Here is a 135,000-nt window from a genome sequence, read left to right as displayed (position 1 = left end):
ACGGTGCTGCGCAGTGATCTGTCCTGCCTTCAGACGGTTAAGCTCTGTGCTTTGTCTTTTCAGGTTGTAATGGATGCCCCCCCCCCCCGGGCTGCTAACCCTCACACAGGACAATCTCTCTCTCTGAATAACAAAGACTTCTTCCACAGACCCCAAATTTGTTCAATCTGTCGTTGCTAACAACATTTGTAATTAAAAATAAAAAGAAGAAATATAACAAATAAAAAATGTTTTTTCTCGCCGCGGACCCCTCTGCTGACACCCAGGGGCACCCAGGGAATCGTGGCAGGAAGTCGGCTGACTACGACTATGTCGTGGGGGGGTTCAAGTTGTGTGTCTGTGGGTGTCTCACCCTCATTAGCGTACAGAAGCGAAAGCAACTGAGGATAGTCTTCCTCTCCCTCCATGGGGCCTGACGATCAAACGGCAGGACTGGCCTGCGATGGTTCCAGATGTCGGGGGGAAACTAAACAGGAGGCAACTAAGGATAAAGTCTTCCTCTCCTCTCCCTCCATGGGGCCTGACGATCAAACGGCAGACTGCAGGACTGGCACAGAGGCATCTTCATGTCCCTTCAATTATTACGATACGAAGGACTGAGAAGAGGAAGTGTTGCTGTTGGAGCATCTGTCGCCCTGACGACCGCCTGCCTGCCAGGCATCTCCTGAAACAGAGACTAAACAGGAGGGAGAGCATTAGTTTCCTCAGCCTGCGATGGTTCCAGATGTGGGGGGGAAGACAAAACAAAAGTTGAACTATTTTTGACAGCCCATGGAGATATGCTAATTAGACCTCCACATGCCGTCACTTTGAGACAGTTATTTCCTGGGCTGGTTGGTAATTAGTGAGAGATGAATCAACACTGTGGGGATGCTCACACACACGCAAAAAGAGAGAGAGAGAGAGAGAGAGAGACAGAAAGACAGAGAGAGAGAGAGAGAGAGACAGAAAGACAGAGAGAGAGAGAGAGAGAGAGAGAGAGAGAGAGAGAGAGAGAGAGAGAGAGAGAGAGAGAAAGAAAGGTGGGCCTAGTTGAACGGTATTGTACGGCAGGAACAGCTGAGCAGGCACAGGAGGAAAGAGGCGAACCAGCGGACAGGGTAAGACTGTCCCAACAGGTGGAGAGGGAAGAGAGCAGCGTGGGGGCATGAGGAAAGAATCAGAATCGGGCCGAGACACTACTCCTCTCTCAGCTGACTGATGGGGTATTATTGACTGACGGGGTATTATTGACTGACGGGGTATTATTGACTGACGGGGTATTATTGACTGACGGGGTATTATTGACTGACGGGGTATTATTGACTGACGGGGTATTATTGACTGACGGGGTATTATTGACTGACGGGGTATTATTGACTGACGGGGTATTATTGACTGACGGGGTATTATTGACTGACGGGGTATTATTGACTGACGGGGTATTATTGACTGACGGGGTATTATTGACTGACGGGGTATTATTGACTGACGGGGTATTATTGACTGACGGGGTATTATTGACTGACGGGGTATTATTGACTGACGGGGTATTATTGACTGACGGGGTATTATTGACTGACGGGGTATTGACTGACGGGGTATTATTGACTGATGGGGTATTATTGACTGATGGGGTATTATTGACTGATGGGGTATTATTGACTGACGGGGTATTATTGACTGATGGGGTATTGACTGATGGGGTATTGACTGATGGGGTATTATTGACTGATGGGGTATTATTGACTGATGGGGTATTATTGACTGACGGGGTATTATTGACTGACGGGGTATTATTGACTGACGGGGTATTATTGACTGACGGGGTATTGACTGACGGGGTATTATTGACTGACGGGGTATTATTGACTGAAGGGGTATTATTGACAGACGGGGTATTATTGACTGATGGGGTATTATTGACTGACGGGGTATTATTGACAGACGGGGTATTATTGACTGATGGGGTATTATTGACTGACGGGGTATTATTGACTGACGGGGTATTATTGACTGACGGGGTATTATTGACTGACGGGGTATTATTGACTGACGGGGTATTATTGACTGACGGGGTATTATTGACTGACGGGGTATTATTGACTGACGGGGTATTATTGACTGACGGGGTATTATTGACTGACGGGGTATTATTGACTGACGGGGTATTATTGACTGATGGGGTATTATTGACTGATGGGGTATTATTGACTGACGGGGTATTATTGACTGACGGGGTATTATTGACGGGGTATTGACTGACGGGGTATTGACTGACGGGGTATTATTGACTGATGGGGTATTATTGACTGATGGGGTATTATTGACTGACGGGGTATTATTGACTGACGGGGTATTATTGACTGACGGGGTATTATTGACTGACGGGGTATTATTGACTGATGGGGTATTGACTGACGGGGTATTATTGACTGACGGGGTATTATTGACTGAAGGGGTATTATTGACAGACGGGGTATTATTGACTGATGGGGTATTATTGACTGATGGGGTATTATTGACTGATGGGGTATTATTGACAGACGGGGTATTATTGACTGATGGGGTATTATTGACTGATGGGGTATTGACTGACTGATGGGGTATTGACTGACTGATGGGGTATTGACTGACGGGGTATTATTGACTGACGGGGTATTGACTGACGGGGTATTGACTGACGGGGTATTATTGACTGACGGGGTATTATTGACTGACGGGGTATTATTGACTGACGGGGTATTATTGACTGACGGGGTATTATTGACTGACGGGGTATTGACTGACGGGGTATTATTGACTGACGGGGTATTATTGACTGACGGGGTATTATTGACTGACGGGGTATTATTGACTGACGGGGTATTATTGACTGACGGGGTATTATTGACTGACGGGGTATTATTGACTGATGGGGTATTGTTGACTGATGGGGTATTGACTGACGGGGTATTATTGACTGACGGGGTATTATTGACTGACGGGGTATTATTGACTGACGGGGTATTATTGACTGACGGGGTATTATTGACTGACGGGGTATTATTGACTGACGGGGTATTATTGACTGACGGGGTATTATTGACTGACGGGGTATTATTGACTGACGGGGTATTATTGACTGACGGGGTATTATTGACTGATGGGGTATTATTGACTGATGAGGTATTATTGACTGAAGGGGTATTATTGACTGAAGGGGTATTATTGACAGACGGGGTATTATTGACTGACGGGGTATTATTGACTGATGGGGTATTATTGACTGATGGGGTATTATTGACTGATGGGGTATTATTGACTGATGGGGTATTATTGACTGACGGGGTATTATTGACTGACGGGGTATTATTGACTGACGGGGTATTATTGACTGACGGGGTATTGACTGACGGGGTATTGACTGATGGGGTATTATTGACTGATGGGGTATTATTGACTGACGGGGTATTATTGACTGACGGGGTATTATTGACTGATTGACTGACGGGGTATTGACTGACGGGGTATTATTGACTGATGGGGTATTATTGACTGATGGGGGTATTATTGACTGAGGGGGTATTATTGACTGACGGGGTATTATTGACTGACGGGGTATTATTGACTGATGGGGTATTATTGACTGACGGGGTATTATTGACTGACGGGGTATTATTGACTGACGGGGTATTATTGGACGAGGTATTATTGACTGACGGGGTATTATTGACTGACGGGGTATTATTGACTGACGGGGTATTATTGACTGACGGGGTATTATTGACTGACGGGGTATTATTGACTGACGGGGGTATTATTGACTGACGGGGGTATTATTGACTGACGGGGGTATTATTGACTGACGGGGTATTATTGACGGGGTATTATTGACTGACGGGGTATTGACTGACGGGGTATTGACTGACGGGCTATTATTGACTGACGGGGTATTATTGACTGACGGGGTATTATTGACTGACGGGGTATTATTGACTGACGGGGTATTATTGACTGACGGGGTATTATTGACTGACGGGGGTATTATTGACTGACGGGGTATTATTGACTGACGGGGTATTATTGACTGATGGGGTATTGACTGACGGGGTATTGACTGACGGGGTATTATTGACTGACGGGGTATTATTGACTGACGGGGTATTGACTGATGGGGTATTATTGACTGACGGGGTATTATTGACTGACGGGGTATTATTGACTGACGGGGTATTATTGACTGACGGGGTATTATTGACTGACGGGGTATTATTGACTGATGGGGTATTATTGACTGATGGGGTATTATTGACTGATGGGGTATTGACTGACGGGGTATTATTGACTGACGGGGTATTATTGACTGATGGGGTATTATTGACTGATGGGGTATTATTGACTGATGGGGTATGGGGTATTATTGACTGATGGGGTATTATTGACTGACGGGGTATTATTGACTGACGGGGTATTATTGACTGATGAGGTATTATTGACTGACGGGGTATTATTGACTGATGTATTATTGACTGATGGGGTATTATTGACTGATGGGGTATTATTGACTGATGGGGTATTGACTGACAGGGTATTATTGACTGATGTATTATTGACTGATGGGGTATTATTGACTGACGGGGTATTATTGACTGACGGGGTATTATTGACTGACGGGGTATTATTGACTGACGGGGTATTATTGACTGATGAGGTATTATTGACTGATGGGGTATTGACTGATGGGGTATTGACTGATGGGGTATTGACTGATGGGGTATTGACTGACGGGGTATTATTGACTGACGGGGTACTGACTGATGGGGTATTATTGACTGACGAGGTATTGACTGACGGGGTATTATTGACTGATGGGGTATTGACTGATGGGGTATTGACTGATGGGGTATTGACTGAAGGGGTATTGACTGAAGGGGTATTGACTGAAGGGGTATTGACTGAAGGGGTACTATTGACTGAAGGGGTATTGACTGACGGGGTATTGACTGACGGGGTATTGACTGACGGGGTATTGACTGACGGGGTATTGACTGACGGGGTATTGACTGATGGGGTATTGACTGATGGGGTATTATTGACTGATGGGGTATTATTGACTAACGGGGTATTATTGACTAACGGGGTATTGACTGAGGTCGATGAGATTTTGGGGGATGTCACCTATCTACTCTGGATAACTGAGGGGTGATGGGAGATGGATGGGAGGGGGGTTAGCAAGAGGATTGACAGGAGACAGGTACTGGAGAGGGGGGCTGGAGACGTGGGGGGGGGGGGGGGGTTGGAGAGAGCCTGTGGACTACTCGCCCTTCTCTATCACAAGAAAAATAACCTGTCAAATAATATGGCTTGAGAGACAACTGTGCCCGGCAGAGATGAGAACCGATGACGGATTTCATTCAGAGAGGAGAAATTTAGAATGGAAGCCAGAGGAGCACAATACTGTCACCAGGTGTCCTCAATGACGCCCTACACCCTTGACGTGTGTCCTATATACAGCCCTACACCCTTGACGTGTGTCCTATATACAGCCCTACACCCTTGAAGTGTGTCCTATATACAGCCCTACACCCTTGAAGTGTGTCCTATATACAGCCCTACACCCTTGAAGTGTGTCCTATATACAGCCCTACACCCTTGAAGTGTGTCCTATATACAGCCCTACACCCTTGAAGTGTGTCCTATATACAGCCCTACACCCTTGAAGTGTGTCCTATATACAGCCCTACACCCTTGAAGTGTGTCCTATATACAGCCCTACACCCTTGAAGGGTGTGTCCTATATACAGCCCTACACCCTTGAAGTGTGTCCTATATATAGCCCTACACCCTTGATGTGTGTCCTATATACAGCCCTACACCCTTGAAGTGTGTCCTATATACAGCCCTACACCGTTGAAGTGTGTCCTATATACAGCCCTACACCCTTGAAGTGTGTGTCAAGTAACAAACAAGAAGAAACACCAAAGATAACCCAGCTAGCACATTTGGTTCCTTGGAAGTTGTTTAAAGCTTCACGTTGGTTGTGTGAACAAAGCCACATGTTTCCTGACTGGTGAAACTGAACATTTCGTCTGTTCTACATTTTTTGGAGGTTGCAGGGAGGTTCTGAGAAGGTTTTAATCTGGTTGAATGTTTTCCAGGGAGGTTCTGAGAAGGTTTTAATCTCGTTGAATGTTTTCCAGGGAGGTTCTGAGAAGGTTTTAATCTCGTTTAATGTTTTCCAGGGAAGTTCTGAGGAGGTTTTAATCTGGTTGAATGTTTTCCAGGGAGGTTCTGAGGTTTTAATCTGGTTGAATGTTTTCCAGGGAGGATCTGAGAAGTTAATCTGGTTGAATGTTTTCCAGGGAGGTTCTGAGAAGGTTTTAATCTGGTTGAATGTTTTCCAGGGAGGTTCTGATAAGGTTTTAATCTGGTTGAATGTTTTCCAGGGAGGTTCTGAGAAGGTTTAATCTGGTTGAATGTTTTCCAGGGAGGTTCTGAGAAGGTTTAATCTGGTTGAATGTTTTCCAGGGAGGTTCTGAGAAGGTTTTAATCTGGTTGAATGTTTTCCAGGGAGGTTCTGAGAAGTTAATCTGGTTGAATGTTTTCCAGGTAGGTTCTGAGAAGGTTTTACTCTGGTTGAATGTTTTCCAGGGAGGTTTTTATTCATGTTTCAATAAGACATTTAACAACACTGCTAGCTTATTTTGAGTCAACTGTTTTTAACTCTAATCACAGATAGGAAACATGGAACTTAATTTCCTTCGGCATTAATCATTCAAACACATTTTTTTTAAATTTAACCTTTTATTTAACTAGGCAAGTCAGTTAAGAACAAATTCGTATTTACAATGACGGCCTACCGGGGAACAGTGGGTTAACTGCCTTGTTGAGTGGCAGAACTATAGATTTTTACCTTGTCAGCTCGGGGATTCGATCCAGCAACCTTTCGATTACTGACCCAACGCTGGAACCACTCAAATTCTCACCTACGATATTCTGTGATCTATCTATTGAATGAGCCCACTGCGCCTCGAGGCTGGAGGAAGCATGCCATGTTCTCACATACAACGCTGTTCATGTGAGTCTGTTCAATCAGAAGCCCATTTCAAAGGGAACAACCCACTCATTAAGATCAGGTGAGGCCAATTAGTGGGCGTGGCCAACACACCTGAACACACTCAACCAGGAAGAGGATAGAGAGAGTTTTGTTGACACTGAGAATGGAATGTGTGTGTTTTTAAATAACTTTTTGAGAACGTTGTCTGAACATTACTCAAGATTTCTTGTGTTTTTATTTTATGGAAAGTTTTCTTAACATTCTCTAAACTATTATACTAACTACATTCCCCCAAAAATGTACTGAGCAAGTTCCAAACCCAAGTAGCTATCCTGCACCATTCCCAGAAAGATGTGGGAAGGTTGTATACAACAACAAAACATAGGACAACCACGCTCTCACCAACATATAGGTCTCAGAACGTTACGTGTTAGCTGGGAACACAGTGAGACAGCTCTGGTTGGTGGCGTGGGGGACACACACACAGTGAGACAGCCCTGGTTGGTGGTGGTGGGGGGGGGGGGACACAGTGAGACAGCCCTGGTTGGTGGTGGTGGGGGGGGGGGACACAGTGAGACAGCCCTGGTTGGTGGCGGGGGGGACACACACAGTGAGACAGCCCTGGTTGGTGGCGGGGGGGCCGGGGGGGACACAGCGAGGGAGAGTGCATTCTGTGGACAACAGGCAACTGGTAACTAAAGGAAAATGCCATGACAGAGTCTTCAAACCTCCACAACTGTCAAACGCCAAGCGTCTGTGACACCACTTTCAATTACCCATGATCCACCAGCAGAACAGAGGCATCGGTCTGCGCCTCTAACACAAAGAACCCCTCTTTGACAGTCCCTCCCTCACACCCCCGGAGACTGACAGAGAGAAACGAACAGAGGAATAGAGAATAGGATGAGTGAAACTCTGGCTCTGTCCCAAATGGCCCCCCCCCTTCTACGTAGTGCACTGCCTTCGACCAGAGCCCCTATGGTCTTCGTTCTAAAGTAGTGCACTATATAGGGTGCCATTTGGAATGCATGCTTTGAGTATTCACGCTGTAGGGCATAGAAGGGCCCAATTCAGACTGAGGAGAAGTATACCTTTCATACACATTTTGATTTAAGCCCTTCTCAGTGTTTGGTATTCAGACATACCTTAAGCAGGTGCTCAACGAGCTCTTTGGGAGTGATTCATTACATCAGCTCTTTCCTTGACATAGACTGACCAGGTGATTCATTACATCAGCTCTTTCCTTAACATAGACTGACCAGGTGATTCCTTACATCAGCTCTTTCCTTGACATAGACTGACCAGGTGATTCATTACATCAGCTCTTTCCTTAACATAGACTGACCAGGTGATTCCTTACATCAGCTCTTTCCTTAACATAGACTGACCAGGTGATTCATTACATCAGCTCTTTCCTTAACATAGACTGACCAGGTGATTCCTTACATCAGCTCTTTCCTTAACATAGACTGACCAGGTGATTCATTACATCAGCTCTTTCCTTGACATAGACTGACCAGGTGATTCATTACATCAGCTCTTTCCTTAACATAGACTGACCAGGTGATTCATTACATCAGCTCTTTCCTTGACATAGACTGACCAGGTGATTCATTACATCAGCCCTTTCCTTAACATAGACTGACCAGGTGATTCATTACATCAGCTCTTTCATTGACATAGACTGACCAGGTGATTCATTACATCAGCCCTTTCCTTAACATAGACTGCCCAGGTGACATAGACCAGTCCTGAAACTGAGTACAATATCAGATTTTTTAAAATACTCAAAAATCAAATGTCTCCCTTTGACTGAGACATTGAGATGACGCTGCCTGGTGTCCTTCAGGGCCGAGAGACACGCTGAGAGCAAACTGCCGGATATGAACATAGACGTCCCAAATGGCACCCTATTCCCTGTTTATGGCACTACGTTTGACCAGAGTACTAGGGAATAGAGGACCATATTATTATTTTTTTCTCTCTCAAGCTGATCCAACCCTACTGCTGATCCAACCCTACTGCCGATCCAATCCTTTATTAAATTAGTTTTGACAGGTGAGTTTAAGGATAGACTCTCTCTTCCTGCTTAAACATTGTACCCATCCTGTCACCTCTCTGCCTGCCTCCCTCGTGTTTCTCCATTAATCCATCTTCAGTAGCACCTTCAAGATGCCATGTGCAGCTGCTGTTAACGTTCCCTCACCGTTGTGACGGACATTGCAACAGGGCGGGGTTTGGAAGGCAAGCGATTCGCTTCATGATGATAACACTGGGATACAGAACATGGAATTTTAGAAAAACGTGGAAAATGATGTGACTAAAATATCATGTTGAAGAGTGAAACATGGCTTCTACTCCCCTCTGAAACGTAAAGTAATGATGTAAATATCTAAACATATATCCTGAGTAAAGTAATGATGTAAATATCTAAACATATATCCTGAGGCCGAGGAGAGTACATGATGTCAGGAATTATGTTGATAATAGTGGTGTCAGTCATTATGATGTCAGTAATTATGATGGCGGTACTATTGATGTCAGTAATTATGATGTAAGTAATTATGATGTCAGTAATTATGTCGATAATTATGATGTCAGTAATTATGATGGCGGTAATTATGAATCACCTGTCAGTAATCATTATGTCAGTAGTTATGATGTCAGTAATTATGACGTCAGTAATTACATCAGTAGCTGTGTGATTACTATGCCAAGGTGATGCAGCTAGATGATTCTGTCAGGAAGTGTCCACGTGTCAGCAGTGTGAGATCTCTCTGGGTCTAGTGAACGTCGGCTCTGAAAGGTCATTAGCGAAACAGCCCTGGACGTTCCCCGGAGTTGTGTTCAGGAGAGAAACTCATTTTCCTCTCCACTAAAGGTTAGGTTACAGACCAGATACCGTTATAAAAATCACTTTAAGGAAGCTGCTCATTAATCAGGTAGGATACGTGGCAAATGGCATCCTATTCCCTATATAGTGCACTACTTTAGACCAGGGCCCTATAGAACCCTATTCCCTATATAGTGCACTACTTTAGACCAGGGCCCTATAGAACCCTATTCCCTATCTAGTGCACTACTTTAGACCAGAGCCCTATAGAACCCTATTCCCTATATAGTGCACTACTTTAGACCAGGGCCCTATAGAACCCTATTCCCTACATAGTGCACTACTTTAGACCAGGGCCCTATAGAACCCTATTCCCTATATAGTGCACTACTTTAGACCAGGACCCTATAGAACCCTATTCCCTATGTAGTGCACTACTTTAGACCAGGACCCTATAGAACCCTATTCCCTACATAGTGCACTACTTTAGACCAGGGCCCTATAGAACCCTATTCCCTATATAGTGCACTACTTTAGACCAGGACCCTATAGAACCCTATTCCCTATGTAGTGCACTACTTTAGACCAGGACCCTATAGAACCCTATTCCCTACATAGTGCACTACTTTAGACCAGGGCCCTCTAGGGAACAGGGTGCTATTTCAGACGCAGCCATAGAATGACGTGACCTTCTGAGGATCATGGGAAGAGTGAGGTCACGTCCTGTCACTTCTAAACCTCTAACTGTTAATAAGGCCAGCCAGTCCTGGTTTAAATTAATACAGGAAGTACCCCCCGCTGACATTCACTCAATTAGTGGATGATCTCTGGTCTCCAAAGAGCAGATCCCCACCCGTTATCAAAGTTAACCAACCTCACAAATACCTTGACCCAGTTACCTCTATACTCCATTTTGTATCTGTCAAAAAACAGATCGAGACAATTTATTTTCAGTTGGGGGGGGGGGGGGGTGTCATACATTGACAGATGACAGGGAAAACCAATGTCTTTTCAGTGGGGGGGGGGGGGTCATACATTGACAAATGACATGGAAAACCAATGTCTTTTCAGTGGGGGGGGGGGGGGGGGGGGGGGTCATACATTGACAAATGACAGGAAAACCAATGTCTTTTCAGTGGGGGGGGGGTCATACATTGACAACTGACAGGGAAACCCCAGTCTGACAGTCTGGTGACACCCAGAAGCCTCTCAGGGTTGAGCCCCATCAGTTACCCTCCAACCTCAGGGTTGAGCCCCATCAGTTACCCTCCAACCTCAGGGTTGAGCCCCATCAGTTACCCTCCAACCTCAGGGTTGAGCCCCATCAGTTACCCTCCAACCTCAGGGTTGAGCCCCATCAGTTACCCTCCAACCTCAGGGTTGAGCCCCATCAGTTACCCTCCAACCTCAGGGTTGAGCTCCATCAGTTACCCTCCAACCTCAGGGTTGAGCCCCATCAGTTACCCTCCAACCTCAGGGTTGAGCCCCATCAGTTACCCTCCAACCTCAGGGTTGAGCCCCATCAGTTACCCTCCAACCTCAGGGTTGAGCCCCATCAGTTACCCTCCAACCTCAGGGTTGAGCCCCATCAGTTACCCTCCAACCTCAGGGTTGAGCCCCATCAGTTACCCTCCAACCTCAGGGTTGAGCTCCATCAGTTACCCTCCAACCTCAGGGTTGATCCCCATCAGTTACCCTCCAACCTCAGGGTTGAGCTCCATCAGTTACCCTCCAACCTCAGGGTTGAGCCCCATCAGTTACCCTCCAACCTCAGGGTTGAGCCCCATCAGTTACCCTCCAACCTCAGGGTTGAGCCCCATCAGTTACCCTCCAACCTCAGGGTTGAGCCCCATCAGTTACCCTCCAACCTCAGGGTTGAGCCCCATCAGTTACCCTCCAACCTCAGGGTTGAGCCCCATCAGTTACCCTCCAACCTCAGGGTTGAGCCCCATCAGTTACCCTCCAACCTCAGGGTTGAGCCCCATCAGTTACCCTCCAACCTCAGGGTTGAGCCCCATCAGTTACCCTCCAACCTCAGGGTTGAGCTCCATCAGTTACCCTCCAACCTCAGGGTTGAGCCCCATCAGTTACCCTCCAACCTCAGGGTTGAGCCCCATCAGTTACCCTCCAACCTCAGGGTTGAGCCCCATCAGTTACCCTCCAACCTCAGGGTTGAGCCCCATCAGTTACCCTCCAACCTCAGGGTTGAGCCCCATCAGTTACCCTCCAACCTCAGGGTTGAGCCCCATCAGTTACCCTCCAACCTCAGGGTTGAGCCCCATCAGTTACCCTCCAACCTCAGGGTTGAGCTCCATCAGTTACCCTCCAACCTCAGGGTTGATCCCCATCAGTTACCCTCCAACCTCAGGGTTGAGCTCCATCAGTTACCCTCCAACCTCAGGGTTGAGCCCCATCAGTTACCCTCCAACCTCAGGGTTGAGCCCCATCAGTTACCCTCCAACCTCAGGGTTGAGCCCCATCAGTTACCCTCCAACCTCAGGGTTGAGCCCCATCAGTTACCCTCCAACCTCAGGGTTGAGCCCCATCAGTTACCCTCCAACCTCAGGGTTGATCCCCATCAGTTACCCTCCAACCTCAGGGTTGAGCCCCATCAGTTACACTCCAACCTCAGGGTTGAGCCCCATCAGTTACCCTCCAACCTCAGGGTTGAGCTCCATCAGTTACCCTCCAACCTCAGGGTTGAGCCTCATCAGTTACCCTCCAACCTCAGGGTTGAGCCCCATCAGTTACCCTCCAACCTCAGGGTTGAGCCCCATCAGTTACCCTCCAACCTCAGGGTTGAGCCCCATCAGTTACCCTCCAACCTCAGGGTTGAGCCCCATCAGTTACCCTCCAACCTCAGGGTTGATCCCCATCAGTTACCCTCCAACCTCAGGGTTGAGCCCCATCAGTTACCCTCCAACCTCAGGGTTGAGCTCCATCAGTTACCCTCCAACCTCAGGGTTGAGCCTCATCAGTTACCCTCCAACCTCAGGGTTGAGCTCCATCAGTTACCCTCCAACCTCAGGGTTGAGCCTCATCAGTTACCCTCCAACCTCAGGGTTGAGCCCCATCAGTTACCCTCCAACCTCAGGGTTGAGCCCCATCAGTTACCCTCCAACCTCAGGGTTGATCCCCATCAGTTACCCTCCAACCTCAGGGTTGAGCCCCATCAGTTACCCTCCAACCTCAGGGTTGAGCCCCATCAGTTACCCTCCAACCTCAGGGTTGAGCCCCATCAGTTACCCTCCAACCTCAGGGTTGAGCCCCATCAGTTACCCTCCAACCTCAGGGTTGATCCCCATCAGTTACCCTCCAACCTCAGGGTTGAGCCCCATCAGTTACCCTCCAACCTCAGGGTTGAGCTCCATCAGTTACCCTCCAACCTCAGGGTTGAGCCTCATCAGTTACCCTCCAACCTCAGGGTTGAGCTCCATCAGTTACCCTCCAACCTCAGGGTTGAGCCTCATCAGTTACCCTCCAACCTCAGGGTTGAGCCCCATCAGTTACCCTCCAACCTCAGGGTTGAGCCCCATCAGTTACCCTCCAACCTCAGGGTTGATCCCCATCAGTTACCCTCCAACCTCAGGGTTGAGCCCCATCAGTTACCCTCCAACCTCAGGGTTGAGCCCCATCAGTTACCCTCCAACCTCAGGGTTGAGCTCCATCAGTTACCCTCCAACCTCAGGGTTGAGCCCCATCAGTTACCCTCCAACCTCAGGGTTGAGCCTCATCAGTTACCCTCCAACCTCAGGGTTGAGCCCCATCAGTTACCCTCCAACCTCAGGGTTGAGCCCCATCAGTTACCCTCCAACCTCAGGGTTGATCCCCATCAGTTACCCTCCAACCTCAGGGTTGAGCCCCATCAGTTACCCTCCAACCTCAGGGTTGAGCCCCATCAGTTACCCTCCGACCTCAGGGTTGAGCTCCATCAGTTACCCTCCGACCTCAGGGTTGAGCCCCATCAGTTACCCTCCAACCTCAGGGTTGAGCCCCATCAGTTACCCTCCAACCTCAGGGTTGAGCCCCATCAGTTACCCTCCAACCTCAGGGTTGAGCCCCATCAGTTACCCTCCAACCTCACGTTATCCTGAGGGTTTTTTAAAGGGCTGTTCATTAAAGGGCTGTTCCTGTCTAATTCCCCCTTTTAGCCTTTTAAACTACCGTAGCTCCATTCTTGTGTATTTTAATTCTCATTACTATTTTACTATTATTTTTAACTCTGCACCGTTGGTTAAGGGCTCGTAAAGCATTTCAAAGTCCAGTCTACACCGGTTGTATTCGGCACGTTTGACAAATAACATTTTATTTTTTGGGGGGGTCCATTCCTGTCAAATCAGGAAGTACACGGAAACATATGATCTCTGTAATTGCAAACAAAGGTTTCTGTACCAAATATTAAGTTCTGCTTTTCTGATGTATCAAATACTTATGTCATGCAATAAAATGCAAATTAATTACTTAAAAATCATACAATGTGATTTTCTGGATTTTTTAGATTCCATCTCTCACAGTTGAAGTGTACCTATGATAAAAATTACAGACCTCTACATGCTTTGTAAGTAGGAAAACCTGCAAAATCGGCAGTGTATCAAATACTTGTTCTCCCCACTGTATGTAATGACATACGGTGATAAGTTGGACAGATCGAGTGAAAAAAAGTAATTTTCCACACACGACATCTGTCCTTCTCACTATCACGCATTAGTTTCGCTTCCCCACCCGCCATTTTTAAAAAGACCCGACGGGGCTCATTGCCTGCTTGAATTATGCGGAAACAGGCAGCGTTTAGGTCATGTAATTGATAATGTTGGAAAGGGGAGAAATGGTGCTTTACAATGGTATTGACATTACAGTTGATCTGGAAGTATTACGGTTTTGGGGCGCTAGAATAAAAGGGCAATTGTACGGACCAAGGCGATGTACGAGTTTTACTTGAGTTTACGTTACTCGTTCATCAGGAGCTGCTCCTCCTAAGTAGTATCATCTAATCTGTTCAAGACAGCGGCAGCATGTGCAGATGTGGTCGTTCGGTTGTTGACGTGCAAAAAGTGAAATAGTATCGTGCAAAGATCGCTTTATATATATATATTCTCAAAGAAACTACAGGTCGTTTGAAAGCATCATATTTCTGTCACGCTGCTTTGTTGACAAGTCAAACCACCGCCTTGGGTATTCAGCCAATCAGCAGCCGCCACTGCTTCTTTGTATCAAAACTGTATTCAGAGGTCATTGGGATTTATGTTTTTCTCTTTATTTTACCTTTATTTAAGAGTTCAGTGGGTCTTCTTGATGCCGGAACATGGGCAAAGAGCATGTGAAACAAAGGGTGCCTCCTAAATAGCTCCCTATTCCCTCTGTAGTGCACTACTTTAGACCAGGGCCCTATAGAACCCTATATATAGTGCACTACTTTTGACCAGGGCCTTATAGAACCCTATTCCCTATATAGTGCACTATTTTAGACCAGGGCCCTATAGAACCCTATTCCCTATATAGAGCACTACTTTAGACCAGGGCCCTATAGAACCCTATTCCCTATATATAGTGCACTACTTTTGACCAGGGCCCTATAGAACCCTATTCCCTATATATAGTGCACTACTTTTGACCAGGGCCCTATAGAACCCTATTCCCTATATAGTGCACTACTGTGTGTGGTATATAGAGTGCCATTTGGAACACAGCCCGAGAGAGTTAGCTTGTTAGCAGTAGCCGTCACATGAAAACATGTTGTATTATGGAATCCTTGAAGACCAGCCTCAGTGTCTGACAGGAAGTTAGCGAGTCCATCAACCAACCAGTCAGTCAGTTCGTCCTCTTGATGCGTGACAGGAAGTCAGCGAGTCCATCAACCAGTCAGTTCGTCCTCTTGATGCGTGACAGGAAGTCAACCAGTCAGTGAATCCTCTTGATGCGTGACAGGAAGTCAGCGAGTCCATCAACCAACCAGTCAGTCAGTTCGTCCTCTTGATGCGTGACAGGAAGTCAGCGAGTCCATCAACCAGTCAGTGAATCCTCTTGATGCGCGACAGGAACATGGGTCCCCAGGTCTGACCCTGCTGTGGAACCACAAGGAGGCCTAACGAGGGGGTGTGGCCTAATGGGGTGAAGGTGAAGTGTTCCTGGAGTGGGAGGGCTAGCTCCTCCTCCAAGTCTTGAAGCTCCACCCCTGGACAGGTGTTTAGGACCGCCTCCACCACTTCCTGGTTCTCAGAGCGGGACAGGGTGCAGGTGGAGTAGACGACCACGCCCCCCGGACGCACTGCAGCCAGCGCAGACCTGGGGAACAGACAGGAAGTGATGAGACAGGATGTGATGACGCACTGCAGCCAGCGCAGACCTGGGGAACAGACAGGAAGTGATGAGACAGGATGTGATGACGCACTGCAGCCAGCGCAGACCTGGGGAACAGACAGGATGTGATGAGACAGGATGTGATGACGCACTGCAGCCAGCGCAGACCTGGGGAACAGACAGGATGTGATGAAACAGGATGTGATGACGCACTGCAGCCAGCGCAGACCTGGGGAACAGACAGGATGTGATGAGACAGGATGTGATGAGACAGGATGTGATGACGCACTGCAGCCAGCGCAGACCTGGGGAACAGACAGGATGTGATGAGACAGGATGTGATGAGACAGGATGTGATGACGCACTGCAGCCAGCGCAGACCTGGGGAACAGACAGGATGTGATGAGACAGGATGTGATGACGCACTGCAGCCAGCGCAGACCTGGGGAACAGACAGGATGTGATGAGACAGGATGTGATGAGACAGATCAGTAGCAGCTAGAGGAGAGGGCTGTGGTTTGATTTTTCAGGTTAAAGGTCAACATAGGCCTGGCCCAGGACTTTTTTTACACCCCGGGCCTCAGAAGTAGGAACACAAAACTCTGGTGTAAAACCCCACAGTGGAAAAGGGACAATGTAGGCCAGGTATGTCTGTACGTGGGCCAGGTATGTCTGTACGTGGGCCAGGTATGTCTGTACGTGGGCCAGGTATGTCTGTACGTGGGCCAGGTATGTCTGTACGTGGGCCAGGTATGTCTGTACGTGGGCCAGGTATGTCTGTACGTGGGCCAGGTATGTCTGTACGTAGGCCAGGTAGGTCTGTACGTAGGCCAGGTATGTCTGTACGTAGGCCAGGTATGTCTGTACGTGGGCCAGGTATGTCTGTACGTGGGCCAGGTATGTCTGTACGTGGGCCAGGTATGTCTGTACGTGGGCCAGGTATGTCTGTACGTGGGCCAGGTATGTCTATACGTGGGCCAGGTATGTCTGTACGTGGGCCAGGTATGCCTGTACGTGGGCCAGGTATGCCTGTACGTGGGCCAGGTATGTCTGTACGTGGGCCAGGTATGTCTGTACGTAGGCCAGGTATGTCTGTACGTAGGCCAGGTATGTCTGTACGTAGGCCAGGTATGTCTGTACGTGGGCCAGGTATGTCTGTACGTAGGCCAGGTATGTCTGTACGTGGGCCAGGTATGTCTGTACGTGGGCCAGGTATGTCTGTACGTAGGCCAGGTTTGTCTGTACGTGGGCCAGGTATGTCTGTACGTGGGCCAGGTATGTCTGTACGTGGGCCAGGTATGTCTATACGTGGGCCAGGTATGTCTGTACGTGGGCCAGGTATGTCTGTACGTGGGCCAGGTATGTCTGTACGTAGGCCAGGTATGTCTGTACGTAGGCCAGGTATATCTGTACGTAGGCCAGGTATGTCTGTACGTAGGCCAGGTATGTCTGTACGTAGGCCAGGTATGTCTATACGTGGGCCAGGTATATCTGTACGTAGGCCAGGTATGTCTATACGTGGGCCAGGTATGTCTGTATGTAGGCCAGGTATGTCTGTTCGTAGGCCAGGTATGTCTGTACGTAGGCCAGGTATGTCTGTACGTAGGCCAGGTATGTCTGTATGTAGGCCAGGTATGTCTGTATGTAGGCCAGGTATGCCTGTATGTAGGCCAGGTATGTCTGTATGTAGGCCAGGTATGTCTGTATGTAGGCCAGGTATGTCTGTACGTGGGCCAGGTATGTCTGTATGTAGGCCAGGTATGCCTGTATGTAGGCCAGGTATGTCTGTATGTAGGCCAGGTATGTCTGTATGTAGGCCAGGTATGTCTATACGTGGGCCAGGTATGTCTATACGTAGGCCAGGTATGTCTGTATGTAGGCCAGGTATGTCTGTACGTGGGCCAGGTATGTCTGTATGTGGGCCAGGTATGTCTGTACGTAGGCCAGGTATGTCTGTACGTGGGCCAGGTATGTCTGTACGTGGGCCAGGTATGTCTGTACGTGGGCCAGGTATGTCTGTACGTGGGCCAGGTATGTCTGTACGTAGGCCAGGTATGTCTGTACGTGGGCCAGGTATGTCTGTACGTAGGCCAGGTATGTCTGTACGTGGGCCAGGTATGTCTGTACGTGGGCCAGGTATGTCTGTATATTGCCAAGCTGATTTGTAATGGAATATTAAAGCATGAATTGATACCTGAGCAGTTGTGTCTGTAGTGTGGGCAGCCCGGCCCTCTCCCTCAACCTCACAGCTCCTCGCTGCTCCCCTCCTGGGCCAGAGGAGAACAGCCAGCTACGATCATTAGAACATGGAGCATCCAGCAGCACCTAGGAGGGAGGGAGGGAGGGGGAGAGGGAGGGGAGAGGGGGAGAGGGAGGGAGGAGAGGGAGGGAGGGAGGGGGAGAGAGAAGAGGGAGGGAGAGGGAGAGAGAAGAGGGGGGGGGGAGAGAAGGGGGAAGGAGAGAAGAGGGGGGAGAGAGAAGAGGGAGGGGGAGGGAGAGAGAGAAGAGGGAGGGAGGAGGGAGAGGGAATAGGAAGGAGGGGGGAGAAGAGAGAGGGAGGGAGGGGGGAGGGAGAAGAGGGAGGGAGGGGGAGGGAGAAGAGGGAGGGAGGGGGAGAGAGAAGAGGGAGGGAGGCATAAGGCGGGGTGCAGAGAGACAGAGATAAATGGTGAGAGCACTATTCAAATGACTAGTGTCTAATTCAATGAGGAACACTAATGACACAACACAGGAAAGATCCCCAGTCTCATGGTCTCTAGTCCCTAACTCCTTTTCTGTTTCAAAGAGAGGAGAGAACAGAGAACAGAGAGGAGAGAGAGGAGAGAACAGAGAGGAGAACAGAGAGGAGAGAAGAGAACAGAGAGGAGAGAACAGAGAGGAGAGAACAGAGAGGAGAGAACAGAGAGAGGAGAGAACAGAGAGGAGAGAACAGAGAGGAGAGAACAGAGAGGAGAGAACAGAGAGAGGAGAGAACAGAGAGAGGAGAGAACAGAGAGGAGAGAACAGAGAGGAGAGAACAGAGAGGAGAGAACAGAGAGGAGAGCAGAGAGGAGAGGAGAGCAGACAGAGGATAATGTCGAGTCTCTGTGTGATGCTAAGTGACGTGTGATGCTAGCTGCTGAGGGGGATGAGATAGGATGGGTTTTTCTCCGGCGGGTAGAGGGCTCCTCTCCAGTCAGTGAGACGCCGCTAATGAGTGTCACAGAGGAGAACAACAGCTAATCCTATAGCCCTCTGTGGGAGAGGAGATTAGAGAGAGAGGCAGGGGGGGGGGGCGAGAGGAAGAGAGGCAGGGGGGAGAGAGGAAGAGAGGCAGGGGGGAGAGAGGAAGAGAGGCAGGGCGTGGCGAGAGGAAGAGAGGCAGGGGGGAGAGAGGAAGAGAGGCAGGGGGGAGAGAGGAAGAGAGGCAGGGCGTGGCGAGAGGAAGAGAGGCAGGGGGGAGAGAGGAAGAGAGGCAGGGGGGAGAGAGGAAGAGAGGCAGGGGGGAGAGAGGAAGAGAGGCAGGGGGGAGAGAGGAAGAGAGGCAGGGGGGAGAAAGGCAGGGGAGGGAGAGGCAGGGGGGAGAGAGGAAGAGAAGCAGGGGGGAGAGAGGAAGAGAGGCAGGGGGGAGAGAGGAAGAGAGGCAGGGGGAGAGAGGAAGAGAGGCAGGGGGGAGAGAGGAAGAGAGGCAGGGGGGAGAGAGGAAGAGAGGCAGGGGGGAGAGAGGAAGTGGTTAGAGTCTAGTGGTTAGAGTGTAGAGGCGGCAGGTAGCCTAGTGGTTAGAGTGTAGAGGCGGCAGGTAGCCTAGTGGTTAGAGTGGAGAGGCGGCAGGTAGCCTAGTGGTTAGAGTGTAGAGGTGGCAGGTAGTCTAGTGGTTAGAGTGTAGAGGTGGCAGGTAGCCTAGTGGTTAGAGTGTAGAGGTGGCAGGTAGCCTAGTGGTTAGAGTGTAGAGGTGGCAGGTAGCCTAGTGGTTAGAGTGTAGAGGTGGCAGGTAGCCTAGTGGTTAGAGTGTAGAGGTGGCAGGTAGCCTAGTGGTTAGAGTGTAGAGGTGGCAGGTAGCCTAGTGGTTAGAGTGTAGAGGTGGCAGGTAGCCTAGTGGTTAGAGTGTAGAGGTGGCAGGTAGCCTAGTGGTTAGAGTGTAGAGGTGGCAGGTAGCCTAGTGGTTAGAGTGTAGAGGCGGCAGGTAGCCTAGTGGTTAGAGTGTAGAGGCGGCAGGTAGCCTAGTGGTTAGAGTGTAGAGGCGGCAGGTAGCCTAGTGGTTAGAGTGTAGAGGTGGCAGGTAGCCTAGTGGTTAGAGTGTAGAGGTGGCAGGTAGCCTAGTGGTTAGAGTGTAGAGGTGGCAGGTAGCCTAGTGGTTAGAGTGTAGAGGCGGCAGGTCGCCTAGTGGTTAGAGTGTAGAGGCGGCAGGTAGCCTAGTGGTTAGAGTGTAGAGGCGGCAGGTAGCCTAGTGGTTAGAGTGTAGAGGCGGCAGGTAGCCTAGTGGTTAGAGTGTAGAGGAGGCAGGTAGCCTAGTGGTTAGAGTGTAGAGGAGGCAGGTAGCCTAGTGGTTAGAGTGTAGAGGAGGCAGGTAGTCTAGTGGTTAGAGTGTAGAGGAGGCAGGTAGTCTAGTGGTTAGAGTGTAAAACCACCATGGAGTTTTTACTGGTCTAAAAAAATATATATATATTTTGCAAACAAAGAAAATGGTACCCTTACATGTGAGTACATTACTGTATTCATACTGGGATATTACTGTATTCATACTGAGATATTACTGTATTCATACTGGGATATTACTGTATTCATACTGAGGATATTACTGTATTCATACTGAGGATATTACTGTATTCATACTGAGGATATTACTGTATTCATACTGAGTACAATACTGTATTCATACTGAGGATATTACTGTATTCATACTGAGTACAATACTGTATTCATACTGAGGATATTACTGTATTCTGGGATATTGATTTTCAACAGGAAACGTTCAAAATAGCAGCAGTGCGTCTTTCAACTGACCTGGGCTGTTATGTTATTTACAAGCATTTCGCTACACCCTCAATAACATCTGCTAAACACGCGTATGTGACCAAATAAAATGGGATTTTGATTTCATCGCCATTCTGAGGAACAAGAGCTCCCCCTGCTGGAACTGCAAGTTGGAGACGCTCACGTCAGAGAAATTAAAATCTGTTAACGTGGCTCTTCCTCAATCCACGACTCGTTGCAGCCTGTCTCCTAGCCTGTCTCCTAGCCCCTTGGAGAAACCAGTCTGAAGGGAGGGAGCTCCTCCTCCAATACAGCTGAGAAGGAAGCGGGTAAGGAGATAGGATGCACGACAAACTGAGATGGAGCCCTTATGTCTTGAAGGATGACAACAAAAAAAGTAGTCCATTTTCTTCCCTCACCTTGTCATACATTCCGGCTTCACTCTGCCCAAAGATCCGTCCATCCTGATTGGACACGGTGACAGTGCTGCTCAGCGATTGGGGGATGAAGGATTCCAGTGTTTTGGCCAGCCAATCACGTCGGTGTGGGTCCATTTCATTACAACACAACAGAGCTGGAACACAACGGCAGATAAGACTGACTATCAATAGTCCATATAACGGTGTTAACCAGCCAAGAGGGGGGGGCATGGAACAGCCGATTAATGAGTTGTACAGGACCTGGGTTAGCAGTCCTACCCTACACCCTTACACCCTAACCCCTACACCCTTAGACCCTACACCCTAACCCCTTAGACCCTACACCCTAACCCCTTAGACCCTACACCCTAACCCCTTAGACCCTACACCCTAACCCCTTAGACCCCTTAGCCAACGGTGTTAACCAGCCAAGAGGGGGGGACATGGAACAGCCGATTAATGAGTTTTACAGGACCTGGGTTAGCAGTCCTACCCTACACCCTAACCCCTACACCCTAACCCCTTAGACCCTAACCCCTTAGCCCCTAACCCCTTACACCCTAACCCCTTACACCCACACCCTAACCCCTACACCCTACACCCTTACACCCTTAACCCTTACACCCTTAACCCTTACACCCTTAACCCCTACACCCTTAACCCCTACACCCTTAACCCCTACACCCTTAGCCCCTACACCCTTAGCCCCTACACCCTTAGCCCCTACACCCTTAACCCCTACACCCTTAACCCCTACACCCTTAACCCCTACACCCTAACCTCTACACCCTAACCGTGTACTGCTCACGTCCTGACCTGGGTCAGCAGTCTGTAGTATAGCCAAGGCCTTCCCTCCAGGAGCAGAGCAGAGATCCAGGACCCTGTCCCCCTCCTCCACCCCCAGGGCTAAGACAGGCAGCAGGGAGGCAGCGTTCAGCAGGTAGTAGGGTTTCAACTGGCCCCGGCGGTGAGGAGGACCGGGGTAACGCACTGGGGAGGGGTGGATGAAACACTGCAGGGAGGGAGGGAGAGGAGGACCGGGGTAACGCACTGGGGAGGGGTGGATGAAACACTGCAGGGAGGGAGGGAGAGGAGGGGGAGGCTGGGGGAGAGAGGAGATGAGAGGCGGGTCTGTGTGGGGTAGTAGTCTGATGAAGCCTTGCCTTTGGAGGCGTGGTTTGACGTCTGACACATCAGTAAAGCGGTTGAGCATCACTCCATACTGCCAGCCCCCAGGGTTCAACAACACAGCCCTGTAGGAGACAGGAGGAGAGGAGGTTGAGCATCCCTCCATACTGCCAGCCCCCAGGGTTCAACAACACAGCCCTGTAGGAGACAGGAGGAGAGGAGGTTGAGCATCACTCCATACTGCCAGCCCCCAGGGTTCAACAACACAGCCCTGTAGGAGACAGGAGGAGAGGAGGTTGAGCATCACTCCATACTGCCAGCCCCCAGGGTTCAACAACACAGCCCTGTAGGAGACAGGAGGAGAGGAGGTTGAGCATCACTCCATACTGCCAGCCCCCAGGGTTCAACAACACAGCCCTGTAGGAGACAGGAGGAGAGGAGGTTGAGCATCACTCCATACTGCCAGCCCCCAGGGTTCAACAACACAGCCCTGTAGGAGACAGGAGGAGAGGAGGTTGAGCATCCCTCCATACTGCCAGCCCCCAGGGTTCAACAACACAGCCCTGTAGGAGACAGGAGGAGAGGAGGTTGAGCATCCCTCCTTACTGCCAGCCCCCAGGGTTCAACAACACAGCCCTGTAGGAGACAGGAGGAGAGGAGGTTGAGCATCCCTCCATACTGCCAGCCCCCAGAGTTCAACAACACCTTTCCCTTTGTCAGGGAGGTGACCAAGAACCCGATGGTCACTCTAACAGAGCTCTAGAGATCCTCTGTGGAGATGGGAGAACCTTCCAGAAGGACAATCATCTCTGCAGCAATCCACCAATCAGGCCTTTCTGGTAGAGTGGCCAGACGGAAGCCACTCCTCAGTAAAAGGCACATGACAGCCCACTTGGAGTTTGCCAAAAGCCACCTAAAGACTCTCAGACCATGAGAAACAAGATTCTCTGGTCTGATGAAACCAAGATTGAACTCTTTGGCCTGAATGCCAAGCGTCACGTCTGGAGAAAACCTGGCACCATCCCTACGGTGAAGCATAGTGGTGGGGATGTTTATCAGCGCCAGGGACTTGGAGACTAGTCAGGATCGAGGGAAAGATGAACGGAACAAAGTACAGAGAGATCCTTGATGAAAACCTGCTATAGGGCGCTCAGGACCTGAGACTGGGGCGAAGGTTCACCTTCCAACAGGACAACAACCCTGAGCACACAGCCAAGACAACGCAGGAGTGACTTCGGGACAAGTCTCTGAATGTCCTTGAGTGGCCCAGCCGGAGCCCGGACTTGAACCCGATCGAACATCTCTGGAGAGACCTGAAAATAGCTGTGCAGCGACGCTCCCCATCCAACCTGACAGAGCTTGAGAGGATCTGCAGAGAAGAATGGGAGAAACTCCCCAAATACAGGTGTGCCAAACTTGTAGCGTCAAACCCAAGAAGACTCGAGGCTGTAATCGCTGCCAAAGGTGCTTCAACAAAGTACTGAGTAAAGGGTCTGAATACTGATGTAAAAATTTGATTTCAGTTTTTTTTTTTTTTTTTTTTTTTAATACATTTGCAAAACTCTTAACCTATTTTGTCATTATGGGGTATTGTGTGTAGATTGATGAGACGTTTTAGAATAAGGCTGTAACATAACAAAATGTGGGGAGGGGGGGGGGGGTCAATAAGGTCTTAATACTTCCAGAATACACTGCACAACTTTAGACCAGGACCTTTAGGGAATACGGTGCCATTTGGGAAACAGACTACCACAGAGTTCCCATCAGATTTAAGTTCACAGTAGTAAAACGATTTATAATACTGTTATTGGCACGTAATGCTGTGTGACAGTACTCTTCTTGCGTTGTGTACAATCAATCATCGACACTAACTCCAATATATAGCACCAGTCATGGAGCTTTATTATGATAGAAACAGCACGTCATGCAATGCACGGCTCCCCATCCAACTCTGCACTCACAAAATATACGACAGTGGCAAGGGGAAATCACCAATATAACCCTATTACAGCTGCATAGACTGTATAACAGGATAAGATGAGGTGAAAGCGTACATACCTTGCAGACGGCCATAGGGGACCAAGTTCTTGGCCGTACTGTTGGTCAAAATGGTCCAATATGACTTTACACACTCGTTTCTGTTTCTCAGGTCGGGAAGGAACCTGTGAGTTTGAGGAACACGTCTAGATTCAAACAGGAGGACGGCTGTGCGTGTGTAACTAAAATATAACTAATCTAATCACTTATTTGACCAAATAACCAACAGTGAATTTTGTCATCGTTAATACCAGAAACAAATAACCCACAAACGTATCGTCTGCTTGTCCTATACGTGTATTCGTATGATCCAACCTTACCCGTTCGGTCGGAACAGTTCGCTCCTCTCTCGACAGGTCCTGTCCCCGGTCGGGACCGATAACGGAGTTGCACGACAGTAATCTCTGACATTTCGACGACGGATAAAGTCTCCACTTTAGAATAAATGACTCTCCCGAGACTAAAAGTCTAAACATTTCATAAATAAATCAGAATTAATCAATTTAAGCAAACAGTTGACTGACTGATATTTCATTCGTGTGTTTCTTTAGACATGTCCGTCTCTTAAAATGTACCCCCTTCTCCTTGGCTATTTTAAACAGAGTTCCCCTCCCAAACATCAAGCAAAATTGAGACCCAAAGATTTTGGAATAGATACGGGTACATATCATATACATCTAGTCATTCAAGGGTTTTTCTATATTTTTTACTATTTTCTACATTGTAGAATAACAGTGAAGACATCAAAACTATGAAATAACACATATGGAATCATGTAGTAACCAAAAAAAGTGTTAAATGGAAATATATTTTATATTTGAGATTCTTCAAAGTAGCCACCCTTTGCCTAGATGACAGCTTTGCACACTCTTGGCATTCTCTCAACCAGCTTCACCTGGAATACTTTTCCAACAGTCTTGAAGGAGTTCCCACATATGCTGAGCACTTGTTGGCTGCTTTTCCTTCACTCTGCGGTACAACTCATCCCCAAACCATATCAAATTGGGTTGAGGCCGGGTGATTGTGGAGGCCAAAAGAGTTTGGAATAGAGACAAGGGGTACAAATCATATACGCATTTATTAGCATTTCATAACAAAAATTTACAAGGTAGAAAATGTGACAATGAAATCCCAAGAATGTAGCTGTGTGACTAAAGTATCATGTTATGGAAATGTCCAAGATACATTCACATGGTAAGATGTGGCCTACAGTCATACAATAACAGGACATTACACATATAGTGTAGAAACGGGGTCAGTCTCGATGCATTGTAGAAACGGGGTCAGTCTCGATGCAGTGTAGAAACGGGGTCAGTCTCGATGCAGTGTAGAAACGGGGTCAGTCTCGATGGAGTGTAGAAACGGGGTCAGTCTCGATGGAGTGTAGAAACGGGGTCAGTCTCGATGGAGTGTAGAAACGGGGTCAGTCTAGATGCAGTGTAGAAACGGGGTCAGTCTCGATGCAGCGTAGAAACGGGGTCAGTCTCGATGGAGTGTAGAAACGGGGTCAGTCTCGATGGGGTGTAGAAACGGGGTCAGTCTCGATGGGGTGTAGAAACGGGGTCAGTCTCGATGGGGTGTAGAAACGGGGTCAGTCTCGATGGGGTGTAGAAACGGGGTCAGTCTCGATGGAGTGTAGAAACGGGGTCAGTCTCGATGGAGTGTAGAAACGGGGTCAGTCTCGATGGAGTGTAGAAACGGGGTCAGTCTCGATGCAGTGTAGAAACGGGGTCAGTCTCGATGCGGTGTAGAAACGGGGTCAGTCTCGATGGAGTGTAGAAACGGGGTCAGTCTCGATGGAGTGTAGAAACGGGGTCAGTCTCGATGGAGTGTAGAAACGGGGTCAGTCTCGATGCAGTGTAGAAACGGGGTCAGTCTCGATGGAGTGTAGAAACGGGGTCAGTCTCGATGGAGTGTAGAAACGGGGTCAGTCTCGATGGAGTGTAGAAACGGGGTCAGTCTAGATGGAGTGTAGAAACGGGGTCAGTCTCGATGGAGTGTAGAAACGGGGTCAGTCTCGATGCAGTGTAGAAACAGGGTCAGTCTCGATGCGGTGTAGAAACGGGGTCAGTCTCGATGCGGTATAGAAACGGGTCAGTCTCTGGACCAGAGCTAGACAAAGGACAGACAGAAGAGTAGCTCTGGACCAGAGCTAGACCTGTTCCTGTTCCTCTACTAGGGGACTGAGTAACAACACTCTGGACCAGAGCTAGACAAAGGACAGACAGAAGAGTAGCTCTGGACCAGGGCTAGACAACGGACAGACAGAAGAGTAGCTCTGGTCCAGGGCTCAGGGGTAATATATATACATCTATGAAGCCAGGTGCATTAACTATGATGTACCAGTTCATGTACATCAACAATACAGTACCAACAAAAGTCAAAATATCATTCAAGTGTCATCATTGAAAGCTATACGTTGAGAGAAGACATTTTCAAATGACTGCAGAGTACAGTATGTAGTGAATATAACATTACAGACTGCAGAGTACAGTATGTAGTGAATATAACATGACAGACTGTAGAGTACAGTATGTAGTGAATATAACATGACAGACTGTAGAGTACAGTATGTAGTGAATATAACATTACAGACTGTAGAGTAGTGAATATAACATTACAGACTGTAGAGTAGTGAATATAACATTACAGACTGCAGAGTACAGTATGTAGTGAATATAACATGACAGACTGCAGAGTACAGTATGTAGTGAATATAACATGACAGACTGTAGAGTACAGTATGTAGTGAATATAACATTACAGACTGTAGAGTAGTGAATATAACATGACAGACTGTAGAGTACAGTATGTAGTGAATATAACATTACAGACTGCAGAGTACAGTATGTAGTGAATATAACATTACAGACTGTAGAGTACAGTATGTAGTGAATATAACATTACAGACTGTAGAGTAGTGAATATAACATTACAGACTGTAGAGTAGTGAATATAACATTACAGACTGTAGAGTAGTGAATATAACATGACAGACTGCAGAGTACAGTATGTAGTGAATATAACATGACAGACTGTAGAGTACAGTATGTAGTGAATATAACATGACAGACTGTAGAGTACAGTATGTAGTGAATATAACATGACAGACTGTAGAGTACAGTATGTAGTGAATATAACATTACAGACTGTAGAGTACAGTATGTAGTGAATATAACATGACAGACTGTAGAGTACAGTATGTAGTGAATATAACATGACAGACTGTAGAGTACAGTATGTAGTGAATATAACATGACAGACTGTAGAGTACAGTATGTAGTGAATATAACATGACAGACTGTAGAGTACAGTATGTAGTGAATATAACATGACAGACTGTAGAGTACAGTATGTAGTGAATATAACATTACAGACTGTAGAGTACAGTATGTAGTGAATATAACATGACAGACTGTAGAGTACAGTATGTAGTGAATATAACATGACAGACTGTAGAGTACAGTATGTAGTGAATATAACATTACAGACTGTAGAGTACAGTATGTAGTGAATATAACATGACAGACTGTAGAGTACAGTATGTAGTGAATATAACATTACAGACTGTAGAGTACAGTATGTAGTGAATATAACATTACAGACTGTAGAGTAGTGAATATAACATTACAGACTGTAGAGTAGTGAATATAACATTACAGACTGTAGAGTACAGTATGTAGTGAATATAACATGACAGACTGTAGAGTACAGTATGTAGTGAATATAACATGACAGACTGTAGAGTACAGTATGTAGTGAATATAACATGACAGACTGTAGAGTACAGTATGTAGTGAATATAACATGACAGACTGTAGAGTACAGTATGTAGTGAATATAACATGACAGACTGTAGAGTACAGTATGTAGTGAATATAACATTACAGACTGTAGAGTACAGTATGTAGTGAATATAACATGACAGACTGTAGAGTACAGTATGTAGTGAATATAACATTACAGACTGTAGAGTACAGTATGTAGTGAATATAACATGACAGACTGTAGAGTACAGTATGTAGTGAATATAACATGACAGACTGTAGAGTAGTGAATATAACATTACAGACTGTAGAGTACAGTATGTAGTGAATATAACATTACAGACTGTAGAGTACAGTATGTAGTGAATATAACATGACAGACTGTAGAGTACAGTATGTAGTGAATATAACATGACAGACTGTAGAGTAGTGAATATAACATTACAGACTGTAGAGTACAGTATGTAGTGAATATAACATTACAGACTGCAGAGTACAGTATGTAGTGAATATAACATTACAGACTGTAGAGTACAGTATGTAGTGAATATAACATGACAGACTGCAGAGTACAGTATGTAGTGAATATAACATGACAGACTGCAGAGTACAGTATGTAGTGAATATAACATGACAGACTGTAGAGTACAGTATGTAGTGAATATAACATGACAGACTGTAGAGTACAGTATGTAGTGAATATAACATTACAGACTGTAGAGTACAGTATGTAGTGAATATAACATGACAGACTGCAGAGTACAGTATGTAGTGAATATAACATGACAGACTGTAGAGTACAGTATGTAGTGAATATAACATGACAGACTGCAGAGTACAGTATGTAGTGAATATAACATGACAGACTGTAGAGTACAGTATGTAGTGAATATAACATGACAGACTGTAGAGTACAGTATGTAGTGAATATAACATTACAGACTGTAGAGTACAGTATGTAGTGAATATAACATGACAGACTGCAGAGTACAGTATGTAGTGAATATAACATGACAGACTGCAGAGTACAGTATGTAGTGAATATAACATGACAGACTGTAGAGTACAGTATGTAGTGAATATAACATGACAGACTGTAGAGTACAGTATGTAGTGAATATAACATTACAGACTGCAGAGTACAGTATGTAGTGAATATAACATTACAGACTGCAGAGTACAGTATGTAGTGAATATAACATTACAGACTGCAGAGTACAGTATGTAGTGAATATAACATTACAGACTGTGATATCTGACCCAAACACATTTGAGTTAGAATGAACACATTGTTCACCTTGTTGTAAACACGTCTTTTAAAAAAACAAAGTATGCGAGAATAAACTTCCAAATGTAGTGCACTACTTTATCACGTAGTGCACTACTTTATCACGTAGTGCACTACTTTATCACGTAGTGCACTATGGATGCATTGAAAGATGCCTTTAATCACAGACAGTAACACCCTATAATACTGATATTATTAGATTAAAATAGGGACTAAGAATAAAGTGGACAGGTTTCTAGCATCCAGGGAGGATGTTTTAGTCAGATTAAAACAGGATGAGACCAATGAAATAACTGCAATGCAAAGTTATATACACACACCGACTATACTAAACATTAGAAACACCAAAATATTGAGTTGCACCCCCCCCCCCCCCCCTCCCGCTCAGAAAAGCCTCAATTCTTCGGGGCATGGACTTCACAAGGTGTCGAACGCGTTCCACAGGGACGCTGGCCCCATGTTGACTCCACAGGGACGCTGGCCCCATGTTGACTCCACAGGGACGCTGGCCCCATGTTGACTCCACAGGGACGCTGGCCCCATGTTGACTCCACAGGGACGCTGGCCCCATGTTGACTCCACAGGGACGCTGGCCCCATGTTGACTCCACAGGGACGCTGGCCCCATGTTGACTCCACAGGGACGCTGGCCCCATGTTGACTCCACAGGGACGCTGGCCCCATGTTGACTCCGCAGGGACGCTGGCCCCATGTTGACTCCACAGGGACGCTGGCCCCATGTTGACTCCAACGCTTCCCACAGTTGTGTTAAATTAGCTGGATGTCCTTTGGATGGTGGACCATTCTTGATACACACGGGACACAGCAGCTTTGCAGTTCTTAACACAAACCAGGGCAACTGGCACTTAGTACCATACTCCGTTAAAAAAAGGCACTTAAATATTTTTGTCTTGAAACATTCGCAATCCACGTCTCAATTGTCTCAAGGCTTGAAAATCCTTCTTTAAACCCCGTCTCCTCCCGTCTCCATCTACACTGATTGAAGAGGATTTAACACGAGACATCAATAAGGGATCATAGGTTTCACCTGGATTCACCTGGTCAGTCTGTGTCATTGACAGAATAGGTGTTCTTAATGTTTTGTCCACTCAGAGTGTGTGTGTGTGTGTGTGTGTGTGTGTGTGTGTGTGTGTGTGTGTGTGTGTGTGTGTGTGTGTGTGATATATATGTGATATACACATAGATACATATAAATATAACTATCCATAAAGTCCATATCAATATGCATTTATTTCTCAGTCTGTGTTTAACACAATGCTGTGCTGTTCAGCGACAACTTGGTCCTATTCATTAGGACACATCGTACTAAAATGTTTTGAAACACATACCGGAAACACGTGTTGATCATCGGTCACTTTCCCTGGTTGTCTGTTTTGGTGCCTAATGAATATAACTCGTCTCTCTCTCAGGGCCCACCCAGTCCTCCTCAGTCTGTGTCCAGGGCCCACCCAGTCATCCTCCGTCTCTCCCCAGGGCCCACCCAGTCCTCCTCCGTCTCTCCCCAGGGCCCACCCAGTCCTCCTCCGTCTCTCCCCAGGGCCCACCCAGTCATCCTCCGTCTCTCCCCAGGGCCCACCCAGTCCTCCTCCGTCTCTCCCCAGGGCCCACCCAGTCATCCTCCGTCTCTCTCCAGGGCCCACCCAGTCATCCTCCGTCTCTCTCCAGGGCCCACCCAGTCGTCCTCCGTCTCTCCCCAGGGCCCACCCAGTCATCCTCCGTCTCTCCCCAGGGCCCACCCAGTCATCCTCCTCCTCTCTCTCCAGGGTTGGACAGTCATCCTCCTCCTCCTCTCTCTCCAGGGTTGGACAGTCCGCTCCACCATCGTAGTCCTGTGAGCTCGAGGACGACGGTGGCGGTGGTTCCTTGGTCTTGGGAGCGTCTTCTCAGCTGGCGGTGAAGTCTGTAGACCTCTATACAGCACGTACTTTGAAAAGAAACCAAAGAAACTGTGATTTGGGGGTGAGGGGTCAGGTCAAAGCCTAATATAAAGATAAGGGGTCAGGTCAAAGCCTAATATAAAGATAAGGGGTCAGGTCCTAATATAGAGATAAGGGGTCAGGTCCTAATATAAAGATAAGGGGTCAGGTCCTAATATAAAGATAAGGGGTCAGGTCCTAATATAAAGATAAGGGGTCAGGTCCTAATATAAAGATAAGGGGTCAGGTCCTAATATAAAGATAAGGGGTCAGGTCCTAATATAAAGATAAGGGGTCAGGTCCTAATATAAAGATAAGGGGTCAGGTCCTAATATAAAGATAAGGGGTCAGGTCCTAATATAGAGATAAGGGGTCAGGTCCTAATATAAAGATAAGGGGTCAGGTCCTAATATAAAGATAAGGGGTCAGGTCCTAATATAGAGATAAGGGGTCGGGTCCTAATATAAAGATAAGGGGTCGGGTCCTAATATAGAGATAAGGGGTCGGGTCCTAATATAAAGATAAGGGGTCAGGTCCTAATATAAAGATAAGGGGTCAGGTCCTAATATAAAGATAAGGGGTCAGGTCCTAATATAGAGATAAGGGGTCAGGTCCTAATATAAAGATAAGGGGTCAGGTCCTAATATAGAGATAAGGGGTCAGGTCCTAATATAAAGATAAGGGGTCAGGTCCTAATATAAAGATAAGGGGTCAGGTCCTAATATAGAGATAAGGGGTCAGGTCCTAATATAAAGATAAGGGGTCAGGTCCTAATATAAAGATAAGGGGTCAGGTCCTAATATAGAGATAAGGGGTCAGGTCCTAATATAGAGATAAGGGGTCAGGTCCTAATATAAAGATAAGGGGTCAGGTCCTAATATAGAGATAAGGGGTCAGGTCCTAATATAAAGATAAGGGGTCAGGTCCTAATATAAAGATAAGGGGTCAGGTCCTAATATAAAGATAAGGGGTCAGGTCCTAATATAAAGATAAGGGGTCAGGTCCTAATATAGAGATAAGGGGTCAGGTCCTAATATAAAGATAAGGGGTCAGGTCCTAATATAGAGATAAGGGGTCAGGTCCTAATATAGAGATAAGGGGTCAGGTCCTAATATAAAGGGGTCAGGTCCTAATATAAAGATAAGGGGTCAGGTACTAATATAAAGATAAGGGGCCAGGTCCTAATATAAAGATAAGGGGTTAGGTCCTAATATAGAGATAAGGGGTCAGGTCCTAATATAAAGATAAGGGGTCAGGTCCTAATATAAAGATAAGGGGTCAGGTCCTAATATAAAGATAAGGGGTCAGGTCCTAATATAGAGATAAGGGGTCAGGTCCTAATATAGAGATAAGGGGTCAGGTCCTAATATAAAGATAAGGGGTCAGGTCCTAATATAAAGATAAGGGGTCAGGTCCTAATATAAAGATAAGGGGTCAGGTCCTAATATAAAGACAGGGGGTCAGGTCCTAATATAAAGATAAGGGGTCAGGTCCTAATATAAAGATAAGGGGTCAGGTCCTAATATAGAGATAAGGGGTCAGGTCCTAATATAAAGATAAGGGGTCAGGTCCTAATATATAGATAAGGGGTCAGGTCCTAATATAGAGATAAGGGGTCAGGTCCTAATATAAAGATAAGGGGTCAGGTCCTAATATAAAGATAAGGGGTCAGGTCCTAATATAAAGATAAGGGGTCAGGTCCTAATATAGAGATAAGGGGTCAGGTCCTAATATAGAGATAAGGGGTCAGGTCCTAATATAAAGATAAGGAGTCGGGTCAGGTCCTAATATAGAGATAAGGGGTCAGGTCCTAATATAAAGATAAGGGGTCAGGTCAGGTCCTAATATAGAGATAAGGGGTCAGGTCCTAATATAAAGATAAGGAGTCGGGTCAGGTCCTAATATAAAGATAAGGGGTCAGGTCCTAATATAAAGATAAGGGGTCAGGTCCTAATATAGAGATAAGGGGTCAGGTCCTAATATAGAGATAAGGGGTCAGGTCCTAATATAAAGATAAGGGGTCAGGTCCTAATATAGAGATAAGGGGTCAGGTCCTAATATAAAGATAAGGAGTCGGGTCAGGTCCTAATATAGAGATAAGGGGTCAGGTCCTAATATAAAGATAAGGGGTCAGGTCAGGTCCTAATATAGAGATAAGGGGTCAGGTCCTAATATAAAGATAAGGGGTCAGGTCCTAATATAGAGATAAGGGGTCAGGTCCTAATATAAAGATAAGGAGTCAGGTCCTAATATAAAGATAAGGGGTCAGGTCCTAATATAGAGATAAGGGGTCAGGTCCTAATATAGAGATAAGGGGTCAGGTCCTAATATAGAGATAAGGGGTCAGGTCCTAATATAAAGATAAGGAGTCAGGTCCTAATATAAAGATAAGGAGTCAGGTCCTAATATAAAGATAAGGGGTCAGGTCCTAATATAAAGATAAGGGGTCAGGTCCTAATATAGAGATAAGGGGTCAGGTCCTAATATAGAGATAAGGGGTCAGGTCCTAATATAAAGATAAGGGGTCAGGTCCTAATATAAAGATAAGGGGTCAGGTCCTAATATAGAGATAAGGCGTCAGGTCCTAATATAAAGATAAGGGGTCAGGTCCTAATATAAAGATAAGGGGTCAGGTCCTAATATAGAGATAAGGGGTCAGGTCCTAATATAGAGATAAGGGGTCAGGTCCTAATATAGAGATAAGGGGTCAGGTCCTAATATAAAGATAAGGGGTCAGGTCCTAATATAGAGATACGGGGTCAGGTCCTAATATAGAGATACGGGGTCAGGTCCTAATATAAAGATAAGGGGTCAGGTCCTAATATAAAGATACGGGGTCAGGTCCTAATATAAAGATACGGGGTCAGGTCCTAATATAAAGATACGGGGTCAGGTCCTAATATAAAGATAAGGGGTCAGGTCCTAATATAAAGATAAGGGGTCAGGTCCTAATATAGAGATAAGGGGTCAGGTCCTAATATAGAGATAAGGGGTCAGGTCCTAATATAGAGATAAGGGGTCAGGTCCTAATATAGAGATAAGGGGTCAGGTCCTAATATAAAGATAAGGGGTCAGGTCCTAATATAGAGATAAGGGGTCAGGTCCTAATATAGAGATAAGGGGTCAGGTCCTAATATAGAGATAAGGGGTCAGGTCCTAATATAGAGATAAGGGGTCAGGTCCTAATATAGAGATAAGGGGTCAGGTCCTAATATAGAGATAAGGGGTCAGGTCCTAATATAGAGATAAGGGGTCAGGTCCTAATATAAAGATAAGGGGTCAGGTCCTAATATAAAGATAAGGGGTCAGGTCCTAATATAAAGATAAGGGGTCAGGTCCTAATATAAAGATAAGGGGTCAGGTCCTAATATAGAGATAAGGGGTCAGGTCCTAATATAAAGATAAGGGGTCAGGTCCTAATATAAAGATAAGGGGTCAGGTCCTAATATAAAGATAAGGGGTCAGGTCCTAATATAAAGATAAGGGGTCAGGTCCTAATATAGAGATAAGGGGTCAGGTCCTAATATAAAGATAAGGGGTCAGGTCCTAATATAAAGATAAGGGGTCAGGTCCTAATATAGAGATAAGGGGTCAGGTCCTAATATAAAGATAAGGGGTCAGGTCCTAATATAAAGATAAGGGGTCAGGTCCTAATATAGAGATAAGGCGTCAGGTCCTAATATAAAGATAAGGGGTCAGGTCCTAATATAAAGATAAGGGGTCAGGTCCTAATATAGAGATAAGGGGTCAGGTCCTAATATAGAGATAAGGGGTCAGGTCCTAATATAGAGATAAGGGGTCAGGTCCTAATATAGAGATAAGGGGTCAGGTCCTAATATAAAGATAAGGGGTCAGGTCCTAATATAAAGATAAGGGGTCAGGTCCTAATATAGAGATACGGGGTCAGGTCCTAATATAAAGATACGGGGTCAGGTCCTAATATAAAGATAAGGGGTCAGGTCCTAATATAAAGATAAGGGGTCAGGTCCTAATATAGAGATACGGGGTCAGGTCCTAATATAAAGATACGGGGTCAGGTCCTAATATAAAGATAAGGGGTCAGGTCCTAATATAAAGATAAGGGGTCAGGTCCTAATATAAAGATAAGGGGTCAGGTCCTAATATAAAGATAAGGGGTCAGGTCCTAATATAAAGATAAGGGGTCAGGTCCTAATATAAAGATAAGGGGTCAGGTCCTAATATAGAGATAAGGGGTCAGGTCCTAATATAGAGATAAGGGGTCAGGTCCTAATATAAAGATAAGGGGTCAGGTCCTAATATAAAGATAAGGGGTCAGGTCCTAATATAAAGATAAGGGGTCAGGTCCTAATATAGAGATAAGGGGTCAGGTCCTAATATAGAGATAAGGGGTCAGGTCCTAATATAGAGATAAGGGGTCAGGTCCTAATATAGAGATAAGGGGTCAGGTCCTAATATAAAGATAAGGGGTCAGGTCCTAATATAAAGATAAGGGGTCAGGTCCTAATATAAAGATAAGGGGTCAGGTCCTAATATAAAGATAAGGGGTCAGGTCCTAATATAAAGATAAGGGGTCAGGTCCTAATATAGAGATAAGGGGTCAGGTCCTAATATAAAGATAAGGGGTCAGGTCCTAATATAAAGATAAGGGGTCAGGTCCTAATATAAAGATAAGGGGTCAGGTCCTAATATAAAGATAAGGGGTCAGGTCCTAATATAAAGATAAGGGGTCAGGTCCTAATATAGAGATAAGGGGTCAGGTCCTAATATAGAGATAAGGGGTCAGGTCCTAATATAAAGATAAGGGGTCAGGTCCTAATATAAAGATGAGGGGTCAGGTCCAAATATAAAGATGAGGGGTCAGGTCCTAATATAAAGATAAGGGGTCAGGTCCTAATATAAAGATAAGGGGTCAGGTCCTAATATAAAGATAAGGGGTCAGGTCCTAATATAGAGATAAGGGGTCAGGTCCTAATATAAAGATAAGGGGTCAGGTCCTAATATAAAGATAAGGGGTCAGGTCCTAATATAAAGATGAGGGGTCAGGTCCTAATATAAAGATGAGGGGTCAGGTCCTAATATAAAGATAAGGGGTCAGGTCCTAATATAAAGATAAGGGGTCAGGTCCTAATATAGAGATAAGGGGTCAGGTCCTAATATAAAGATAAGGGGTCAGGTCCTAATATAAAGATAAGGGGTCAGGTCCTAATATAAAGATAAGGGGTCAGGTCCTAATATAAAGATAAGGGGTCAGGTCCTAATATAAAGATAAGGGGTCAGGTCCTAATATAGAGATAAGGGGTCAGGTCCTAATATAAAGATAAGGGGTCAGGTCCTAATATAAAGATAAGGGGTCAGGTCCTAATATAGAGATAAGGCGTCAGGTCCTAATATAAAGATAAGGGGTCAGGTCCTAATATAAAGATAAGGGGTCAGGTCCTAATATAGAGATAAGGGGTCAGGTCCTAATATAGAGATAAGGGGTCAGGTCCTAATATAGAGATAAGGGGTCAGGTCCTAATATAAAGATAAGGGGTCAGGTCCTAATATAAAGATAAGGGGTCAGGTCCTAATATAGAGATACGGGGTCAGGTCCTAATATAAAGATACGGGGTCAGGTCCTAATATAAAGATAAGGGGTCAGGTCCTAATATAAAGATAAGGGGTCAGGTCCTAATATAAAGATACGGGGTCAGGTCCTAATATAAAGATACGGGGTCAGGTCCTAATATAAAGATAAGGGGTCAGGTCCTAATATAAAGATAAGGGGTCAGGTCCTAATATAAAGATAAGGGGTCAGGTCCTAATATAAAGATAAGGGGTCAGGTCCTAATATAGAGATAAGGGGTCAGGTCCTAATATAGAGATAAGGGGTCAGGTCCTAATATAGAGATAAGGGGTCAGGTCCTAATATAAAGATAAGGGGTCAGGTCCTAATATAAAGATAAGGGGTCAGGTCCTAATATAAAGATAAGGGGTCAGGTCCTAATATAAAGATAAGGGGTCAGGTCCTAATATAGAGATAAGGGGTCAGGTCCTAATATAGAGATAAGGGGTCAGGTCCTAATATAGAGATAAGGGGTCAGGTCCTAATATAGAGATAAGGGGTCAGGTCCTAATATAGAGATAAGGGGTCAGGTCCTAATATAAAGATAAGGGGTCAGGTCCTAATATAAAGATAAGGGGTCAGGTCCTAATATAAAGATAAGGGGTCAGGTCCTAATATAAAGATAAGGGGTCAGGTCCTAATATAGAGATAAGGGGTCAGGTCCTAATATAAAGATAAGGGGTCAGGTCCTAATATAAAGATAAGGGGTCAGGTCCTAATATAAAGATAAGGGGTCAGGTCCTAATATAAAGATAAGGGGTCAGGTCCTAATATAGAGATAAGGGGTCAGGTCCTAATATAAAGATAAGGGGTCAGGTCCTAATATAAAGATGAGGGGTCAGGTCCAAATATAAAGATGAGGGGTCAGGTCCTAATATAAAGATAAGGGGTCAGGTCCTAATATAAAGATAAGGGGTCAGGTCCTAATATAGAGATAAGGGGTCAGGTCCTAATATAAAGATAAGGGGTCAGGTCCTAATATAAAGATAAGGGGTCAGGTCCTAATATAAAGATAAGGGGTCAGGTCCTAATATAAAGATGAGGGGTCAGGTCCTAATATAAAGATAAGGGGTCAGGTCCTAATATAGAGATAAGGGGTCAGGTCCTAATATAAAGATAAGGGGTCAGGTCCTAATATAGAGATAAGGGGTCAGGTCCTAATATAAAGATGAGGGGTCAGGTCCTAATATAAAGATAAGGGGTCAGGTCCTAATATAGAGATAAGGGGTCAGGTCCTAATATAAAGATAATGGGTCAGGTCCTAATATAAAGATAAGGGGTCAGGTCCTAATATAAAGATAAGGGGTCAGGTCCTAATATAAAGATAAGGGGTCAGGTCCTAATATAAAGATAAGGGGTCAGGTCCTAATATAGAGATAAGGGGTCAGGTCCTAATATAAAGATAAGGGGTCAGGTCCTAATATAAAGATAAGGGGTCAGGTCCTAATATAGAGATAAGGCGTCAGGTCCTAATATAAAGATAAGGGGTCAGGTCCTAATATAAAGATAAGGGGTCAGGTCCTAATATAGAGATAAGGGGTCAGGTCCTAATATAGAGATAAGGGGTCAGGTCCTAATATAGAGATAAGGGGTCAGGTCCTAATATAAAGATAAGGGGTCAGGTCCTAATATAAAGATAAGGGGTCAGGTCCTAATATAGAGATACGGGGTCAGGTCCTAATATAAAGATACGGGGTCAGGTCCTAATATAAAGATAAGGGGTCAGGTCCTAATATAAAGATACGGGGTCAGGTCCTAATATAAAGATACGGGGTCAGGTCCTAATATAAAGATAAGGGGTCAGGTCCTAATATAAAGATAAGGGGTCAGGTCCTAATATAAAGATAAGGGGTCAGGTCCTAATATAAAGATAAGGGGTCAGGTCCTAATATAGAGATAAGGGGTCAGGTCCTAATATAGAGATAAGGGGTCAGGTCCTAATATAGAGATAAGGGGTCAGGTCCTAATATAAAGATAAGGGGTCAGGTCCTAATATAAAGATAAGGGGTCAGGTCCTAATATAAAGATAAGGGGTCAGGTCCTAATATAGAGATAAGGGGTCAGGTCCTAATATAGAGATAAGGGGTCAGGTCCTAATATAGAGATAAGGGGTCAGGTCCTAATATAGAGATAAGGGGTCAGGTCCTAATATAAAGATAAGGGGTCAGGTCCTAATATAAAGATAAGGGGTCAGGTCCTAATATAAAGATAAGGGGTCAGGTCCTAATATAAAGATAAGGGGTCAGGTCCTAATATAAAGATAAGGGGTCAGGTCCTAATATAGAGATAAGGGGTCAGGTCCTAATATAAAGATAAGGGGTCAGGTCCTAATATAAAGATAAGGGGTCAGGTCCTAATATAAAGATAAGGGGTCAGGTCCTAATATAGAGATAAGGGGTCAGGTCCTAATATAAAGATAAGGGGTCAGGTCCTAATATAAAGATGAGGGGTCAGGTCCAAATATAAAGATGAGGGGTCAGGTCCTAATATAAAGATAAGGGGTCAGGTCCTAATATAAAGATAAGGGGTCAGGTCCTAATATAAAGATAAGGGGTCAGGTCCTAATATAGAGATAAGGGGTCAGGTCCTAATATAAAGATAAGGGGTCAGGTCCTAATATAAAGATAAGGGGTCAGGTCCTAATATAAAGATGAGGGGTCAGGTCCTAATATAAAGATGAGGGGTCAGGTCCTAATATAAAGATAAGGGGTCAGGTCCTAATATAAAGATAAGGGGTCAGGTCCTAATATAGAGATAAGGGGTCAGGTCCTAATATAAAGATAAGGGGTCAGGTCCTAATATAAAGATAAGGGGTCAGGTCCTAATATAAAGATAAGGGGTCAGGTCCTAATATAAAGATAAGGGGTCAGGTCCTAATATAAAGATAAGGGGTCAGGTCCTAATATAGAGATAAGGGGTCAGGTCCTAATATAGAGATAAGGGGTCAGGTCCTAATATAGAGATAAGGGGTCAGGTCCTAATATAAAGATAAGGGGTCAGGTCCTAATATAAAGATAAGGGGTCAGGTCCTAATATAAAGACAATGGGTCAGGTCCTAATATAAAGACAAGGGGTCAGGTCCTAATATAGAGATAAGGGGTCAGGTCCTAATATAGAGATAAGGGGTCAGGTCCTAATATAGAGATAAGGGGTCAGGTCCTAATATAAAGATAAGGGGTCAGGTCCTAATATAAAGATGAGGGGTCAGGTCCAAATATAAAGATGAGGGGTCAGGTCCTAATATAAAGATAAGGGGTCAGGTCCTAATATAAAGATAAGGGGTCAGGTCCTAATATAAAGATAAGGGGTCAGGTCCTAATATAGAGATAAGGGGTCAGGTCCTAATATAAAGATAAGGGGTCAGGTCCTAATATAAAGATAAGGGGTCAGGTCCTAATATAAAGATGAGGGGTCAGGTCCTAATATAAAGATGAGGGGTCAGGTCCTAATATAAAGATAAGGGGTCAGGTCCTAATATAAAGATAAGGGGTCAGGTCCTAATATAGAGATAAGGGGTCAGGTCCTAATATAAAGATAAGGGGTCAGGTCCTAATATAAAGATAAGGGGTCAGGTCCTAATATAAAGATAAGGGGTCAGGTCCTAATATAAAGATAAGGGGTCAGGTCCTAATATAAAGATAAGGGGTCAGGTCCTAATATAGAGATAAGGGGTCAGGTCCTAATATAAAGATAAGGGGTCAGGTCCTAATATAAAGATAAGGGGTCAGGTCCTAATATAGAGATAAGGCGTCAGGTCCTAATATAAAGATAAGGGGTCAGGTCCTAATATAAAGATAAGGGGTCAGGTCCTAATATAGAGATAAGGGGTCAGGTCCTAATATAGAGATAAGGGGTCAGGTCCTAATATAGAGATAAGGGGTCAGGTCCTAATATAAAGATAAGGGGTCAGGTCCTAATATAAAGATAAGGGGTCAGGTCCTAATATAGAGATACGGGGTCAGGTCCTAATATAAAGATACGGGGTCAGGTCCTAATATAAAGATAAGGGGTCAGGTCCTAATATAAAGATAAGGGGTCAGGTCCTAATATAAAGATACGGGGTCAGGTCCTAATATAAAGATACGGGGTCAGGTCCTAATATAAAGATAAGGGGTCAGGTCCTAATATAAAGATAAGGGGTCAGGTCCTAATATAAAGATAAGGGGTCAGGTCCTAATATAAAGATAAGGGGTCAGGTCCTAATATAGAGATAAGGGGTCAGGTCCTAATATAGAGATAAGGGGTCAGGTCCTAATATAGAGATAAGGGGTCAGGTCCTAATATAAAGATAAGGGGTCAGGTCCTAATATAAAGATAAGGGGTCAGGTCCTAATATAAAGATAAGGGGTCAGGTCCTAATATAAAGATAAGGGGTCAGGTCCTAATATAGAGATAAGGGGTCAGGTCCTAATATAGAGATAAGGGGTCAGGTCCTAATATAGAGATAAGGGGTCAGGTCCTAATATAGAGATAAGGGGTCAGGTCCTAATATAGAGATAAGGGGTCAGGTCCTAATATAAAGATAAGGGGTCAGGTCCTAATATAAAGATAAGGGGTCAGGTCCTAATATAAAGATAAGGGGTCAGGTCCTAATATAGAGATAAGGGGTCAGGTCCTAATATAAAGATAAGGGGTCAGGTCCTAATATAAAGATAAGGGGTCAGGTCCTAATATAAAGATAAGGGGTCAGGTCCTAATATAAAGATAAGGGGTCAGGTCCTAATATAGAGATAAGGGGTCAGGTCCTAATATAAAGATAAGGGGTCAGGTCCTAATATAAAGATGAGGGGTCAGGTCCAAATATAAAGATGAGGGGTCAGGTCCTAATATAAAGATAAGGGGTCAGGTCCTAATATAAAGATAAGGGGTCAGGTCCTAATATAAAGATAAGGGGTCAGGTCCTAATATAGAGATAAGGGGTCAGGTCCTAATATAAAGATAAGGGGTCAGGTCCTAATATAAAGATAAGGGGTCAGGTCCTAATATAAAGATGAGGGGTCAGGTCCTAATATAAAGATGAGGGGTCAGGTCCTAATATAAAGATAAGGGGTCAGGTCCTAATATAAAGATAAGGGGTCAGGTCCTAATATAGAGATAAGGGGTCAGGTCCTAATATAAAGATAAGGGGTCAGGTCCTAATATAAAGATAAGGGGTCAGGTCCTAATATAAAGATAAGGGGTCAGGTCCTAATATAAAGATGAGGGGTCAGGTCCTAATATAAAGATAAGGGGTCAGGTCCTAATATAGAGATAAGGGGTCAGGTCCTAATATAAAGATAAGGGGTCAGGTCCTAATATAGAGATGAGGGGTCAGGTCCTAATATAAAGATGAGGGGTCAGGTCCTAATATAAAGATAAGGGGTCAGGTCCTAATATAGAGATAAGGGGTCAGGTCCTAATATAAAGATAATGGGTCAGGTCCTAATATAAAGATAAGGGGTCAGGTCCTAATATAAAGATAAGGGGTCAGGTCCTAATATAAAGATAAGGGGTCAGGTCCTAATATAAAGATAAGGGGTCAGGTCCTAATATAGAGATAAGGGGTCAGGTCCTAAAATAAAGATAAGGGGTCAGGTCCTAATATAAAGATAAGGGGTCAGGTCCTAATATAGAGATAAGGCGTCAGGTCCTAATATAAAGATAAGGGGTCAGGTCCTAATATAAAGATAAGGGGTCAGGTCCTAATATAGAGATAAGGGGTCAGGTCCTAATATAGAGATAAGGGGTCAGGTCCTAATATAGAGATAAGGGGTCAGGTCCTAATATAAAGATAAGGGGTCAGGTCCTAATATAAAGATAAGGGGTCAGGTCCTAATATAGAGATACGGGGTCAGGTCCTAATATAAAGATACGGGGTCAGGTCCTAATATAAAGATAAGGGGTCAGGTCCTAATATAAAGATACGGGGTCAGGTCCTAATATAAAGATACGGGGTCAGGTCCTAATATAAAGATAAGGGGTCAGGTCCTAATATAAAGATAAGGGGTCAGGTCCTAATATAAAGATAAGGGGTCAGGTCCTAATATAGAGATAAGGGGTCAGGTCCTAATATAGAGATAAGGGGTCAGGTCCTAATATAGAGATAAGGGGTCAGGTCCTAATATAAAGATAAGGGGTCAGGTCCTAATATAAAGATAAGGGGTCAGGTCCTAATATAAAGATAAGGGGTCAGGTCCTAATATAGAGATAAGGGGTCAGGTCCTAATATAGAGATAAGGGGTCAGGTCCTAATATAGAGATAAGGGGTCAGGTCCTAATATAGAGATAAGGGGTCAGGTCCTAATATAAAGATAAGGGGTCAGGTCCTAATATAAAGATAAGGGGTCAGGTCCTAATATAAAGATAAGGGGTCAGGTCCTAATATAAAGATAAGGGGTCAGGTCCTAATATAAAGATAAGGGGTCAGGTCCTAATATAGAGATAAGGGGTCAGGTCCTAATATAAAGATAAGGGGTCAGGTCCTAATATAAAGATAAGGGGTCAGGTCCTAATATAAAGATAAGGGGTCAGGTCCTAATATAGAGATAAGGGGTCAGGTCCTAATATAAAGATAAGGGGTCAGGTCCTAATATAAAGATGAGGGGTCAGGTCCAAATATAAAGATGAGGGGTCAGGTCCTAATATAAAGATAAGGGGTCAGGTCCTAATATAAAGATAAGGGGTCAGGTCCTAATATAAAGATAAGGGGTCAGGTCCTAATATAGAGATAAGGGGTCAGGTCCTAATATAAAGATAAGGGGTCAGGTCCTAATATAAAGATAAGGGGTCAGGTCCTAATATAAAGATGAGGGGTCAGGTCCTAATATAAAGATGAGGGGTCAGGTCCTAATATAAAGATAAGGGGTCAGGTCCTAATATAAAGATAAGGGGTCAGGTCCTAATATAGAGATAAGGGGTCAGGTCCTAATATAAAGATAAGGGGTCAGGTCCTAATATAAAGATAAGGGGTCAGGTCCTAATATAAAGATAAGGGGTCAGGTCCTAATATAAAGATAAGGGGTCAGGTCCTAATATAAAGATAAGGGGTCAGGTCCTAATATAGAGATAAGGGGTCAGGTCCTAATATAGAGATAAGGGGTCAGGTCCTAATATAGAGATAAGGGGTCAGGTCCTAATATAAAGATAAGGGGTCAGGTCCTAATATAAAGATAAGGGGTCAGGTCCTAATATAAAGATAATGGTCAGGTCCTAATATAAAGACAAGGGGTCAGGTCCTAATATAGAGATAAGGGGTCAGGTCCTAATATAGAGATAAGGGGTCAGGTCCTAATATAGAGATAAGGGGTCAGGTCCTAATATAGAGATAAGGGGTCAGGTCCTAATATAAAGATAAGGGGTCAGGTCCTAATATAAAGATAAGGGGTCAGGTCCTAATATAAAGATAAGGGGTCAGGTCCTAATATAAAGATAAGGGGTCAGGTCCTAATATAAAGATAAGGGGTCAGGTCCTAATATAAAGATAAGGGGTCAGGTCCTAATATAGAGATAAGGGGTCAGGTCCTAATATAAAGATAAGGGGTCAGGTCCTAATATAAAGATAAGGGGTCAGGTCCTAATATAAAGATAAGGGGTCAGGTCCTAATATAGAGATAAGGGGTCAGGTCCTAATATAAAGATAAGGGGTCAGGTCCTAATATAAAGATAAGGGGTCAGGTCCTAATATAAAGATAAGGGGTCAGGTCCTAATATAAAGATAAGGGGTCAGGTCCTAATATAGAGATAAGGGGTCAGGTCCTAATATAGAGATAAGGGGTCAGGTCCTAATATAAAGATAAGGGGTCAGGTCCTAATATAAAGATAAGGGGTCAGGTCCTAATATAAAGATAAGGGGTCAGGTCCTAATATAAAGATGAGGGGTCAGGTCCTAATATAAAGATGAGGGGTCAGGTCCTAATATAAAGATAAGGGGTCAGGTCCTAATATAAAGATAAGGGGTCAGGTCCTAATATAGAGATAAGGGGTCAGGTCCTAATATAAAGATAAGGGGTCAGGTCCTAATATAAAGATGAGGGGTCAGGTCCTAATATAAAGATAAGGGGTCAGGTCCTAATATAAAGATAAGGGGTCAGGTCCTAATATAGAGATAAGGGGTCAGGTCCTAATATAAAGATAAGGGGTCAGGTCCTAATATAAAGATAAGGGGTCAGGTCCTAATATAAAGATAAGGGGTCAGGTCCTAATATAAAGATAAGGGGTCAGGTCCTAATATAGAGATAAGGGGTCAGGTCCTAATATAAAGATAAGGGGTCAGGTCCTAATATAAAGATAAGGGGTCAGGTCCTAATATAAAGATAAGGGGTCAGGTCCTAATATAAAGATGAGGGGTCAGGTCCTAATATAAAGATAAGGGGTCAGGTCCTAATATAAAGATAAGGGGTCAGGTCCTAATATAGAGATAAGGGGTCAGGTCCTAATATAAAGATAAGGGGTCAGGTCCTAATATAAAGATAAGGGGTCAGGTCCTAATATAAAGATGAGGGGTCAGGTCCTAATATAAAGATAAGGGGTCAGGTCCTAATATAAAGATAAGGGGTCAGGTCCTAATATAGAGATAAGGGGTCAGGTCCTAATATAAAGATAAGGGGTCAGGTCCTAATATAAAGATAAGGGGTCAGGTCCTAATATAAAGATAAGGGGTCAGGTCCTAATATAAAGATAAGGGGTCAGGTCCTAATATAGAGATAAGGGGTCAGGTCCTAATATAAAGATAAGGGGTCAGGTCCTAATATAAAGATAAGGGGTCAGGTCCTAATATAAAGATAAGGGGTCAGGTCCTAATATAAAGATAAGGGGTCAGGTCAAAGCCTAATATAATTGTCTTAAGAGGACAAATAATGTTGTTTGAATTGAAGGTGGGGCTTGGGGTTGGAAAAACCAATCAGATAAGGAAGGAGTAGCCTGGTGGAGGGGAGGGGCTAGGATATGACATCATGAGTGTCGCTGTTAGGTCGTTGTTGGCGGTTGGCCACGGGGGGGAGGGGCTTGCCGAAGAACTCTGAAAGAGAGTGAGGAGGAGGAGAGAGGAGGAGGAGGAGGAGGAGGAGGAGGAAGAGGAGGAAGAGGAGGAGACAGGACTAAATTAGCTACATCTATGTAAGGCTGGCTACTGGTTTCTGTTGGCTGAAATCAAAAAAACACACAATATGTCAGAAATGTGTTCTGACAACTTCCTGTACAATATTAACATGGTCAACTATATACAGCCCATACATCGAGATGACCTAAAGAGACAGGGCACAGCTGGCATGTAGGATCAACAGAGAGATTTAATCCAACTTCCATCAGACAGAGAAGACAGAAAATGAAAATATGTTTTCAGAGGAGAAGGCATCAGTGGTGTTTAACATGCTCTGTAGACAGAGAGGTAATGGGGTCAGTGTTTAACATGCTCTGTAGACAGAGAGGTAATGGGGTCAGTGTTTAACATGCTCTGTAGACAGAGAGGTAATGGGGTCAGTGTTTAACATGCTCTGTAGACAGAGGGGTAATGGGGTCAGTGGTGTTTAACATGCTCTGTAGACAGAGAGGTAATGGGGTCAGTGTTTAACATGCTCTGTAGACAGAGAGGTAATGGGGTCAGTGGTGTTTAACATGCTCTGTAGACAGAGAGGTAATGGGGTCAGTGGTGTTTAACATGCTCTGTAGACAGAGAGGTAATGGGGTCAGTGGTGTTTAACATGCTCTGTAGACAGAGAGGTAATGGGGTCAGTAGTGTTTAACATGCTCTGTAGACAGAGAGGTAATGGGGTCAGTAGTGTTTAACATGCTCTGTAGACAGAGAGGTAATGGGGTCAGTGGTGTTTAACATGCTCTGTAGACAGAGAGGTAATGGGGTCAGTGGTGTTTAACATGCTCTGTAGACAGAGAGGTAATGGGGTCAGTGGTGTTTAACATGCTCTGTAGACAGAGAGGTAATGGGGTCAGTGGTGTTTAACATGCTCTGTAGACAGAGAGGTAATGGGGTCAGTGGTGTTTAACATGCTCTGTAGACAGAGAGGTAATGGGGTCAGTGGTGTTTAACATGCTCTGTAGACAGAGAGGTAATGGGGTCAGTGGTATTTAACATGCTCTGTAGACAGAGAGGTAATGGGGTCAGTGGTATTTAACATGCTCTGTAGACAGAGAGGTAATGGGGTCAGTGTTTAACATGCTCTGTAGACAGAGAGGTAATGGGGTCAGTGGTGTTTAACATGCTCTGTAGACAGAGAGGTAATGGGGTCAGTGGTGTTTAACATGCTCTGTAGACAGAGAGGTAATGGGGTCAGTGGTGTTTAACATGCTCTGTAGACAGAGAGGTAATGGGGTCAGTGTTTAACATGCTCTGTAGACAGAGAGGTAATGGGGTCAGTGGTGTTTAACATGGAAGAAGAGACATCATCAGCTGTTAGTGAAAGAGAAAAAACAACAGCATGACATGAACAGGCTGCTAGATGACGTACAGACAGACGGTTAGTTAATAGTTAGTTAGTGGTTAGTTAGTAGTTAGTTAGTGGTGGTGGAGTTAGTCAGATGACAGGTCTAGACAGTCACTTTAAACGTCATTACCAGATCGGCTCCTATCGCCAAGAGGCTCCAGCTTGGGAAGCCGAGACATTATGGGAGTAGCCCATCCCACTAAAACAACAACACAACAGATTATTAAGAGAAGCCCATCCCACTAAAACAACACAGATTATTAAGAGAAGCCCATCCCACTAAAACAACAATACAACAGATTATTAAGAGAAGCCCATCCCACTATAACAACAACACAACAGATTATTAAGAGAAGCCCATCCCACTAAAACAACAACAACAGATTATTAAGAGAAGCCCATCCCACTAAAACAACACAACAGATTATTAAGAGAAGCCCATCCCACTATAACAACAACAACAGATTATTAAGAGAAGCCCATCCCACTAAAACAACACAACAGATTATTAAGAGAAGCCCATCCCACTAAAACAACACAGATTATTAAGAGAAGCCCATCCCACTATAACAACACAGATTATTAAGAGAAGCCCATCCCACTAAAACAACAACAGATTATTAAGAGAAGCCCATCCCACTATAACAACAACACAGATTATTAAGAGAAGCCCATCCCACTATAACAACACAGATTATTAAGAGAAGCCCATCCCACTAAAACAACAACAGATTATTAAGAGAAGCCCATCCCACTATAACAACACAACAGATTATTAAGAGAAGCCCATCCCACTATAACAACACAACAGATTATTAAGAGAAGCCCATCCCACTAAAACAACACAACAGATTATTAAGAGAAGCCCATCCCACTAAAACAACACAGATTATTAAGAGAAGCCCATCCCACTATAACAACACAGATTATTAAGAGAAGCCCATCCCACTAAAACAACAACAGATTATTAAGAGAAGCCCATCCCACTATAACAACAACACAGATTATTAAGAGAAGCCCATCCCACTATAACAACACAGATTATTAAGAGAAGCCCATCCCACTAAAACAACAACAGATTATTAAGAGAAGCCCATCCCACTATAACAACACAACAGATTATTAAGAGAAGCCCATCCCACTAAAACAACACAACAGATTATTAAGAGAAGCCCATCCCACTAAAACAACACAGATTATTAAGAGAAGCCCATCCCACTATAACAACACAGATTATTAAGAGAAGCCCATCCCACTAAAACAACACAGATTATTAAGAGAAGCCCATCCCACTAAAACAACAACACAGATTATTAAGAGAAGCCCATCCCACTAAAACAACAACAAACAGATTATTAAGAGAAGCCCATCCCACTATAACAACAACACAGATTATTAAGAGAAGCCCATCCCACTAAAACAACAACACAGATTATTAAGAGAAGCCCATCCCACTATAACAACAACACAGATTATTAAGAGAAGCCCATCCCACTATAACAACAACACAGATTATTAAGAGAAGCCCATCCCACTAAAACAACAACACAACAGATTATTAAGAGAAGCCCATCCCACTAAAACAACAACAAACAGATTATTAAGAGAAGCCCATCCCACTATAACAACACAACAGATTATTAAGAGAAGCCCATCCCACTAAAACAACAACACAACAGATTATTAAGAGAAGCCCATCCCACTAAAACAACAACACAACAGATTATTAAGAGAAGCCCATCCCACTATAACAACACCACAACAGATTATTAAGAGAAGCCCATCCCACTAAAACAACAACACAACAGATTATTAAGAGAAGCCCATCCCACTAAAACAACAACACAACAGATTATTAAGAGAAGCCCATCCCACTATAACAACAACACAACAGATTATTAAGAGAAGCCCATCCCACTATAACAACACAGATTATTAAGAGAAGCCCATCCCACTATAACAACAACACAACAGATTATTAAGAGAAGCCCATCCCACTAAAACAACAACACAGATTATTAAGAGAAGCCCATCCCACTAAAACAACAACACAACAGATTATTAAGAGAAGCCCATCCCACTATAACAACAACACAACAGATTATTAAGAGAAGCCCATCCCACTAAAACAACACAACAGATTATTAAGAGAAGCCCATCCCACTAAAACAACACAACAGATTATTAAGAGAAGCCCATCCCACTATAACAACAACACAACAGATTATTAAGAGAAGCCCATCCCACTAAAACAACACAACAGATTATTAAGAGAAGCCCATCCCACTAAAACAACACAGATTATTAAGAGAAGCCCATCCCACTATAACAACACAGATTATTAAGAGAAGCCCATCCCACTAAAACAACAACACAACAGATTATTAAGAGAAGCCCATCCCACTAAAACAACAACAACACAGATTATTAAGAGAAGCCCATCCCACTAAAACAACAACACAGATTATTAAGAGAAGCCCATCCCACTAAAACAACAACACAACAGATTATTAAGAGAAGCCCATCCCACTATAACAACAACACAACAGATTATTAAGAGAAGCCCATCCCACTAAAACAACAACACAGATTATTAAGAGAAGCCCATCCCACTAAAACAACAACTAAATCAACATGCTCATTAATACTGATTAAATTGTGTTCCAGATTGGTCTGCCACACCTACGTAAGATTTAAACGTGTGTCTCACCAGGTGGAGGTGTGGGGCTCTCGGGGGCCGCTGTCTCCTCCGTCCTCAGAGGGTCCACTCGGTGTTTCCTCTTCAGCCTCAGTTTACTAGTCTTCTTCTTCGTCTGCTCCACTGATACTGCGCCGCTCTCTGGAGTCTGTCTCTCGCTGTCCTCTTCCTCCTCCTCTTCCTCTTCCTGCCTTCCTTCGCTGGCATCGTTGGCACCACCACCCTGCCCTCCTGTCTGTCTCTTCTTCAGCTTGTCTTCATTCTGCATGAATAGAACACACATGGCACACACCCATTAATACAGCTGGAACCTCTTCAGCTTGTCTTCATTCTGCATGAATAGAACACACATGGCACACACCCATTAATACAGCTGGAACCACCCCCTGGCGTTAATACAGCTGGAACCACCCCCTGGCGTTAATACAGCTGGAACCACCCCCTGGCGTTAATACAGCTGGAACACCCCATGGCATTAATACAGCTGGAACCACCCCATGGCATTAATACAGCTGGAACCACCCCCTGGCGTTAATACAGCTGGAACCACCCCATGGCATTAATACAGCTGGAACCACCCCATGGCATTAATACAGCTGGAACACCCCATTACATTAATACAGCTGGAACCACCCCATGGCGTTAATACAGCTGGAACCACCCCGTGGCGTTAATACAGCTGGAACCACCCCGTGGCATTAATACAGCTGAAACCACCCCCTGGCATTAATACAGCTGAAACACCCCATGGCATTAATACAGCTGGAACCACCCCATGGCATTAATACAGCTGGAACCACCCCATGGCATTAATACAGCTGGAACCACCCCATGGCATTAATACAGCTGGAACCACCCCAAGGCATTAATACAGCTGGAACCACCCCATTACATTAATACAGCTGGAAACACCCCCTGGCATTAATACAGCTGGAACCACCCCATGGCATTAATACAGCTGGAACCACCCCATGGCATTAATACAGCTGGAACCACCCCATGGCATTAATACAGCTGGAACCACCCCAAGGCATTAATACAGCTGGAACCACCCCATTACATTAATACAGCTGGAAACACCCCCTGGCATTAATACAGCTGGAACCACCCCATTACATTAATACAGCTGGAAACACCCCATGGCATTAATACAGCTGGAACACCCCATGGCATTAATACAGCTGGAACACCCCATGGCATTAATACAGCTGGAACCACCCCATGGCATTAATACAGCTGGAACCACCCCATGGCATTAATACAGCTGGAACCACCCCATGGCATTAATACAGATGGAACCACCCCATGGCATTAATACAGCTGGAACCACCCCATGGCATTAATACAGCTGGAACCACCCCCTGGCATTAATACAGCTGGAACCACCCCATGGCATTAATACAGCTGGAACACCCCATGGCATTAATACAGCTGGAACCACCCCATGGCATTAATACAGCTGGAACCACCCCATGGCATTAATACAGCTGGAACACCCCATGGCATTAATACAGCTGGAACCACCCCATGGCATTAATACAGCTGGAAACACCCCATGGCATTAATACAGCTGGAACACCCCATGGCATTAATACAGCTGGAACCACCCCCTGGCATTAATACAGCTGGAACCACCCCATGGCATTAATACAGCTGGAACCACCCCATGGCATTAATACAGCTGGAACCACCCCCTGGCATTAATACAGCTGGAACCACCCCATGGCATTAATACAGCTGGAACCACCCCATGGCATTAATACAGATGGAACCACCCCATGGCATTAATACAGATGGAACCACCCCATGGCATTAATACAGCTGGAACCACCCCATGGCATTAATACAGCTGGAACCACCCCATGGCATTAATACAGATGGAACCACCCCATGGTATTAATACAGCTGGAACCACCCCATGGCATTAATACAGCTGGAAACACCCCCTGGCATTAATACAGCTGAAACCACCCCGTGGCATTAATACAGCTGGAACACCCCCTGGCATTAATACAGCTGGAACCACCCCGTGGCATTAATACAGCTGGAACCACCCCGTGGCATTAATACAGCTGGAACACCCCATGGCATTAATACAGCTGAAACCACCCCCTGGCATTAATACAGCTGGAACCACCCCGTGGCATTAATACAGCTGGAACACCCCCTGGCATTAATACAGCTGGAACCACCCCGTGGCATTAATACAGCTGGAACCACCCCGTGGCATTAATACAGCTGGAACACCCCCTGGCATTAATACAGCTGGAACACCCCCTGGCATTAATACAGCTGGAACCACCCCGTGGCATTAATACAGCTGGAACACCCCCTGGCATTAATACAGCTGGAACCACCCCGTGGCATTAATACAGCTGGAACCACCCCGTGGCATTAATACAGCTGGAACACCCCCTGGCATTAATACAGCTGAAACCACCCCCTGGCATTAATACAGCTGGAACCACCCCGTGGCATTAATACAGCTGGAACCACCCCATGGCATTAATACAGCTGGAACCACCCCCTGGCATTAATACAGATGGAACCACCCCATGGCATTAATACAGCTGGAACACCCCATGGCATTAATACAGCTGGAACCACCCCATGGCATTAATACAGCTGGAACCACCCCATGGCATTAATACAGCTGGAACCACCCCATGGCATTAATACAGCTGGAACCACCCCATGGCATTAATACAGCTGGAACCACCCCATGGCATTAATACAGCTGGAACCACCCCCTGGCATTAATACAGCTGGAACCACCCCATGGCATTAATACAGCTGGAACACCCCATGGCATTAATACAGCTGGAACCACCCCATGGCATTAATACAGCTGGAACCACCCCATGGCATTAATACAGCTGGAACCACCCCATGGCATTAATACAGCTGGAACCACCCCATGGCATTAATACAGCTGGAACCACCCCGTGGCATTAATACAGCTGGAACCACCCCATGGCATTAATACAGCTGGAACCACCCCCTGGCATTAATACAGCTGGAACCACCCCATGGCATTAATACAGCTGGAACCACCCCATGGCATTAATACAGCTGGAACCACCCCATGGCATTAATACAGCTGGAACCACCCCATGGTATTAATACAGCTGGAACCACCCCATGGCATTAATACAGCTGGAACCACCCCATGGCATTAATACAGCTGGAACCACCCCATGGCATTAATACAGCTGGAACCACCCCATGGTATTAATACAGCTGGAACCACCCCATGGCATTAATACAGCTGGAACCACCCCATGGCATTAATACAGCTGGAACCACCCCATGGCATTAATACAGCTGGAACCACCCCATGGCATTAATACAGCTGGAACCACCCCATGGCATTAATACAGCTGGAACCACCCCGTGGCATTAATACAGCTGGAACCACCCCGTGGCATTAATACAGCTGGAACCACCCCGTGGCATTAATACAGCTGGAACCACCCCATGACATTAATACAGCTGGAACCACCCCATGGCATTAATACAGCTGGAACCACCCCATTACATTAATACAGCTGGAACACCCCATGGCGTTAATACAGCTGGAACCACCCCATGGCATTAATACAGCTGGAACCACCCCGTGGCATTAATACAGCTGGAACCACCCCGTGGCATTAATACAGCTGGAACCACCCCGTGGCATTAATACAGCTGGAACCACCCCATGGCATTAATACAGCTGGAACCACCCCATGGCATTAATACAGCTGGAAACACCCCATGGCATTAATACAGCTGGAAACACCCCCTGGCATTAATACAGCTGGAAACACCCCATGGCATTAATACAGCTGGAAACACTCAACCCATTGACTGTGCGGCTCAAATGGCACTTTATTCCCTAAAGGGGACACTACAACGAACACATACTGGTCTAAAGTAGTGCACTATATATAGGGAATAGGGTTCTATAGGGCCCTGGTCTAAAGTAGGGCACTATATATAGGGAATAGGGTTCTATAGGGCCCTGGTCTAAAGTAGGGCACTATATAGGGAATAGGGTTCTATAGGGCTCTGGTCTAAAGTAGTGCACTATATAGGGAATAGGGTTCTATAGGGCTCTGGTCTAAAGTAGTGCACTATATATAGGGAATAGGGTTCTATAGGGCTCTGGTCAAAACTAGTGCACTACATAGGGAATAGGGTGCCATAGGGCTCTGGTCAAAACTAGTGCACTACATAGGGAATAGGGTGCCATAGGGCTCTGGTCAAAACTAGTGCACTACATAGGGAATAGGGTGCCATAGGGCTCTGGTCAAAACTAGTGCACTACATAGGGAATAGGGTGCCATAGGGCTCTGGTCAAAACTAGTGCACTACATTGGGAATAGGGTGCCATAGGGCTCTGGTCAAAACTAGTGCACTACATAGGGAATAGGGTGCCAATTCAAAACAAATCAACAAAAGTGATGCTGATTGGCCCAGTGTATTCCACACCTCATTGATGACGTTGCCTATTGGCTGGAAGGGGCTGGGTACGTCGTCGGTCTCCTCCTCCTCCTGCAGTGTCCGACCCTCCCTCTCCGCCTCCTCTTTCTCCTGACGGTCTCTGGGAACAGGGAAACAAAAGGACTTGATTTATTAACAAACATTTTAACGAGGCAAGTCAAGGACAGCCTAAAAACCAGCTGGTTAATGTTCCCGTCACTAAGGTGTGATATCTCTCCTAACCAGCTGGTTAATGTCACTAAGGTGTGATATCTCTCCTAACCAGCTGGTTAATGTCACTAAGGTGTGATATCGCTCCTAACCAGCTGGTTAATGTCACTAAGGTGTGATATCTCTCCTAACCAGCTGGTTAATGTCACTAAGGTGTGATATCTCTCCTAACCAGCTGGTTAATGTCACTAAGGTGTGATATCTCTCCTAACCAGCTGGTTAATGTTCCCTGTCACTAAGGTGTGATATCTCTCCTAACCAGCTGGTTAATGTCACTAAGGTGTGATATCTCTCCTAACCAGCTGGTTAATGTCACTAAGGTGTGATATCTCTCCTAACCAGCTGGTTAATGTCACTAAGGTGTGATATCTCTCCTAACCAGCTGGTTAATGTCACTAAGGTGTGATATCTCTCCTAATCAGCTGGTTAATGTTCCCGTCACTAAGGTGTGATATCTCTCCTAACCAGCTGGTTAATGTCCCCGTCACTAAGGTGTGATATCTCTCCTAACCAGCTGGTTAATGTTACTAAGGTGTGATATCTCTCCTAACCAGCTGGTTAATGTTACTAAGGTGTGATATCTCTCCTAACCAGCTGGTTAATGTTACTAAGGTTTGATATCTCTCCTAACCAGCTGGTTAATGTCCCTGTCACTAAGGTGTGATATCTCTCCTAACCAGCTGGTTAATGTCACTAAGGTGTGATATCTCTCCTAACCAGCTGGTTAATGTCACTAAGGTGTGATATCTCTCCTAACCAGCTGGTTAATGTTACTAAGGTGTGATATCTCTCCTAACCAGCTGGTTAATGTCACTAAGGTGTGATATCTCTCCTAACCAGCTGGTTAATGTCACTAAGGTGTGATATCTCTCCTAACCAGCTGGTTAATGTTCCCGTCACTAAGGTGTGATATCTCTCCTAACCAGCTGGTTAATGTTCCCGTCACTAAGGTGTGATATCTCTCCTAACCAGCTGGTTAATGTCACTAAGGTGTGATAGCTCTCCTAACCAGCTGGTTAATGTTCCCGTCACTAAGGTGTGATATCTCTCCTAACCAGCTGGTTAATGTCACTAAGGTGTGATAGCTCTCCTAACCAGCTGGTTAATGTCACTAAGGTGTGATATCTCTCCTAACCAGCTGGTTAATGTCACTAAGGTGTGATAGCTCTCCTAACCAGCTGGTTAATGTCACTAAGGTGTGATATCTCTCCTAACCAGCTGGTTAATGTTCCCGTCACTAAGGTGTGATATCTCTCCTATTGTCTACTGTATTGTCCCGTCACTAAGGTGTGATATCTCTCCTAACCAGCTGGTTAATGTCACTAAGGTGTGATATCTCTCCTAAGTCGCTCTGGATAAGAGCGTCTGCTAAATGACTTAAATGTAAATGTAAATGTCTAACCAGCTGGTTAATGTCACTAAGGTGTGATAGCTCTCCTAACCAGCTGGTTAATGTCACTAAGGTGTGATATCTCTCCTAACCAGCTGGTTAATGTCACTAAGGTGTGATAGCTCTCCTAACCAGCTGGTTAATGTCACTAAGGTGTGATATCTCTCCTAACCAGCTGGTTAATGTTCCCGTCACTAAGGTGTGATATCTCTCCTAACCAGCTGGTTAATGTCTAAGGTGTGATATCTCTCCTATTGTCTACTGTATTGTCCCTGTCACTAAGGTGTGATATCTCTCCTATTGTCTACTGTATTGTCCCTGTCACTAAGGTGTGATATCTCGCCTATTGTCTACTGTATTGTCCCTGTCACTAAGGTGTGATCTCTCCCCTCCTCCTCCCCTCTTCCTCACCTCTACACATCTCCTCCTCCCCCTCACCTCTCCCCCTCACCTCTCCCCCTCACTCCTCACCTCTCCACCTCCTCCTCACACCTCCTCCTCCCCCTCACCTCTCCACCTCCTCCTCCCCCTCACCTCTCCTCCTTCTCCTCCCCCTCACCTCCTTCTCCTCCCCCTCACCTCTCCTCCTCCTCCTCACCTCTCCTCCTCACCCCCCTCACCTCTCCTCCTCCTCCTCACCTCTCCTCCTCCTCCCCCTCACCTCTCCTCCTCCTCCCCCTCACCTCTCCTCCTCTCCTCTCCCTCACCTCTCCTCCTCTCCTCCTCACCCCTCCTCCACCCCTCTTCCTCCTCCACCACCCCTCTTCCTCCTCCTCCACCCCCCTTCTTCCTCCTCCTCCACCCCTCTTCCTCCTCCTCCTCCACCCCTCTTCCTCCTCCTCCTCCACCCCTCTTCCTCCTCCTCCTCCCTCCCCCTCACCTCTTCCTCCCCCTCACCTCTTCCTCCTCCCTCACCTCTTCCTCCTCCTCCCCCTCACCTCCTCCTCCCCCTCACCTCTCCTCCTCCTCCCTCACCTCACCTCACCTCCTCCTCCTCACCTCTCCTCCTCCTCACTCCTCCTCCTCTCTCCTCCTCCTCCTCTTCTCTCCTCCTCCCCTCCTCCTCCCCCTCACCTCTCCTCCTCCTCCCTCACCTCACCTCTCCTCCTCCCCCTCACCTCACCTCCTCCTCCCCCTCACCTCTCCTCCTCCTCACCTCTCCTCCTCACCTCACCTCCTCCTCACCTCACCTCCTCCTCACCTCACCTCACCTCCTCCTCATCCCCCTTACCTCTTCCTCCTCCCCCTCACCTCTCCTCCTCCTCCCTTCTCCTCCTCCTCACCTCACCTCCTCCTCCCCCTCACCTCTCCTCACCTCTCCTCCTCCTCCCCCTCACCTCCCGTATCCTCCGTACTCTCTCCTGTCTCTCTGTCTTCTCCTGTTCCTCCTGAGCCCTCTGTTCGGCCGTGTCCTTCCTCCTCCCCCTCACCTCTCCTCCTCCTCCCCCTCACCTCTCCTCCCGTATCCTCCGTACTCTCTCCTGTCTCTCCTTCTTCTCCTGTTCCTCCAGAGCCCTCTGTTCGGCCGTGTCCTTCCGGACGCGTTCAGAGATGGCTTCGTAGTCTTTAGCGATGTTGTTGAGCAGCCAGTTGAGTCCGTTCCTGATGGACTTGTCCCCCTTCTTACCACGGCCCAGAACAGCAGAACAAGGCTCCTGAAGTCAGACGGGTAGAGAGACAATGTCACACAACATTTGATTTCTTAACTCATATATTTTATAGACAGCTATTCTCACAAGAGAGAGAACAATATGGGGGGGGGGGTCATTGTTGAAACCAGGAGGAACTCTTTGCTAATATAATGTATGAAGAACAATCCTGACCAGCTGCAACAACGTACAGCCTCATAGCCACAGTACTACAGGTACTACAGGTGTAGTATAACAAGGTACAGCCTCATAGCCACAGTACTACAGGTACTACAGGTGTAGTATAACAAGGTAAAGCCTCATAGCCACAGTACTACAGGTACTACAGGTGTAGTATAACAAGGTAAAGCCTCATAGCCACAGTACTACAGTTACTACAGGTGTAGTATAACAAGGTACAGCCTCATAGCCACAGTACTACAGGTTACTACAGGTGTAGTATAACAAGGTAAAGCCTCATAGCCACAGTACTACAGGTGTAGTATAACAAGGTAAAGCCTCATAGCCACAGTACTACAGGTGTAGTATAACAAGGTAAAGCCTCATAGCCACAGTACTACAGGTGTAGTATAACAAGGTAAAGCCTCATAGCCACAGTACTACAGGTTACTACAGGTGTAGTATAACAAGGTAAAGCCTCATAGCCACAGTACTACAGGTTACTACAGGTGTAGTATAACAAGGTAAAGCCTCATAGCCACAGTACTACAGGTGTAGTATAACAAGGTAAAGCCTCATAGCCACAGTACTACAGTTACTACAGGTATAGTATAACAAGGTACAGCCTCATAGCCACAGTACTACAGGTTACTACAGGTGTAGTATAACAAGGTAAAGCCTCATAGCCACAGTACTACAGGTTACTACAGGTGTAGTATAACAAGGTAAAGCCTCATAGCCACAGTACTACAGGTGTAGTATAACAAGGTAAAGCCTCATAGCCACAGTACTACAGTTACTACAGGTGTAGTATAACAAGGTACAGCCTCATAGCCACAGTACTACAGTTACTACAGGTGTAGTATAACAAGGTAAAGCCTCATAGCCACAGTACTACAGGTTACTACAGGTGTAGTATAACAAGGTAAAGCCTCATAGCCACAGTACTACAGGTTACTACAGGTGTAGTATAACAAGGTACAGCCTCATAGCCACAGTACTACAGGTGTAGTATAACAAGGTAAAGCCTCATAGCCACAGTACTACAGGTGTAGTATAACAAGGTAAAGCCTCATAGCCACAGTACTACAGGTTACTACAGGTGTAGTATAACAAGGTAAAGCCTCATAGCCACAGTTACTACAGGTGTAGTATAACAAGGTAAAGCCTCATAGCCACAGTACTACAGTTACTACAGGTGTAGTATAACAAGGTAAAGCCTCATAGCCACAGTACTACAGTTACTACAGGTGTAGTATAACAAGGTACAGCCTCATAGCCACAGTACTACAGTTACTACAGGTGTAGTATAACAAGGTAAAGCCTCATAGCCACAGTACTACAGGTTACTACAGGTGTAGTATAACAAGGTAAAGCCTCATAGCCACAGTACTACAGGTTACTACAGGTGTAGTATAACAAGGTACAGCCTCATAGCCACAGTACTACAGGTGTAGTATAACAAGGTAAAGCCTCATAGCCACAGTACTACAGTTACTACAGGTGTAGTATAACAAGGTACAGCCTCATAGCCACAGTACTACAGGTTACTACAGGTGTAGTATAACAAGGTAAAGCCTCATAGCCACAGTTACTACAGGTGTAGTATAACAAGGTACAGCCTCATAGCCACAGTACTACAGTTACTACAGGTGTAGTATAACAAGGTAAAGCCTCATAGCCACAGTACTACAGGTGTAGTATAACAAGGTACAGCCTCATAGCCACAGTACTACAGTTACTACAGGTGTAGTATAACAAGGTAAAGCCTCATAGCCACAGTACTACAGGTTACTACAGGTGTAGTATAACAAGGTACAGCCTCATAGCCACAGTACTGCAGTTACTACAGGTGAAATATTGAGAGACAAACCACAGCATCACTCACGATCTGACAGAGACACTTGTTCTCGTTCACTAGCTTCTCCAATGACAGGTTCTCGATGATGTCTGCCTCAGCCAATGCCCCGTCCCGATCCTGTTTGTTAGCCAATCTGTGGAGCCGACAGGGATATGTCAGAAACAGTTGTCGGACAGCAGGTGGTGTGTGTGTGTGGTGTGGTGTGGTGTGGTGTGGTGTGGTGTGTGTGTGTGTGTGTGTGTTGGTTCTTCTATCCTTGTGGGGACCTACAATCTCAGAAAGCCCCGACAAGGATCGTAAAACCAGGGAAATTCTCCCTCGTCCCAATGAGGACAACGGCTATTTTAAGCTTAGAGGTTTAGGGTTACAATTAGGCTTAGCATTAGGGTACGAGGTTAGCGGTTACGGGTTAAGGTGAGGGGAAATAGATGTTTTTTGTAATAGAAATGAATTGTAGGCCCCCAGGAGGATGAGGATGTGAGACAGAAACATATGGAGTGGGAGGAGGATACTTCAGGATTAAATGCTGCCAGTCAGGCTTCTGGAACTATAGTTGGATTCCTGCTAACATGGATTCCCTTTCACAATATGTTGTGCAGAATATAATACGCTACTTTAAAAAGAGGCAGACAGGCAGGCAGGCAGGCAGACAGGCAGACAGGCAGACAGACAGGCAGACAGGCAGACAGACAGGCAGAAGGCCAGAATTAGAGCTCAGACAGTAACTCACATTAGGACAGGTTTAGAGCTCAGACAGACAGTGACTCACACTAGGACAGGTTTAAGCTCAGACAGTAACTCACACTAGGCCAGGTTTAGAGCTCAGACAGACAGTGACTCACACTAGGACAGGTTTAGAGCTCAGACAGACAGTGACTCACACTAGGACAGGTTTAGAGCTGAGACAGTAACTCACACTAGGCCAGGTTTAGAGCTCAGACAGACAGTAACTCACACTAGGCCAGGTTTAGAGCTCAGACAGACAGTAACTCACACTAGGACAGGTTTAGAGCTCAGACAGACAGTAACTCACACTAGGCCAGGTTTAGAGCTCAGACAGTAACTCACACTAGGACAGGTTTAGAGCTCAGACAGTAACTCACACTAGGCCAGGTTTAGAGCTCAGACAGACAGTAACTCACACTAGGACAGGTTTAGAGCTCAGACAGTAACTCACACTAGGCCAGGTTTAAAGCTCAGAGAGTAACTCACAGTAGGACAGGTTTAGAGCTCAGAGAGTAACTCACACTAGGCCAGGTTTAAAGCTCAGACAGTAACTCACACTAGGCCAGGTTTAAAGCTCAGACAGTAACTCACACTAGGACAGGTTTAGAGCTCAGACAGTAACTCACACTAGGACAGGTTTAGAGCTCAGACAGAGTGGCTCACACTAGGACAGGTTTAGAGCTCAGACAGTAACTCACACTAGGCCAGGTTTAGAGCTCAGACAGAGTAACTCACACTCAGGTTTAGAGCTCAGACAGAGTGACTCACACTGGGACAGGTTTAGAGCTCAGAGTGACTCACACTAGGACAGGTTTAGAGCTCAGAGTGACTCACACTGGGACAGGTTTAGAGCTCAGACAGTAACTCACACTAGGACAGGTTTAGAGCTCAGACAGAGTGACTCACACTAGGACAGGTTTAGAGCTCAGAGTGACTCACACTGGGACAGGTTTAGAGCTCAGAGTGACTCACACTAGGACAGGTTTAGAGCTCAGAGTGACTCACACTGGGACAGGTTTAGAGCTCAGACAGTAACTCACACTAGGACAGGTTTAGAGCTCAGACAGTAACTCACACTAGGCCAGGTTTAGAGCTCAGACAGTAACTCACACTAGGACAGGTTTAGAGCTCAGAGTGACTCACACTAGGACAGGTTTAGAGCTCAGAGTGACTCACACTAGGACAGGTTTCCCAGCGATGCGAGGGTGTCGGAGGACCTCAGCCATGGTGTCCCTGGTCTCCTGGATCCTCTGCACATCACTGGAGTCCACCACGAACACCACCCCGTACGACTCGCTGTAGTAGTTTTTCCAGATGCCCCTGATCACATTGGAGTCATTTAGCAGACTCTTATCCAGAGCCACTCACAGGCAGTGCATTCAACTATACGTTTAGTAGGGGAGGGGACGGGGGGGGACAACCACATATCACAGCCACTATAGCCCACTAGCCATTATAAACCTTTGTTTGCAATAGTCCTATCAGCAGAATCATGGCAGAAAGTGCAGGTGTGAGTGTCGGAAAGACATCGAGTGTATAAAGACCTGATTCTCTTCCCTCCGCCCAGGTCAAAGATGGTGACCTCAAACTTCCCCTGCTTCAGATCCACCTTGGAGAAGCCTACCGTAGGGGCCACGTCCTCTGGGCTCTCTGTGAAGGAGCACAACACACGCACGTTCAGCGACCAAGAGAACGAGCCAACACCTTACATTTTCTAAAAGAGTAGAATGAGAAGTGAGTGATTCAAGTCAAGACGACCCACTCACCTCCCTGGATCCCGCGTACTGTAGCAGTCTTCCCAGCGTTGTCAAGTCCAACCATCACCAGTGTTATTTTCCTAAAAACACACCACAGAGAAGCTGGATTACTAGAGAGATGACACAGGGACTCAAATGGAGGTGTGGTAGGAGAAAGACATGCAGGAAAACGATAGGACAATATTCACACTTTGTTGCTCTCTATCCTTTATAGAAGGGACACGTCATGAGTCACATGACATGTTGTAGAGTACCCTACAACATGTCATGTGACTCATGACGTGTCCCTTCTATAAAGGATAGAGAGCAACATTAGTAAGCAAGACATATTTGGGGTGGCAGGGTAGCCTAGTGGTTAGAGCGTTGGACTAGTAACCGAAAGGTTGTAAGTTCGAATCCCCGAGCTGACGAGGTAAAAATCTGTCGTTCTGCCCCTGAACAAGGCAGTTATAACCCACTGTTCCCCGGTAGGCCGTCATTGTAAATAAGAATTTGTTCTTAACCGACTTGGCTAGTTAAATAAATGTACAATAAATAAATATTGATTTTATAGCTTGAGTCACTTCCAAAGAAACCATTGAACATTGAACGCCGGTCTCCACACAGAAACGATGAATAATCTGATATTAGCCTAAGGCATCGGTCAGGCAGGCAGACAGGTACCACCCTCACCTCACCCTGTCCTTCAGACGTTACTGGTTAAGGTGGTAACTGTAAGAGGGGCTTAGCCAGCAGCCCAGGTCACTAATACAGCCCCCCCCTGTCTACCTCAGGGCTGCCCAGGGCCAACACTGCAGGGACATGACCACAGACTGGGTGAGTCAGCATAATCGGTCCATAATCGCATTGAACAGCTAGGTAAGTCTATGGATGTAAACAGACAGTGATGCAGAGTAAACAGACTTATCGAACACCTCGAGACATTCCTTTATGGGATGTGGATATTAGAACTATCGTCCATCATTCATTCATTCATTCATTCGCCTTCCCATGAATAGGCCTAGATCCTAAATTCACCCTTTCTACTCAGCAAAAAGCTTCTCTGTGTCACCTAGTCAAATTGCATAAAAAGTCACCTAGTCATCATTCTTGTTAGAAACACACACACACACACCTAGCCTCACATCAAAAAGTGCCTCTGCTATGGAACACACTTCCACAACACACACGGAGACACAGAGACACACGGAGACACACGGAGACACACCGAGACACACCCAGACACACCGAGACACACCGAGACACACCGAGACACACACAGAGACACACGGAGACACACGGAGACACACGGAGACACACGGAGACACACGGAGACACACGGAGACACACAGAGACACACAGAGACACACAGAGACACACACAGACACACACAGACACACACAGACACACACAGAGACACACAGAGACACACAGAGACACACCGAGACACACACCAGCTGACCAAATAAACATATGTCTACCCTCCACATGGAAATGACCAATAACAACAAGCTTACAGAACCAAAACACACACTCACATTCTGACAACACACACACACACATCAACGTGGAAAACAACTTGCCTACGGCTCTTCCGCCGTACGTACATCAAGCAGACGATCCAGCGGACAGTCCTCTGGAGCCAGGAGGACTTCATGTGGGAGCTTCAACCAGACCCAGAGACCACTGACACGACGGACGTCAGGGACACTAACTAGTAACCACACCATGTCCCCTCATTATACAGTACGCCACGCCGACGGAAAACGTGTAACACACACACACACAGACTTCATAACCACACACCCCCATCCCCACTCTACAGGCCAGGCCCAGAAAGCAGCAGGATTAGCTAGGGATTTCCTTAAGTCTCTCGACAACGGGACACGTGTTCTCACGATACTCTGCCTGTTTAGTGTCACAGGGTCACTGCGTCGCCGTCTCACCTCCCCGGCGCTCTTTATTAAAACGTATATATTTTTACAATTAATACTTCCTTGATTCCTCACCTCCTCTCTCCTCACATCCTTCTCAAAACTCATTGAAAGACAAAAAGGTCAGAGGAGAGAGAACAGGGACATTGGATCTTTATTTCCAATGCAGGTTGAGGAGGCGAAGAGTCCTGACATGAGGAATGGAGGAAAGAGGAATTGGGAGAGAGCCCAGGGGTAATCAAAGAGGAATTGGGAGAGAGCCCAGGGGTAATCAAAGAGGAATTGGGAGAGAGCCCAGGGGTAATCAAAGAGGAATTGGGAGAGAGCCCAGGGGTAATCAAAGAGGAATTGGGAGAGAGCCCAGGGGTAATCAAAGAGGAATTGGGAGAGAGCCCAGGGGTAATCAAAGAGTGAAGCAGCAGTGCCAGAGACCAGGCCACTTCTGATACAACCCCTAGAGTCCTGTCCTTAAACCTGTCCTATACCACTTCTGATACAACCCCTAGAGTCCTGTCCTTAAACCTGTCCTATACCACTTCTGATACAACCCCTAGAGACCTGTCCTTAAACCTGTCCTAAACCACTTCTTATACAACCCCTAGAGTCCTGTCCTATACCACTTCTGATACAACACCTAGTCCTGTCCTTAAACCTGTCCTATACCACTTCTGATACAACCCCTAGAGTCCTGTCCTTAAACCTGTCCTATACCACTTCTGATACAACCCCTAGGTCCTGTCCTTAAACCTGTCCTATACCACTTCTGATACAACCCCTAGAGTCCTGTCCTATACCACTTCTGATACCTAGAGTCCTGTCCTTAAACCTGTCCTATACCACTTCTGATACAACCCCTAGAGTCCTGTCCTTAAACCTGTCCTATACCACTTCTGATACAACCCCTCGAGCCCTGTCCTTAAACCTGTCCTATACCACTTCTGATACAACCCCTAGAGTCCTGTCCTATACCACTTCTGATACAACACCTAGAGTCCTGTCCTTAAACCTGTCCTATACCACTTCTGATACAACCCCTCGAGCCCTGTCCTTAAACCTGTCCTATACCACTTCTGATACAACCCCTAGAGACCTGTCCTTAAACCTGTCCTATACCACTTCTGATACAACTCCTAGAGTCCTGTCCTTAAACCTGTCCTATACCACTTCTGATACAACACCTAGAGTCCTTAAACCTGTCCTAAACCACTTCTGATACAACCCCTAGAGTCCTGTCCTATACCACTTCTGATACAACACCTAGAGTCCTTAAACCTGTCCTATACCACTTCTGATACAACACCTAGAGTCCTGTCCTTAAACCTGTCCTATACCACTTCTGATACAACCCCTAGAGTCCTTAAACCTGTCCTATACCACTTCTGATACAACCCCTAGAGTCCTTAAACCTGTCCTATACTACTTCTGATACAACCCCTAGAGTCCTGTCCTTAAACCTGTCCTATACTACTTCTGACACAACCCCTAGAGTCCTGTCCTTAAACCTGTCCTATACCACTTCTGATACAACCCCTAGAGTCCTTAAACCTGTCCTATACCACTTCTGATACAACCCCTAGAGTCCTTAAACCTGTCCTATACTACTTCTGATACAACCCCTAGAGTCCTGTCCTTAAACCTGTCCTATACTACTTCTGACACAACCCCTAGAGTCCTGTCCTTAAACCTGTCCTATACCACTTCTGATACAACTCCTAGAGTCATGTCCTTAAACCTGTCCTACACCACTTCTGATACAACACCTAGAGTCCTGTCCTATACCACTTCTGATACAACACCTAGTCCTGTCCTTAAACCTGTCCTATACCACTTCTGATACAACCCCTAGAGTCCTGTCCTTAAACCTGTCCTATACCACTTCTGATACAACTCCTAGAGTCCTGTCCTATACCACTTCTGATACAACCCCTAGAGTCCTGTCCTTAAACCTGTCCTATACCACTTCTGATACAACCCCTAGAGTCCTGTCCTACACCACTTCTAATACAACTCCTAGAGTCCTGTCCTTAAACCTGTCCTACACCACTTCTGATACAACCCCTAGAGTCCTGTCCTTAAACCTGTCCTATACCACTTCTGATACAACCCCTAGAGACCTGTCCTTAAACCTGTCCTATACCACTTCTTATACAACACCTAGAGTCCTGTCCTATACCACTTCTGATACAACACCTAGAGTCCTGTCCTTAAACCTGTCCTATACCACTTCTGATACAACACCTAGTCCTGTCCTTAAACCTGTCCTATACCACTTCTGATACAACCCCTAGAGTCCTTAAACCTGTCCTATACTACTTCTGATACAACACCTAGAGTCCTGTCCTTAAACCTGTCCTATACCACTTCTGATACAACACCTAGTCCTGTCCTTAAACCTGTCCTATACCACTTATGATACAACCCCTAGAGTCCTGTCCTATACCACTTCTGATACCTAGAGTCCTGTCCTTAAACCTGTCCTATACCACTTCTGATACAACACCTAGAGTCCTGTCCTATACCACTTCTGATACAACCCCTAGAGTCCTTAAACCTGTCCTATACCACTTCTGATACAACCCCTAGTCCTGTCCTTAAACCTGTCCTATACCACTTCTGATACAACCCCTAGAGTCCTGTCCTATACCACTTCTGATACCTAGAGTCCTGTCCTTAAACCTGTCCTATACCACTTCTTATACAACCCCTAGAGTCCTGTCCTATACCACTTCTGATACAACACCTAGTCCTGTCCTTAAACCTGTCCTATACCACTTCTGATACAACCCCTAGAGTCCTGTCCTTAAACCTGTCCTATACCACTTCTGATACAACCCCTAGGTCCTGTCCTTAAACCTGTCCTATACCACTTCTGATACAACCCCTAGAGTCCTGTCCTATACCACTTCTGATACCTAGAGTCCTGTCCTTAAACCTGTCCTATACCACTTCTGATACAACCCCTAGAGTCCTGTCCTTAAACCTGTCCTATACCACTTCTGATACAACCCCTCGAGCCCTGTCCTTAAACCTGTCCTATACCACTTCTGATACAACCCCTAGAGTCCTGTCCTATACCACTTCTGATACAACACCTAGAGTCCTGTCCTTAAACCTGTCCTATACCACTTCTGATACAACCCCTCGAGCCCTGTCCTTAAACCTGTCCTATACCACTTCTGATACAACCCCTAGAGACCTGTCCTTAAACCTGTCCTATACCACTTCTGATACAACTCCTAGAGTCCTGTCCTTAAACCTGTCCTATACCACTTCTGATACAACACCTGGAGTCCTGTCCTTAAACCTGTCCTAAACCACTTCTGATACAACCCCTAGTGTCCTGTCCTTAAACCTGTCCTATACCACTTCTGATACAACCCCTAGAGTCCTGTCCTTAAACCTGTCCTAAACCACTTCTGATACAACCCCTAGAGTCCTGTCCTTAAACCTGTCCTATACCACTTCTGATACAACCCCTAGAGTCCTGTCCTATACCACTTCTGATACAACACCTAGAGTCCTTAAACCTGTCCTATACCACTTCTGATACAACACCTAGAGTCCTGTCCTTAAACCTGTCCTATACTACTTCTGACACAACCCCTAGAGTCCTGTCCTTAAACCTGTCCTATACCACTTCTGATACAACCCCTAGAGTCCTTAAACCTGTCCTATACCACTTCTGATACAACCCCTAGAGTCCTTAAACCTGTCCTATACTACTTCTGATACAACCCCTAGAGTCCTGTCCTTAAACCTGTCCTATACTACTTCTGACACAACCCCTAGAGTCCTGTCCTTAAACCTGTCCTATACCACTTCTGATACAACTCCTAGAGTCATGTCCTTAAACCTGTCCTACACCACTTCTGATACAACACCTAGAGTCCTGTCCTATACCACTTCTGATACAACACCTAGTCCTGTCCTTAAACCTGTCCTATACCACTTCTGATACAACCCCTAGAGTCCTGTCTTTAAACCTGTCCTATACCACTTCTGATACAACTCCTAGAGTCCTGTCCTATACCACTTCTGATACAACCCCTAGAGTCCTGTCCTTAAACCTGTCCTATACCACTTCTGATACAACCCCTAGAGTCCTGTCCTACACCACTTCTAATACAACTCCTAGAGTCCTGTCCTTAAACCTGTCCTACACCACTTCTGATACAACCCCTAGAGTCCTGTCCTTAAACCTGTCCTATACCACTTCTGATACAACCCCTAGAGACCTGTCCTTAAACCTGTCCTATACCACTTCTTATACAACACCTAGAGTCCTGTCCTACACCACTTCTGATACAACCCCTAGAGTCCTGTCCTTAAACCTGTCCTATACCACTTCTGATACAACCCCTAGAGACCTGTCCTTAAACCTGTCCTATACCACTTCTTATACAACACCTAGAGTCCTGTCCTTAAACCTGTCCTATACCACTTCTGATACAACACCTAGTCCTGTCCTTAAACCTGTCCTATACCACTTCTGATACAACCCCTAGAGTCCTTAAACCTGTCCTATACTACTTCTGATACAACACCTAGAGTCCTGTCCTTAAACCTGTCCTATACCACTTCTGATACAACACCTAGTCCTGTCCTTAAACCTGTCCTATACCACTTATGATACAACCCCTAGAGTCCTGTCCTATACCACTTCTGATACCTAGAGTCCTGTCCTTAAACCTGTCCTATACCACTTCTGATACAACACCTAGAGTCCTGTCCTATACCACTTCTGATACAACCCCTAGAGTCCTTAAACCTGTCCTATACCACTTCTGATACAACCCCTAGTCCTGTCCTTAAACCTGTCCTATACCACTTCTGATACAACCCCTAGAGACCTGTCCTTAAACCTGTCCTATACCACTTCTGATACAACCCCTAGAGTCCTGTCCTTAAACCTGTCCTATACCACTTATGATACAACCCCTAGAGTCCTGTCCTTAAACCTGTCCTATACCACTTCTGATACAACTCCTAGAGTCCTGTCCTATACCACTTCTGATACAACACCTAGAGTCCTGTCCTTAAACCTGTCCTATACCACTTCTGATACAACCCCTCGAGTCCTGTCCTTAAACCTGTCCTATACCACTTCTGATACAACCCCTCGAGTCCTGTCCTTAAACCTGTCCTATACCACTTCTGATACAACCCCTAGAGTCCTGTCCTTAAACCTGTCCTATACCACTTCTGATACAACCCCTAGAGTCCTGTCCTATACCACTTCTGATACAACCCCTAGAGTCCTGTCCTTAAACCTGTCCTATACCACTTCTGATACAACACCTAGAGTCCTGTCCTTAAACCTGTCCTATACCACTTCTGATACAACACCTAGAGTCCTGTCCTAAACCACTTCTGATACCTAGAGTCCTGTCCTTAAACCTGTCCTATACCACTTCTGATACAACACCTAGAGTCCTGTCCTATACCACTTCTGATACAACCCCTAGAGTCCTTAAACCTGTCCTATACCACTTCTGATACAACCCCTAGTCCTGTCCTTAAACCTGTCCTATACCACTTCTGATACAACCCCTAGAGTCCTGTCCTATACCACTTCTGATACCTAGAGTCCTGTCCTTAAACCTGTCCTATACCACTTCTGATACAACCCCTAGAGACCTGTCCTTAAACCTGTCCTATACCACTTCTGATACAACCCCTAGAGTCCTGTCCTTAAACCTGTCCTATACCACTTATGATACAACCCCTAGAGTCCTGTCCTTAAACCTGTCCTATACCACTTATGATACAACCCCTAGAGTCCTGTCCTTAAACCTGTCCTATACCACTTCTGATACAACTCCTAGAGTCCTGTCCTATACCACTTCTGATACAACACCTAGAGTCCTGTCCTTAAACCTGTCCTATACCACTTCTGATACAACCCCTCGAGTCTTGTCCTTAAACCTGTCCTATACCACTTCTGATACAACCCCTCGAGTCCTGTCCTTAAACCTGTCCTATACCACTTCTGATACAACCCCTAGAGTCCTGTCCTTAAACCTGTCCTATACCACTTCTGATACAACCCCTAGAGTCCTTAAACCTGTCCTATACCACTTCTGATACAACCCCTAGAGTCCTTAAACCTGTCCTATACTACTTCTGATACAACCCCTAGAGTCCTGTCCTTAAACCTGTCCTATACTACTTCTGACACAACCCCTAGAGTCCTGTCCTTAAACCTGTCCTATACCACTTCTGATACAACTCCTAGAGTCATGTCCTTAAACCTGTCCTACACCACTTCTGATACAACACCTAGAGTCCTGTCCTATACCACTTCTGATACAACACCTAGTCCTGTCCTTAAACCTGTCCTATACCACTTCTGATACAACCCCTAGAGTCCTGTCCTTAAACCTGTCCTATACAACTCCTAGAGTCCTGTCCTATACCACTTCTGATACAACCCCTAGAGTCCTGTCCTTAAACCTGTCCTATACCACTTCTGATACAACCCCTAGAGTCCTGTCCTACACCACTTCTAATACAACTCCTAGAGTCCTGTCCTTAAACCTGTCCTACACCACTTCTGATACAACCCCTAGAGTCCTGTCCTTAAACCTGTCCTATACCACTTCTGATACAACCCCTAGAGACCTGTCCTTAAACCTGTCCTATACCACTTCTTATACAACACCTAGAGTCCTGTCCTATACCACTTCTGATACAACACCTAGAGTCCTGTCCTTAAACCTGTCCTATACCACTTCTGATACAACACCTAGTCCTGTCCTTAAACCTGTCCTATACCACTTCTGATACAACCCCTAGAGTCCTTAAACCTGTCCTATACTACTTCTGATACAACACCTAGAGTCCTGTCCTTAAACCTGTCCTATACCACTTCTGATACAACACCTAGTCCTGTCCTTAAACCTGTCCTATACCACTTATGATACAACCCCTAGAGTCCTGTCCTATACCACTTCTGATACCTAGAGTCCTGTCCTTAAACCTGTCCTATACCACTTCTGATACAACACCTAGAGTCCTGTCCTATACCACTTCTGATACAACCCCTAGAGTCCTTAAACCTGTCCTATACCACTTCTGATACAACCCCTAGTCCTGTCCTTAAACCTGTCCTATACCACTTCTGATACAACCCCTAGAGTCCTGTCCTATACCACTTCTGATACCTAGAGTCCTGTCCTTAAACCTGTCCTATACCACTTCTTATACAACCCCTAGAGTCCTGTCCTATACCACTTCTGATACAACACCTAGTCCTGTCCTTAAACCTGTCCTATACCACTTCTGATACAACCCCTAGAGTCCTGTCCTTAAACCTGTCCTATACCACTTCTGATACAACCCCTAGGTCCTGTCCTTAAACCTGTCCTATACCACTTCTGATACAACCCCTAGAGTCCTGTCCTATACCACTTCTGATACCTAGAGTCCTGTCCTTAAACCTGTCCTATACCACTTCTGATACAACCCCTAGAGTCCTGTCCTTAAACCTGTCCTATACCACTTCTGATACAACCCCTCGAGCCCTGTCCTTAAACCTGTCCTATACCACTTCTGATACAACCCCTAGAGTCCTGTCCTATACCACTTCTGATACAACACCTAGAGTCCTGTCCTTAAACCTGTCCTATACCACTTCTGATACAACCCCTCGAGCCCTGTCCTTAAACCTGTCCTATACCACTTCTGATACAACCCCTAGAGACCTGTCCTTAAACCTGTCCTATACCACTTCTGATACAACTCCTAGAGTCCTGTCCTTAAACCTGTCCTATACCACTTCTGATACAACACCTGGAGTCCTGTCCTTAAACCTGTCCTAAACCACTTCTGATACAACCCCTAGTGTCCTGTTCTGATACAACCCCTAGAGTCCTGTCCTTAAACCTGTCCTATACCACTTCTGATACAACCCCTAGAGTCCTGTCCTTAAACCTGTCCTAAACCACTTCTAGAGTCCTGTCCTATACCACTTCTGATACAACACCTAGAGTCCTTAAACCTGTCCTATACCACTTCTGATACAACACCTAGAGTCCTGTCCTTAAACCTGTCCTATACTACTTCTGACACAACCCCTAGAGTCCTGTCCTTAAACCTGTCCTATACCACTTCTGATACAACCCCTAGAGTCCTTAAACCTGTCCTATACCACTTCTGATACAACCCCTAGAGTCCTTAAACCTGTCCTATACTACTTCTGATACAACCCCTAGAGTCCTGTCCTTAAACCTGTCCTATACTACTTCTGACACAACCCCTAGAGTCCTGTCCTTAAACCTGTCCTATACCACTTCTGATACAACTCCTAGAGTCATGTCCTTAAACCTGTCCTACACCACTTCTGATACAACACCTAGAGTCCTGTCCTATACCACTTCTGATACAACACCTAGTCCTGTCCTTAAACCTGTCCTATACCACTTCTGATACAACCCCTAGAGTCCTGTCTTTAAACCTGTCCTATACCACTTCTGATACAACTCCTAGAGTCCTGTCCTATACCACTTCTGATACAACCCCTAGAGTCCTGTCCTTAAACCTGTCCTATACCACTTCTGATACAACCCCTAGAGTCCTGTCCTACACCACTTCTAATACAACTCCTAGAGTCCTGTCCTTAAACCTGTCCTACACCACTTCTGATACAACCCCTAGAGTCCTGTCCTTAAACCTGTCCTATACCACTTCTGATACAACCCCTAGAGACCTGTCCTTAAACCTGTCCTATACCACTTCTTATACAACACCTAGAGTCCTGTCCTACACCACTTCTGATACAACCCCTAGAGTCCTGTCCTTAAACCTGTCCTATACCACTTCTGATACAACCCCTAGAGACCTGTCCTTAAACCTGTCCTATACCACTTCTTATACAACACCTAGAGTCCTGTCCTTAAACCTGTCCTATACCACTTCTGATACAACACCTAGTCCTGTCCTTAAACCTGTCCTATACCACTTCTGATACAACCCCTAGAGTCCTTAAACCTGTCCTATACTACTTCTGATACAACACCTAGAGTCCTGTCCTTAAACCTGTCCTATACCACTTCTGATACAACACCTAGTCCTGTCCTTAAACCTGTCCTATACCACTTATGATACAACCCCTAGAGTCCTGTCCTATACCACTTCTGATACCTAGAGTCCTGTCCTTAAACCTGTCCTATACCACTTCTGATACAACACCTAGAGTCCTGTCCTATACCACTTCTGATACAACCCCTAGAGTCCTTAAACCTGTCCTATACCACTTCTGATACAACCCCTAGTCCTGTCCTTAAACCTGTCCTATACCACTTCTGATACAACCCCTAGAGACCTGTCCTTAAACCTGTCCTATACCACTTCTGATACAACCCCTAGAGTCCTGTCCTTAAACCTGTCCTATACCACTTATGATACAACCCCTAGAGTCCTGTCCTTAAACCTGTCCTATACCACTTCTGATACAACTCCTAGAGTCCTGTCCTATACCACTTCTGATACAACACCTAGAGTCCTGTCCTTAAACCTGTCCTATACCACTTCTGATACAACCCCTCGAGTCCTGTCCTTAAACCTGTCCTATACCACTTCTGATACAACCCCTCGAGTCCTGTCCTTAAACCTGTCCTATACCACTTCTGATACAACCCCTAGAGTCCTGTCCTTAAACCTGTCCTATACCACTTCTGATACAACCCCTAGAGTCCTGTCCTATACCACTTCTGATACAACCCCTAGAGTCCTGTCCTTAAACCTGTCCTATACCACTTCTGATACAACACCTAGAGTCCTGTCCTTAAACCTGTCCTATACCACTTCTGATACAACACCTAGAGTCCTGTCCTAAACCACTTCTGATACCTAGAGTCCTGTCCTTAAACCTGTCCTATACCACTTCTGATACAACACCTAGAGTCCTGTCCTATACCACTTCTGATACAACCCCTAGAGTCCTTAAACCTGTCCTATACCACTTCTGATACAACCCCTAGTCCTGTCCTTAAACCTGTCCTATACCACTTCTGATACAACCCCTAGAGTCCTGTCCTATACCACTTCTGATACCTAGAGTCCTGTCCTTAAACCTGTCCTATACCACTTCTGATACAACCCCTAGAGACCTGTCCTTAAACCTGTCCTATACCACTTCTGATACAACCCCTAGAGTCCTGTCCTTAAACCTGTCCTATACCACTTATGATACAACCCCTAGAGTCCTGTCCTTAAACCTGTCCTATACCACTTATGATACAACCCCTAGAGTCCTGTCCTTAAACCTGTCCTATACCACTTCTGATACAACTCCTAGAGTCCTGTCCTATACCACTTCTGATACAACACCTAGAGTCCTGTCCTTAAACCTGTCCTATACCACTTCTGATACAACCCCTCGAGTCTTGTCCTTAAACCTGTCCTATACCACTTCTGATACAACCCCTCGAGTCCTGTCCTTAAACCTGTCCTATACCACTTCTGATACAACCCCTAGAGTCCTGTCCTTAAACCTGTCCTACCACTTCTGATACAACCCCTAGAGTCCTGTCCTATACCACTTCTGATACAACCCCTAGAGTCCTGTCCTTAAACCTGTCCTATACCACTTCTGATACAACACCTAGAGTCCTGTCCTTAAACCTGTCCTATACCACTTCTGATACAACACCTAGAGTCCTGTCCTTAAACCTGTCCTATACCACTTCTGATACAACACCTAGAGTCCTGTCCTAAACCACTTCTGATACAACACCTAGAGTCCTGTCCTTAAACCTGTCCTATACCACTTCTGATACAACACCTAGAGTCCTGTCCTATACCACTTCTGATACAACCCCTAGAGTCCTTAAACCTGTCCTAAACCACTTCTTATACAACCCCTAGAGTCCTGTCCTATACCACTTCTGATACAACACCTAGAGTCCTGTCCTATACCACTTCTGATACAACACCTAGTCCTGTCCTTAAACCTGTCCTACACCACTTCTGATACAACACCTAGAGCCCTGTCCTTAAACCTGTCCTAAACCACTTCTGATACAACCCCTAGAGTCCTGTCCTTAAACCTGTCCTATACCACTTCTGATACAACACCTAGAGTCCTGTCCTATACCACTTCTGATACAACCCCTAGAGTCCTTAAACCTGTCCTATGCCACTTCTGATACAACACCTAGAGTCCTGTCCTTAAACCTGTCCTATACCACTTCTGATACAACACCTAGAGCCCTGTCCTTAAACCTGTCCTAAACCACTTCTGATACAACCCCTCGAGCCCTGTCCTTAAACCTGTCCTAAACCACTTCTTATACAACCCCTAGAGTCCTGTCCTATACCACTTCTGATACAACACCTAGAGTCCTGTCCTATACCACTTCTGATACAACACCTAGTCCTGTCCTTAAACCTGTCCTATACCACTTCTGATACAACACCTAGAGTCCTGTCCTATACCACTTCTGATACAACCCCTAGAGTCCTGTCCTTAAACCTGTCCTAAACCACTTCTGATACAACACCTAGAGTCCTGTCCTATACCACTTCTGATACAACACCTAGTCCTGTCCTTAAACCTGTCCTACACCACTTCTGATACAACACCTAGAGTCCTGTCCTTAAACCTGTCCTATACCACTTCTGATACAACACCTAGAGTCCTGTCCTTAAACCTGTCCTAAACCACTTCTGATACAACCCCTAGAGTCCTGTCCTATACCACTTCTGATACAACCCCTAGAGTCCTTAAACCTGTCCTACACCACTTCTGATACAACCCCTAGAGTCCTGTCCTTAAACCTGTCCTATACCACTTCTGATACAACCCCTAGAGTCCTGTCCTTAAACCTGTCCTATTCTGATACAACCCCTAGAGTCCTGTCCTTAAACCTGTCCTATACCACTTCTGATACAACCCCTAGAGTCCTGTCCTTAAACCTGTCCTATACCACTTCTGATACAACCCCTAGAGTCCTGTCCTTAAACCTGTCCTACACCACTTCTGATACAACACCTAGAGTCCTGTCCTTAAACCTGTCCTAAACCTGTCCTAAACCACTTCTGATACAACCCCTAGAGTCCTGTCCTATACCACTTCTGATACATCACCTAGTCCTGTCCTTAAACCTGTCCTACACCACTTAACTCCAGTCCCAAGGCCCAAATGACATCATATTCCCTGTATAGTGCACTACTTCTGAACAGAGCCCAGGGAGCCATTTAGGACGCAGCTAACAGGGAAGTACCTTCATCTCAACACAGTGGAGTCTGGAGAGCATCCAGCACCCTATTCCCTATATAGTGCACAACTTCTTAAGGAGAGCACCCAGCTCCCTATATAGTGCACTACTTCTTAAGGAGAGCATCCAGCACCCTATATAGTGCACTACTTCTTAAGGAGAGCACCCAGCACCCTATTCCCTATATAGTGCACTACTTCTTAACAAAGCCCTACGGGACCAAAGTCCTGACTAGGGAGCCATTAATGCTAACATCAGAGATATTGTCTTACATTGGTTTTGTGCTGTAAATGCTAACATCAGAGATATTGACTTACATTGGTTTTGTGCTATAAATGCTAACATCAGAGATATTGTCTTACATTGGTTTTGTGCTGTAAATGCTAACATCAGAGATATTGTCTTACATTGGTTTTGTGCTGTAAATGCTAACATCAGAGATATTGTCTTACATTGGTTTTGTGCTGTAAATGCTAACATCAGAGATATTGTCTTACATTGGTTTTGTGCTGTAAATGCTAACATCAGAGATATTGTCATACATTGGTTTTGTGCTGTAAATGCTAACATCAGAGATATTGTCTTACATTGGTTTTGTGCTGTAAATGCTAACATCAGAGATATTGTCTTACATTGGTTTTGTGCTATAAATGCTAACATCAGAGATATTGACTTACATTGGTTTTGTGCTATAAATGCTAACATCAGAGATATTGTCTTACATTGGTTTTGTGCTATAAATGCTAAACAAATACAAAGCATGGATTGCTGTTTTACCTCGTCCATCGACTGATTACAGGGTAAGGAAAACAACGTACAAAATGAAATGTTGTATATTTGGGTGAACTATTCATCATAAGACTACATTTGAGGTTTGAAAACATTTGACAAACTTAACATTTGAGTGTAATGCCCCTTTAAAATGGGTTGTGTAATAATATAGAAGTCTAATAAACTGAACAAATCCTGATTTAATCTAAACCTCTTGTTATTACGATTGGCAGATAAGGAAAGAGAGGTACTGCATCCAAAGCTAGGGTGGAGAAGCAGAGAGGAACAGAACTTCACAGCTGCTTGAGGACTACAGAAGAACAGGGAGAGAGGTGCTGCATCCAAAGCTAGGCTGGAGAAGCAGAGAGAGGTACTGCATCCAAAGCTAGGGTGGAGAAGCAGAGAGGTGCTGCGTCCAAAGCTAGGGTGGAGAAGCAGAGAGAGGTGCTGCATCCAAAGCTAGGCTGGAGAAGCAGAGAGAGGTACTGCATCCAAAGCCAGGGTGGAGAAGCAGAGAGAGGTACTGCATCCAAAGCTAGGGTGGAGAAGCAGAGAGAGGTACTGCATCCAAAGCTAGGGTGGAGAAGCAGAGAGAGGTACTGCATCCAAAGCTAGGGTGGAGAAGCAGAGAGAGGTACTGCATCCAAAGCTAGGGTGGAGAAGCAGAGAGAGGTACTGCATCCAAAGCTAGGGTGGAGAAGCAGAGAGGGGTACTGCATCCAAAGCTAGGCTGGAGAAGCAGAGAGGGGTACTGCATCCAAAGCTAGGGTGAAGAAGCAGAGAGAGGTGCTGCATCCAAAGCTAGGGTGGAGAAGCAGAGAGAGGTACTGCATCCAAAGCTAGGGTGGAGAAGCAGAGAGGTGCTGCATCCAAAGCTAGGGTGGAGAAGCAGAGAGAGGTGCTGCATCCAAAGCTAGGGTGGAGAAGCAGAGAGAGGTGCTGCATCCAAAGCTAGGGTGGAGAAGCAGAGAGAGGTACTGCATCCAAAGCTAGGGTGGAGAAGCAGAGAGAGGTACTGCATCCAAAGCTAGGGTGGAGAAGCAGAGGTGCTGCATCCAAAGCTAGGGTGGAGAAGCAGAGAGAGGTGCTGCATCCAAAGCTAGGCTGGAGAAGCAGAGAGAGGAACTGCATCCAAAGCTAGGCTGGAGAAGCAGAGAGAGGAACTGCATCCAAAGCTAGGGTGGAGAAGCAGAGAGAGGTACTGCATCCAAAGCTAGGGTGGAGAAGCAGAGAGAGGTGCTGCATCCAAAGCTAGGGTGGAGAAGCAGAGAGAGGTGCTGCATCCAAAGCTAGGGTGGAGAAGCAGAGAGAGGAACAGAACTTCACAGTTGGTTGAGGACTACAGAAGAACAGAGAGACAAGTTGCAAACAAGTGTGTTATTAAACCTACTCCTGTCTATATAGAAGTAAATACAATACTTCTAAACTAAAGCATGATTTGGCCACAGAGGATCATTAAGCTTCTTTAATAAATTAAAGTTGTGGATTGTTTTTAAAATGGCATGGCCTTCAGTCGGGAGGAAAAGGCGGTGTTGCGCAATATGGGCTGATTTATTGTTGAGTTGCGACTGTCTGAAAAGTAGAGAAGAGATTCTGCTAATGTCTCCAGTCATATGAAGGAAATGGGTTTATAAAAACAACAACAAAACTCCCTCTGCAAAGCAGGACGAAATGTAGCCTATAGCAGGGATCATCAACAAGATTCAGCTGAGGGACGGTTTCTTTCTGGAGCGGATGGCCTGAACATAACTACAAATCATTTGTAGACTGCAAGAAGCCCAAACAGATATGTTTGACTAGAATAATCATTTCAAACCTTGCTTACATTTGTATACGATCATGTGAGTCTCTATTATGGTGGGAATAATTGGGAAAATATTCCTTAAATAATAATTACTTGGGAACCGATTTCCTGGTGTTTTTACAGTCTTATGTCCAACAATGAGAAGAAGAAAAAGAAACAAAAATTAATCTGAGAATTTGGGGGACCAAATAAAACCCACCTGCAAGGCCGCATGTTGGGGAACCCTGGCCTATAGCAGAGGCCTACTCCCCTGTCAGCCATGCATTGATTGGGTTATATTATTAGCCTAAATTATGACTATCCAATCTACTCATCACATTATCTTACATCAGTATGCAAATGTTATGATGCACAGAATGCTTTATAATAAAAGGTGCATTTTTATAGTGAAAATAAGCTTCCCCAAACTTGAAACTCACACACTGCCTAGGATCCTGTGCCTTTATCACAGTCAACAACACACATGTATTTTATAATAAGAATAGGCATATCATGAAATCAAACAGAATGAAAGAGAACATATAAAATAACAGCCCTGGGGTTTATGACTTTTTAATCCGGCTCTGGAGAGAGGGGGGCACTTCTGTAGTTTTAAGGAGTGACAGCTGCTAACAGTGGCTGTAGTTTAGCACCTTAGTCACTGGTTACATGACTACCCGGTAATCAGGCAGCAGCATGCTATATACCACACACACCTCTGTTGGGTGATATATAGCGAACAAGACATTCTATGAAATCACAGACTCTGGCATGGGGTGAACTGGGTGGGTGGCTGGCAGCACTGATACCCCATTCACAAATCAAATAACCAATCAATCAAAAATAGTGTTAATATTTAAATACATAACCAGCCAATTTAACTTCCGTTAGCTAACTAGTAGTCAGGTACTTCATGCCACTCACCTTGCGGGCTGCCGCCAGCGTTTCAACCAGTTGCAACAATTCGCCATCAGACTAAACATTGCTGTCCAAACTCAGATAATTGGCGGAAAAGAGTCATGTAGCAGCGATTCTGAATGGATCAAATGCCTCTAGTCGGCATTTCAGCTCATTATCATCATACAGCTGCATGAGTTAGGCCTAGGGGCCAATAAAAGCGCCATTCTTAGACATCGTTGGATTGTCAAACTAAAAACACTACCGACACAGCTAGTACTGTCCGTACTAGTGAGTGTACTTGTTGCTTCTCTAACTATATCATTGTGTTTATTTGATATCAACCTACACAAATAGCTAGCTAAAACAAAGTGTTAATAAGATAAAAATTCATAAAAAAATATTTAAAAGCAATACAAATATTGTCCCGCTTGTAACGTTAGCTAGAACTAGCTAATAACATTAGCAGGGTAAGTTTCCTTGCTAAACTACACTAGCAAACTATTATTATGTTTAGTATTTTCCCAAACTGCAAAAGATAGCGGCTAGACACTGTTAACTAGCTAAAGCTACCCTAGCTAGCATGCAATGCAGTTAGCTAACGTCAGCGTTTAGGCAATGCTAGCGACCTTAGCTAGTTTCACGTACAGCTGGCTTTGTAGGGACAAGTGTCAGGTAAACGCAACCCTATTTCAAAAAGGAAAGGTAATATTCCTTCATAAAGATCTCTTCAGCGAGAAAAATATTTCTGCAATCCGTTTTTGTTTACGCCGTCGTGTTTGGCTGCTATGGCTGCAGAGCCGTGAGTGCGTCATCATCAGTGGTCGAGAAATCAGGCACCCTCTTTTACGGTCGTCACTAGTTACCACAGCCACAAAGTCATAATTATTGCTAAACCCTGATTATTCCTACAATTTCTTAATATCTGGTTTTAAACATAACCGTAACCACACTGCTAACCTTAAATGAAGACTTAAACGCTTTGTGGCTACGGTAACTAGTGACAACTTTTACTGTAAACGTTTTGTAAAAATTTTTGTAGCGTTTGAACGGTTTAGCCTACAAAACTAGTAGCGTTCAGACCACTCGATGGAAAGAGGACTCTCATGATGGTGTTATGGGACTTGTTTGAAGGTAACCCATACAAATGGAAGCAGTTGTGCCAACAAAAATAAGGGGTTAAATGTGTCCAAAAAACGAATATATTTTCTGAGCTTTCTTATATCTCCTAGATATACAACAGACACTTCAAAACCTTAAACAAACATTATTCCTTATGATTTATTGGACTGTCATTTATGAATTAGTTATTCGATCGTTTTTTGTGGGCTACAGTAGTAAAGACCAAATTCAGTATTTTATCTATTTTGTTTGTTTATATATAGAGAGAGAGAAATCCACACATAAAGGGGTCCTAAAAATTCCAAATCAAATAGCTAAATGAGCCACGGGGATAACCATCTTAAAACAATTCCGTATGTTAGCGGTCACTTGAAATGTCGAACAAACTAAGCTAAGTGACTGACGTACATAGAACCCATTGCATCATAAATAACTATCAGTCAATTTACCCACGATACATTACGGTATCGATCCGCTCAAACGATACGATACCGTATACGGATCAATACAATGCCCTTTTGAGAAGGGAGGCAAGGAGAGAAGATACAAGGAATCAATGAAAGATGAATTGAGTGAAAGGCCCATCCCCCGCAGTCGTCAAACCTGGACACAGTTCTTCCCCACCCTATGCATGTACTGGTACCTCTTGATAAATAAAAAGACTTGGGTCGACTTAAACCAGTTTAAACAACGTGTGTTTTATTATTTTACACCAAGAACTTGATGATATATAAACCCGTTTCAAACACCCAGGTAATAATAAGCCATTCAAACTCTTCACATATTTACAGGAACCAAATAGAAAAAAAATCTGATGAATAATACATTACACTGTTCTGTTGGGTTCAGGAGAACAGTCACCTCTCGGTGTGCTGCCGCCTCACTGACATCACAACAATAATTATTTCTCTTAAAAAAAAAAAAAAAAAAAAGGGAAGTGATGTCAGAAGCTAATAGAAGCGTTTAGTCTCGTCCATGTGTTGAGCAGCAATAGACGATATCAATATACTGGTATCTGAACAACCAGACGCAGCGTTTGTTGGTTGGGGACAGATGGGTCAATTAATACACGTAACAAGTTCCTAACCTCTTTATAAATATGAGTCCCAAGTGGCACCCTGGCCTATTCCTTATAGTGAACACAAATGGGGCCCTGGTCCCAAGTAGTACACAGGGAACCGTTTGGGACGGGGCCATACATTGAATAACAGCTGATAGCATAGTTCTGGTTGTGTGGAGACTGACATTGCGTCAACTCATCCCAGACAGCTATACAAAGAGTGAAACTTAAAATGTGCATTAAAACTATAATATTGATTAAAGTCACATACATTACCAAAAAAAATAATAATGAAAATAAAAAAGATGATTAGTCCATTTTAAATTTGGAATGTTGTTTAGGCCTTATGGCTCAAATAGGTTGTTGTTGTTTAGGCCTTATGGCAAAATATGTTCAAACAGGTTGTTGATATTGTTGTTTAGGCCTTATGGCTCAAACAGGTTGTTGATGTTGTTGTTTAGGCCTTATGGCATAATATGTTCAAACATGTTGTTGTTTGTATTATAGTAAATTTAAGCAGTAATATGGAAATGAAAAAAGACACTTTGCACATTGCAGACACAATCGTCTCAAATGGCAACCTATTCCCTACATACAGGGCCGGATTAATGCAGGGGTTTACCGGGGCTGAAGCCCCTGGGCCCAGGGCTGTGGGGAGGCCCAGGCCCGTGGGGGGGGGCCCCCCCAAGACACTTATATACAGTATATATTAGATAGAGATTTTTGTTTTTTTACTGCAACCGCCAACCACAGGAGGATTCAGGAGCCCGCTGTCAATGAGTTTTAGACAGCCTGCTGCCGCTCTGCTAGTTATCAGACGGGGGAGAGGAGAGGCAGGGGCGTCCTGATTGGGTAACTGATTAATAAAATAAACTGCATCATAAATAAATGTTACGGGTCGATTGTGTGAGTCAGGGGCTGGGCCCAAGAGGCAAACAAAATATATAAAATAATATTGAGTTATAAAAATAAATGATATCCAATCACAGGAGCATGTTCTCAATGTTCAAAATACACCAGAGAACATAATTTAGTCAGAGGATCAATAGTTTTAAAAAATGAATCATAATAACTGGTTAAAATTTGATCAAATACAGGTAATTACCAAAATAAAGGAAACATCTACATAAATGTCTTAAATAGTTGTTGTGTCACCACGAGCTGCCAGAACAGCTTCAATGCACCTTGGCATAGATTCTACAAGCGGACCTGGACCACGCCAGGAAAATGCACCCCAACACACACAAACTTTTGTATCCTCGCATTTACTCAAGGGTTTCCTTTATTTGGACAGTTACCGGTTGCCTACAACATGCTCGTTGCGTTGTGGCCGTAGATCATATAATTCACAGGAGAGGTTTTGGACCCTCTTCCCCCTGGCAGTTTGACTGTTGAACTCACTAGGGGGGGTTTGGGGTTTAAGTGACAAGTGCAAAAGCAAAAAAAAGACGAGCAATATTTTTTTATTTTTTTAGTGTGTGTTAAATATCTGAACATTTTGTTTAGTTAACATCCCTGCATAACATCAGTTCTCACAGCTTCAAGAGTCATTCCTTGACCCCCGGCAATAACTCCCCGTGGCCCAAATGACACCCTATTCCATATATAGCGCACTACTTTAGACCAGGGCCCTATAGAACCATATTCCCTATATAGTGCACTACTTTTGACCAGGGCCCTATAGAACACTATTCCCTATATAGTGCACTACTTTTGACCAGGGCCCACATAGGGTAGTGCACTATAGAGGGAATAATATGCCATTTTGGGACACAAACCCCAAGACCATTGACCAATAGAAGAGAAGCAGGAAGTAGCAGGTTGGTTCCAGGCACTTCTTCAGTCCAAAGTAAATACGGTAAAAACAAATAAAAACATAGAATATATTAACTATACGACCATCCTGCCAGGTCTCATAGTGTCCGCCTCATAAGTCCTTTAGGCTTTAGAGACGCTTCCTGGTCGATCAATCAAAATCGATCAGCCCAAAAGACCCCTGAACTTTGGATTTGAGGTCAGGGTTCAAAGGTCGTAGGTTACTCCTATGACCACGGGAGACAGAACATGGAAGAATGGTCACAACCCTTAATAGTGTTCTCCGTCCTCTGTTTGTAGCCGCCGGGCCAACTTCAGTCACATCCCAGGCTAGTCAGCAAGTCATGTAAGAGTTAATGCTTTAAGAATCCTCTTCAATAAGGTAGCAGGGTTGAGAGAGGTGTCTTCTGTTTGTAGCTGTCCCAGACTAGCCAGCCTCAGTCACAAGAGGAGGCCTGGCATGGCTGTCCCAGACTAGCCAGCTTCAGTCACAAGAGGAGGCCTGGCATGGCTGTCCCAGACTAGCCAGCTTCAGTCACAAGAGGAGGCCTGGCATGGTTGTCCCAGACTAGCCAGCTTCAGTCACAAGAGGAGGCCTGGCATGGCTGTCCCAGACTAGCCAGCTTCAGTCACAAGAGGAGGCCTGGCATGGCTGTCCCAGACTAGCCAGCTTCAGTCATGTTAAGAGTCCTGTAAACCCTGGTCGTCCCTCAGTAAGGTAGCAGGGTCGAAAGGGACCCTGGTCGTCCCTCAGTAAGGTAGCAGGGTCGAAAGGGGATCAACATTCCTAGCAGGTTGTTGGAGGGGGTTCAACACCCCCCACACCCCCCTTCCCTAGCAGCACATCCAATCACGTCCTCCTGTCCATCAGCTTCACCAGCTACCTGAAACAATAGTAAACCACAATCAATGTGGAGAAAAATCACATTTAAAATCATTTCTATAATCTACTACACTTTAGGGTGGTTTACCAGACACAGATTAAGCGTAGTCCGGGACTAAGAATACTTTTTGATGGATTCCCCATTGAGATTGTTATTAAATCCATGACTTCTAGGCTTAAATCTGTGTCTGGAAACAGCTCCGAAATTACATTGTATTAACTATCATTCAAATAATGTTATTTTTTTTTGTTAATTCAATCAAACAACGAGAAATCAAATCCCTGAAGTAGACAAATATGTTAACAACAAGTCCCCAATCTTATACTTACTCCCCCTCGTCCGAGTCGAAACCAAAAAGGGTTGTGCATTTCTTCAGCGAGAGGTGCGTCTGCAACTCTTCTCCGCTGTCGAAGGACAAGAAACACTTGGCACAGCGCCTCCTACAGACCAACGGTGTAGCCGTGGTCCCCGATGCCTCCACCACCAGGTCCGGGCGCATTGGAGAGAAACGAGTGGTCCAGGACATCTCTTTCCTGCGTTTTGGCATGGTGGTGTACCTCTCGTCTAGGTAGGCCGTGGGCGGAGGACGGATGTATGGCCTGTTGTTAATCTTCCCAAAGAATGTAGAGTTTTTCGCTTCCTCCTTGATAGGGGTTTTGGGAGTATTTCTAGGGGTTTTGGGAGTATTTGTAGGGGGTTTGGGAGTATTTGTAGGGGGTTTGGGAGTATTTGTAGGGGGTTTGGGAGTATTTGTAGGGGGTTTGGGAGTAGCAGGTTTATGGTTTCGTGGTTCGCATTTCTTTGATTTGGAAACTGTGCTTGTTTTAAGACTTTTCTGGTATTTCGGTGATTCTTTAGTGATGTCCTTTAAGTGTCCGTTAACCATCTTCTGGTCACAGACACCGTTAGCTGTCGAGTCTGATGTTTCTACCGATGGTTTATTATCTTCTTCCTTTGATTTACTTCCTACCACTTCTTTGTCTTCACTTCCTAGCACGTCTGTGACTTTATTAACATCTTTCTCTGGACCAGAGGTCTTTGACTTCACAGGCTTTTTTGATGTCTTCTTGGGTTCCTTTAGAACTCTTTGTTCCTTTAGAACTCTTTGTTCCTTTAGAACTCTTTGTTCCTTCACCTTCTCTGTCGCCATGGGTAACTCCTCGGTGGCTTTTGGAGCGACGGTAGGAGGAACAGGTTGGGTATCCTCGTCTGTGCTAACGACTGACATCTTGCTGGGGTCTTTTCCAACACTCGGTTTCTTTACAAGTTGTGTTTTCTTTAACTTATTTGCCACCTTAGATTTTTTTGTCACTTTTGTGTCGGTGGCTGGACCAGGTTGAGTATCCTTTTCGTTGCTAACGTTCGGTTTCTGAATAACAAGCATTTTCTTCAACTTATTTAGAAATGTTAGCTTTTTGGTAACTTTTTCAGTGGCGGTAATTGTGGCGGAGGTGGTTGGACCAGTTGGGGTATAATTGTCTTTGCTAACGTTCTGTCTCTTTACAGCCCACGCTTTCTTTACCTTATGAATCATCTTTAACTTCTTGCTCACTTTTTCAGCTTTTTCATTGGCCGTGGTGACTGGAGTGGTTGGAGCGTCCATTTTCTTTCCAACACACGGTTTCCTCTTAACCTGCAATTTCTTCAACTTATTTGTTACTTTTACAGAGACGGTAGTGAGGTCAGTAGTACGAGGGTCCTTGTCTCTATAAACATTCCGTTTCTTTATAACCTGTGTTTTCTTCAACGTCTTGGTCAAGTCATACTTCCTGGTTACCTTTAAGGTAGTAGTGAGGTCAGTTGATAATCCCTCCTTTTCTCCAAGAGGCCATCGTTTCTTTACACCCTGTAGGTTATTCCTCTTCGTCTTACACCGTTTAATCCCTTTTACAGAGGTGGTATTGGTGACAAGGGTAGCGAAAACAGATTCATCCTTCCCTTCCTTCGGAAGACGATAGTGTTCTTGTTCGTGGCGGTTCAGCTCCGGAAGACAAGCCAAGCGCTCCTGACAACCTGGGAAACAGCACACTGCCAGGAGGGGCTGGTGGGTCTTCGCGTGGTTCCTCATTTCTGTCACTGCACTGAACCGGGCTTTACACCCATCATGTAGACAGGGATGCCTGGGATATCCTCTGTGCCATACAATGTGGTGCTGGTAATGCTGCAAAGTCAAAACAGGCTTCTTGCAAATATTGCATTTTCCATTCCCGTGACGGAACGTCGTTTCCAAGGGTTTGGCGTCGCCGCGGTGATCGTCCAGAATATGTCCGAGGAGAGAACGCCGTTTTCCAGTGAATATCTCTGTGCATCCGTCCACAGGGCAGCTGCCGGGAGTCTCTTTACCCTCAACGGAGGTCTCTAGAGGGGAAACTGAAAGCCTGTCCTGTGTTACCGATACAGCCTGAGATTCTGCGTTGTCCTCCATGGTCTTTGCCGAGGAACAGGGTTTCTCCTCTTCTTCCAAAGTCTTCATCAGAGGAGAGGAGTAGGTTCCCCCTTGTTCACCTGTCGATGTCGTCGCCGGAGAAGTAGAGATCGCCACGGGTTCCTCCCTCTGTTCCGGAGCCGAGTGCTCCTCCTCTTGCCTCCTACTGATCTTTTCTTGTTCCTCTGCCCGAGCATCACCATCACCCTCAGTTCCTTCAACCTTACCTCGTCTTCTGCCCCTCTGTCCATTGACCCTCTGCGTTGACTGCTTGCCTTCAGACTCATCTGTTGCGAGTTTAGTCTCTGGTGAAGGTTGAGAGTCAGTTGAGAGCCTATTCGTCGACAGTAGCTTAGGGTTAGACCGTAGCTTCCTGCGATCCGGTGGAGTTGACTCTGAGGAGTTTATAGAGGAGATCCTATTGGTCGACCGTAGCTTCCTGTAATCCGGAGGAGTTGACTCTGTGGCGTTTACAGGGATCCTCTTGCGTCCCCGTCTCCCCCTCTGCGTCGTGCGTCCAGGCGTGTCTGACATCCCAGCTTTACAGTTCTCACGAACCTCCTCAATATCAGGCGGTAGGTTTCCTTTTTTCAACTTGTCGATGTGTTGGGATAGATGCATCATGGCGAGCAGGTCGTTTTTGAACAGCATCCTACAGAACATACATTGGTCCCTGCGGAAGTGGTACATGGCGTGGGCTATAACACGTTTGCCTTTGAAAACCTTGTTGCAGAGACTACAGCGATATGCCAGTGTGTTGTTCTCATTTTCCTGTGGAGTGCCATCTCCGGGATTTTGTCCGATATCCCCAGAGACAGTTGGGGTGTCCTTAGTGAATTTTGGGGTGTCCTGTGTTTTCTGTGGAGAGTTTTCAGTGACTTTTGAGGCGTCTTTGGGGTCCTGTGACGTGTCTTCAGGGACTCGTGGGGTGACCTTTGGAGTGTGAGCACTTTCAGTGGCTTTCGGGTTGACCGGTGAATTGTACTGTGTGTCCTGTGGGGTATCTTCAGTGACCATTGAGAAGTCCTGTGGGGTGTCTTCAGTAACCATTGGGGTGTCTTCATTGACTTGTGTGTTCTGTGGGGTGTCCTCCGGGACCTTTTGAGTATCCACATGTACTTTAAGGGTGTCCTCAGAGACCTTCGGGGTATCTCCGCTGATCTTTGAGGTGTCTTTGGGTTCCTGTGACGTCTCTTCACGGACTCTTGGGGTGTCCTCAGTGACCGGTGTGTCCTGTAGGGTGTCCTCATGGAGCTGTGGCGTGTCCCCATCGTTCTGTTTGGCACCACGTGTGTTCTTGGTCAGCTCTTCAGCGACCATTGGGGCGTCCACTGTGAGCTGTGGCGTGCCCTGTAGGGTGTCTGCAGTGTTTTGTGTTAGTAGGGCGTCCTCAATGTGCTCGGAGGTATCTACAGAGACTTCCTGGCTGTCTACAGTGACTTTCCGGACATCCTCAATTACCTCCGAGCTGTCCTCCTCTATGTTCTGTGGTAGTGTGTCCACAGTCTCTGGAGTATCCACAGTGGCTTTTGTGCGGTCCTCAGTAGCCTGTGGGGTGACTTCAGTGAAAGTGGCTTTCAGGGTGTCCTCTGGGAGTTGTCCTATGTCCTGTGTATTCTGTGGGGGGGCTTCAGTGATCTGAGGGGTGTCATTGTCCTGTGTCGAGTCCACAGGGACCTCTGGAGTACCCACAGTGCCTTTCAGGGGGTGCTCAAGCTGCCGGGTCTCATCAGTGAGCTGTGGGAAGCTCTCAGCGGCCATTGGGATATCCTCCGGCTCCGTGTTTTGTGAGGTACCCTTAATGTCCAGTTGGGTGTCCTGGACTTTGGTTACTTTTGAAGTGTGTTCAAGGACCACTGGGTCGATGACGGCCTTAGGGATGACTTTTGGAGACGTTGACGATGTCGTCTCCAAGGTTTTGTGCGAGACATTATCTGTGGTCTGTGGTGTCACCGTTGACAATGTCGTCTCCAACGTTTTGTGCGAGACATTATCTGTGGTCTGTGGTATCACCGTTGACAATGTCGTCTCCAACGTTTTGTGCGAGACATTATCTGTGGTCTGTGGTGTCACCGTTGACAATGTCGTCTCCAACGTTTTGTGCGAGACATTATCTGTGGTCTGTGGTATCACCGACTCCTGTTTTACGACAACATCAGAATCCGGACCCTTGGCAAACTTTTCAAACTCTTTGGCAAACGCATCCATTGAGGTATTAGCCAGCCAGCAGAAAGGAGTAAGAACAACAAGCTCCCGAGTTTCCTTTCCAGGGACGCTGCCAGTGTCACCGTCAACCGTCATTGCTTCATCCACACCAATGTTTGCTATATCCATAGCCTCTTTCAGAATATCAGTAACTTCGGACTTCCTGGACGATTCTAAAATATGCCTGACTTCAGAAGCGGTTTGCTTTTTTGGAATATTCGTAACTTCCGTTGGTTCTCTTGGAACATCAGTTACATCCGTATTTGTTCTTCTTCCGGTGTTATTAGGAACAATGACATTCACTGCGGGAACAGATGGAGTACATGTTTGCTGAGCATCAGTAGAGAATCCTTCCTCATTCTTGGGTCTTTCGATTTGTTCGACAGCTCCACCTTGTGGTGTGAAAGTCATATCAGTGGCGGTTGCCGTGACAGTTCGTGAGGAGACCTCAACTTCCATTTCCACCGGAGACGTCTGGTAAAATACCCCCGAAGCGTCACACGACACCGGCAGACAACTTTGGTTTAGGGAGGGACGGACATCTGTCGCTTTCAACAAACAGGTTTCGGTATTCAACGTGACACCTTCCGCCTTAGGCGTCTGGGCGTAGTTGTGCAACTGCTGTAGGAAGAGACTGGCGTTCTGAGGGGAAAGGATAAACACCTCTCCGAGTCGATCCTTCACCCGATACTGTGCCTGGATTGGTGCCTTAGATTTATCACAGTTTAGAGTCACCGGTCCTTGCCTACTGAGATAATCCTCATGGAAGAAACCAAATACTTCGTTGTCAGGTAGGGAGACCTCCAGCTTTGAGTCATGAGCAGGAGATACTGCTGGTAGGTGGTTAGTAGCAGGAATCTCCTTCTGACGTTTACCTTCCTGTTCCCTCGGAGCTGTTAGACGAGCGGCCGCCATTTTATTCTGTGAGGTCACGGCATTCTTTTGTTTGGTTGTGCTTTCCTTGACAGCGGCACCAGACTGAGAAGTCTTATTGGTCTTGTCCACTGGTGTCTGCTGGGTCTTCTGCTGTGGAGGTTTCCTCCCTGGTTGGCGACCCTTCCGGGGAGCACTGTTCTCAGCCTGAAACGTACCTTCCAGTAGCCAACGGGGTTTCCTACCCCTCCGTTTGGGACGTTTCTTCTCCGAGAGTCTGGTCATGTGCCTATGTGGTCTGTGACCGACTTGACTGGCCAGGTTCTCCTGCGCCATGTCCAGTTGTCTGAAGGACCGTCTGACAGAGGAGGTCTCGGCTGACGACTCTGTTGTTTTGACAGATGACCGCGGTCCCGGCTTCGGCCCGGGCTTCCTCCCTCTTCTTTTTATTACAGGTTGTTCCTCGACAACAGGGGGTTCAGCCAGCTTCTCTATCTTAGCTTTCGCCGTCACATGATTAACAGGCTGCTGCTGCGGCTCGACAACAGAGGTCTTTTCCAACCTTTGAGCTTTGACACGTTTGGCTGCCACCGGCGCCGTGGAAACGTGATTCTTCTCTTCTTTTTGGAACCGCCTTTTGGGCGCCGTTACCTGGTGAAAGGGTTTAATCTGAACGTGTTTCTGTGCTGGTTTAGTCTGTACTGGTTTAGTCTCTACATGTTCAGGCTGCACACGCTCTGACAGGTCAGCGCTCCAGCTGCAACAGGGCTCTTTGGTGACGGTGCTGCAGTAGTTGGACACCCACCCATCATCCTCCATCATCATACTTGCCAACGCCGCCTTCTTCTCGCTCATCAGCTTCAGGCAGTTGGTCCGGAGATTCAAAAGGTTCCAGAACTCTGGATCGAAGTAGAGACCTCTCTTCAGGGTCTGGAGGATCTCAAAGCGGATGTGGTTCCCGATGGGACCGGCTTCGGCGTGGTACTCCTGGTCGGGGTGCGTGTAGAGGAGGAACACCGTTTTGTAGGCCTCCACGGTGCGCTCCAGGAAGAAGACGAGGAGGGCGCAGGCCCGGCAGACCTCCAGGTCGTTGGGGAGGAGGTAGGCTACCGTCTTGTAGATGAGGGACTTGGTGGCGGCGTCGCAGGGGTTCGTCTGGAGGGAGTGGGTGCAGAGCTCCACACAGAACTGGAGACCATCCTTTCCCAGCTGGGAAAGACAGGAATAGAACAGAAGGGGGTCAGTGAATTACCCCTGCCATAAACACACACACATTTTTATATACATATATACACACACACATACTTATATACATACATATATACACACAGTCAGGTCCAAAATGATCCGCACCCTTGATAAAGATGAGAAACAAATACTAAATCAAACATACAAATACTGAGCAAATTGTTTATTATATACTAATACCATTTGCCAGAGAAAGAGATTGTTTAACAAGTAGTATTTTTTGTCTCAAAGAGACAAGGTCAAAATGATTTGCACACCTGGTTCTCAATCACTCACCCTGCGAGGACAACAGCACTGAGCTGTTCTCTAAAAAGGTTTTTCTTTTTTATCAGATAGGAGAACACATTGGGATGAATCTTAGCTCACTCCTCCATACAGAATCTGCCCAGATCCTTGATATCCTTCATCTGCACTTTATGGATGGTCCTCTTCAATTCAAAACCCACAAGTTTTCAATGAGTTTCAAGTCCAGAGACTGACGGACATTGCTAAATGTAGTTTTTTTTGTTGTTGTCAATTTTGATGTATGGTTGGGGTTATTGCCTTGCGGCAAAGTCTTTGCCTCCTGGCAGAGGCAACCAGATTTTTAACCTGGGTAAAATGTCCGGGTACAGGTTAAAAACTGAAGATGCCGTTGATCTTAACAAGAGCAGACCTGCCAACCCTGTTCAAGTTAAGAGTACCAGAGACGCAGCTCGGGCCCCGAATTGGAGACGCAGCGCGGGCCCCGAATTGGAGACGCAGCGCGGGCCCCGAATTGGAGACGTAGCGCGGGCCCCGAATTGGAGACGCAGCGCGGGCTCCGAATTGGAGACGCAGCGCGGGCCCCGAATTGGAGACGCAGCGCGGGCCCCGAATTGGAGACGCAGCGCGGGCTCCGAATTGGAGACGTAGCGCGGGCCCCGAATTGGAGACGCAGCGCGGGCTCCGAATTGGAGACGCAGCGCGGGCCCCGAATTGGAGACGCAGCGCGGGCCCCGAATTGGAGACGCAGCGCGGGCTCCGAATTGGAGACGTAGCGCGGGCCCCGAATTGGAGACGTAGCGCGGGCCCCGAATTGGAGACGCAGCGCGGGCCCCGAATTGGAGACGCAGCGCGGGCCCCGAATTGGAGACGCAGCGCGGGCCCCGAATTGGAGACGCAGCGCGGGCTCCGAATTGGAGACGTAGCGCGGGCCCCGAATTGGAGACGCAGCGCGGGCCCCGAATTGGAGACGCAGCGCGGGCCCCGAATTGGAGACGCAGCGCGGGCCCCGAATTGGAGACGCAGCGCGGGCCCCGAATTGGAGACGCAGCGCGGGCCCCGAATTGGAGACGCAGCGCGGGCCCCGAATTGGAGACGCAGCGCGGGCCCCGAATTGGAGACGTAGCGCGGGCCCCGAATTGGAGACGTAGCGCGGGCCCCGAATTGGAGACGTAGCGCGGGCCCCGAATTGGAGACGTAGCGCGGGCCTCGAATTGGAGACGTAGCGCGGGCCCCGAATTGGAGACGCAGCGCGGGCCCCGAATTGGAGACGCAGCGCGGGCCCCGAATTGGAGACGTAGCGCGGGCCCCGAATTGGAGACGTAGCGCGGGCCCCGAATTGGAGACGTAGCGCGGGCCTCGAATTGGAGACGTAGCGCGGGCCCCGAATTGGAGACGTAGCGCGGGCCTCGAATTGGAGACGTAGCGCGGGCCCCGAATTGGAGACGTAGCGCGGGCCCCGAATTGGAGACGTAGCGCGGGCCCCGAATTGGAGACGTAGCGCGGGCCCCGAATTGGAGACGTAGCGCGGGCCCCGAATTGGAGACGCAGCGCGGGCCCCAAATTGGAGACGTAGCGCGGGCCCCGAATTGGAGACGCAGCGCGGGCCCCGAATTGGAGACGTAGCGCGGGCCCCGAATTGGAGACGTAGCGCGGGCCCCGAATTGGAGACGTAGCGCTGGTCTGCGTGGACAAAGAGCTGTATTTACAGGTGATCAGACCAAAGCACCAGGTTCCAATCCAAGTTCCAGTGTTTAACAAACTCCAGCCTTTACATTTGGTGGATGACATGAAAATAGAGCTCTTTGGACACACACACACACCAGCGGTGGTGTTGAAACCAGAACACATAAGCAGAGACAAAAACCAACATGGCTACTTAGAACAAGTCTCAATGTCGATATATTTCCGCAAAAGGTGAGGTTTTGAAAAACAGGGGTGCCAATAATTATGACCCAACCCTTCTATGAGTGAAAAAAATAAAATAATTTTACTTGTTAAACTAAAATCTTTCTCTGAGCGATTGTATACAAGTATAAAATAATATCAAAATGTTTTGGAGAATACAATATAGGTCAGTATTTGTATCATGTATTTAACCAGTCTTTGGTGCTCATCCTCATCAAAAGGTGTCCGTTTTTTGACTGTACATAGAAAAACAATCATACTAAAGAATCGGCCTAATCATGATCAGCGTCTGTGTCCCCAAAAAAGGTAAACTATTCCCTATATACTATAGTGTGCTATTTTTAACCAGGGACCATAAATAGGGGGCCATTTGAGCCACACCCCAGCATCACGCTAAGCTGATGGTATTTTTAGTATTTTTTATTTAACTAGGTAAGCCAGTTAAGAACAAATTCTTATTTACAATGACAGCCTACCGGGGAACAGTGGGTTAACTGCCTTGTTCAGGGGGCAGAACGACAGATTTGTACCTTGTCAGCTCGGGGGATTCGATCTTGCAACCTTTCGGTTACTAAATCCAACACTCATGTTTGTTTGTCAGTTCAACACAATTCTCTAGTCGAACCAAAAAGAGGTCAGGGCTTCTATTCGTATCTCCAGTAATCAGATAAAACAGTGGAAAAACAAAAAGGCTCTGATATGTAGAAACAGAAAGCATAAAAATAACTAAAATGGGGTACACGTAACAAATTCCTCTACAAGCATCTAAAGAACGCTGACCTAAGCCAAGCCACCTTAGCGAGGTACAACCCAAATCAAAAACAGCTTATTACATCCTCCTCTACCACAACAACTCCATTACATCTGAACAAACAAAATGGCAGCTGGAATTTTAGCAATAAAAATAAAAAAATTCAAAAGTCCAATCAACAATCACAGGAGTTCGTGGCTCACCTCTGCAAGGATCACTCTAATGAAAGAGAATATTGATCTGATGTTGGTGGCGGACAGCATCAACCGATGACTCTCTTCCAGGAAGGCCTGTTTGGAAGGCTTGACTCGCAGATGGAGTCGACTCCATACGAACACCAAATCCCTGGAAGAGGAAGTGAATCAATAACAAAATTATTAAAAAATCACTTCATTTAATAAAAGGTTCATTATTATTGGGTTTTTTTTAAAGTCAGTTTATTTATTAGTTGACTAAATTTAAAAAAAAACTGGTTTGTAAATCAGATCCCGACGGGGGAGTAGGAAGTGGTCGAAGATCAATCAATCAATCCAATGTTGTCTATAAAGCCCCTTTTAATGTCAACAGTTATCACACGGTGCAGAACGGTAACCAGGCCTAGAAAACCCCAAACGCCAAAGAACAAGCAGAATAAACACATATCAGCACTTCAAAAATAAAGCCTAAGTATTTATTTTTAAAATATTTTTATTTATTTAACCTTTATTTTAACTAGGCAAGTCAGTTAAGAACAAATTCTTATTTACAATGGACGGTTTACCCCGGCCAAAACTCGGGGTAAACCGAGTACCCCAAAACTCGGGGTAAACACGGACGACGCTGGGCCAATTGCGCGCCGCCCTATGGGACTCCCAATCACGGCCTGGCTGTAATACAGCCTGGATTCGAAACCAGGGTGTCTGTAATGACGTCTCACTGAGAAGCAGGGCCTCAGACCGCTGAACCAGGGTGTCTGTAGTGACGTCTCACTGAGACGCAGGGCCTCAGACCGCTGAACCAGGGTGTCTGTAGTGACGTCTCACTGAGACGCAGGGCCTCAGACCGCTGAACCAGGGTGTCTGTAGTGACGTCTCACTGAGACGCAGGGCCTCAGACCGCTGAACCAGGGTGTCTGTAGTGACGTCTCACTGAGACGCAGGGCCTCAGACCGCTGAACCAGGGTGTCTGTAGTGACGTCTCACTGAGAAGCAGGGCCTCAGACCGCTGAACCAGGGTGTCTGTAGTGACGTCTCACTGAGACGCAGGGCCTCAGACCGCTGAACCAGGGTGTCTGTAGTGACGTCTCACTGAGAAGCAGGGCCTCAGACCGCTGAACCAGGGTGTCTGTAGTGACGTCTCACTGAGAAGCAGGGCCTCAGACCGCTGAACCAGGGTGTCTGTAGTGACGTCTCACTGAGAAGCAGGGCCTCAGACCGCTGAACCAGGGTGTCTGTAGTGACGTCTCACTGAGAAGCAGGGCCTCAGACCGCTGAACCAGGGTGTCTGTAGTGACGTCTCACTGAGAAGCAGGGCCTCAGACCGCTGCGCCACCCGGGGGGACCCACGAAGCCACTTGGACACAATGTCTATTCAGATGCAGGTGACCGTCTCAAGCAACTTTGCTGATGCACAAAGTAATTCAATTGTAATGCAACATCCAATCCGGTCAAACATCAGATCACCGTTTCATAAATGTGATGAGCTAGTTAGCGCCGTTCATGTTGAAACTGGCCAGACCACGTACCCCCGTGAGACCACGTATCCCCGTGACAGACCACGTACCCCCGTGACAGACCACGTCCCCCAAATGACCGGTACGATACACACGTCCCCCCCGACCGGTACGATACACACGTCCCCCCCGACCGGTACGATACACACGTCCCCCCCGACCGGTACGATACACACGTCCCCCCCCGACCGGTACGATACACACGTCCCCCCCCGACCGGTACGATACACACGTCCCCCCCGACCGGTACGATACACACGTCCCCCCCGACCGGTACGATACACACGTCCCCCCCGACCGGTACGATACACACGTCCCCCCCCGACAGGTACGATACACACGTCCCCCCCCGACAGGTACGATACACACGTCCCCCCCCGACAGGTACGATACACACGTCCCCCCCGACCGGTACGATACACACGTCCCCCCGACCGGTACGATACACACGTCCCCTGACGTAGGACACAGACAGGTACGATACACACGTCCCCTGACGTAGGACACAGACAGGTACGATACACACGTCCCCCGACCAGTACGACGTAGTAGACACAGACAGGTACGATACACACGTCCCCTGACGTAGGACACAGACAGGTACGATACACACGTCCCCTGACGTAGGACACAGACAGGTACGAAACACACGTCCCCTGATGTAGACCACAGACAGGTACGATACACACGTCCCCCGACGTAGGACACAGACCGGTACGATACACACGTCCCCTGACGTAGGACACCGACAGGTACGATGTGTATTGACAGTGCCGAGCCTCACCACATGTAGTACATGTCTCCTCTGTGTAGTTGCTGAGCGAGGAAGGCTGTGCAGAGGGCCAGAAGCGTATCGTCGCTCTCCTCACGCTCTGCGTTACACACGATATCCACAGCATCCTTACCGTCGATGTCAGACATCTACAGGGAGAGACAGACAGAGAGCGAGAGAGAGACAGAGAGCGAGAGAGAGACAGAGAGCGAGAGAGAGACAGAGAGCGAGAGAGAGACAGAGAGCGAGAGAGAGACAGAGAGCGAGAGAGAGACAGAGAGCGAGAGAGAGACAGAGAGCGAGAGAGAGACAGAGAGCGAGAGAGAGACAGAGAGCGAGAGAGAGACAGAGAGCGAGAGAGAGACAGAGAGCGAGAGAGAGACAGAGAGAGAGAGAGAGACAGAGAGCGAGAGAGAGACAGAGAGCGAGAGAGAGACAGAGAGCGAGAGAGAGACAGAGAGAGAGAGAGACAGAGAGCGAGAGAGAGACAGAGAGAGAGAGACAGAGAGAGAGAGACAGAGAGAGAGAGACAGAGAGAGAGAGAGACAGAGAGAGAGAGACAGAGAGAGAGACAGAGACAAAGAGAGAGAGACAGAGACAAAGAGAGAGAGAGAGACAGAGAGAGAGACAGAGAGAGAGACAGAGACAGAGACAAAGAGAGAGAGAGAAGAAATGGTGACTTCATTCAAGCATGTATACGGTAGATTCCAGTGGTGTAGTGGAGGGTAAACGCAGGGCAACTCTGTTAGGGGAGCGTTACTTCACTCACAGCGAAAGGTGATCAGAGTTTAACTATTTCTCCCCACTACATCACTGCTACATTCCTAATGACATCACCCAAGACTAAGAGGTAAACAAGAGGTAAATATGGCTTTCTAGCAGGCTAGCAGGCTAGCAGAAATTACTATTGTCTTCTACCTGTAGTCAGCAATACCACCCACCCCCATACGTGACCTACTAAACCTTCATAACAAGGGGAAAAGGCAGCAACTCCAAATATGGACTGCAACCAACCACATTTATGAATTAGTTAGTGCTCTTATACAAAACACATCATCTTTGTCAAAACCTTATTTTACCTTAATTTAACTAGGCAAGTCAGTTAAGAACTTTTAAAAATTAATCTCTCCAGAAATAAGTCTCTCACTGTTGCCGCCTGCTACCGACCCCCCTCAGCTCCCAGCTGTGCCCTGGACACCATCTGTGAATTGATCGCTCCCCATCTAGCTTCAGAGTTTGTTCTGTTAGGTGACCTAAACTGGGATATGCTTAACACCCCGGCAGTCCTACAATCCAAGCTTGATGCCCTCAATCTCACACAAATCATCAAGGAACCCACCAGGTACAACCCTAAATCCGTAAACATGGGCACCCTAATAGACATTATCCTGACCAACCTGCCCTCCAAATACACCTCTGCTGTCTTCAATCAAGATCTCAGTGATCACTGCCTCATTGCCTGTATCCGCCACGGGTCCGCGGTCAAACGACCACCCCTCATCACTGTCAAACGCTCCCTAAAACACTTCTGCGAGCAGGCCTTTCTAATCGACCTGGCCCGGGTTCCCTGGAAGGATATTGACCTCATCCCGTCAGTTGAGGATGCCTGGTCATTCTTTAAATGTTACTTCCTCACCATATTAGACAAGCATGCTCCGTTCAAAAAATGCAGAACCAAGAACAGATATAGCCCCTGGTTCACTCCAGACCTGACTGCCCTCGACCAGCACAAAAACATCCTGTGGCGAACTGCAATAGCATCGAAGAGCCCCCGCGATATGCAACTGTTCAGGGAAGTCAGGAACCAATACACGCAGTCAGTCAGGAAAGCAAAGGCCAGCTTTTTCAAGCAGAAATTTGCATCCTGTAGCTCTAACTCCAAAAAGTTCTGGGATACTGTAAAGTCCATGGAGAACAAGAGCACCTCCTCCCAGCTGCCCACTGCACTGAGGCTAGGTAACACGGTCACCACCGATAAATCCGTGATAATCGAAGACTTCAACAAGCATTTCTCAATGGCTGGCCATGCCTTCCTCCTGGCGACTCCAACCTTGGCCAACAGCCCCGCCCCCTCCGCTGCTACTCGCCCAAGCCTCCCCAGCTTCTCCTTTACCCAAATCCAGATAGCAGATGTTCTGAAAGAGCTGGAAAACCTGGACCCATACAAATCAGCTGGGCTTGACAATCTGGACCCCCTATTTCTGAAACTGTCCGCCGCCATTGTCGCACCCCCTATCACCAGCCTGTTCAACCTCTCCTTCGTATCATCTGAGATCCCCAAGGATTGGAAAGCTGCCGCGGTCATCCCCCTCTTCAAAGGGGGAGACACCCTGGACCCAAACTGTTACAGACCTATATCCATCCTGCCCTGCCTATCTAAGGTCTTCGAAAGCCAAGTCAACAAACAGATCACTGACCATCTCGAATCCCACCGTACCTTCTCCGCTGTGCAATCCGGTTTCCGAGCCGGTCACGGGTGCACCTCAGCCACGCTCAAGGTACTAAACGATATCATAACCGCCATCGATAAAAGACATTACTGTGCAGCCGTCTTCATCGACCTGGCCAAGGCTTTCGACTCTGTCAATCACCATATTCTTATCGGCAGACTCAGTAGCCTCGGTTTTTCTAATGACTGCCTTGCCTGGTTCACCAACTACTTTGCAGACAGAGTTCAGTGTGTCAAATCGGAGGGCATGTTGTCCGGTCCTCTGGCAGTCTCTATGGGGGTACCACAGGGTTCAATTCTCGGGCCGACTCTTTTCTCTGTATACATCAATGATGTTGCTCTTGCTGCGGGCGATTCCCTGATCCACCTCTACGCAGACGACACCATTCTATATACTTCCGGCCCTTCCTTGGACACTGTGCTATCTAACCTCCAAACGAGCTTCAATGCCATACAACACTCCTTCCGTGGCCTCCAACTGCTCTTAAACGCTAGTAAAACCAAATGCATGCTTTTCAACCGTTCGCTGCCTGCACCCGCACGCCCGACTAGCATCACCACCCTGGACGGTTCCGACCTAGAATATGTGGACATCTATAAGTACCTAGGTGTCTGGCTAGACTGCAAACTCTCCTTCCAGACTCATATCAAACATCTCCAATCCAAAATCAAAGCAAGAATCGGCTTTCTATTCCGCAACAAAGCCTCCTTCACTCACGCCGCCAAACTTACCCTAGTAAAACTGACTATCCTACCGATCCTCGACTTCGGCGATGTCATCTACAAAATAGCTTCCAATACTCTACTCAGCAAACTGGATGCAGTTTATCACAGTGCCATTCGTTTTGTTACTAAAGCACCTTATACGACCCACCACTGCGACCTGTATGCCCTAGTCGGCTGGCCCTCGCTACATGTTCGTCGTCAGACCCACTGGCTCCAGGTCATCTACAAGGCTATGCTAGGTAAAGTGCCGCCTTATCTCAGTTCACTGGTCACGATGGCTACACCCACCTGCAACACGCGCTCCAGCAGGTGTATCTCACTGATCATCCCTAAAGCCAAAACCTCATTTGGACGCCTTTCCTTCCAGTTCTCTGCTGCCTGCGACTGGAACGAATTGCAAAAATCTCTGAAGTTGGAGACTTTTATCTCCCTCAACAACTTTAAAAATCTGCTATCCGAGCAGCTAACCGATCGCTGCAGCTGTACATAGTCCATCTGTAAACTACCCACCCAATTTACCTACCTCACCCCCCATACTGCTTTTATTTATTTACTTTTCTGCTCTTTTGCACACCAGTATCTCTTCTTGCACATGATCATCTGATGATTTATCACTCCAGTGTTAATCTGCTAAATTGTAATTATTCGATTTATTGCCTACCTCATGCCTTTTGCACACATTGTATATAGATTCTCTTTTTTTTTTCTACCATGTTATTGACTTGTTTATTGTTTACTCCATGTGTAACTCTGTGTTGTCTGTTCACACTGCTATGCTTTATCTTGGCCAGGTCGCAGTTGCAAATGAGAACTTGTTCTCAACTAGCCTACCTGGTTAAATAAAGGTGAAATAAATAAAAAAAATAAAAAAGAACAAATTATTATTATACACATCATCTTTGTCAAAACCTCATCCTCTCATCTACCGTAGATCCCAGCTAGCATATCAGTTCATCCTCTCATCTCTACCGTAGATCCCAGCTAGCATATCAGTTCATCCTCTCATCTCTACCGTAGATCCCAGCTAGCATATCAGTTCATCCTCTCATCTCTACCGTAGATCCCAGCTAGCATATCAGTTCATCCTCTCATCTCTACCGTAGATCCCAGCTAGCATATCAGTTCATCCTCTCATCTCTACCGTAGATCCCAGCTAGCATATCAGTTCATCCTCTCATCTCTCCTGTAGATCCCAGCTAGCATATCAGTTCATCCTCTCATCTCTACCGTAGATCCCAGCTAGCATATCAGTTCATCCTCTCATCTCTACCGTAGATCCCAGCTAGCATATCAGTTCATCCTCTCATCTCTCCTGTAGATCCCAGCTAGCATATCAGTTCATCCTCTCATCTCTACCGTAGATCCCAGCTAGCATATCAGTTCATCCTCTCATCTCTACCGTAGATCCCAGCTAGCATATCAGTTCATCCTCTCATCTCTACCGTAGATCCCAGCTAGCATATCAGTTCATCCTCTCATCTCTACCGTAGATCCCAGCTAGCATATCAGTTCATCCTCTCATCTCTACCGTAGATCCCAGCTAGCATATCAGTTCATCCTCTCATCTCTACCGTAGATCCCATCTAGCATATCAGTTCATCCTCTCATCTCTCCTGTAGATCCCAGCTAGCATATCAGTTCATCCTCTCATCTCTACCGTAGATCCCAGCTAGCATATCAGTTCATCCTCTCATCTCTACCGTAGATCCCAGCTAGCATATCAGTTCATCCTCTCATCTCTCCTGTAGATCCCAGCTAGCATATCAGTTCATCCTCTCATCTCTACCGTAGATCCCAGCTAGCATATCAGTTCATCCTCTCATCTCTACCGTAGATCCCAGCTAGCATATCAGTTCATCCTCTCATCTCTACCGTAGATCCCAGCTAGCATATCAGTTCATCCTCTCATCTCTACCGTAGATCCCAGCTAGCATATCAGTTCATCCTCTCATCTCTACCGTAGATCCCAGCTAGCATATCAGTTCATCCTCTCATCTCTACCGTAGATCCCAGCTAGCATATCAGTTCATCCTCTCATCTCTACTGTAGATCCCAGCTAGCATATCAGTTCATCCTCTCATCTCTCCTGTAGATCCCAGCAAGCATATCAGTTCATCCTCTCATCTCTACCGTAGATCCCAGCTAGCATATCAGTTCATCCTCTCATCTCTACCGTAGATCCCAGCTAGCATATCAGTTCATCCTCTCATCTCTCCTGTAGATCCCAGCTAGCATATCAGTTCATCCTCTCATCTCTACCGTAGATCCCAGCTAGCATATCAGTTCATCCTCTCATCTCTCCTGTAGATCCCAGCTAGCATATCAGTTCATCCTCTCATCTCTACCGTAGATCCCAGCAAGCATATCAGTTCATCCTCTCATCTCTACCGTAGATCCCAGCTAGCATATCAGTTCATCCTCTCATCTCTCCTGTAGATCCCAGCTAGCATATCAGTTCATCCTCTCATCGCTACCGTAGATCCCAGCTAGCATATCAGTTCATCCTCTCATCTCTACCGTAGATCCCAGCTAGCATATCAGTTCATCCTCTCATCTCTACCGTAGATCCCAGCTAGCATATCAGTTCATCCTCTCATCTCTACTGTAGATCCCAGCTAGCATATCAGTTCATCCTCTCATCTCTCCTGTAGATCCCAGCAAGCATATCAGTTCATCCTCTCATCTCTACCGTAGATCCCAGCTAGCATATCAGTTCATCCTCTCATCTCTACCGTAGATCCCAGCTAGCATATCAGTTCATCCTCTCATCTCTACCGTAGATCCCAGCTAGCATATCAGTTCATCCTCTCATCTCTCCTGTAGATCCCAGCTAGCATATCAGTTCATCCTCTCATCGCTACCGTAGATCCCAGCTAGCATATCAGTTCATCCTCTCATCTCTACCGTAGATCCCAGCTAGCATATCAGTTCATCCTCTCATCTCTACCGTAGATCCCAGCTAGCATATCAGTTCATCCTCTCATCTCTACCGTAGATCCCAGCTAGCATATCAGTTCATCCTCTCATCTCTACCGTAGATCCTAGCTAGCATATCAGTTCATCCTCTCATCTCTACCGTAGATCCCAGCTAGCATATCAGTTCATCCTCTCATCTCTACCGTAGATCCCAGCTAGCATATCAGTTCATCCTCTCATCTCTACCGTAGATCCCAGCTAGCATATCAGTTCATCCTCTCATCTCTACCGTAGATCCCATCTAGCATATCAATTACAGTAAATACCCTCAGCAGTCATTAGCCGCCCAGTCCCAACATTTTATATTTAAGTTATTTAGCAGGTACTTTTATCCAGAACCCAGGAATCCTAATAACCAAAGTTAGTTCCCTCACCTCTTCGTGCATATGGTGAGGGAGCGATGCCTTCAAGAGACAGGTGAGGTAGGCCTGTCTGAAGAACAGGTGTCGTCCTGCAACAGGGTGCTGAGAGCAGGTCTTAGCCAAGACCACAGCCTCGGTGAACATCTCACTGGACAGCAGGTAACGAACACGTAGCTCGAAGAACACTGGCACCTCTGAGCCTAGGTACCGGTCCACTGTGGAGAGAGACATGGGTCAGTGTTACACCTCTGAGCCTAGGTACCGGTCCACTGTGGAGAGAGACAAGGGTCAGTGTTACACCTCTGAGCCTAGGTACCGGTCCACTGTGGAGAGACAAGTCAAGGGTCAGTGTTAAATCCCAAATAGTGGTCTACATTACAGTAGTAAACATTAAGAGTTACAGTAGTAAATATTAAGGGTTACAGTAGTAAACATGAAGAGTTACAGTAGTAAACATGAAGAGTTACAGTAGTAAACATTAAGAGTTACAGTAGTAAATATTAAGAGTTACAGTAGTAAACATTAAGAGTTACAGTAGTAAATATTAAGAGTTACAGTAGTAAATATTAAGAGTTACAGTAGTAAATATTAAGAGTTACAGTAGTAAACATGAAGAGTTACAGTAGTAAACATTAAGGGTTAGTAAATATTAAGAGTTACAGTAAAACATTAAGAGTTACAGTAGTAAACATTAAGAGTTACAGTAGTAAATATTAAGAGTTACAGTAGTAAACATGAAGAGTTACAGTAGTAAACATGAAGAGTTACAGTAGTAAACATTAAGGGTTAGTAAATATTAAGAGTTACAGTAGAAACATTAAGAGTTACAGTAGTAAATATTAAGGGTTAGTAAATATTAAGGGTTAGTAAATATTAAGGGTTAGTAAATATTAAGAGTTACAGTAGAAACATTAAGAGTTACAGTAGTAAACATTAAGAGTTACAGTAGTAAATATTAAGAGTTACAGTAGTAAACATTAAGAGTTACAGTAGTAAACATTAAGGGTTAGTAAATATTAAGGGTTAGTAAATATTAAGGGTTAGTAAATATTAAGAGTTACAGTAGAAACATTAAGAGTTACAGTAGTAAACATTAAGAGTTACAGTAGTAAACATTAAGGGTTAGTAAATATTAAGGGTTAGTAAATATTAAGGGTTAGTAAATATTAAGAGTTACAGTAGAAACATTAAGAGTTACAGTAGTAAACATTAAGAGTTACAGTAGTAAACATTAAGAGTTACAGTAGTAAACATTAAGGGTTAGTAAATATTAAGGGTTAGTAAATATTAAGGGTTAGTAAATATTAAGAGTTACAGTAGAAACATTAAGAGTTAGTAGTAAATATTAAGGGTTACAGTAGTAAATATTAAGAGTTACAGTAGTAAATATTAAGGGTTAGTAAATATTAAGAGTTACAGTAGAAACATTAAGAGTTACAGTAGAAAATATTAAGAGTTACAGTAGTAAATATTAAGAGTTACAGTAGTAAATATTAAGGGTTACAGTAGTAAACATTAAGAGTTACAGTAGTAAACATTAAGAGTTACAGTAGTAAACATTAAGAGTTACAGTAGTAAACATGAAGAGTTACAGTAGTAAATATTAAGGGTTACAGTAGTAAACATGAAGAGTTACAGTAGTAAATATTAAGGGTTACAGTAGTAAACATTAAGGGTTAGTAAATATTAAGAGTTACAGTAGAAACATTAAGAGTTACAGTAGTAAACATGAAGAGTTACAGTAGTAAATATTAAGGGTTACAGTAGTAAATATTAAGATTTACAGTCGTAAACATTAAGAGTTACAGTAGTAAATATTAAATCCACACAGAGAGGAACCTCTAGTTATCTGACTCCTGTCATTATAGACGGATGACTCCAGAGCAGATATTTACACAACAGGTTTCTAGTCAGTAATACAACATGGTATATGGATGAGTATGTTGAAGTGGTCCGTGGCCCTCACTCTCCATCCTCCCTTTCTCTCCCAGTCTCTCACCTTCATCCCGGGGCTGTTGTGAGTCTTTCAGGATGGCCTGTAGTATAGGGTTGGTCCACGGTCCCTTCTCTCTGATGATCTGGCCCACCTGGAGCAGGTGAACGTTCTGGTGCCTCTCCAGCTGGGAAAAACATTCCTGAAAGAGGGGGAAGAGTTTAGCCTGGTCCAAGATCTATGTGCCATCTTGCCAAACTCAGAGTCGTGTTTTATAGCATTCCATAAAGCAGTGAGAAATGGATATGATCTGATTGGTCAGCTGATTCAAATGGATATGATCTGATTGGTCAGATGATTCAAATGGATATGATCTGATTGGTCAGCTGATTCAATACAGCCTCTGTGTCGTCTTGTTGACATGACAACAACCATAGGAGCTGGCAAGACAGCACAAACGGATCTGTAACCAGGCTAGGAAAGGGTGTCAACCATGTCTAAAGGGTGTCAACTCATCACAGCCAAGGGTGTCAACCATATCTAAAGGGTGTCAACCATGTCTAAAGGGTGTCAACCATGTCTAAAGGGTGTCAACCATGTCTAAAGGGTGTCAACCATGTCTAAAGGGTGTCAACCATGCCTAAAGGGTGTCAACCATGTCTAAAGGGTGTCAACCATGTCTAAAGGGTGTCAACCATGCCTATGGTTCCTGAGATTTGAAACAAGCGGGGGAAGACAACTCACCTGGAACGAATCAAGGATATTTTTCAAGGGATCCTGCAGGATCTTATTCCTGTTCAAAAACAGCAAGAGCTCAAAAGCACTCCTGTGGGGAGAGAGAGGGGAGGGGGAGGGTGTGGGGGGAGAGAGAGGGGAGGGGGGGAGAAAGGGGAGAGGGGGGGACTGTTTGAGCCTCTTACCTCCTTTAATAAATGTTAAATAATGTTACAACAGAGATGGAATAACGAGGCTGACAGGGGCAGAGTCAGCCTAGAAAACAACACTCATACTAGAGATAGTGTCATGTCACCCCCAGTCTCTATGAACCCCAAGGAGCAGGTAAACAAGTCAACACTCATACTGGAGATAGTGTCATGTCTCCCCCAGTCTCTATTAACCCCAAGGAGCAGGTAAACAAGTCAAGACTCATACTAGAGATAGTGTCATGTCACCCCCAGTCTCTATGAACCCCAAGGAGCAGGTAAACAAGTCAACACTCATACTGGAGATAGTGTCATGTCTCCCCCAGTCTCTATGAACCCCAAGGAGCAGGTAAACAAGTCAAGACTCATACTGGAGATAGTGTCATGTCTCCCCCAGTCTCTATGAACCCCAAGGAGCAGGTAAACAAGTCAAGACTCATACTGGAGATAGTGTCATGTCTCCCCCAGTCTCTATGAACCCCAAGGAGCAGGTAAACAAGTCAAGACTCATACTGGAGATAGTGTCATGTCTCCCCCAGTCTCTATGTACCCCAAGGAGCAGGTAAACAAGTCAAGACTCATACTGGAGATAGTGTCATGTCTCCCCCAGTCTCTATGTACCCCAAGGAGCAGGTAAACAAGTCAAGACTCATACTGGAGATAGTGTCATGTCTCCCCCAGTCTCTATGTAACCCAAGGAGCAGGTAAACAAGTCAAGACTCATACTGGAGATAGTGTCATGTCTCCCCCAGTCTCTATTAACCCCAAGGAGCTGGTAAACAAGTCCAGACTCATACTGGAGATAGTGTCATGTCTCCCCCAGTCTCTATGAACCCCAAGGAGCAGGTAAACAAGTCAAGACTCATACTGGAGGTCATGTCTCCCCCAGTCTCTATGTACCCCAAGGAGCGGGTAAACAAGTCAAGACTCATACTTACAGGGCAAGGCTACTCAGTGTGTAGCATACATGTTCACAGTCAGACGGGAAGCAGGCCGAGGCTTGGACAAAGGAACATAGAGCAGTCTGGAGCACCTGCAGCTGTGGCAAGGGTACCTGCCATCGTCCGGAATACACCTCCACCAACTACAGGGAGGGAAGAGAGGAAAGGGAGGGGGAGAGAGGGAGAGAGGGAGGGGAGGGGAGAGGGAGGGGGTGGGGAGGAGAGAGGGAAGGGGGAGGGGAGGCGAGAGATACAGGTAGGAAAAGGGTGAGGGAAAATAAAGACAGTGGATAGGGAAACCATACCAAGACGTTGGATGGGCCCAATTAAAAACAATGGTTGTCCCTTTCACTGTATCATTAGCTCAACTTAGTAGGAACTGAATACTTCGCTAGCTACATTATTACCTAACTAGGCCATAGTCAGACTAACTAGACACTGTAGCGAGCTATAAGTATCTGTAACGCTTCAATCCTAATAGATGTTACAACACAGAGTAAACCATCTTTGGTTACAATCTAGCTGGATAAAACATGACTTAGTCAATATGACAAATTGGAAAAAGCAACTTCAAAATGAAAGTGCAGTCATTGAATTCCATGAGACTTCTTAGCAAGTTCCCGAATCTACTGTTGGCAAACTAGCAGCTAACTAACTAGCTAAACTGGGAACTGAAGATAACTTGGCTAACAAGTAAGCTACCGAAAACGACTTGACTGACAATGCTATTCCACGTAGCTAGCTACTAACAGTATACCATCATGCATTTTGAAAAGAGTGAATTAGCATATAACATATGTGACATTATAGAAACAGGTTCGTTTATTGGTTGCTAGCTAGCCATTTACGGGTTGTTAGCTGTGTGTTTCTGGGGGAGGGGAATAGGTTGGTTGGCTAGTTAGCCCTAGCATAGATTAGAGAAAGGAGCTCTGGCCCTAGCTAGCTAACGTTAGCTAGTTCGAGCCTGTACTGGAAAACAAGTCTTTCGCTTTTCCCAGGTGTGATACCAATACATTTCGTACCTTACAGAACCGTAAACAGTATAACTTGCTTTGAAGTCCGTATTCTTCACTTGAGTTACTGACAAACAAACTCTCCAATTCTTTTTTAAAACCCTCTAACTCAAATTCACTCTCTTCTTCCGCCATACTGCTTGTCTTGCCTAGCGCGTAGCTACAGCGACGAAACGCGACTGTCCAACCTAGCGTATCGCGTCGAGAGATTCGATTGGATGATATTCACGTCTGTATTGCTTACGGCGGAAAAATACGTCTTGTGATTGGAGGACACTGCACCTCATCCAAAAAAAACGCCCTCCATTGAAGGTATCTTGTGTTTATATTATTGGTTACATTGGAACATTGTTGCAACGTGTTTAATAACGTTTCTTGTACGTTATCACCAGCTAATATTGAATGAGTCAATTAGTGATTTTATCTGTCTGTGTCTCTAAATTCAGAACGGCGGCATGATCAAAACATGGTATACCTTTCCATTCCGTTGATTGGTTGTCATGAAATGATATTGGATTTGTGCTCATTTATTAATTAACAGGTGACACCAGCGCCGCCTACCTAAAAAAAATCAATCCCCTACTGTCTTGTTAAAGGAATCAGTTCTGGCTGTTGATTCCAATAAGGACTAGGTCGCAGTAGAGCAGCAGGTGACCAATGCTTTTATGACTGCTTTATTAATGGAATGCTTTGAAAAAACCTTGCGCATCCTTTGAGTTTGTCAAACAATTTGGTTTATGTAAGTTAATTTTTTATCTACCTTTACCCCTAATTTCTCTGCCATTTAAAACGTACTCTGTAAAGGCAATATTTGTAACCTGGAATTGGCATGTTCTTTACGTATACGTATACGTAAACGTAATATACGTATGTATATACGTAGCGTGAATATAACGCCGAAGAGCCGAGTCTGGACCATTTGAGAAGCAACCCCGTGTGTTTCATACTAGGCCTACACCCTTTGAGGAAGAGTGTCTTTTCTTCTTCATTCCTCAAAGGTAATTGATCGCTGTCTCATTGCATCATGTCCTTATTGATCCGATCTGTTTTGGCTCCAGTTCCCCCTGTAGGTAGCAGTAGTTCAGGACTCTTGTTGACCACGATGTCTGTCGGGCTGCAGGTAGTCCTATACAAATCCTATACAACATGACATCACCCAGCACTTTAATGGCCACTGTGCAGTATACTGCACGTTTTACCTGACCAATCATATATTTATTATCCTATGATTTTTTATTTATATATATTTTAAATGTTGTGAATATACTATGTCTGTAAGGATGACAAACTCATTTCCCCACGAGGGGATTAATAAAGTTAATCTCAGGGGTGGTGGGCTGGTTGGTAATCATCTTGTCCTGCTGCTGTGGAGAGTCCCAGCCTTTATCGGCAACAACATAGCGACAGCTCAGATCTTCTGGGAGAGGCTGTGGATGAACTGTGAGGTGCAGAGTACTGGACAGATGCAAGGTCAGAGGCCAAGGGCCAAAAGCGCTCTCCTTCTTCCCTATATAGTACACTCCTTTAGACCAGGGCCCTATTCCCTATATAATACTCTACTTTAGACCAAGGCCCTATTCCCTATATAGTACACTACTGTTGACCAGGGTCCTATTCCCTATATAGTACACTCCTTTAGACCAGGGCCCTATTCCCTATATAGTGCACTCCTTTAGACCAGGGCCCTATTCCCTAGACCAGGGGCCCTATTCCCTATATAGTACACTACTTTAGACCAGAACCCTATTCCCTATCTAGTGCACTACTTTAGACCAGAGCCCTATAGAACCCTATTCCCTATATAGTGCACTACTTTATAGTGCACTACTTTAGACCAGAGCCCTATAGAACCCTATATAGTGCACTACTTTAGACCAGGGCCCTATATAGTGCACTACTTTAGACCAGGACCCTATCGAACCCCATTCCCTACATAGTACACTACTTTAGACCAGGGCCCTATCGAACCCTATTCCCTATATAGTACACTACTTTATACCAGGGCCCTATCGAACCCTATATAGTACACTACTTTAGACCAGGGCCCTATAGAACCCTATATAGTGCACTACTTTAGACCAGGGCCCTATCGAACCTTGTTCCCTATATAGTACACTACTTTAGACCAGGGCCCTATCGAACCCTATATAGTACACTACTTTAGACCAGGGCCCTATATAGTGCACTACTTTAGACCAGGGTCTACTGACAGCTTTCTGTTTCAGACTGAATCTCTGATGAAGTGCCTTGTATAGATCTGAGAAATAAAGTATTTTATTTATTTACACTTTCTCAAAACGAGAGGAGAGCAGAAAAACATAAATATGCAAAAAATGGACTAATCCTAAAGTTGGTTTTCAGGGGGGTGAAAGGTAGTTTCAGATTCTACTGTTCATGTATTCAAAATGAAAGGATATGACTTTGTCAACGAGTATAATCAGCAGTTATACATGCAATTCAACTTCCTGTTTCTTAAAAAAAAAATTTTTTTGATATTTTTTAATTGCTAGGCTGTTATTAACTTTAATCTTGATAAATCCCGGGACCTTTAGGAGCACTGACCTGGAACTATAGCAGCATTCTCCTTTACTTCCTGTTCTAAACTCCACACAGGTGGAAAACCTGGGGGGGGGGGTGCGTTCAGTAGGACAAAAACGTTTCGCAACGTTCAGATAGGAATATGCTATACAGAACAAAAACATGCCTCTCTGACGTGTAGAATGAGGCTCTGTCCGTGACATTTCATGTTATCTACAACGTTCTACAACGTTAGGCTACTGAAAGTGGCCCTGTTATTCAAACTCTCTCTCGTTGTGTGGCCACTGCAGAGACCCAATACACAGCAGGACAACTACAACTACATGCAGTGGCATCTATAGTCATATAGACACATACACATATATAGTGTCACTATATCCCAGAAAAGGCTTGTCAGATACTGAGCAGGGGGAGTCGTGTGTGTGTGTGTGTGTGTGTGTGTGTCCAGGCACAGGGTGTGTGTGTGTGTTAGTTAGTCCACTCCCAAGGCTTTGAGCTGTCGCTCGATGTCTTCGTCTGAGATGCCGTCTGATTTGGAGGTAGAAGAGATGGGGTTGTTTCTGCTGGTTGAAGGAGCATTCACCATCTACGATCAATAACAACAACACATTAATCAACTCAACCTTGATTCTCCCAAGCATATGCCACTCATAGTATTTCCACAGTACTAGTGTCCTGTCCAGCGGGTGTCCTGGTACATCAAGCTGTCTCACTACAGAAACAGGAGCTAGACTAGTGTCCTGTCCAGGGGGTGTCCTGGTACATCAAGCTGTCTCACTACAGTAACAGGAGATTCATCTCCTGCCCTATGGGCCATTCTGGCTCAGACAAGGCTAACTTACAATACAGAATATTTCCATAGAGCTGCAGAATGACATCCCCAGTATGACCCTAACCCAGTAGGACCCTAACCCTAACCCAGTAGGACCCTAACCCAGTAGGACCCTAACCATAACCCAGTAGGCCACTAACCCAGTAGGACCCTGACCCAGTAGGACCCTGACCCAGTAGGACCCTGACCCAGTAGGACCCGAACCCAGTAGGACCCGAACCCCAACCCAGTAGGACCCCGACCCAGTAGGACCCTGACCCAGTAGGACCCTGACCCAGTAGGACCCTGACCCAGTAGGCCACTAACCCAGTAGGACCCTGACCCAGTTGAACCCTAACCCAGTAGGACCCTAACCCAGTAGGACCCTAACCCAGTAGGACCCTAACAACCCAGTAGGACACTAACCCAGTAGGACCCTAACCCAGTAGGACCCTAACCCAGTAGGACCCTAACCCAGTAGGACCCTAACCCAGTAGGACCCCAACCCAGTAGGGCCCCAACCCAGTAGGACCCCAACCCAGTAGGACCCTAACCCAGTAGGACCCTAACCCAGTAGGACCCTAACCCAGTAGGACCCTAACCCAGTAGGACCCTAACCCAGTAGGACCCTAACCCAGTAGGACCCTAACCCAGTAGGACCCTAACCCAGTAGGACCCTGACCCAGTAGGACCCTGACCCAGTAGGACCCTAACCCAGTAGGACCCTAACCCAGTAGGACCCTAACCCAGTAGGACCCTAACCCAGTAGGGCCCTAACCCAGTAGGGCCCTAACCCAGTAGGGCCCTAACCCAGTAGGGCCCTAACCCAGTAGGACCCTAACCCAGTAGGACCCTAACCCAGTAGGACCCTAACCCAGTTGGACCCTAACCCAGTAGGACCCTAACCCAGTAGGACCCTAACCCAGTTGGACCCTAACCCAGTAGGACCCTGACCCAGTAGGACCCTGACCCAGTTGGACCCTAACCCAGTTGGACCCTGACCCAGTAGGACCCTGACCCAGTAGGACCCTGACCCAGTAGGACCCTGACCCAGTAGGACCCTTGTCAGCCAATCAGCATTCAGGGCTGGAACCAGCCAGTTTATAATGCTAGATACAGGTCCAGTTTCCCGGACACTGGTCCTATTTCAAATCTCCAATGAAAGTTATTTTAAATCCAGGACTAGTCTAGATCTATATCTGGGAAACCAGCCCCAAGGATCTCAATATCAGGGTCTAGTCTCTAGATCGATATCTGGGAAACCAGCCCCAAGGATCTCTCTTACAGTACCCAATATCAGGGTTTAGTCTCTAGATCGATATCTGCCTTTATTAAAAATCAGGTACATCATTGAAAACACATTTTATTTTACAATAAACACCAATGTCTCACCTTTCCTGATATCTCGATGCCGATCTCGTCCAGAACCTGGTTAACGATGCTATCAGACTCCTCTTCGTCTCCAGACTCGTCAAAGATCTCATCCAGCGTGTCGTTAACTGAGAGAAGGGGACAGAGAGAGATGACTCCTATAAAACATCCCTTGTCATAACACACACACACACACACACACACTACCAGTCAAAAGTTTTAGAACAGCTACTCATTCAAGGGTTTTTCTTTATTTTTTACATTGTAGAATAACAGTGAAGACATCAAAACTATTTAATAACACATATGGAATCATGTAGTAACCAAAAAAGGGTTAAATAAATCCAAATATTTTATATTTGAGATTCTTCAAAATAGCCACCCTTTGTCTTTATGACAGCTTTGCACTCTTGGCATTTTCTCAACCAGCTTCACCTGGAATGTTTTTCCAACAGTCTTGAAGGAGTTCCCACATATGCTGAGCAATTGTTGGCTGCTTTTCATTCACTCTGCGGTCCAACTCATTCCAAACCATCTCAATTGGGTTGAGGTTGGGTGATTGTCTAGGTCATGTTGGTTAAGTGTGCTTTAAATTCTAAATAAAATCACAGACACCAGCAAAGCTCCCCCACACCTCCTCCTCCATGCTTCAATGTGGGAACCACAAATGCAGATGTTCACCTACTCTGCGTCTCAAAGACACGGCGGTTGGAACCAAACATTTCCTCCGGTCTAATGTCCATTGCTCGTGTTTCTTGGTCCAAGCAAGTGTCGTCTTCTTCTTCTTCGTGTCCTTTAGTAGTGGTTTCTTTGCAGCAATTCGACCATGAAGGCCTGATTCACGCAGTCTCCTCTGAACAGTTGATGTTGAGATGTGTCTGTTACTTGAACTCCGTGAAGCATTTATTTGGGCTGCAATTTCTGAGGCTGGTAACTCTAATGAACTTATCCTCTGCAGCAGAGGTAACTCTGGGTCTTCCTGTCCTGTGGTGGTCCTCATGAGAGCCAGTTTCATCATAGTGCTGGATGGTTTTTGCGACTGCACTTGAAGAAACGTTCAAAGTTCTTGAAATGTTCTGTATTGACTGACCTTCATGTCTTAAAGTAATGGACTGTCATTTCTCTTTGCTTATATAGGTAATAATATTATGTAGTACACTATATAGGTAATAATATTATGTAGTACACTATATAGGTAATAATATTATGTAGTACACTATATAGGTAATAATATTATGTAGTACACTATATAGGTAATCATATTATGTAGTACACTATATAGGTAATCATATGATGTAGTACACTATATAGGTAATCATATGATGTAGTACACTATATAGGTAATCATATGATGTAGTACACTATATAGGTAATCATATGATGTAGTACACTATATAGGTAATCATATGATGTAGTACACTATATAGGGAATAGTATTATGTAGTACACTATATAGGGAATCATATTATGTAGTACACTATATAGGGAATCATATTATGTAGTACACTATATAGGGAATCATATTATGTAGTACACTATATAGGTAATCATATGATGTAGTACACTATATAGGTAATCATATGATGTAGTACACTATATAGGTAATCATATGATGTAGTACACTATATAGGGAATAGTATTATGTAGTACACTATATAGGGAATAGTATTATGTAGTACACTATATAGGGAATAGTATTATGTAGTACACTATATAGGGAATAGTATTATGTAGTACACTATATAGGTAATCATATTATGTAGTACACTATATAGGTAATCATATTATGTAGTACACTATATAGGGAATAGTATTATGTAGTACACTATATAGGTAATCATATTATGTAGTACACTATATAGGTAATCATATTATGTAGTACACTATATAGGTAATAATATGATGTAGTACACTATATAGGTAATAATATGATGTAGTACACTATATAGGGAATAGTATTATGTAGTACACTATATAGGGAATAGTATTATGTAGTACACTATATAGGGAATAATATTATTATTATTATTACGTTAGCAGTCTTAACATAGAATGTGTAATATAGATCCAGTCTTATCATGAGGACAACATAGAATGTGTAATATAGATCCAGTCTTATTATTGAGGACAACATAGAATGTGTAATATAGATCCAGTCTTATCGTCATGAGGACAACATAGAATGTGTAATATAGATCCAGTCTTATGACGAGGACAACATAGAATGTGTAATATAGATCCAGTCTTATCGTCATGAGGACAACATAGAATGTGTAATATAGATCCAGTCTTATGACGAGGACAACATAGAATGTGTAATATAGATCCAGTCTTATCACGAGGACAACAACATAGAATGTGTAATATAGATCCAGTCTTACCATCATGAGGACAACATAGAATGTGTAATATAGATCCAGTCTTATCATGAAGACAACAACATAGAATGTGTAATATAGATCCAGTCTTACCATCATGAGGACAACATAGAATGTGTAATATAGATCCAGTCTTATCATGAAGACAACAACATAGAATGTGTAATATAGATCCAGTCTTATCATGAAGACAACATAGAATGTGTAATATAGATCCAGTCTTACCATCATGAGGACAACATAGAATGTGTAATATAGATCCAGTCTTATCATGAAGACAACAACATAGAATGTGTAATATAGATCCAGTCTTATCACGAGGACAACAACATAGAATGTGTAATATAGATCCAGTCTTATCATCATGGAGGACAACATAGAATGTGTAATATAGATCCAGTCTTATGACGAGGACAACATAGAATGTGTAATATAGATCCAGTCTTATCACGAGGACAACAACATAGAATGTGTAATATAGATCCAGTCTTACCATCATGAGGACAACATAGAATGTGTAATATAGATCCAGTCTTATCATGAAGACAACAACATAGAATGTGTAATATAGATCCAGTCTTACCATCATGAGGACAACATAGAATGTGTAATATAGATCCAGTCTTATCATGAGGACAACAACATAGAATGTGTAATATAGATCCAGTCTTACCATCATGAGGACAACATAGAATGTGTAATATAGATCCAGTCTTATCATGAGGACAACAACATAGAATGTGTAATATAGATCCAGTCTTATCACGAGGACAACAACATAGAATGTGTAATATAGATCCAGTCTTATCATGAGGACAACATAGAATGTGTAATATAGATCCAGTCTTATCATGAGGACAACAACATAGAATGTGTAATATAGATCCAGTCTTACCATCATGAGGACAACATAGAATGTGTAATATAGATCCAGTCTTATCATGAGGACAACAACATAGAATGTGTAATATAGATCCAGTCTTATCATGAGGACAACAACATAGAATGTGTAATATAGATCCAGTCTTATCATGAGGACAACAACATAGAATGTGTAATATAGATCCAGTCTTATCATGAAGACAACATAGAATGTGTAATATAGATCCAGTCTTACCATCATGAGGACAACATAGAATGTGTAATATAGATCCAGTCTTATCATGAAGACAACAACATAGAATGTGTAATATAGATCCAGTCTTATCACGAGGACAACAACATAGAATGTGTAATATAGATCCAGTCTTACCATCATGAGGACAACATAGAATGTGTAATATAGATCCAGTCTTATCATGAAGACAACAACATAGAATGTGTAATATAGATCCAGTCTTATCATGAGGACAACATAGAATGTGTAATATAGATCCAGTCTTATCATGAGGACAACATAGAATGTGTAATATAGATCCAGTCTTATCATGAGGACAACAACATAGAATGTGTAATATAGATCCAGTCTTATCATGAGGACAACAACATAGAATGTGTAATATAGATCCAGTCTTATCATGAAGACAACATAGAATGTGTAATATAGATCCAGTCTTACTCAGCTCCTCTGACATCTCCATCTTCATGGTCTCCTTCTGGAAGGTCTGCATGGTCTGTTGCATCTTCTGAGGGTCCATCTTCTTATTGACAGCCTGCATAGTCTGAGAAGGGAAAGAGAGTCACATGGTCTGGTTACACTTTGCAAAAGGCAGGCAACACCCATTAAAATACAGCACACAGAGAGACAGACAAGAGACACAGACAGGAGGCAGGAGACACAGACAGGAGAGACATAAAGAACGCTGTCCAAGGTGTCTGCACTAGGTACATCACCCCCCCCCCTGTAGGAAGAAGCAGCCCTCTGATCCACACTAGGTACATCATTTACATTTACATTTAAGTCATTTAGCAGACGCTCTTATCCAGAGCGACTTACAAATTGGAAAGTTCATACATATTCATCCTGGTCCCCCCGTGGGGAATGAACCCACAACCCTGGCGTTGCAAGCGCCATGCTCTACCAACTGAGCCACACGGGACCATACATCACACCCCCCCCCCCCCCCGTGGGAAGAAGCAGCCCTCTGATCCACACTAGGTACATCACCCCCCCCCCCCCCTGTAGGAAGAAGCAGCCAACTGATCCACACTAGGTACATCACCGCCCCTGTGGGAAGAAGCAGCCCTCTGATCCACACTAGGTACATCACCCCCCCCCCCCCTGTAGGAAGAAGCAGCCAACTGATCCACACTAGGTACATCACCCCCCCTGTAGGAAGAAGCAGCCCTCTGATCCACACTAAGTACATCACCCCCCCCCCCCTGTGGGAAGAAGCAGCCAACTGATCCACACTAGGGTGAGATACATCACCCCCCCCTGTAGGAAGAAGCAGCCCACTGATCCACACTAGGTACATCACCCCCCCCTGTAGGAAGAAGCAGCCCTCTGATCCACACTAGGTACATCACCCCCCCTGTAGGAAGAAGCAGCCCTCTGATCCACACTAGGTACATCACCCCCCCCCCCTGTAGGAAGAAGCAGCCAACTGATCCACACTAGGTACATCACCCCCCCTGTAGGAAGAAGCAGCCCTCTGATCCACACTAGGTACATCACCCCCCCTGTAGGAAGAAGCAGCCCTCTGATCCACACTAAGTACATCACCACCCCCCCCCCTGTGGGAAGAAGCAGCCCACTGATCCACACTAGGTACATCACCCCCCCCCCTGTAGGAAGAAGCAGCCCACTGATCCACACTAGGTACATCACCCCCCCCCCTGTAGGAAGAAGCAGCCCACTGATCCACACTAGGTACATCACCCCCCCCCCCCCCCCCTGTGGGAAGAAGCAGCCAACTGATCCACACTAGGGTGAGATACATCACCCCCCCCCTGTAGGAAGAAGCAGCCCACTGATCCACACTAGGGTGAGATACATCACCCCCCCCCCTGTAGGAAGAAGCAGCCCTATGATCCACACTAGGTACATCACCCCCCCCCCTGTAGGAAGAAGCAGCCCACTGATCCACACTAGGTACATCACCCCCCCCCCTGTAGGAAGAAGCAGCCCACTGATCCACACTAGGTACATCCCCCCCCCCGTAGGAAGAAGCAGCCCTCTGATCCACACTAGGTACATCACCCCCCCTGTAGGAAGAAGCAGCCCTCTGATCCACACTAAGTACATCACCACCCCCCCCCCTGTGGGAAGAAGCAGCCCACTGATCCACACTAGGGTGAGGTACATCACCCCCCCCCTGTAGGAAGAAGCAGCCCACTGATCCACACTAGGTACATCACCCCCCCTGTAGGAAGAAGCAGCCCTATGATCCACACTAGGTACATCACCCCCCCCCCCTGTAGGAAGAAGCAGCCCACTGATCCACACTAGGTACATCACCCCCCCCCCCTGTAGGAAGAAGCAGCCCACTGATCCACACTAGGTACATCACCCCCCCCCCCCCCCGTAGGAAGAAGCAGCCCTCTGATCCACACTAGGTACATCACCCCCCCTGTAGGAAGAAGCAGCCCTCTGATCCACACTAAGTACATCACCACCCCCCCCCCTGTGGGAAGAAGCAGCCAACTGATCCACACTAGGGTGAGGTACATCACCCCCCCCTGTAGGAAGAAGCAGCCCACTGATCCACACTAGGTACATCACCCCCCCTGTAGGAAGAAGCAGCCCTATGATCCACACTAGGTACATCACCCCCCCTCCCCTGTAGGAAGAAGCAGCCCACTGATCCACACTAGGTACATCACCCCCCCCCCCCCGTAGGAAGAAGCAGCCCTCTGATCCACACTAGGTAAATCACCCCCCCTCCCCTGTAGGAAGAAGCAGCCCTCTGATCCACACTAGGTACATCACCCTCCCTGTAGGAAGAAGCAGCCCACTGATCCACACTAGGTACATCACCCCCCCCCCCCCCCCGTAGGAAGAAGCAGCCCTCTGATCCACACTAGGTACATCACCCCCCCTGTAGGAAGAAGCAGCCCACTGATCCACACTAGGTACATCACCCCCCCCGTAGGAAGAAGCAGCCCACTGATCCACACTAGGTACATCCCCCCCCCCCCCCCTGTAGGAAGAAGCAGCCCTCTGATCCACACTAGGTACATCACCCTCCCTGTAGGAAGAAGCAGCCCACTGATCCACACTAGGTACATCACCCCCCCCCCCCCCCGTAGGAAGAAGCAGCCCTCTGATCCACACTAGGTACATCACCCCCCCTGTAGGAAGAAGCAGCCCACTGATCCACACTAGGTACATCACCCCCCCCGTAGGAAGAAGCAGCCCACTGATCCACACTAGGTACATCCCCCCCCCCCTGTAGGAAGAAGCAGCCCTCTGATCCACACTAGGTACATCACCCCCCCTGTAGGAAGAAGCAGCCCACTGATCCACACTAGGTACATCACCCCCCCCCTGTAGGAAGAAGCAGCCCTCTGATCCACACTAGGTACATCACCCCACCCCCCCCCGTAGGAAGAAGCAGCCCACTGATCCACACTAGGTACATCACCCCCCCCCCCTGTAGGAAGAAGCAGCCCACTGATCCACACTAGGTACATCACCCCCCCCCCCTGTAGGAAGAAGCAGCCCTCTGATCCACACTAGGTACATCACCCCCCCCCCTGTAGGAAGAAGCAGCCCACTGATCCACACTAGGTACATCACCCCCCCTGTAGGAAGAAGCAGCCCTCTGATCCACACTGGGTACATCACCCCCCCCCTGTAGGAAGAAGCAGCCCACTGATCCACACTAGGTACATCACCCCCCCTGTAGGAAGAAGCAGCCCTCTGATCCACACTAGGTACATCACCCCCCCCCCCCGTAGGAAGAAGCAGCCCACTGATCCACACTAGGTACATCACCCCCCCCCCCGTAGGAAGAAGCAGCCCTCTGATCCACACTAGGTACATCACCCCCCCCCCCCCCCCTGTGGGAAGAAGCAGCCCTCTGATCCACACTAGGTACATCACCCCCCCCCCCCGTGGGAAGAAGCAGCCCTCTGATCCACACTAGGTACATCACACCCCCCCCCTGTAGGAAGAAGCAGCCCACTGATCCACACTAGGTACATCACCCCCCCTGTAGGAAGAAGCAGCCCTCTGATCCACACTGGGTACATCACCCCCCCCCTGTAGGAAGAAGCAGCCCACTGATCCACACTAGGTACATCACCCCCCCTGTAGGAAGAAGCAGCCCTCTGATCCACACTAGGTACATCACCCCCCCCCCCGTAGGAAGAAGCAGCCCACTGATCCACACTAGGTACATCACCCCCCCCCCCGTAGGAAGAAGCAGCCCTCTGATCCACACTAGGTACATCACCCCCCCCCCCCCCCTGTGGGAAGAAGCAGCCCTCTGATCCACACTAGGTACATCACCCCCCCCCCCCCCGTGGGAAGAAGCAGCCCTCTGATCCACACTAGGTACATCACACCCCCCCCCTGTGGGAAGAAGCAGCCCTCTGATCCACACTAGGTACATCACCCCCCCCCCCCTGTGGGAAGAAGCAGCCCTATGATCCACACTAGGTACATCACCCCCCCCTGTAGGAAGAAGCAGCCCACTGATCCACACTAGGTACATCACCCCCCCCCCCCCGTAGGAAGAAGCAGCCCTCTGATCCACACTAGGTACATCACCCCCCCTCCCCTGTAGGAAGAAGCAGCCCTCTGATCCACACTAGGTACATCACCCTCCCTGTAGGAAGAAGCAGCCCACTGATCCACACTAGGTACATCACCCCCCCCCCTGTAGGAAGAAGCAGCCCTCTGATCCACACTAGGTACATCACCCCCCCTGTAGGAAGAAGCAGCCCACTGATCCACACTAGGTACATCACCCCCCCCCCCCCCCCCGTAGGAAGAAGCAGCCCTCTGATCCACACTAGGTACATCACCCCCCCTCCCCTGTAGGAAGAAGCAGCCCTCTGATCCACACTAGGTACATCACCCTCCCTGTAGGAAGAAGCAGCCCACTGATCCACACTAGGTACATCACCCCCCCCCCCCCCCTGTAGGAAGAAGCAGCCCTCTGATCCACACTAGGTACATCACCCCCCCTGTAGGAAGAAGCAGCCCACTGATCCACACTAGGTACATCCCCCCCCCCCTGTAGGAAGAAGCAGCCCTCTGATCCACACTAGGTACATCACCCCCCCTGTAGGAAGAAGCAGCCCACTGATCCACACTAGGTACATCACCCCCCCCCCCGTAGGAAGAAGCAGCCCACTGATCCACACTAGGTACATCCCCCCCCCCCCCCTGTAGGAAGAAGCAGCCCTCTGATCCACACTAGGTACATCACCCCCCCCTGTAGGAAGAAGCAGCCCACTGATCCACACTAGGTACATCACCCCCCCCCCCCCCCCGTAGGAAGAAGCAGCCCTCTGATCCACACTAGGTACATCACCCCCCCCTGTAGGAAGAAGCAGCCCACTGATCCACACTAGGTACATCACCCCCCCCCCCCCCCGTAGGAAGAAGCAGCCCTCTGATCCACACTAGGTACATCACCCGCCCCCCCCTGTGGGAAGAAGCAGCCCTCTGATCCACACTAGGTACATCCCCCCCCCCTGTAGGAAGAATCAGCCCACTGATCCACACTAGGTACACCCCCCCCCCCGTAGGAAGAATCAGCCCACTAATCCACACTAGGTACATCACCCCCCCCTGTAGGAAGAAGCAGCCCTCTAATCCACACTAGGTACATCACCCCCCCCCCGTGGGAAGAAGCAGCCCACTAATCCACACTTACTCTGGTAGTGGTAGCCATGCCGCCCCCCCCCCCCACTAATCCACACCTACTCTGGTAGTTGTAGCCATGCCCCCCCCCCCCCCACTAATCCACACCTACTCTGGTAGTGGTAGCCATGCCCCCCCCCCCCACTAATCCACACTTACTTTGGTCGTGGTAGCCATGGCCCCTGCCATCTTCATCTGGGAGTTCATGAGTTTGGTCTGAGAGGACATGGAGGTGACCTTTGAACCGACGGCGTAGCTTCTGTTCTTCTGTCTCCTCAGCTGAATCAGCTGTTTGGCCAGGATGGTACACGCCTCCTTGTTCCCCGTCTTCGCCATCTTCTTAATCTCCATCTCCTGGGAGACAACGTGCATTCGTGAAAGGATTCAGACCCCGTGGACTTTTTCCACATTTTGTTACAGCCTTATTCTAAAATTGATTAAATAGTTTCCCCCCTCATCAATCTATACACAATACCCCATAATGACATCACAATACCCCATAATGACAAAGCGAAAACAGGTTTTTAGAAATGTACTGGAAACCTGGCACCATCCCTACGGGGGAAGCATTTTTATTTATTTAACTAGGCAAGTCAGTTAAGAACAAATTCTTATTTACAATGACGGCCTAGTAACAGTGGGGTTAACTGCCTTGTTCAGGGGGAGAACGGCAGATTTTTACCTTGTCAGCTCAGGGATTTGATCTTTCGGTTACTAGTCCAACGCTCTAACCACCAGGCTACCTGCCGCCCACCAGCCTAGTGGTTAGAGCGTTGGACTTCCACATTTTGTTACAGCCTTATTCTAAAATTTATTAAAATCGTTTCCCCCCTCATCAATCTATACACAATACCCCATAATGACATCACAATACCCCAAAATGACATCACAATAACCCAAAATGACATCACAATAACCCATAATGACATCACAATAACCCATAATGACAAAGCAAAAACAGGTTTTTAGAACTGTATGGTAGAGTGGCCAGACGGGAGCCACTCCTCAGTAAAAGTCACATGACAGCCCGCTTGGAGTTTGCCCAAAGGCACCTAAAGGACCAATATTGAACTCTTTGGCCTGAATGCCAAGCGTCACATCTGGAGGACACCAGGCACCACTCATCACCTGTCCAATACCATCCCTACGGTGAAGCATGGTGGTGCCAGCATCATGCTGTGGGTATGTTTTTCAGCGGCAGGGAGACTAGTCAGGATTGAGGGAAAGGGTACTGAGTAAAGGGTCTGAATACTGATGTCAAATGTGATATCAGTTTATTTTCATAAATAGGTCAAAATGTCTAAATTTGTTTTTTGCTTTGTCATTATGTGGTTGTGTGTGTGTGTGTATTGTGTGTGTGTGTGTGTATTGTGTGTGTGTATGTATTGTGTGTGTAGATGGAGGTGATCTGAATACTTTCCACTGTACATTATCCATGACTCAGATACTCTCTGTATTCACTACTGGACTTTGCTTGTGAGAACAGACTACTACTACACCCACCAGTTGTTTTTCCTGTTTCTCCAGGGAAGATCTGTCTCTGGTGATCTGTCTCTGGGTTCCTCTCAGCTCTTTGGTCTGCTCCTTTATCACATCTAGACACAGCGGTGGGAGAGAAAACTACAAGATAAGTACTAGGCCTTGGCAGTGGTGGGAGAGAAGACTACAAGATAAGTACTAGGCCTTAGTAGCGGTGGGAGAGAAAACTACAAGATAAGTACTAGGCCCTGGTAGTGGTGGGAGAGAAAACTACAAGATAAGTACTAGTCCTTGGTAGTGGTCGGAGAGAAGACTACAAGATAAGTACTGGGCCTTGGTAGTGATGGGAGAGAAAACTACAAGATAAGTACTGGGCCTTGGTAGCGGTGGGAGAGAAGACTACAAGATAAGTACTGGGCCTTGGCAGTGGTCGGAGAGAAGACTACAAGGTAAGTACTAGGCCTTGGCAGTGGTGGGAGAGAACTACAAGATAAGTACTGGGCCTTGGTAGTGGTGGGAGAGAAGACTACAAGATAAGTACTAGGCCTTGGCAGTGGTCGGAGAGAAGACTACAAGATAAGTACTGGGCCCTGGTAGTGATGGGAGAGAAGACTACAAGATAAGTACTAGGCCTTGGCAGTGGTCGGAGAGAAGACTACAAGATAAGTACTAGGCCTTGGCAGTGGTGGGAGAGAAGACTACAAGATAAGTACTAGTCCTTGGTAGTGGTCGGAGAGAAGACTACAAGGTAAGTACTAGGCCTTGGCAGTGGTGGGAGAGAAGACTACAAGATAAGTACTAGTCCTTGGTAGTGGTCGGAGAGAAGACTACAAGGTAAGTACTAGTCCTTGGTAGTGGTGGGAGAGAAGACTACAAGGTAAGTACTAGTCCTTGGTAGTGGTGGGAGAGAAGACTACAAGGTAAGTACTAGTCCTTGGCAGTGGTGGGAGAGAAGACTACAAGGTAAGTACTAGTCCTTGGCAGTGGTGGGAGAGAAGACTACAAGGTAAGTACTAGTCCTTGGTAGTGGTGGGAGAGAAGACTACAAGGTAAGTACTAGGCCTTGGCAGTGGTGGGAGAGAAGACTACAAGATAAGTACTAGTCCTTGGCAGTGGTGGGAGAGAAGACTACAAGATAAGTACTAGGCCTTGGTAGCGGTGGGAGAGAACTACAAGATAAGTACTAGGCCTTGGTAGTGGTGGGAGAGAAGACTACAAGATAAGTACTGGGCCTTGGTAGTGGTGGGAGAGAAGACTACAAGATAAGTACTAGTCCTTGGTAGTGGTGGGAGAGAAAACTACAAGATAAGTACTAGTCCTTGGTAGTGGTGGGAGAGAAAACTACAAGATAAGTACTAGGCCTTGGTAGTGGTGGGAGAGAAGACTACAAGATAAGTACTAGTCCTTGGTAGTGGTGGGAGAGAAAACTACAAGATAAGTACTAGGCCTTGGTAGTGGTGGGAGAGAAGACTACAAGATAAGTACTAGGCCTTAGTAGCGGTGGGAGAGAAAACTACAAGATAAGTACTAGGCCTTAGTAGCGGTGGGAGAGAAAACTACAAGATAAGTACTGGGCCTTGGTAGTGGTGGGAGAGAAAACTACAAGATAAGTACTAGTCCTTGGTAGTGGTGGGAGAGAAAACTACAAGATAAGTACTAGTCCTTGGCAGTGGTGGGAGAGAAAACTACAAGATAAGTACTAGTCCTTGGCAGTGGTGGGAGAGAACTACAAGATAAGTACTAGTCCTTAGTAGCGGTGGGAGAGAAAACTACAAGATAAGTACTAGGCCTTAGTAGCGGTGGGAGAGAAAACTACAAGATAAGTACTGGGCCTTAGTAGCGGTGGGAGAGAAAACTACAAGATAAGTACTGGGCCTTGGTAGTGGTGGGAGAGAAAACTACAAGATAAGTACTAGTCCTTGGTAGCGGTGGGAGAGAACTACAAGATAAGTACTAGTCCTTGGTAGCGGTGGGAGAGAACTACAAGATAAGTACTAGTCCTTAGTAGCGGTGGGAGAGAAAACTACAAGATAAGTACTAGGCCTTAGTAGCGGTGGGAGAGAAAACTACAAGATAAGTACTGGGCCTTAGTAGCGGTGGGAGAGAAAACTACAAGATAAGTACTGGGCCTTAGTAGCGGTGGGAGAGAAAACTACAAGATAAGTACTGGGCCTTGGTAGTGGTGGGAGAGAAAACTACAAGATAAGTACTAGTCCTTAGTAGCGGTGGGAGAGAAAACTACAAGATAAGTACTGGGCCTTGGTAGTGGTGGGAGAGAAAACTACAAGATAAGTACTAGTCCTTGGTAGCGGTGGGAGAGAACTACAAGATAAGTACTAGTCCTTGGCAAACACAGAGAGGAGAAGAGAGAGAGAGAGAGAAACAATTGTTATTGTGTATTTCACTTGCTTTGGTCATAGCCAAAACATACGTTTCCCATGTCAATGAAGCCCTTTGAATTGAGAGAGAGAAGAGACAGACGAGAGATCCACAGAGGGGACTCTACAGCAGCATCATGTGGGGCTCTATGCATGAAGAGACTGAAAACCCAAAGTGACAGAACCTGCCTGTACCGCAAAAAGTCGGGAGAGCAAACCTTTCCTGTGGATACCCTATCGCCACCTACTACGGCCAAAAGGACCAACAGCACGTACTGCTGCTACGTTATTGGTATTATGACTCTGTGGTACTCTATACAGACCAGCGTTGAAAAGGCAGGCAAATAACACTTCCCTGTGTTCCCCCCCTCAGATTACCTCCTATTTAACGACAAAAACTTGTTTTTTTTGTTGTGTTTTTTTACCATTAAGTTTATTCAACATTCTGACTTGTAATAGGAATGTTCAGGAATGCTGAGCCTACCTGTTAGAGACAGGTGTGTAACGTTAAGTGTTACACTCTCGGATAATAAGCGACTGAGGCTAACTTTGCTAATGTCAGCTAGCTGAAACACCGAGTCAGTGTACACTTACCATCTACTGTCTTCTTCTTGAAGAAGCCGGCCATGGTGACAGGCGATAACTTGGCCAAATAGCTATAATTCGATGATATTCTAAAAGGGCTCTGTACCCTTACACCGCCTGTTAATTAAAGCAGACCACCGACTTGTTTATTTCCTGGTTCGGAGAGAAGCAGGAAGTGCAGCACTTTAATGGGGGCGTTCTAGACAACCTAGTAATAAAAGCGCTGCGCCCACACTGAGCCAAGTCGCCTGGGTATAAAGCCAACCGCTAAGTGGCAGTAGATACCTAGTTCCATAGCCACACCACAGCTGCATGGGGATAGCCAGCCAACCACAGAGCTCTTTACAGACTGTAAATAGCTTCCAGCTGGATAGAGCTGTCTGTTCATGATTTGAGAAAGGGGTCTTGAATTTTAATAAGTATTGAGTTTTTCTTGCCAAGTGGGTGTTTCCTCCTGATAGTGGTATTATGCCATGTTCATAACAAGTGGGAACCTGGGGGGGGGGATATTGCTTGCAAACTGGGTCAACGATTTGTTTGCGTTTCAAGTGCTTTGAACTTGTTGAGAACGCCGATTTGGCTATTTGGCAAAGCAGCGGCGTCAACCATAAACTACAACTTTCATGCTCCCAAACAAATTATAGTGTTAAAAAAACACATCATTTTTTAAAGATAAAATCCTTACTTTTTTTCAATAAACGTTAATCAAATACAGCCACGGACTTGTTTCCTTGTTGAGATTCAAATGGCACATCGACATTTTCTCTTGAGTTTCCAACTTACATCAACGAGCAAATAGTCGGTGGTTGTATTTGTTAAACGTTTATTGAAAAAAGTATGGATTTCATCAAACAAAGAAAGGCAAGCAACTACAAGGGGACAAACATAGGTACAAGATAAGCGTTTTCATAATTTAAAATTGTTTTGAAGTATTGACTTTGGGGCGAATTGATGTTATCTGAGCTGAATTCCACAAAAGCCTGGTCTCTGCTCCACTCCGTCGGCGGTGTCAGAAAACTTCCTTCACCGATAGAGTGGAGTTTAGTCAGATAAGCATGTTGGAAGAAGCGATGGACGTGTTTCACGCTAGTCAGAGGCGATGGACGTGTTTCACGCCGTGTTTCACGCTAGCCAGAGGCGATGGACGTGTTTCACGCTAGTCAGAGGCGATGGACGTGTTTCACGCTAGTCAGAGGCGATGGACGTGTTTCACGCTAGTCAGAGGCGATGGACGTGTTTCACGCCGTGTTTCACGCTTGTCAGAGGTGAGGGACGTGTTTGACGCTAGTCAGAGGCGAGGGACATGTTTGACGCTAGTCAGAGGCGAGGGACGTGTTTGACGCTAGTCAGAGGAGATGGACGTGTTTGACGCTAGTCAGAGGCGATGGACGTGTTTGACGCTAGTCAGAGGAGATGGACGTGTTTGACGCTAGTCAGAGGCGATGGACGTGTTTGACGCTAGTCAGAGGCGAGGGACGTGTTTGACGCTAGTCAGAGGAGATGGACGTGTTTGACGCTAGTCAGAGGCGAGGGACGTGTTTCACGCTAGTCAGAGGCAATGGACGTGTTTCACGCTAGTCAGAGGCGAGGGACGTGTTTGACGCTAGTCAGAGGCGATGGACGTGTTTCACGCTAGTCAGAGGCGAGGGACGTGTTTCACGCTAGTCAGAGGCGAGGGACGTGTTTCACGCTAGTCAGAGGCGATGGACGTGTTTCACGCCGTGTTTCACGCTAGTCAGAGGCGATGGACGTGTTTCACGCCGTGTTTCACGCTAGTCAGAGGCGATGGACGTGTTTCACGCTAGTCAGAGGCGAGGGACGCGTTTCACGCTAGCCAGAGGCGAGGGACGTGTTTCACGCTAGTCAGAGGCGAGGGACGTGTTTGACGCTAGTCAGAGGCGAGGGACGTGTTTCACGCTAGTCAGAGGCGAGAGACGTGTTTCACGCTAGTCAGAGGCGAGGGGCGTGTTTCACGCTAGTCAGAGGCGATTGACGTGTTTCACGCTAGTCAGAGGTGATGGACGTGTTTGACGCTAGTCAGAGGCGAGGGACGTGTTTGACATGAGTAATTACCAGTTGGATGGGCTTTGACGTGGCTTTTATCCAGTGGTATGCTAGTAGTATATACACATTTAGTTCATGTTATGAACTCAGCAGTAGTTCCAGACTAAACACGTCTTCTCTGTGCCTGTTACACTATATAGGGAGATGATGTTAGTTGATAGCAAAACCAAATCTACTCTTCCAGTTGAAAATCACACACATCCTTATTGTACATTAGGGAGCAGTAGGCCACTGTGCCTGGATCAGTCTCAGTGGTTTGGTTTTCAGGATTTTACAGCAGTACTTTATTTTACAGGCCATGAGTCCTTCCTTGACCCCCTCCCCCCTCCCCCCTTTATTCTTTCCAGGAACGTATCAACAAACTGTACCGTTCCTCCTTAACCCCCTTTATTCTTTCCAGGAACGTATCAACAAACTGTACCGTTCCTCCTTAACCCCCTTTATTCTTGTAACGGTTCTCCTCTTCCTCTTCATCCGAAGAGGAGGAACATGGATTGAACCAAGGCGCAGCGTTGTGATAAGACATGATAATTTATTAAACAAAACAGACGAAGACGAAAACGAACTATACTTGATATAACTAACAAAACAACAAACGATGTAGACAGACCTGGACGTAAGAACTTACATGTAACACGAAGAACGCACGAACAGGGAAATGACTACATAAAAACCGAACGAACAAAATGAACAAACAAACCGAAACAGTCCCGTATGGTGCAACATAGACAGACACTGACACAGGAGACAACCACCCACCACCAACAATGTGACAACACCTACCTTAATATGATTCTCAATCAGATGAGATGGAAACCACCTGCCTCTAATTGAGAACCATATCAGGTACCCATTAACCAACATAGAAACAGAAAACATAGACTGCCCACCCAAACTCACGTCCTGACCAGCTAACACATACAAAAACTAACAGAAAACAGGTCAGGAACGTGACAATTCTTTCCAGGAACGTATCAACAAACTGTACCGTTCCTCCTTAAAAAACTTCTTGTCAATATAGGGGGTGCTGTTTCAACTTTGTAAAATATCGTTCCATCAATCAATCAATCAAGTTTATTTTATATAGCCCTTCGTACATCAGCTAATATCTCGAAGTGCTGTACAGAAACCCAGCCTAAAACCCCAAACAGCAAGCAATGCAGGTGTAGAAGCACGGTGGCTAGGAAAAACTCCCTAGAAAGGCCAAAACCTAGGAAGAAACCTAGAGAGGAATCAGGCTATGAGGGGTGGCCAGTCCTCTTCTGGCTGTGCCGGGTGGAGATTATAACAGAACTATGCCAAGATGTTCCCAATTAAACTGCCTCGTACTCAATTCTTGCTCGTACAATATGCATATTATTATTACTATTGGATAGAAAACACTCTCTAGTTTCTAAAACCGTTTGAATTATTTCTCTGAGTGAAACAGAACTCATTCTGCAGCACACTTCCTGTCAGGAAGTGAGATTTCTGAAATCGAGGTCTCTGTTCCAGGGTCAGTTTATAAATTCCCATGTAAGCTATGGGGCTACATGCACTGCATACGCCTTCCCCTAGATGTCAGTAAGCGGTGAGAATTTGAATGGAGTGGATTGCACCATCTGGGGCAATATAAAAGCTTTTGGAACGGAAGGTCCGACCTTTTCAACGGGGGGCCTGACGCAGGAGGGACATCAGCATGGCATCCTGAAAAGCTTTCGTTTTAGCAGCTCTATATCTCCGGCTCTGATTTAATTTGATTTTTGTCTTAAAAACTTCATAAGGTAGTTAATTTAAACCGACTTATAGCAGTTTATAGCAGTTTATTGCAATTTTCTGGAATTTCTTTGTCACGCGTCATCGCGAGTTGGACACCTCTCCGGCACATGGCTAGCGTTAGCTGCTAATTACACGGTTGAAGAGGACATCTTTCAACCAAAAGACGATTGTTCTGGACAAAGGACACCTTGCCCAAGATTCTGATGGAAGCTCAACAAATAGTAAGAAGTCTTTATGCTGTTAATTCGTATTTATGTTGAAAAATGTTAAACAATAATTCCGCCATGAATTTCGGTGCGGTCTCGCTTTAACGCACGCTGTATGTCGTAGTAACGTTAATTTAAAAAATCTAACACAGCGGTTGCATTAAGAACTAATGTATCTTTCATTTGCTGTCCAACCTGAATTTTTTAGTCAAGTTTATGATTAGTTATTGATTAGATTAGGTGCCTCTCCAAGATGGCGCCGGACAGATTGCTTGAAGTTTGGCTACTATTCACATTGTATAACCACGATTTGTGCCGCTACATATGCCCATTTTCGAACAAACCCTGTATGCATTGTGTAATATGATGTTACAGGACTGTCATCTGATGAAGCATTGTGTAATATGATGTTACAGGACTGTCATCTGATGAAGCATTGTGTAATATGATGTTACAGGACTGTCATCTGATGAAGCATTGTGTAATATGATGTTACAGGACTGTCATCTGATGAAGCATTGTGTAATATGATGTTACAGGACTGTCATCTGATGAAGTTTATGAAGGTTAGTCAAAAATTATATATCTTTTGCTGGTTTGTTACGATCGCTAACCTTTGCTGCTGGTAAATGGCTTGTGTTTCTGGCTATTGTGGTAAGCTAATATAATGCTATATTGTGTTTTCGCTGTAAAACACTTAAAAAATCTGAAATATTGGCTGGATTCACAAGATGTTGGTCTTTCATTTGCTGTATGCTGTGTATTTTTCAGAAATGTTTTATGATGAGTATTTAGGTATTTGACGTTGGTCTCTGTAATTATTCTGGCTGCTTCGGCGCTATTTCAGATTGCAGCTGCAATGTAGAACTGTGATTTATACCTGAAATATGCACATTTTTCTAACAAAACATATGCTATACAATAAATATGTTATCAGACTGTCATCTGATGAAGTTGTTTCTTGGTTAGTGACTATTTATATCTTTATTTGGTCGAATTTGTGATAGCTACCTATGCAGGAAAAAAATGGTGGGAAAAAAAAGTTGTGTCTTTTGCTATCGTGGTTAGCTAATAGATTTACATATTGTGTCTTCCCTGTAAAACATTTTAAAAATCAGAAATGATGGCTGGATTCACAAGATGTGTATCTTTCATTTGGTGTCTTGGACTTGTGATTTCATGAACATTTTATTATATGATATCCCTGTGGCTTTAGGCTAGGCTATGCTAGTCAGCTTTTTTGATGGGGGGGATCCCGGATCCGGGTTTGTGACTCGTTAGAGGTTAACCCCCTTTATTCTTTCCAGGAACGTATCAACAAACTGTACCGTTCCTCCTTAACCCCCTTTATTCTTTCCAGGAACTCATCATTAGTCCAATGTCTCATACCCAACTCGGTTGCTCATTGATCCACTGTCTCATCCCCACTCGGTTGCTCATTGGTCCACTGTCTCATACCCCTCTGTTGCTCATTGCTCATCATTGATCCACTGTCTCATACCCCTCTGTTGCTTGGCAATAACTTAATAAATCAACAATTAAATCAACGATGATTCTCTCTCTCACACGTGATGCACTCACACACACACACACCCACACACACACACACACACACACACACACACCCACACACACTTTGCCTCGCCCTTCAGTCATTACAAATCCTTATGGTTCTTTCCAGGAACTTATCAGCAATTAAATATGAATCTCTCTCAGGATCGTTGGACTGATGTAATCCGACGTCCCCGAGGACACTGTTATGCTGCGCGTCGACCTGAGACTGACCCCCACACCAGGGCGTCACCAAGGTCGTACGTTACTGTTATCTCTGGTGTAGCTGTGTTTCCATCAGGGCTGAAACACTACGACACCTGTGAGGACCAGAATCGACTACCTCTGTTGCTTTGCAAGAAGAAGGTGTTAATAAAGTCCACACAGTAAGCCGTTGCTATGTAGACGCCGGGTCCGTAATTATTGGCACCGTTGATCAAGTTGAGCAACAAAAGACTGTTTAATATATGTAATACAAGTATTGAGCTATATTGTAGGCTTACATTCGTACAATTATGTTATTTTATACTAATACAATACTAACACCCCTGTTTACAATACCTCACCTTGCGAGGATAATCTACCAGTCTGGTATAATCACATGTTTATCTCCCAGTGTATTATAATGCCATGTTTATCTCCCAGTGTATCATAATGACATGTTTATCTCCCAGTGTATCATAATGACATGTTTATCTCTCAGTGTATTATAATGACATGTTTATCTCTCAGTGTATTATAATGACATGTTTATCTCCCAGTGTATTATAATGCCATGTTTATCTCTCAGTGTATTATAATGACATGTTTATCTCCCAGTGTATCATAATGACATGTTTATCTCCCAGTGTATCATAATGACATATTTATCTCCCAGGGTATTATAATGCCATGTTTATCTCCCAGTGTATTATAATGCCATGTTTATCTCTCAGTGTATTATAATGACATGTTTATCTCCCAGTGTATTATAATGCCATGTTTATCTCCCAGTGTATTATAATGCCATGTTTATCTCCCAGTGTATTATAATGACATGTTTATCTCCCAGTGTATTATAATGACATGTTTATCTCCCAGTGTATTATAATGCCATGTTTATCTCCCAGTGTATTATAATGCCATGTTTATCTCCCAGTGTATTATAATGACATGTTTATCTCCCAGTGTATTATAATGCCATGTTTATCTCCCAGTGTATTATAATGACATGTTTATCTCCCAGTGTATTATAATGCCATGTTTATCTCCCAGTGTATTATAATGACATGTTTATCTCCCAGTGTATTATAATGCCATGTTTATCTCCCAGGGTATTATAATGACATGTTTATCTCCCAGTGTATTATAATGACATGTTTATCTCCCAGGGTATTATAATGACATGTTTATCTCCCAGTGTTTTATAATGACATGTTTATCTCCCAGGGTATTATAATGACATGTTTATCTCCCAGTGTATTATAATGACATGTTTATCTCCCAGTGTATTATAATGACATGTTTATCTCCCAGTGTATTATAATGACATGTTTTCCATGTTTATCTCCCAGTGTATTATAATGACATGTTATCTCCCAGTGTGTTATAATGCCATGTTTATCTCCCAGTGTATTATAATGCCATGTTTATCTCCCAGTGTATTATAATGCCATGTTTATCTCCCAGTGTATTATAATGCCATGTTTATCTCCCAGTGTATTATAATGCCATGTTTATCTCCCAGTGTATTATAATGACATGTTTATCTCCCAGTGTATTATAATGACATGTTTATCTCCCAGTGTATTATAATACCATGGTTATCTCCCAGTGTATTATAATACCATGGTTATCTCCCAGTGTATTATAATACCATGTTTATCTCCCAGTGTATTATAATGCCATGTTTATCTCCCAGTGTATTATAATGACATGTTTATCTCCCAGTGTATTATAATGACATGTTTATCTCCCAGTGTATTATAATGCCATGTTTATCTCCCAGTGTATTATAATGACATGTTTATCTCCCAGTGTATTATAATGTCATGTTTATCTCCCAGTGTATTATAATGTCATGTTTATCTCCCAGTGTATTATAATGACATGTTTATCTCCCAGTGTATTATAATGACATGTTTATCTCCCAGTGTATTATAATGTCATGTTTATCTCCCAGTGTATTATAATGACATGTTTATCTCCCAGTGTATTATAATGTCATGTTTATCTCCCAGGGTATTATAATGACATGTTTATCTCCCAGTGTATTATAATGACATGTTTATCTCCCAGTGTATTATAATGCCATGTTTATCTCCCAGTGTATTATAATGCCATGTTTATCTCCCAGTGTATTATAATGCCATGTTTATCTCCCAGTGTATTATAATGCCATGTTTATCTCCCAGTGTATTATAATGACATGTTTATCTCCCAGTGTATTATAATGACATGTTTGAAAAGTCACAAGTGTAAACAGTGGTTTAGAGGGTGTGGAGAGAGGAGACCAGATGAAAAGTGTAAACAGTGGTTTAGAGGGTGTGGAGAGAGGAGACCAGATGTAAAGTAACAAGTGTAAACAGTGGTTTAGAGGGTGTGGAGAGA

At 45.6% G+C, this 135,000-nt stretch overlaps 4 protein-coding genes and 1 long non-coding RNA gene across 7 annotated transcripts; all 5 read right to left on the bottom strand.

Annotated features, from left to right (window-relative positions):
• Window positions 1–14,330: 14,330 nt before the first annotated feature.
• nsun3 (NOP2/Sun RNA methyltransferase 3) lies at window positions 14,331–31,922 on the bottom strand. Of its 2 annotated transcripts, none has more exons than XM_071330955.1 (6): window positions 31,089–31,922; window positions 24,707–24,810; window positions 22,337–22,773; window positions 21,521–21,675; window positions 18,343–18,473; window positions 14,331–16,133 (listed from the first exon to the last, which is right to left on the bottom strand). In XM_071330955.1, the coding sequence occupies exons 1-6, from the start codon at window positions 31,470–31,472 to the stop codon at window positions 15,860–15,862; spliced, it is 1,485 nt and encodes a 494-aa protein (XP_071187056.1). In that variant the 5' UTR covers window positions 31,473–31,922; the 3' UTR covers window positions 14,331–15,859. The 2 variants fall into 2 exon arrangements, with proteins under 2 accessions (XP_071187056.1, XP_071187057.1); XM_071330956.1 differs by lacking the exon at window positions 31,089–31,922 and adding an exon at window positions 25,006–25,263.
• Window positions 25,745–27,450, bottom strand: LOC139532845 (uncharacterized). The gene is made up of 2 exons (XR_011666659.1): window positions 26,901–27,450; window positions 25,745–26,843 (listed from the first exon to the last, which is right to left on the bottom strand). It is a non-coding gene; the product is annotated as an uncharacterized lncRNA (long non-coding RNA).
• A 13,970-nt stretch (window positions 31,923–45,892) lies between the features above and the next one.
• Window positions 45,893–81,057, bottom strand: arl13b (ADP-ribosylation factor-like 13b). Its single transcript, XM_071330954.1, has 10 exons — window positions 80,223–81,057; window positions 62,623–62,693; window positions 62,401–62,506; window positions 62,033–62,176; window positions 60,158–60,263; window positions 57,914–58,116; window positions 54,850–54,961; window positions 50,389–50,638; window positions 47,809–47,877; window positions 45,893–46,258 (listed from the first exon to the last, which is right to left on the bottom strand). The coding sequence occupies exons 1-10, from the start codon at window positions 80,279–80,281 to the stop codon at window positions 46,179–46,181; spliced, it is 1,200 nt and encodes a 399-aa protein (XP_071187055.1). The 5' UTR covers window positions 80,282–81,057; the 3' UTR covers window positions 45,893–46,178.
• Window positions 81,058–84,937: 3,880 nt separating this feature from the next.
• Window positions 84,938–108,725, bottom strand: LOC139532843 (mucin-5AC-like). Its single transcript, XM_071330953.1, has 9 exons — window positions 108,545–108,725; window positions 107,520–107,665; window positions 106,403–106,484; window positions 105,725–105,860; window positions 103,738–103,940; window positions 97,225–97,361; window positions 94,933–95,074; window positions 85,406–91,788; window positions 84,938–85,076 (listed from the first exon to the last, which is right to left on the bottom strand). Exons 1-9 carry the CDS (start codon window positions 108,668–108,670, stop codon window positions 85,073–85,075), a joined length of 7,359 nt encoding a protein of 2,452 aa, XP_071187054.1. The 5' UTR covers window positions 108,671–108,725; the 3' UTR covers window positions 84,938–85,072.
• A 2,228-nt stretch (window positions 108,726–110,953) lies between these two features.
• chmp2bb (charged multivesicular body protein 2Bb) lies at window positions 110,954–127,015 on the bottom strand. 2 transcript variants are annotated; one of them, XM_071330950.1, is made up of 6 exons: window positions 126,842–127,015; window positions 123,894–123,985; window positions 122,550–122,744; window positions 117,192–117,294; window positions 113,277–113,383; window positions 110,954–111,659 (listed from the first exon to the last, which is right to left on the bottom strand). In XM_071330950.1, the coding sequence occupies exons 1-6, from the start codon at window positions 126,873–126,875 to the stop codon at window positions 111,546–111,548; spliced, it is 645 nt and encodes a 214-aa protein (XP_071187051.1). In that variant the 5' UTR covers window positions 126,876–127,015; the 3' UTR covers window positions 110,954–111,545. The 2 variants fall into 2 exon arrangements, with proteins under 2 accessions (XP_071187051.1, XP_071187052.1); XM_071330951.1 differs by lacking the exon at window positions 123,894–123,985 and having other exon boundaries at window positions 126,842–126,980.
• Window positions 127,016–135,000: the final 7,985 nt, after the last annotated feature.

Source organism: Salvelinus alpinus, chromosome 10 (assembly GCF_045679555.1).
Source record: "Salvelinus alpinus chromosome 10, SLU_Salpinus.1, whole genome shotgun sequence".
NCBI lineage: Eukaryota > Metazoa > Chordata > Actinopteri > Salmoniformes > Salmonidae > Salvelinus > Salvelinus alpinus.
Note: the sequence above shows the minus strand (reverse complement) of the source record. Positions and strands in the feature narration are given on the sequence as shown.

Coding starts and splice junctions, on each gene's coding strand:
- arl13b (XM_071330954.1), bottom strand. CDS start 80,281: ATGTTTAGTCTGATGGCGAATTGTTGCAACTGGTTGAAACGCTGGCGG. Junction 62,177..62,400: donor GGCGGAGGGAAGAGAATCAG/GTCTTTATACAC, acceptor CAATGTGATCAG/GGGCATCTGGAAAAACTACT. Junction 60,264..62,032: donor GCTGGGAAACCTGTCCTAGT/GTGAGTCACTCT, acceptor TCGGCTCCACAG/ATTGGCTAACAAACAGGATC.
- nsun3 (XM_071330955.1), bottom strand. CDS start 31,472: ATGACTGGGTGGGCCCTGGGGAGAGACGGAGGACGACTGGGTGGGCCC. Junction 18,474..21,520: donor AAGCCGGAATGTATGACAAG/GTGAGGGAAGAA, acceptor CCTCCCTCCTAG/GTGCTGCTGGATGCTCCATG. Junction 16,134..18,342: donor CTACAGACACAACTGCTCAG/GTATCAATTCAT, acceptor TCTGTTCCCCAG/GTCTGCGCTGGCTGCAGTGC.
- LOC139532843 (XM_071330953.1), bottom strand. CDS start 108,670: ATGGCGGAAGAAGAGAGTGAATTTGAGTTAGAGGGTTTTAAAAAAGAA. Junction 106,485..107,519: donor ACACTGAGTAGCCTTGCCCT/GTAAGTATGAGT, acceptor CTCTCCCCACAG/GAGTGCTTTTGAGCTCTTGC. Junction 97,362..103,737: donor CTCACCATATGCACGAAGAG/GTGAGGGAACTA, acceptor CTCTCCCTGTAG/ATGTCTGACATCGACGGTAA.
- chmp2bb (XM_071330950.1), bottom strand. CDS start 126,875: ATGGCCGGCTTCTTCAAGAAGAAGACAGTAGATG. Junction 122,745..123,893: donor AGAAACAGGAAAAACAACTG/GTGGGTGTAGTA, acceptor GTTGTCTCCCAG/GAGATGGAGATTAAGAAGAT. Junction 117,295..122,549: donor CCATGGCTACCACGACCAAA/GTAAGTGTGGAT, acceptor TTCCCTTCTCAG/ACTATGCAGGCTGTCAATAA.